Source organism: Liolophura sinensis, chromosome 3, assembly GCF_032854445.1.
Source record: "Liolophura sinensis isolate JHLJ2023 chromosome 3, CUHK_Ljap_v2, whole genome shotgun sequence".
NCBI lineage: Eukaryota > Metazoa > Mollusca > Polyplacophora > Chitonida > Chitonidae > Liolophura > Liolophura sinensis.
Window position 1 is genome coordinate 4,017,924 of NC_088297.1, and position 121,896 is coordinate 4,139,819.

At 40.3% G+C, this 121,896-nt stretch overlaps 4 protein-coding genes across 4 annotated transcripts; 1 reads left to right on the forward strand and 3 right to left on the reverse strand.

The window, feature by feature from the left end:
- Positions 1 to 2,540: 2,540 nt before the first annotated feature.
- Positions 2,541 to 6,848, forward strand: LOC135464129 (small ribosomal subunit protein uS14m-like). Its single transcript, XM_064741621.1, has 3 exons — positions 2,541 to 2,717; positions 3,863 to 4,057; positions 6,065 to 6,848. The coding sequence occupies exons 1-3, from the start codon at positions 2,658 to 2,660 to the stop codon at positions 6,245 to 6,247; spliced, it is 438 nt and encodes a 145-aa protein (XP_064597691.1). The 5' UTR covers positions 2,541 to 2,657; the 3' UTR covers positions 6,248 to 6,848.
- Positions 6,849 to 13,197: 6,349 nt separating this feature from the next.
- On the reverse strand, positions 13,198 to 21,664 carry LOC135464102 (uncharacterized). Its single transcript, XM_064741593.1, has 6 exons — positions 21,404 to 21,664; positions 18,355 to 18,504; positions 17,107 to 17,392; positions 14,872 to 14,943; positions 13,936 to 14,122; positions 13,198 to 13,460 (listed from the first exon to the last, which is right to left on the reverse strand). Exons 1-6 carry the CDS (start codon positions 21,586 to 21,588, stop codon positions 13,198 to 13,200), a joined length of 1,143 nt encoding a protein of 380 aa, XP_064597663.1. The 5' UTR covers positions 21,589 to 21,664.
- Positions 21,665 to 23,178: 1,514 nt separating this feature from the next.
- LOC135463997 (uncharacterized) lies at positions 23,179 to 35,928 on the reverse strand. The gene is made up of 11 exons (XM_064741470.1): positions 35,904 to 35,928; positions 33,956 to 35,440; positions 33,254 to 33,585; positions 32,163 to 32,375; positions 31,334 to 31,659; positions 29,391 to 29,517; positions 28,581 to 28,790; positions 27,382 to 28,075; positions 25,948 to 26,165; positions 24,629 to 24,790; positions 23,179 to 23,445 (listed from the first exon to the last, which is right to left on the reverse strand). The coding sequence occupies exons 1-11, from the start codon at positions 35,926 to 35,928 to the stop codon at positions 23,179 to 23,181; spliced, it is 4,059 nt and encodes a 1,352-aa protein (XP_064597540.1).
- Positions 35,929 to 42,464: 6,536 nt separating this feature from the next.
- LOC135463998 (uncharacterized) lies at positions 42,465 to 120,815 on the reverse strand. Its single transcript, XM_064741471.1, has 12 exons — positions 120,212 to 120,815; positions 61,791 to 61,898; positions 60,976 to 61,238; positions 60,109 to 60,234; positions 59,536 to 59,674; positions 53,862 to 53,972; positions 51,932 to 53,284; positions 50,563 to 50,664; positions 47,883 to 49,322; positions 46,917 to 47,015; positions 44,737 to 46,093; positions 42,465 to 42,579 (listed from the first exon to the last, which is right to left on the reverse strand). The coding sequence occupies exons 1-12, from the start codon at positions 120,282 to 120,284 to the stop codon at positions 42,486 to 42,488; spliced, it is 5,265 nt and encodes a 1,754-aa protein (XP_064597541.1). The 5' UTR covers positions 120,285 to 120,815; the 3' UTR covers positions 42,465 to 42,485.
- Between the last annotated feature and the right edge of the window lie 1,081 nt (positions 120,816 to 121,896).

The window sequence follows — 121,896 nt, forward strand, 5'->3', positions numbered from 1 at the left end:
GCAATCGCAGACTATATATCTGTATAAAACAGGATTGTCACATTACACTAGTATTACTGCACCAAGCGGCAGGTAGAAAATCATCAAAGGGAGACAATTTATTGCTCATCACCTGAAGCCGCGTACTAATCTCACCATATGTTACACTGTACGCAGGCGTAATCTATCTATAGTGTGTGCTGCATGCTGACAGTATATAATGACCTTATTACATAACGATAATGGCCAGAATCCACCTAACTATGACGCATATACTCTAGAGAAAGCACAGTCACTCACCCTCCCGCGCCTTCGCGAAGTTTCCAATTGACATACAGTGAACATGTGTATGCGCACACACGTAGGAAGGTCTTCAAGCAAGGCCGGATCAACTCGCGAATGGTACCGTTCTCGTGCCGGGGTCCGCGGGCCGCGGAGCGAGATGTCCTCGTCGGACTTCCATACATGAGGATGCATGTATATACTATATATGTAGCTACTCTCTGAAAATAACCGGGTACGAAAAATACACGAGATGTGTACCACAGACTCACAGTAATTGTAACCAGTTTGCACAGGAACGTTATTAATGAGTACCTCGCATACATGAACTTCATGTATACATACACTTTTAATGTGTACCAAATTGTATACCTGTATGCTTACATGGCAAGCTGCACAAACACACGTGTAGAAAAGGGCATACACGTTGCGTATTTGCTTAGTTGAGTATAGCTTAAATGAGGACACACTCCTCTTGTATACCATGTAATAGTGTTTTGCAATTATGCTGTTGGAACTAAATAGGGCTAGACAATAGTGCAGTGCATGACCGTGCTGTATATATGGTGTGTGTATGCCCCCCACCCCCTCCTCCTCATGTATGTACGCTTGGGGTGTTACGTCATACGTGACAGAGCGAAGTGCTGCTGCCACTCAAGTATATCGTGACAAAGACACCATGCATGTACACATGACACGCACCCAGTCACATTATAGCCTACTGACACCAGGCCAACTAGTCATGTTTCCTTGCTCTAGTCTCTCGGTATAATGAGTGCCAATTAAGCGAGGCAGCAACAAGTACCACTTTTAAAGTCTTTGGTGTTTGATCCGGAATCTCCCTACTTCGGATATATATATATATATATATATATATATATATATATATATATATTCACCCACTATATCCGAAGTAGAGAGATTTCGGGATCAAACATCACATGTATAAAGACATGCCGCAGTACCGCGCTCACGGGGGTTACAGGGCGGTATCTCTAAACTTTCATGGACGGATACATTGCAACCAGCATATGCTGATTTCATGAACAATTACAAATTGAACAGGCCTAAGTTGTATTTCATGACTGGAAATCGACTGTCTTCACTATGGTTCAAGAAGATGGTTCAAATCACGCTGGAATAGTAGCCTATACAGTTCTCGTGTTGCGGGTCTCTATATAGGCCTACACGAAAACGATGCGATTATTAGGCCTATCGTAGGTCGCGAGACGCGTGACGAGTCCTCCTCCGGCTTCCCTATATAATATATACTTCCCTTCATTACAGAAAACTGATGATTTCTTCTCTCTCTACGATTTACCATGCATTTTGCTTGCTATCCATATATTATTTCCTGCATATATCCCTTCGGTAGCTGGTGTTTTAGGGTGTTTTGGGGGTGGGTCTTGTAATTTATCGACTTGCAACGCCGTCCCCTTAATTATTAGTATAGGAATGTTCGACTTTACCCTTTGGATTTTATAATTTGTTTTTCTGCACGAAACTTGTCCAAGCAGCACACAAGACACACTTGAAGTGAAAAACTCTCCTTTCCTATCTGATTAGCAATTAAGAGTGGTTAATTTGCACTTCCTGGTTGGCCTAAATTTTGTATATGCGTACTGCAGAAGCGTCGACCTATTCCCGCATGTGTGTAGGGGGGAGTGGAAAGCTCATAATCTGGGTCCCCACCTCTTCAAAAATGATTTATTTATTTGATTGGTGTTTTACGCCGTAGGCCTACTCAAGAATATTTCACTTATAATACGACGGCGGCCAGCATTATGGTGGAGGGAAATCGGGCAGAGCCCGGGGGAACTTCAAAAATGAGGAAAAATTTTGTTGAGGTTCCTACCTGTTCCGCACGCCAACACTGGCATACATCGCTGTCAATTTCTCGATGCTGTAAGTTGTCCCTGGAATTAAGATAGACGTCTATTTTAACCTCACGCTAAACGAATGCCGAATACATGCACTTAACTCTTATAGGCCTACGTAGCCCTGGGTGTACCTCGGCAAGTTTCAACATTGTTACCACTTGAAGAAAAAAAGATTTATACCATGTATTATATGTACTTTTTAGCAAACCCTCCAATCAGAAGTATTTAATATCATGCAATATTCCGATTTGGCCAGGAGTTGGGGGGGGGGGTCTTTCAGGGCTAATTTTTGGGATATCTTGTATGGTCCCTAATTTTAGGGCGACTTGTCTGGGGAGTCGCAGTAGTGAAAATCACAAATTTCCGAAACTGTAACTAGGTTGTATGTATCAGTTCGTCATATTATTTGTTTTCACAACGACTGAAGCCAGGGAGAATTGTATTTCGACGTTAAATAGACAGCCACTTTCATCTCCATAAAACACGTGTCAGACCGGCTTTCAGCTCTAAAACAAAATGGCGGCGGCCTTGCTGCGCCGTGCGACGGGGATCGTCAAGTCGATTGCACAAACTTGTGTAAGTTTTTCGTGCTGACTGAAAATAACAGCCAGGAAACACAATTTGAAAGCGTTCTTAAGACTAACTGGTACAGCAATTAATGAAAATAATACGGTTTTAACATGAATAGTTTGTACATAACGAGAACTATGACCACAATAACATATAGGCCTAACGCAACACAGAAAAAAGAAAGAAATAAGACAGAAGGATTAATAGTTTTCTCTAAGTTGAACTTCTACGCTTCGTCGTTCCATTAACCAGTTAAGGATATATGGTAAAATGTAATTTTGAAATGTTGGTTTTGGAAGATCTTTGGTACTGGACTAGTGGAAAGCAAAGTTCGAATCCAGCCTATGGCGGTCTTACTGAATAAGCCCCATCAGCATGTCCGGAAAAATCATCAGAAAAATCTTCTAATTTGTGGAAAATGTGGACTGTGCCAGCAGTTGTACCTGATAAACATATATTCACATAATCTCAAAGCGTTGAAAACAGGAAATTATGAAAAAAATGTCAAGATTCGACGAAATAAAAATTTCCAGTTTTACATCTATGTATAGACTACTTTGGAATATTCTGGTGTCGTCTTGCCCGAAAAACACAAAACAAACTTGGCACTGCGTAAGCTCACAAAAGCAAATATCACCAACTGGTCATTAAAAGTGTTATTTTTACCTGCACATTTTATGCAGCTCTCACTCTGTACCTATCTCCATGGGGTCGCTGTGAGTCCAAGTCCACCTCATGCTGGCTTCCTTTCCGGCCTTATATGCCAATATCTGCCAGGAACCTGTGGATGGTCGTGGGTTTCCCGCGGGCTCTGCCCGGTTTCCTCCCGCCATAATGCTGGCCGTCATCATATTAATGAAATATTCTTGAGTACGGCATAAAACACCAATCAAATAAAAGACTAAGTGCAGCTACATCTAGCAGTATACCGGACATATTTATCCGTAGAAGTGAAGAGATATATACACAATTTACTGTACATGTACCTATCTCAACTGACGCTTACATAAATCATTGTTATTATGTGTAGGTAAAGGTTATTTTTTTCATTAACAAGAAAAAGTTTATTATCTGTGTGTATAGTTTTATATTAATTATGAAATTTAAAATTTGTTTTTTGACTAATGCATTTGTTTTGACTGCCTTTGCAGGCATTTCCCGAGTCTCTCCTTCATATGTCGCCAAACTCAGCGATGTTCGCACCAGTGGCATCTCAGCAGCGCCCCCTGATGGACTGGAGGATGATGAAGGACGATAAAAGAAGAAAAATGACCAAGGAGTATTTCCCGCTAAGAACCAGAATCAACGCTATTCGCAAAAACACAATTTTGCCTAAAGAGATTCAGGTAGTAACAGAGAGATTCATGTAGTAACAGAGATATTCAGGTAGTAACAGAGAGATTCAGGTAGAAACAGATAGATTCAGAGAGATTCAGGTAGAAACAGAAAGTTTCAGGTAGAAACGGATAGATTCAGAGAGATTCAGGTAGAAACAGAGTTTCAGGTAGAAACAGAGTTTCAGGTAGAAACAGATAGATTCAGAGAGATTCAGGTAGAAACAGAGAGATTCAGGTAGTAAAAGAGAGATTCAGGTAGTAAGAGATATTCAGGTAGTAGCACGTGGAAATTGGCAACAGCTGCCACATCCAGTAGCATAAGTTTCCATGTATTCTTGCACTCAGGCCTCCCATTAAGTGAATGCGCCTTGTTAAAGGAGCAGACCACATGTAAGTAAAGAATGCATTATCCCAAAGCCTTTCGGGGTGGTGGGGTTGGTGGGGGGGGCAGTGCCCTAATAGTCTCTCAACAATGCAGTCGCTGTGAGTTAAAGGTAGAGAAAGCATAAAAATGACATAAAGTTCAGATGAAAGAGTGCGAAAAAGTTATTCCTAAATGGGGTCTTCAGTATTTTTTTCTGATTTTTCCTTAAGGAGAAAAAGACACTTGAAAATAATCTTTGTATGGTGGGTATTAGAGACCACCGTTTGGCATTTATAGTCTTGTTTAATAATGTCATAGATGAGGATGTAACACAGGTTTGATAAATATTTTTGCACTAGAATTTGTTCTTTTCAGCTAACAAATGTATTAAACCTCAATTTGGATCATATTTATATATTTAATATGTTTATAAATATTATCATAATTTAGGTTAAATGCATATCTTTCGATATAAACAGCAAATTTACATTCAAATAAATTTATTAGACAAGCATCATATTTTCAAATACCCTTTTCTCTTGAAAAAAAATCCCCAAAAACATTAAAGATCATATTTGTAAATAAGTTTTGATGCTCTTTTGTTTGATTTTGGCATCATTTTCATGTTTTCTTCTCCTGTAAAGTCCAGCTCATGCTGGCTTCCTCTTCGGCCTAACGTGGGAAGTTTATCATCAACCTGCAGATGGTCGTGGGTTTCCCATGCTGGTTTCAAATTGTATGGTCTCTACATGATAACTTTACTTCTTTTTAAACAGTGAATAAAATGCAACCAACGTTTAAGGTTCGACTTTTTTTGATAATATTGAACTAGGTGAAGCACAGTGATGTCTTTTTCAGATGTCTGTTTAAAACCTGTGATGTCACAGTATTTCAGCCTGTTCAGTATGGCCCAGATACAACTCTGTAATAGTCTGTAAAACTCTGAAAACCTTGTTTGAAACCTGCTTGAAATGGCTTTTCAACTGGTGCATACTTTATTTGAGGTTGGTCTCTTTCTTTCAAAAGAGAGTGTGACCGACTGACTGATATGAACATCTTTGAGCCTCACCGGCCCGGATAGCACAGTTGGTAGAGCGTCCGCTTTGGGAGAGTAGATCCAGGGTCAATAATGGGTCGGGTCACACCTAAGACTTTAAAAGAGGAAGTTGTAACTTCCTCGCTTGGCGTTCAGCATGAAGGTGATAGTGCAACGACTGGTTGACCAGTATCAGTATAATGGCTCGGGCGTGGCAACTGATATGCCTTCGGTAAGGCGTCTCAGTGAAGCAGTACTAGATAAAAGAGCGGTGGAAATCGGATCCGTCCTGCAACAAGGAGGCACATTACACGTACATGCACCCTAAGGATTCCTTCGTTATCATATGACTGAAAAATTGTTAAGTACGACGTTAAACCTCAAGCACTCACTCACTCACTCATTCTTTGAGCCTCTTAGTTGGAGCTGAAAACATGATCTTCATTTACCAGATTAGAGACTCATCCTCCAATGTTGAGGACATAGGTCCAACTGTATTGTATTCTCTCCCTCTACAGTTTGCAGCAGAGGATTAAACAGTAATTTATGATGGGTTCCAAGAGTAGAAAATCAGTTTTTCTGAATTTTATGAGTAACTTTAGCTTCTCTGTTTCAGGAGTTGGCAGACCAGGAGATTGCCTCCCTTCCTCGCGACAGCTCCTATGTGAGAATTCGTAACAGGTGTGTGATCACTGCGCGACCTCGTGGGGTATTGCGACGCTGGAGACTTAGTCGAATTGTGTGGCGCCACCTAGCAGATTATAATAAACTCTCTGGAGTTACTCGCTCCTGTTGGTGATGGCACATGGGGTGTGATATCTCTCTGGAGTTATCTGATCTTGCTGGTGATCAGAAACATAATACTGTGATATCATTGGAGTTTATTGCCCTTGTTTGAGGAATTACACAGGCAGTGTTGTACCTCTATGGAGTGGAGTGCCTCTGTTCATGTGACAGTGTGATATCAGGCTGGAGGTGTCTGCACTTGAACAGCTGTGGCTGAAGTTGTCTACCCTTGCTAGTCTGACTTACACATACACACACAGTGATATCCTCTTGAGTTTGTGTGGGGTGATATATAGCAAAAGAGAATTATCTGCCCTTGTAGGTGACCGGATGCATGGATATCTGTTAGAGTTATCTGCCTTCTTAATGATTAGACGCAAGACAGTGACATCAGATGCCAGTAAAGACGGTTTTGTTGTTAGGAAATAAAATCCATCAAGGGAACAGAAATACATGTGAGACCAGAGCACTGGCCTTAGTCTCAGAGAATGTTGAATGTCTTGTGAATCGTTATAAAGTTCCGAATACAACAACAACATTGATATTTTGTGTTTATCAGGTGAGCTGACTCTAAAGAAAACAAAAATGGAATTAAAAAAATGACTGAAAATCTACCTTTTATATTTTGTCCTATCTTGAGGGTTTTTATGAATTTCCTGTGTTCCAAGGCTTTCTGATCAGGAAAATATGTCTTTCAACAGTAAATATTTTTGAGTACGGCATATAATATCAGTCAAACAATCAAATAAATAAATTCAACAGTAAAAATTTGCTGGGATTGTCGAAATGTAGGGCCATGGTGACAATAAGCTGTCTGCAATGCTTGTTTGGCCAAGGCTGTCTGAAGGTCACCAGTGCGACCTGCATATCTGCATGTCACATGGTGTGAAAGTTCTCCAGAAACTTGCCAAAGTTTGGTGGTTTACCACAAGCGCTCTAATTTCCTTCACCCTTAAAACAGACAGTCATCCATCGTGTAAATGAAAAAGTCTCGAGCACGGCATAAATAAAATAATGCAATAAATAAATTCAACAGTGTTGATAATCGAAATAGACCTACAATGTTAAACCCCAAGCACTCGCTCACCCAAAATATACCGACGTTAAAACCCCAAGCACTCGCTCAAAAGATACTTATGACGTTAAACCCTAAGCACTCGCTCACTCAAAATATACCTACAATGTTAAACCCCAAGCACTCACTCACCCAAAACATATAGACGTTAAAACCCCAAGCACTCGCTCACTCAAAATATACCTATTACATTAAACCCCAAACACTCTCTCACTCAAAATATACCTACGACATTAAACTCCAAGCACACATTCACTCAAAATATACCTATGGCGTTAACCCCAAGCACTCGCTCACTCACTCAAAGTGTACCAATGATCACACAAGAATTCCAGAGGTCTGTCTGGCTTCTTCCATCCATAAGCTGGCTGTTGTTGTTTAACTGAAATGTTATGAGTACAGCTTAAGGCACCAATCAAATAAATGAAATAATAAAAAAAAAGTAAACGTACTGTAGAGGGGACAATGGTGCAGCAGTTCTTCAAATACAGCATTGAATGTGAAATAACAAAAAAAAAAAACTAAAAAAAAAATTGACTTTTTTTTTACTGGTAAGAGTGACGAAACATTTTAAAACTCTTACATAATACGATTCTATAGGTTCTGTTTGTGTTTTATGCCACACTCAAGAATATTTCACTTTTGCGACGACAGCCGGTATTCTGGTTGGAAGAAACCTGGCAGAGTGCGTGGAATACCCATGTCTGCTGTAGATACAGTGGCAGGGCCTCAAAGTGAACGGACAGACTGGATTGAGGGATGGATAACCCTTGTGCTATAATACAACCTGCAATATGTGTGTAACAAAAACAACAAAGAAAACCAGTCAACATGTTTGAGAGATTTTTACTACAGCCATTTGATCAGTTTTATGTGTGGTTTCCATTTATCACAGAGTAGGGCTACAATCGTGAGCATCAGGGGAGGTAACTCTTCCCACCAGCAATATGAAACGTCATGAAAAACAAAATGTGAACAAATGTACATCCAAGGGAATAAATGTTTACATCTGGAGTTTAAGTTAAGTGGAGTTAAGTATATGTCAAAGTATGTAACAATCATGACATTTAGTATCAAAATTCTTTCCGCTCTAAATTCACTGCACCAATCTTCCTGTGTTTAAACTGAACGGCCAAACCAGTGCTTTCAACTTCCATAAAAATTTCTTATCCACAGGCTTCTCCTAATATTGTACAGGCTTGTGGAAGGTTTCTTTGCGATTATAGTATTTTCAATATAAATTTTGAGAATCATCCAATGTAACATTGTACCATGACTGAAAATGTCCTTTGCTTGGATGTGTTTTTTTTTTAGTTGTTGTTGCTTTTTTGTTTTTCTTTTTTTATCCAGAACATGGTGAAGTCATAATGGTCCCTGACATTCATATTCAGCCAACTGTTTATGTTTTCTGACAAGTCTGACGTCACAATGCTTGAAAATTCAACAGGAACATGCCATGGAGTTTGAGTAAATGATTTCTGACCATACAAAAGCTTACACGAATTAAAAAAAAACAAAAAAAAATAACACAATCATCACCATGTATTTACTCATGGAATTTCACTATCAGAAGAAAAACAGCTGCAGTTCACTTTAAGTGTTACACAAATTAGAGAGAGTTTGCGGATGACGAGGGCTAAATCGAAGCCATTTTAGCATGGGCTGGTATCGCAATTTTGTTCCACCATAGCCGACAAATGTACAGCATCGCATGCAAACGCTCTGAAGAAGGCAAAAGTCCATAACTACACCCCTCATCTACAGACTGCTTCACCAAATAGCAGACACGTACAATTCTACAGAAATCCATGAAATGGGAGTTTACAGGCGTACATTCCTTCACGTGCCACTGTGAAATGTTATGTACTGGACTGGTTTGTGGGCACACGCTACAGCTAGTTACAGATGTAAGAATACTTGTACATCTGAAGGCCAAACAAAAAAATAAAATGGTTTTCTGGCTGAAAATCATGTTTGTTCAAGATTTGAATCAGGTTTCAAGTCAAAAAACATACTGTATTTCACCTAGCATGTAAAAAATGTACTTTAAGAAACATATAAAGGCTTTAAAATGATCGTACGATAAAGTGTGTGTGTAATCTAGAACAAGATCAGTATGCTCGTGTTGTTTTGTTACCATGTTGAATCTACATTCATGTATGGAGAGCTAGCTACTGTATTTTATTTCATTTAACTTCTGATTGTGACTAAGTCTTTTATTTCACCTAACTTCTGTTTGTGACTAGGTCACTTATTTTTTATTTTATTTCACCTAACTTCTGTTTGCGACTAAGTCATTTATTTTTCATTTTATTTCACCTAACTTCTGTTTGTGACCAAGTCACTTATTTCACCTAACTTCTATTTGCGACTAAGTCATTTATTACACCTAACTTCTGTTTGTGACTAAGTCACTTATTTTTCATTTTATTTCACCTAACTTCTGTCTGTGACTAAGTCATTTATTTGACCTAACTTTTGTTTGTGACTAAGTCACTTATTTTTTCTTTGTCTTATTCTGAGAGGTCTATTGATTGTAGAAATCTGTCATGAGGTATGTTTGTAAGGTAGGATGATAAACAGCTGGGAAAATGTACGTCTCAGCAGCAAAAGTACATGTAAAAATTACTGATCTCTGCCTCTTAAAAATGCACCCTTGGGGGTTGTGGGGGGGGGAGGGCAAATAAAGTAGGTGCCGTCATTATTTAAATATACATATAAGCTTAACAGAGTTGAATGTTTTTTGTTGTTCCACATCATACTCAAGAATTGGAACAGTTAGATGACAGAGGGTTATCAAAAAATCTTACATGTAAACATAAAATATTGCACAGGAATGGTTCAAAATGGTTCATGTGGATATTTAATTGTTATCAACAACCAGATTCTAGGGCAATTAGCATAATACAGCAACAAAGTAAATTCACAAAAAAACTGATACAAAGGTGAAAGTTCACTCTTTTTTTGCCAGGACAAGATACTTGTAAAAATTACAAAAGTACAGTCCTGGGTAAATTTACATCTCTGATCTCAAAAGTTGTTCCCAGCAACTTTCACAATTAGTGAACTTACCTCGGTAGAAAAATTGTAAAAAACTAAATAAAACTATTTTCAAGGACAGTGTTTAATGGTATTCATTTTACATACACTTCCTTTTAGCGTCCATTCTCTTTGCCTAAAATAATTCAGACGTAAACTGAGTGGTTTGTTGCTCATTGCAGATTTGTGACGGCGTTTTGTGTGCGAACTTGTAATGTATTACTGACTCATCCATTGCAAGAGGACCACGTTCAATCCAGTTTGGAGCTGAGCTGTTAATGATAAAGCTAACCCCAAGACTCACTTGTGGCCAATGGCAGTTGGGAATCCTAAATATATACAGAATCAAATTAACCCAATGCAGCGTTGCGCTGCGCTTGATCTAGGCGTTTATCGAGTTGTTTAGGAGACATAAATCTTAACACACTATCAAGTCTTATTCTTCAGTATGTAACAAATGGCACTGAATTTCATAATACATGTGCCTAGCTTAAACAAGTTGGAGGACAGCACAAATCACCTACATATGCGTGTATGGCCACAAGCTGGCCTTTATACCACATGCTTAAAATACATATCTATGCATACAACTGAAATGTGCTTTCTGCTCCTCCACTTACTCCCTTCAGCTTGCTTCATGAAAAATGATTTCATTTCATTTTATTTATTACCATAAAAAAGATAGCACATATTTCTGTACCTGGGATAAACACTGTTTGGGCAAGAAAAAACAGGGCATGGCCTAAACTTATGGCAAATATGATAGCACCGTTATGTACAGACATCTTTATACACAAGAAATTGGGACATAGAGACCGTAATATACAGACATATGGAGACCAGATATTTCTTAAATACATGTACAAACATGTGGAGAACAGACATTTCTTAAATACATGTACAGGCTTATGGGATATAGACATCTTTATATACACAACATTACTTACACCAGTAATGCAAAACAAAGTCTGAACATGAAAAAGAGAGTCACATCATAAAGACCGAAAGAAAATGACCAAAAAAAAAATAACAAAAAAAAAAAAACAGAAAAGTTAATAAACCAACTATGGCTACACATCAGTGAGATGAGATACAAAGATGACAATAAAAAAAAAAAACAAAATAAAAATAAAAACAAGATGAAGTAGTGAGAACATGTTCAAAATTCAACAAAATTTATTTGGTTTGGAGCAACTGAGACAAAGTGAGCAACATTTATTTGTTTATTTATTTGATTGGTGTTTTACGCTGTACTCAAGAATATTTCACTTATACGATGTCGGCCAGCATTATGGTGGGTGGAAACCGGGCACAGCCCGGGGGAAACCCACGACCATCCGCAGGTTGCTGGCAGACCTTCAAAGTGAGTAACAGGTACAGGGAAGCCATGTTGTGATCGTATACTCTACAATACGGCAAATGAAAATCAACTGTTTCATGCTCGTACAGTTTCCATGGGAACAGCCTCCGCTGAGTACTTATCAAACTTTCCTTTCTTCTTTGGACTATGATTGGTCTTAGCTTTTGATTTGCAACATTTTTGATAAACAACACAAAAAATTCCGATAAAAACGAAAAGTCCAACAACGACACCGACAACGATGTAGACAATCAGCAAATTGGTTTCAGCACTCTTTTCGTCCAGGTCAGTGACGGTGACATTGGGACGCACACCAAAGGTGATGTTTTCTCCATCAGGTTGAGGTGTGAAGTCAGGGGAGACAACCTGTGGTGTTGTCATTGGAGGCGGATTTCCATCCTTGGTTACTATCACTGTCAAAGACAGCGTGCTAGATTTGGGTGGTATGCCATCATCGGTTGCCATGACAACCATCTGAAATTTTTGACCAATCAAAAATGGCTTTTGTCTCTGCAAAGATCCAGTGGTTTGGTCCAGTGAAAAATCTTTTGGTTTATTGAAGCTGTAAGTGATGCTATCCCCATCCTCATCTGTTGCCTTGACAACCAACACTTCACCTTCAGCCAATCCCTCGGCAACATAAAACACTGGCTGCAAAATGTCCGCAAATATAGGATAATGGGAGTTCATTGGTCCAAAAACCAATTCATATTGCACACTTTCTTGGAAACTAGAGTCATGGTGATCTATAAAATGAGCTAAATTTCTCTGTTCTATATAGGATGTTGACCATGAGTTTGTTACTGGTAATGCTCTTGTTAAAGTCTTGCAAGAAGCTGTTAACAAAGCATTCCCGCGTAAAACCTGAGCAACGATGTTATCGTCTACCTGAACATACCCCCAGCCAGACTTCAAAACTTTGACTTCCACACGTATGATGGAGTATCTTTTAGCACCTTTATGCTCATTGCGGTCAAAGCTCACGCTTTCAACAACCCACTGCACAACATCGTGCACAGCCTGACCATCGAATCCGTCGTACAGCCACTCTGGAATGCTGTTAAAATCGTCGTCAACGAGGAATGCTGGGATAGGTGAACCACTCTCTGACAAAACCGTTACACGATGAAACAAATGATGATGGTCAACTTGAGTGATATTTGTTAAGTATGAGTTTCCGTATAAATCGCTGTTGGCAAAAGTCAAATTGAAACCCTTTATGACAACGGAAGTGTTCGATGTTATACCCCACTCTACTGTTGAACTTGTGTTGGGTGACATGTCTCCAATGTCTACAGACAGTGTTGGCAAAACATTTCCACCAGCTAACCGAGTGAATGTAACCTGGAAAGGGATAGAATGTCCACCAGATGTCACGTTTAGGTGAAAATTGATTAAGGTGAGATTACGGCACAATCCGGCACCGTTGTTGGTTACCATGGCAGCGACTGTTGATGAACAGTTGGCTCGCGGAACCGAGGACAGATTATTACGGGAAAGATTTGAATCGTAAAATAAGCGCAGGGTGACATTTTCTACTGGCACAATGATCATGTAATTTGGGGATAATTCTTGCAGAAAATCCCCGCCGGCTACCTGATAGGTCATTTTGCAGCCAACATAAAACAAGGTTTTTTCCTAAGGCAGCTGAACAGTTAAGAGGAACGATTATCCAATCAGCAGAGGCCACCACTCCTGCTGCTAGGCGACCAGTACCATCCACTCCCATGATTCCAGATAAAGATGGCTTCCCTGCACAAAACAAAGGTATGATTTGCAGGTGAATTTGCTTTTTACTAATTAACCAAACTGGTGTTTGACAAGCACGGTAAAATCTTATTTATGGTTCACTAGTAAGTTATGGAAGTATTACATTTTTATAGTTTATCAAAAATATCCTAAAACACAGTTGTTGTTGTTAAATGACAAAGCCATTAGGCTTCAAGTTGACCCTCCTGTTTCAAACTTTAAATTCTTCAAATGCAACTGGATGAAAAAGCAATATATATCCTGTAAAATTTTAAACCAATCTGACTCAATATGCTTTCGCCCTGCTCATAAAAAGTGAACTAATTTTGTAAGTTTTCGTCAAGTGGTTCTGTAGATGTCGTCGTTTTGTCAAAGAGTTTACAGACAGACGGACAAACTTATGGTTATGCCATGATTAAGAGTAAAACTGGCATACTTAGGCAATAATTGACACTGAAACTGTTGAATCTAACTGTACCTATTGAGAAACAGTTCTGCTCCACAGTTTCATGTTTGTGCATGGCCTGAAAGTCAAGTTCCAGTTTTATATTCTGCATCACGGGGCCAGCTGTGTTGTCTAGTTTCACTTTCACTCTGACCTCCTCCCCGACTCTCACGTCAGATTTCTCCACTTCCACTGCGGCAGTGGTGCAACCTTCCTCAAGCTGTCAGCCAAAAAGACAACTCAAACATCAATAATTTTAACAAGATATAAAGAATTCTGAAAAATCAATCAATATCAGAAGTAAGAGACTTAATGCCTGTTTCTGTATGTAATTTTACACACACTGTAATGATACACAAACACAAACAGCAGATTACCCGTCCAGGTAAATGACCCCAATCTGGCCCCTGACTAAGCTGCACATTTGGCCTCATTCTGAGAATTCTCCTGGTCACTATTTATTTGATTATTTCATTTATTTGATTGGTGTTTTACGCCGTACTCAAGAATATTTCACTTATATGACGGCGGCCAGCATTATGGTGGAAGGAAACCGGGCACAGCCCGGGGGAAACCCACCACCATTCGCAGGTTGCCGCCAGACCTTCTCACACATGGCCGGAGAGCAAGCCAGCATGAGCTGGACTTGAACTCACAGCGACCGCATTGGTGAGAGATTCCTGGGTCACCACGCTGTGCTAGCGCGCTAACCAACTGAGCCACGGAGGCCACCCGAAAGCCATTTGGAAAGTAGACTAAAGGATGATGTCTTACTGGAAAAAGAAAAACATTTATTTTATTTGCCTCAAGGTAAGCCGGCATTTTTTTGAGAGAAAGCTCATTTGCTGTGATAAATGGTCCGAGATCATGGCCACCAGTACCTCGATCTGAAACCAAGCGCCAGACACAGGGGTCAGAAACGAAAATTTGTAGCCTTGTGTTAGTAGCAAAGGATATACCAATGCTTACCTTCTGTTTTGATTCCCAGAGATGAATTTTCAAGGTAGCATCAAACTGATCAAATATGGAGGTGTACCCCGACTGCAAGGAAAGACCATACAAAGAGTTACATCAATATTATTTATTTATTTATTTGATTGGTGTTTTATGCCGTACTCAAGAATATTTCACTTATACGACAGCGGCCAGCATTATGGTGGGTGAAAACCGGGCACAGCCCGGAGGAAACCCACGACCATCTGCAGGTTGCTGCCAGACCTTCCCACTTACGGCCGGAGAGGAAGCCAGCATGAGCTGGACTTGAACTCACAGCGACCACATTGGTGAGAAGCTCCTGGGTCATTACGCTGCGCTAGCACGCTAACCGACTGAGCCACGGAGGCCCCACATCAATATTAAACAAGTATTGTGGAAGTATCGCGCAGCATTTACCCAACCCATGCCCCCGAAAAGTCTGAGCAGAAGGATCAAGGCTCCTACATGTACCTGTGTCAGTGTCCAAAAAAAGAGGAGAATTTTGCCAAAAATGGTCCATGCCGCCAAAGTATCCTGCTGAAGACATCAGACATGACACCCATCCTGTCACATTATACTGACATTAGACATGACACCCATCCTGTCACATTATACTGACATTAGACATGACACCCATCCTGTCACATTATACTGACATCAGACATGACACCCATTCTGTCACATTATACTGACATCAGACATGACACCCATTCTGTCACATTATACTGACATCAGACATGACACCCATCCTGTCACATTATACTGACATCAGACATGACATACCATCCTGTCACATTATACTGACATTAGACATGACACCCATTCTGTCACATTATACTGACATCAGACATGACACCCATCCTGTCACATTATACTGACATCAGACATGACATACCATCCTGTCACATTATACTGACATTAGACATGACACCCATCCTGTCACATTATACTGACATTAGACATGACACCCATCCTGTCACATTATACTGACATCAGACATGACACCCATTCTGTCACATTATACTGACATCAGACATGACACCCATCCTGTCACATTATACTGACATCAGACATGACATACCATCCTGTCACATTATACTGACATCAGACATGACACCCATCCTGTCACATTATACTGACATCAGACAAGACACCCCATCGTGTCACATTATACTGACATCAGGCATGACATACCATCCTGTCACATTATACTGACACCAGACATGACACCCATCGTGTCATATTATACTGACACCCGACATGACACCCATCCTGTCACATTATACTGACACCCGACATGACATCCATCCTGTCACATTATACTGACACCCAACATGACACCCATCCTGTCACATTATACTGACATCAGACATGACGCCCCATCATATCACATTATACTGACATCAGACATGACATCCCATCCTGTCACATTATACTGACACCAGACATAACACCCCATCGTGTGTCATTATACTGACACCAGACATAACACCCCATCGTGTCTCATTATACTGACATCAGACATGACACCCCATCCTGTCACATTAAACTGACACCGAGCCAACCAGACCCGTTTCCTTGCCCTAACCTCTCAGTGCTCAGCGCCAAGTGAGGCAGTAACAAGTACCATTTTTAAAGTCTTTGGTATGACACGACCCAGGTTTGATACCAGGTCTCCCGATTTCGAGGCGAGTTCAATCTAAACTAAAATCCCAAGAACATGGCGTCGACAGTAACATGTACCTCAGTGTGTATTTATTTATTTATTTGATTGGTGTTTTACGCCGTACTCAAGAATATTTCACTTATACGACTGCGGTCAGCATTATAGTGGGAAGAAACCGAGCAAAGGGGAAACCCACGACCATCCACAGGTTGCTGGCAGACCTTCCCACTTGTGGCCAAGCTCAGTGTATACTCCCAACCACGAGGCGCTGTAAGCTCTATCCTAGCACTGGGCAACAAAATTTGCAGGCAACAAGTGGCTGACTGCGCTGAGATTAAGGGTGCTGTTTAAAGGTCATTGAAAGCCACATTTTTCTTCTATCATTATGGCAGAAAGTGTGTACATCACGTGAGAAATTTCCTCAGTGACCTGTCAAAGGTCGGAGATTTATGCCACCCACAAAACTCATTATCATCGTAAAATCGACAAAATTGAAGTGTGGTTATCAATCAATCAATCAATCAATCAATCCCCCACTTGTGCTCCCCAAACTCCTAACTCGCCTGCTTCACAGCCTTAGTTTCTGTGTGGTAAGTCCTCCATCCTGATTGGACGATATCGTACGCCATGACATCATCACTGGCCAGGGTTGTGAGAGTGCCACCCTCCCAGGCAGAGACAGTGTTATTCCATCTGTGTAGGAAATTGGTCAAAACCCTCTGTGTGGAGATTTTGGCAGAATTCAGGATAGTGTGATACTCCTTACTGGTCACCAACAGACCACCATCACTTGAGTCCCAGACGGATTTCTTAAATTTCTCAAACCATGCCGATTCCTTGAGGTTGAAACTGGAATGAGAAAGCAAAACATGACGAAGAAGCATTCTGAGAGTATTGCTTTTGAGAAATATTGCAATATCATTTTGAGCCTTCAGAATGACAGCTACATTAAATTTGACTGTCTGTATTCTTTCCCTATTCACCCAATACTCTATCTTGTAAATAATGTTTCATTGTTAAACTCCATTTCTTTTTATTTATTTATTCATTCAGTCAGAAACATTAGTGTCTGTACCTGTCGCCCAATCCTCTATCTTGTGAAACAATGTTTCATTGTTAAACTCCATTTCTTTTTATTTATTTATTTATTCATTCAGTCAGAAACATTATCGTCTGTATCTGACACATCACCCAATCCTCTATCTTGTGAAACAATGTTTCATTGATAAACTCCATTTCTTTTCATTTATTTATTTATTTATTTATTTCAGTCTTATATACGTAGACTATGGCGTACATTTGTTTCCATGTATTAATTACATACAGTTTGTCATTCTTATAAGTATAGGTTATGATAAATTATTATTGTGACATGTATCTAGAAGGCTTTGGGCAAGAACAATTTCTTTGTAAAACCCTTCGTAAAATAAACATATTATTATTACCATGAATATTATTATATGTTGCGTCAGAGTGAAAGTGAAACTAGACAACACAGCTGGCCCCGTGATGCAGAAGCCTTTTTGGAGTGCATGCATTGTTAACTGAGACAATATAGTAATAATTAATTTAATAGTTTCCAAAAGTTACAGTTGTCCATTCTAACTTTACATCATACTCAAAATAAATATACAAAAAAAAAAAAACATAAAACATTATTACGGATGAATGGGCCAGTTTTATATTTTTTACCATCCTCTGACGTTTCATTTGAAAATGAAATCAATTGATCTGGCCTTAAAACAACAGTATAAATTGCTGCCGCCTACACTGTTGTGTTGTATAATCAGGTCCTTGTGAACAAAACTTACATCTCATCATTGCCAAATATGTGAGAGACAAGGTGGAGAAAACGGTCAATTCTCGTGGCAGACAATAATGCTTTGGCCAGAGCTCCTGTCTCTCTGCTGTGCTGCCCCCTGGTGGTGGCATTACAAAACTCCCAAGTCTCCGACAGACATCTGGCAAACAACAACACACAGCCTGTTCAAACATTCTGCATTCGTGAATATTCATTCTGTTTTAATAATACACAACTAGTCAAGTGCCACATTCTGCATTAATTTATTTATTTATCTGATTGATGGTTTATTGCCGAACTTTTCCGATGTTTCCGATGCCGGACAAGTTTATGGATGGACGGATAACCCAGGATAAACCAGTGATCTTTGGTGAGTTACTGGCGATCCCTCCCACAAGTGACATATATGACATTGACGGAAAGAATACAGTTCCCAGATACCTTCATGCAAGACCACCCAAAAATCATGATTTTTTATTTGCTGGAAGAATTATACCAGCAGGAAAAGCTAGAAAGTTCACTTACCAATAACAATTAAGACTCAACCCAGGTCTTGTGTGACCTACTGTAACAATTTATTTGCCAGCACCTTAACCTCAACCAACCCAGGTCTTGTGTAACCTACTGTAATGATTGATGGGCCAGTACCTTAACCTTGACCAACCCAGGTCCTGTGTGACCTACTGTAACAATTTATGGGCCAGTACCTTAACCTCCACCAACCCAGGTCTTGTGTGACCTACTGTAATGATTGATGGGCCAGTACTTTAACCTCCACCAACTCAGGTCTTGTGTGACCTGCTGTAACGATCGATGGGTCAGTACCTTAACCTCTCCACCCAGACCTTGTGAGACCTACTGTAACGATTGATGGGCCAGTACCTTAACCTCCACCAACCCAGGTGTTGTGTGACCTACTGTAACGATTGATGGGCCAGTACCTTAACCTTCACCAACCCAGGTCTTGTGTAACCTACTGTAATGATCGATGGGCCAGTACCGTAACCTCCACCAACCCAGGTCTTGTGTGGCCTACTGTAACGAGTGATGGGCCAGTACCTTAACCTCCACCAACCCAGGTCTTGTGTGACCTACTGTAATGATTGATGGGCCAGTACCTTAACCTCCACCAACCCAGGTCTTGTGTAACCTACTGTAATGATTGATGGGCCAGTACCTTAACCTTGACCAACCCAGGTCTTGTGTGACCTACTGTAATGATTGATGGGCCAGTACCTTAACCTCCACCAACCCAGATCTTGTGTGACCTGCTGTAACGATCGATGGGTCAGTACCTTAACCTTCACCAACCCAGGTCTTGTGTGACCTACTGTAATGATTGATGGGCCAGTACCTTAACCTCAACCAACTCAGGTCTTGTGTGACCTACTGTAATGAATGATAGGCCAGTACCTTAACCTCAACCAACCCAGGCCTTGTGTGACCTACTGTAATGATTGATGGGTCAGTACCTTAACCTCAACCAACCCAGGTCTTGTGTGACCTACTGTAATGATCGATGGGTCAGTGCCTTAACCTCCACCAACCCAGGCCTTGTGTGACCTACTGTAATGATTGATGGGTCAGTACCTTAACCTCAACCAACCCAGGTCTTCTGTGACCTACTGTAATGACTGATGGGCCAGTACCTTAACCTCAACCAACCCAGGTCTTGTGTGACCTACTGTAAAGATTGATGGGCCAGTACCTTAACCTCAACCAACCCAGGTCTTGTGTGACCTGCTGTAACGATCGATGGGCCAGTACCTTAACCTCAACCAACCCAGGTCTTGTGTGACCTACTGTAAAGATTGATGGGCCAGTACCTTAACCTCAACCAACCCAGATCTTGTGTGACCTGCTGTAACGATCGATGGGTCAGTACCTTAACCTCAACCAACCCAGGCCTTGTGTGACCTGCTGTAACGATCGATGGGTCAGTACCTTAACCTCAACCAACCCAGGTCTTGTGTAACCTACTGTAATGATTGATGGGCCAGTACCTTAACCTTGACCAACCCAGGTCTTGTGTAACCTACTGTAATGATTGATGGGTCAGTACCTTAACCTCAACCAACCCAGATCTTGTGTGACCTGCTGTAACGATCGATGGGTCAGTACCTTAACCTCCACCAACCCAGGCCTTGTGTGACCTACTGTAAAGATTGATGGGTCAGTACCTTAACCTCAACCAACCCAGGTCTTGTGTGACCTACTGTAACGAGTGATGGGCCAGTACCTTAACCTCCACCAACCCAGGTCTTGTGTGACCTACTGTAATGATTGATGGGCCAGTACCTTAACCTCGACCAACCCAGGTCTTGTGTAACCTACTGTAATGATCGATGGGTCAGTGCCTTAACCTCCACCAACCCAGGCCTTGTGTGACCTACTGTAATGATTGATGGGCCAGTACCTTAACCTCAACCAACCCAGGTGTTGTGTGACCTACTGTAATGATTAATGGGCCAGTACCTTAACCTCAACCAACCCAGGTCTTGTGTGACCTACTGTAATGATTGATGGGCCAGTACCTTAACCTCAACCAACCCAGGTCTTGTGTGACCTACTGTAAAGATTGATGGGCCAGTACCTTAACCTCAACCAACCCAGGTCTTGTGTGACCTGCTGTAAAGATTGATGGGCCAGTACCTTAACCTCTCCACCCAGACCTTGTGTGACCTACTGTAATGATTGATGGGCCAGTACTTTAACCTCCACCAACCCAGATCTTGTGTGACCTGCTGTAACGATCGATGGGTCAGTATCTTAACCTCTCCACCCAGACCTTGTGAGACCTACTGTAACAATTGATGGGCCAGTGCCTTAACCTCAACCAACCCAGGTCTTGTGTGACCTACTGTAATGATTGATGGGCCAGTACCTTAACATCAAAGAACCCAGGTCTTGTGTGACCTACTGTAATGATGGATGGGTCAGTACCTTAACCTCCACCAACCCAGGTCTTGTGAGACCTACTGTAACGATTGATGGGCCAGTGCCTTAACCTCCACCAAGCAGGTAAATTTATTTATCCAGAGCTATAATTAGCTACATACCTGATATTAGCCTGCAACGCTTTACATTTGTCACAATGTACATTGATAACACAGGTAAATGCCGTGTCCAAAGCCCCTATGACAAAAGCTAGCGCATTGGTTGACAATCCTAGGTCTGACAGCGCTCTACCGCAGCCTTCCATTGGCTGGAAATCCAAGGAACACCTTTTGACCTTTGACCCCATGCAGTCACATGACAAGTGAGTGAGAGGTGCCAGCTGCAGTTTATTGGCTGGGAAAATTTTCAGATTTTCACTGTGCCTTGTGGTTAAATCTGAAATAGAGAAAATTATTTTAAGCTGTTGATCAATGGGAAATATAAGCAATGGATACAGTTAACTGATATTCAAGTAATCACACCTGCAAATATATTTACTTCTTTATTTGATTGGTGATTTTTACTGTTCTCAAGAATATTTCACTTATTCAATGGCAGCCAGCATTATGGCAGGAACCAGGCAGAGAAGAGCTCAGTGGAAACCCACGACCATCGGCAGGTTGCTAGAAAAAACCCTTCCACGTAGAACCGAAGAGGAAACCATCAGGAGCTAACCACAATGATGAGAGGCTCCGGAATCATTCTGCTGCAGTAGATATGCAGTAGATATAAATGACATCACATACAATCAATGGTGTGGTAAACCACAGACCCTGGGCGAGCTACTGACAAACTTTCCCAGGCGTGGAATATATATAATGGCCGAACGATCAATGTTCACTGATTGTTGCTCACGGAATAGTGAGAGCGCAGGAATCCATAAATTCCCCGTCGAAGGCTGGGATTGAACTCAAACTGACACACGTGTTAACCACCACTCAATTCCAATATGAGTAAGAAACTACCTGGCAGTGGGTCATGGCTAAGTGGTGGCGCTACTCGCATTTCAATCGTCAGGTCGCGTGTTCAATCCCAGCCTTGGACCATGCAGTTTGAACATTTTCGTGCTTCCCATCTTCTTGGGGCACTGATGGCAATACTGTAATTTTTCATGTTTTGGTGTTTATTTAAGCATATTCTGAGAACATTGTTCTGCATAGACTTTTTTTTCATATTTTTTGTGAAGTTCTGAATTTGGCCAACACAACCAATATAGTTTTGTCTCCTAAATCAAATGAGAAAGGTGTATAAACTGCACTGAAAGTTGTTCCTTTATATGTGAAAAGTTTTGAAAAGTAAGATAAGGCCGCAAGACATTCAATTATTGTTTTATGAGCGGAATAATTCTTTTTCCAATGTTGGAATAGACGGAGTATAAAAAATAAATATAAGAGTTGAAAATAATCTAATCTGTGGAAAACACAGACTTTTTCGACAATTTTATCTGTTGAAGACATCATGAAGACATCATAAAGACTACAGAACTGGACAAAATAAAAGGTGGATTTTCAATTTTTAGTGTCTTCTTAGTGTTGACTCACCCATAAAACACAAATAAGCTATTGGGTTACTTGAAGTTTCAAGCAACAAGCCTTTAAAAAATGTGATATACCAGTACTATAGTTCTTCAACGTTTCTGATAAACCACTGTGGTTGCACTGAAATATTCAGTGGATTTCATGAATACGATTATAATTGAAATAATACCAAAAATCATCTGTTTGAGTCATTAAAGATGCAAGCTTCATAAAACTGTGCCATTTATTGCTCTACATCCCACAGTTCTCTCAGAATGTTTCAAAATATTTGTCAAGTGGTGGTTTAAAAGGTCGAAGAATTAGATATGTGACAGACGACAAAACTCTCCACACACTGATGATTTACTCGTAGTAAGCCATCAAAGTAATCTGAACAAGTTCACACCATGTTTCGGCTCCAGCAACGAGCAAGGGAGGGTAGGTTGAGTAGAGCGCCCTCTGGTGAGTGTCACATCAATACGCCGAGTTTCAGTAACGCCACCCATCACATAGTCATACAGCAGAGCCAGGCCACAGAGTTGTTCCCCTTTTTCACGGCTCTCTCTTTTCTTTCGAGACTGACCTTTCACCTCCAGCCTCACTATCAGACTACTGTTTGACTGAATGTCACCCAGGTTCTTTCTCTCCTAAAACAAACAAGAAGAAAACAGAGCAATTAGGTCACAGCATTTGACATCAGAAGGGAAGATTTTTAAATTGTTTTGAGCGCTTCAATCCTCTTCAGAATATCAAACTCAGCCAGGAACTTTTCCAGCCTCACCTTCTTCACTCAAACATTCCGTCAATCACTTAACTGAATGTTCTTTCCACTTGCAACATCAAGATGTTTGTCAACAGTGGCCTGAAGCACATACAAAAATCTCCCCTATTGGGCCTCAAAGTCAAAACAATTAGCGTTTACAATATAACGTGTCTATTTACTCAAATGCGTAATCTTACAGGAACACAGAATCGACAATGATTGGCCGACAGTTATCTGACACATATGGTTTTCTGGGTTTAAAACTATAGCCTTGGACATGCTTCATTAACTCTGCCATACCGGTACCTACAATTCAGTTCAGGCTAGGCACTGCTTTTCTGGACTTGCTTAACTATCACACCAGCCAATCAGACTCAATCCAGTACCCTTTAGAAACCAACTATGTAATCAATTTAATTTTACAGTATTTTATTCACGGAAAAGTGCTCAGTTTAAGGGCCTGAAGACCCTTAAAGGAGGAGAAAACATAAAATTACATCAAAATTACATAAGCTCAGATGAAAAGGTGCCAAAAGTTAGTTGTACATTTGATCTTAAATATATTTTTTTTTCTTTAAAGAGAACAAGATACTTGAAAATAATTTTTGTATGGTGGGTATTTGGGACCACCTCTTGCTATATACTGCATTGTCTTTGTTTCCTTAATAAATATATCTGCACCAGAATTTGGTCTTTTCAGCTAACAAATGTGCTCAACCTGGATTTTGTTCAGATTTAAATTTTTTAATATATTTACAAGTATTATCGTTATTCAGATTAAAGATGTGTTTGGATGAAAATGACAAAATTTACATTCAAGTAAATCTATTAGAAACGCATCACATCCTTATTCAGAACATTATTAAACAAAGAGGATATTTATCTAACTGTGGTCCCAAATACAAAACATATTTTCAAATATCCTTTTTTGTTGAAAGGAAAAATCGAAAAAAAATATTGAAGACCATAATTGCAAAAAAAGATTCTTTCATCTGATTTTGGCTGCATTTTAGTGTTTTCTTCTCCTTAGAGATACCTAACACATTTCCAGACTTGAAAACACTTACAGATACCAACTGAAAGGAATGCTTCTCCGATGGTAAAACAAAGCGCAAGTTCTCTGCAGTTATCTGTCCCTTGTTGGTGACTAAAAAGTCAATGGATTGGTTGTTTTCAAATTGGGATCCATCAATCAGCATTGGGCTAACTTCCATGTTTGGCAAGTCTTTCTGAAAGTGTACAATGAAAAAGAGTCTGGCGTCACACAATAAACTAATCACAAAATTGTTAAAACGAGTCCAGTTTTAAAAAGAATAACCAGAAATAAAGATTCATCTTTTTTCATTTACATGTATGTTTATTTACTTATCTGTTTGCTGTTTAGCATTGTGCTCAAGGATTTTTTTTGCTCATGGGACTTTGCAGGGATTATTTTTTTATCTGGTGTTTTACTCTGTACTCAAGAATATTTCACTTATATGATGATGGTCCACTTCACAAGGTAAACTTCTGGACATGAAGCCCCAGCACAACAGTGAGATTTGAGGTGAACAGTTTACCTCACTGGCCTGAAAGTCCTTCTACCCATAATTCCTCAATACCGTTGTGTTTATTTTCAATAAGATTACTCCAATGGCCAGCCAGACTTGAGGAAGCAAGACCCAGAGAGCACAGACCCAGGGAGCCCAGACCCAGGGAGCACAGACCCAGAGAGCATAGGCCCAGGGAGAGCTGACCCAGGGAGCGCAGACCCAGCCCAGGGAGCACAGACCCAGGGAGCACAAACCCAGGAAGCAAGACCCAGGGAGCACAGACCCAGGGAGCATGGGCCCAGGGAGCCAGACCCAGGGAGCACGGGCCCAGGAAGCCCAGGCCTAGGGAGCACAGACCCAGGGAGCACAGACCCAGGAAGCCCAGACCAGGGAGCCCAGACCCAGGGAGCACTGACAGAGGGAGCACTGACCCAGGGAGCCCAGACCCAGGGAGCACTGACCCAGGGAGCACAGACCCAGGGAGCACAGACCCAGCCCAGGGAGCACTGACCCAGGAAGCACTGACCCAGGGAACACAGACCCAGGGAGCACAGACCCAGGGAGCACTGACCCAGGGAGCACAGGCCTAGGAACCATTAAATAAAACAATGGCATATTTCTCTATTTACTACACTTCTGGTCATGCAGATCACAAAAGTAACAGGAAACGATTCAACAAAAGTTTTCTCTATTAACAAACTTTTTGCATTACATAATATAGGTACCTCAGATACTGTCGATTTGACGAAACTTATCTCTACTTATGTAAGTTACTTGATTATGTTATGTAATGCGTGACATGTCAATTTCACCAAACTTCTCTCTATGTATGTACGTTTTCTATTATGTATTACCTCTGATACTGCTGTTGACAGATTCACTTGCTCTTCTTTCTCCTCGAGTCCAAATCTCTCGACTGTCCAGGTTTGTGTTAGAGGGATTCTAGGTAAGAACACTTCATGGGTGGTTGGCCCTGTGATTTTCACAACTTGCCTGATGGGGGACTTGTGAAGATTTGACATCGCAGTTAGGGTGTAATACTCGTCAAGAAGATCCTCAAACTTAGTGGCACCTGAATATCAACAATAAAAAAATTAATGCTTTCTTATTAGAATTGTTAAATAAACCACTTCTCCGAGTTTTTATCTGTAAATTTGGTACGTGTTTACACCATTCCCAGGTTTTGAATGTTAGAATCACAAAAACAGAGGAGGAGTAAACAGAAAAATTCCCGCGGACAAAGTACATCCATCAGAGTGCAATGGAAACACCCACACTCACCAGAGTACAACAGAAAAAAAAATCCTCCCCCACCCAACTAACTAAGCCCAGGAATAACTCTTATTCTCCCGAGTCTACCCAGGCCCTGCAAAAACAAGAATGCCCACCAAAAGGAAGCAAACAAAAGATGCCCAAATCTGAGTCCACAATTAACTCCCACTCCCTCAGCTGCACCCCAAGCCAAGACGAAACCTCTGAGAACACTCAGGGCCATACTCCTTACAGCGCATGCGTCACTCTCTTCCTTCCCTTTACATCACTGCCTCCACCAGACGAGCTTGACCTTTAAAGCCTGGGAGGTGCACGTAAGGTTGTTTAGGCTTAGCGTCATCACGCGTGTCCTCTCGCTGAACTATTTAATCAGCATTCATCAATAAAATTGTTTCAGGTTTTGGCTAGAATCATGTTGTACATCCTCTAGATAAAGAGAGTGGATGTGTATAAAGTATTATTAGAGACAAAAGTTGAGACGGATCATTTGTGTTGTTTTGACATCACTTCCTGCCTCATCATCCTGACCCCAGTGACCTCAGCAAATTTCTGTACAAAATTTATGACTGGTGGCAGTGAAGTAAAGTAAAAGGTAGAAAGCGGCAAAAAGTAGGAAAAGGTATACGATGTAAGGAGTACGACACAAGGCTAGCAGAAACACCTATGTCAATATGAGCTTGACTGGTTCAATTTTGCTGAGAAATCAGGTGTCACAGACAGATGGAGAGAAGGACAGATGGAGAGAAGGGCGGATGGACAGATGGAGAGATGGGCAGATGGACAGATGAAGGGAAGGACAGATGGACAGTAGGACAGATGGGCAAACGGAAGATGGACAGATGTACATAAGGACAGGTGGACAGATGGACAGATGGACAGAAGGACAGATAGAAGGATAAAAGGAGGGCATTTCCGTGTTCTTTTCCCCACCACTAAATTTTTGCCTTGGAAATTTGAACGCACTGTGACCACAAAAATAAACTGACCATTCATAATGTGTCATAAAATTCTCTTACCCTGAGAGTTTGTGGTCAGTGTACTGCTGAACCCGCTGACAGGACTGGTCAGTGTGATGCTCACTCCGCTGACCAATGGCTTGTCCTCTCTCAAAAACGTCCATTCATCCTTCACCGTTACAGATAAGTAAGGCAGGTCTGTGATCACATCTAGGCTGAGAGGAACAACAATCTCTCCAGCAGAGGACCTCACTGTCAGCTCTCCAGTCTGTGATGGAGAAGACTTCACGGGAACTGTTACGGAGACTGTCACAGAGGCGTTACTATGGCGACACACCAATCCGACAGGCTGGGACGGGTCAGTTGAGGTTGAAAACGACACTATAGAGAATGCAGTACTCGGGCTGACAACTGCAACTAAGTTTTTAATGGGAGCTTCTCCCAGATTCTCAAAAAGGATGTCGTAAAAATAAACACCACCTGGTCGGACCTTGTCCTGAATGGATGCTGGGTTTGCGTGTAAATATGAACTCCTCACTTGAACTTTGACCTCCACGGTAAGCCGGCTAACGGAACCCAGAAGAGTTTTGAAAATAACCTGGAACGTTCCTGAGAATGGTCTGAGAGATTTTATCTCCAAGTCGATTGGCTGAGATTCTCCTTCCTGAAGGCTGATGGGAAATCTTTGGTGAGTTCTTGATAGCAACGTAACCATGGTAATATTTCCCAATGAGAAGCCTTCCATGGCATGAAACTGGAAATAAAACAAGAAAACAACAAGAACAAAATTTATTCAGGACATTATACAGAGCCCACATTGTTTAAATAAAGTAGGCCTAAACTTAATTCAGCCTTGCATAAAATACATATTGTGTTCCTCATTATGGCAGGTGTCCCATCAAAAAAAACAACAAACAAATTCAATGTACATTAATCATTTTTCTCCAGTTTACTTGTATCATTTTTTTCTGATTATTGGTGCACTGTTAATCCTAATTTTTGTTTCAAGAGAAAAATTTTGTGAAATAAATCTTCATTATCAAACAGAAAACTGAGGTCTCCCGGACACCAATGTTCTTTTTTATTAATAATTCTCAGAAGTATCTAATAAAGGAGCCGATTTCCAAAAAAAAATTCTCTGATTGTTTAACAATCTTAAGAGATACTGATTGTTGTTTCTCTTTTACAAGATTTTTACGAATCATAACACCAAAAATTCCAAAACGCACGAAATCTGTTGATAAGAAAATGGTTCTCACCGTGACAAACTTGACGTAAACAGACGACGGGCTGACATTCTGCAGAAGAGTTATCCCTCTCAGGAGAACCCTGTTGTCATGGAGATACACCTCCCTGGTTACATAATCTGGTACACACCTTATTCCCATAACCCCCCAGTTACCCAGTTCATAGAGCCCAGGATGTTGTGGCACAGGAATACTTGGCTCTTTCACTGGGTGATGAGTAACCTAAAGGGAGACAAAACCAGACAGCGAAGTTAGAAATCAACCGGTTTGAAATAAGACTAAAACTTAAAAATGATTTATAAAATGCAATTGTGAAAAAATGACTCTAAAGGTACAGTGTTTAAAATAATAACAGCGATGAATTATAAAAAAATGTAACAGTTATTCGTCATATTTGGGACATATTTGACATTAGCGTGCAATGCTTCACACCTGTCACAATGTACATCGACAGCACAGAGAAACACATGGTAAATTACAGGATAAATAATAATTCACTTACTAATTCACTTACTAATTATTGCGGCCAAAACTATACACAAAGTCGTTTATTTTGGAAATACTAAACTGCAGCAATAGCTGTGTCTTCATTAACCAATCAAAATTGTTGGGCGAAACCTTTTAAGAGAAGGCGAGATTCTTACTTGTACTTACACTATCCGTGTAAGGTTATGCTAGAAACTTAATAAAGACTGCAAGAAACAGATTTTTCATAACAAGCAAGTCCAATCCGTTATTTCTAGCGAAATCATGACGGCAAATTCCTCGGTTTCTAAAAGCATACAAATTTGTTTCTTATCTCAGTAAAATAAATGTTCGCACCACACGGAAGATACCACTGTCTGCTGAGTGATGATGACAAACAACTAGGAACTGTTCCACTTCCTGTCTCCCCTCAACTCTGACCTCTGCGGGGTCACAACCTCGGAGTTCTCCGGAGTGCTCCAGTCTGAAATCATTCCAAGACATTATAAATATCCTACCTTTCTCCCAGAAAAGTGCATTTTTAGAAGCAAATAAATGTCATAAAGTAATATTTTTGGTGCTGAAACTTACATGCTTCTGGTATTCCATTTTCCAAGCAATTATCTCAAAACACCTTCCTAAAATTTTCAGAACTCCCAGGATAAAGAAACCTGGGCTAGCTAGTCATGAATGAACTTTACCGTCAATTAGGGTACATGGATGAAAAGAATCTCTACGCATCTCTCTCCAATCATCACAAACATATAGCTCAAATGATTTATTTACCTATTAAATTACTTACAAATGAACTTATTAATTTACTTACCATATACTGATTTATTTGCTTACACGTATGGAGTATTTGATTAGTATTAAACTCTGTACTCAAAAGCTTGTCAAGTTAATCAACAGAGTCAGGTTAATGCGTAGAGGAAACTACAGTAAACCACTGACCTTCGTCAGATACCTGACAAACCTCCTGACTTAAAGCTGCAGCCAAACCAGCCAGAGCTGAATTCTATCCAGCAAATCTTATTGGTCATGAACCTGCAGACTAAGGTCATGAACCTGTGGATTGTCAAGGTCATGAACCTGCAGATTGTCAAGGTCATGAATGCAGATTGTCAAGGTCATGAACCTGCAGACTGTCAAGGTCATAAACCTGCAGACTGTCAAGGTCATGAACCTGCAGACTGTCACTGGTTTCTCCCCATTATCCACAATGTTGGCCATTGTTGTATAAGTGACATATTCTTCAGTACTTCATAAAACACCAACCAGAGACCAATAAATAAATATTAGTCAGGGGTCCATACCCTTCTATGTGAACAAAACTCTGGCTGCCTGAGCCAGAAGGGGTAATGCACTAAATACCCTTCAGCCATAAGCACAGTTGTAGGAGAGAAATTATATAAAAGGTAAAGAAGATCAATGACCTCACAAAATAGGTCAAGGTCGATATTTTTTTCCCCAAATGACGTGTGAGGCACGTGTGATAACATTTTGATGCAAATTGCTGAAAGAATTCAAGATATTTCACATTTTTATGATAGTGTAACAAAATGAGTCTGACGATTCCAAAGTCTGCGCGTGGAAAGTCAGACGATTCCAAAGTCTGCGTGTGGACAGTCAGACGGTTCCAAAGTCTGCGTGTGGACAGTCAGACAATTCCAAAGTCTGTGTGTGGACAGTCAGATGATTCCTAAGTCTGCGCGTGGACAGTCAGACGATTCCAAAGTCTGTGCGTGGACAGTCAGACGTTTCCAAAGTCTGTGTGTGGACAGTCAGATGATTCCAAAGTCTGCGCGTGGACAGTCAGATGATTCCAAAGTCTGTGCGTGGACAGTCAGACGTTTCCAAAGTCTGCGCGTGGACAGTCAGACGATTCCAAAGTCTGCGTGTGGACAGTCAGACAATTCCAAAGTCTGCGCGTGGACAGTCAGACAATTCCAAAGTCTGCGCGTGGACAGTCAGACAATTCCAAAGTTTGCATGTGGTCAGTCAGACGATTCCAAAGTGTGCATGTGGACAGTCGGACAATTCCAAAGTCTGTGTGTGGACAGTCAGACAATTCCAAAGTCTGTGTGTGGACAGTCAGGCAATTCCAAAGTCTGTGTGTGGAAAGTCAGACGGTTCCAAAGTCTGTGTGTGGACAGTCGGACAATTCCAAAGTCTGTGTGTGGACAGTCAGACAATTCCAAAGTCTGCGCGTGGACAGTCAGATGATTCCCAAGTCTGCGCGTGGACAGTCAGACGATTCCTAAAAACAATCCCTCAGATTTCACTTCTCCAAAACTTACAGAATATCCACGTGGACCGCTCTAGGTTCTGGAGATCTGGTTAAAAACTTCACGTAACCTTTGACCTTGACTTGACCTGGATTCTGGAGTAGCTTTGCTGGTTGGATGCTTGTGACAGTCACGGTGTAGGAGTATGGGGCGTCGATTTCAAAGCTGACTGAATCTGAGCCAATGATATTACTGGCCTTGAGAGTCACATCAAACGTCTCCTGGGTCCAGGGGTCGGGGGTGATATCCCATGATACCACAGCGTGACTCTTATTAAGGGTTGTTATGGTCATGTTGACCGGGGCGTTGATGAGTTCCCAGGTGGTTAGCTGGCTCTTCTGTGAATAAAAAGCAAAATTAAAATAACACAAAGGTACCATACATTTAATTTTACTCTTTTCTTCACTTCAAGAGTATGTAATCTGTAATCACACAAGATTATCCTGATATCACTTTAACATCAAAGTGCATTACAGAATTCATACAATTCTTATTGATTTATTTATTTATTTGATTGTTGTTTTACGCCGTACTACGTCAGCATTATGGTAGGAGGAAACCGGGCAGAGCCCAGGGGAAACCCGCCACCATCCACAGGTTGCTGACAGACCTTCCCACTTACAAACGGAGAGGAAGCCAGCACGAGCTGGAGATCACAGCAAATGCATTGGTGAAAGGCTCCTGGGTCCATTACCCCAAGTTGGCGTGTTAACCCCCTCCGCCAAGGAGCCCCCCCGCCCTTCATGCAAATTAGCACTGATGACATCACAAAAGAGCACAATACCAGGTATTTTAAACATATAATTGGAGTGTTTTTCTCCCGCTTGAATATCAATCATACCTGTGTCAACTTGACCGTGTAGGAGAATGTCCCGCCCTCCACAGACTTGACAGACCGAGGTATTTTCACGATCTTAGGGGGAAGTAACTCTGTAGCGCAGTTAACTCCCGTCCATGGCATTCGGCACAGACACTCGCCAAACACACAGTTACCATGGTGATGATACCCACCACAAGAGCCCAGCAAGCACTTCCCGTTGTACGCATAAACAAGCTGTAGGTAAACAGGCCAAGGGAAATTGCTAAGTTTTCTTAATTTCTAAGACTATCACAATCTAAAATTCTAATTTTTTGAAAATTCTAAATTTATAACCTTCTGAATTTCTAAACTTCTAATTTTCTAAATTCTTAAAGTTCTAAATTTCTAAAAACTTAGCTTAAAGCTTCATTTTCAAAACATTACATTACAATCTATTTAGACTATTTCTTTTAGATTTTTCCTTTCAGGAGAAAAAGGAATTTGAAAATATTTGTGTACGGTGGGTGTGGGAATTTTCAAGCGTCTTTTTCACTTTAAAGAAAAATCGAAAAATAACGATGAAGACCACATTTACAACTAAATTTCCGCACTCTTTCATCTGAACTTAATGTTTTCTCCACCATTAATGTCTAATTCAAGCTGTCAAAACATATAGCTGATGGAGTTAAACAGCTGAATGAAAATGTCTCCACCTACACCATTAGCATCGGTAATCATGACATCACATTTCATTCTTGATTAACAAACAAAAGCCGTGAGTCAAAGAATTCACATTAAACTGCAAAATGACATTTTGACACTTTCACTGGGAAAAAATCTTCTCTGTTTCATGTCATTACTGTGTCACTACTGTAAGCCACCTGAACTAGTCGGTGCGAGAATCAAGCTCTAATTAATCCTTTAATCCCTTTAATAATCCATAATTTCAAAACATTTTCATTTACATCATGATTTTATTTATATATTTATTTGATTTGTGTTTTATGTATATTTACGTATGTTTAACTTATACGACGGCGGCCAGCATTATGGTGGGAGGCTTCTGGGTCATTATGCGCGCTAACCGACTGAGCCACGGTGACCCCCCTATCATGATTTTAATCAACCATTACCTCGTTAGTGGTGAAATCTTGTCTCCCGTCTGCAGACACCTCAAAGATCACGTTTGTGGCGTAATTTCTAGGAGTGTAGCATGTCAGGTGTTCTCCAGATATCCACGAACCACGTACAACTTTCTGACCGAAACGACAGAAGAACTCCCTGGTGGTGGTTTGTGGAAAATTATGCCCCCAGACGTGCACCAGGGTTCCACCGTCGTTGGTCCCACCATTTGGTATGATCGCAGTGACATGCATGTCAGGGCGACAATCCGGGCCGTAGAAACGTGGTGCGCATTCGTCACACAAATCGCCAGCCCAGTTAATGGTGTCACAGATACAGGACCCTGGAGTATAGAATAAATTTAACTGAAGAAAGTTCAATTACGGATACTGACAACAATAATTCTGCAAAAAACTTATGCCTAAAACTTTTAATTGTTTATCTAAAACAACTGAATTTCATCCAACCTACAACAGTTTTATATATTTATTTCTTTATTTTATATTATTTCATTTAGTCATTAATTGAAAACTGTAAACTGATACATTAACTGAACACTGAAGGTGGTTTGAGTAAGACTTGTCATATTAAAATTTGTTATTCCAGGAAATATATCTTTCCTTATCTTGTGAAGACGAAGGTTTCCCATAAACCTCGTCGCCAACAAATAATAACTGTGCTTTCTTCATAGATACCACATAATTGTCACCTACCATTATCCAAGTCACACCTGCCATGTAGACACATCGGGCATGGCAGACATTTTGGTCCCCAGCGGTTTTCAGAGCAGTCAGAACAGGATCTGCCAGTGAATTCTGGGTAACATGCGCAAACATCTGGGTGTTGGCAGATGCCATGACCACTGCAGCTATTCACACCAAAACATGTTGGCTCATTGCAGCGAGGACCCGCCCAGCCCTGCCTACAGTGACACTGATTAGGTCCAACGCAGCGCCCGTGGCCCGAGCAGTCGTCGATGTCCACACAGCTGAAGTCGTCACAGCGTTCCCCTCGCCAGCCCGCATTACAACGACAACGATCTGGGCTTACACATTCCCCATTTCCACTGCAATGGCTGACTTCTGAGCAATCAAATATATGCCCCGTCATCATTGGTTTGATATCGACCAATAGCAAACGACTGTCCTGCTTACGATCGTAGATTCGAGAACTCGCCTCTTTTAGTTCGGAAACACCCCACCAATTGTTTTCCGCATGCAACACATCATTGCCCTTAGCAACGACTTGCAGTTCAAAATCAGCTAATGGGTTGTCAAGGATGTTGTAGCTAAGGTTGTAACGCTTGGAACCTACCACAATGGCACTGTCCACCGGAGACTGAAGTATCTTGTTGAAGAGAAATTCTCCATTAATCAGCAAATCCTCTTCATTTTTACGTGGTCCAGAGTTCAACTTCACAACACAATGACCTTCAACGCCCTTGAAAACATTCGTGGAGACATTCACGCGTTTCGAGAAGAGCTCTCTGTTTTCACTGTCCGTGCCCACATTCAGCAGACAGTCCTCTTTGTTTTTCGCATGGCCGTTGTAAAATTTGTTATCGGTCACAGTCATGTGAACATTATTGATTGTGTGGATAAAATTCGCTCCACTTCGGTTGAACACATTTTTGGAGAGAATCACTTCCCGGTTGTTGAAGTTTGCAGACGTGTACGGGAAAAGTCCGGCCGTCACGTACACAGACCCTTCAGAGTTATTTTCAAAGCGATTGCCAATGAACTCAATCAACGAAGCTTTTTCGCTGTTTTTGGACTCAATATACACGCCTATGCTTCGAGAATGGTCAGCTATGATGGAGTGAGACATTCTAACAGTGTGGTCTTCTTTCTGGTTGCGCAACGCCACACGTAGACCATAATCAAAGCTGTTTCTGATCGTCACATGACTGAGTTCCAGATGACCACCAGACAGACGGACATTAATACCGCGCCCACCAGAATTCTGCACGGTCACATTCCTAATGGAAAATGCTGCCAGTCTTCTCACTTCCATGCCATGTGATCCACTGCTGCTTACAATTGTCCCTTTAAGGTCAAGCTCTGGGAATAAGTTGCTATTTACAACAATTCCCTCCCTTGATGAGTCACGGATTACACAGTTTGAGATGTCCACCGATGGCCCCTTCAGGGTTATGGCAACTTTGGACTCAGCGATGTCCACACTTTCCAACGATGACACTGTTGAGTGATCGATACAGTGGATAAGTCATGAATAAATATTGATCACAAACATTTGAATCTATTAATAAACACTCATCGTGAAATAAAGCAGATAAAATACTTCACACATCTTTCACTTACTGTGAAATAAAGTAGACTTACTACTTAACACACGTTTCAGTTAATATGAAATAAGTTTTGTTCTGAGACAATGAAAATATTTCTAACTATAATATAAAGATGTATGTGCGATTTTACCAAATTTTATCAAAAAAGGTCTGATATCCACATAATTATCAATTCCACATGAAAATGTTTTAAATATAAAGTCTTTAGAATGCATTTTGTTACAGAATTCATTTAAAGAGAGCAAATCACGAAAGAGTTACTCTAAAAAATGTATGTATATATACATGATACAAACCGGTACCCAATGAATTGATCGCCATCAATCAGTAGATGGGCCACTGATGATACAAACCGGTACCCAATGAATTGATCGCCATCAATCAGTAGATGGGCCACTGATGATACAAACCGGTACCCAATGAATGGATTGCCATCAATCAGTAGATGGGCCACTGATGATACAAACCGGTACCCAATGAATTGATTGCCATCAATCAGTAGATGGGCCACTGATGATACAAACCGGTACCCAATGAATGGATTGCCATCAATCAGTAGATGGGCCACTGATGATACAAACCGGTACCCAATGAATGGATCGCCATCAATCAGTAGATGGGCCACTGATGATACAAACCGGTACCCAATGAATGGATTGCCATCAATCAGTAGATGGGCCACTGATGATACAAACCGGTACCCAATGAATGGATTGCCATCAATCAGTAGATGGGCCACTGATGATACAAACCGGTACCCAATGAATGGATTGCCATCAATCAGTAGATGGGCCACTGATGATACAAACCGGTACCCAATGAATGGATTGCCATCAATCAGTAGATGGGCCACTGATGATACAAACCGGTACCCAATGAATGGATTGCCATCAATCAGTAGATGGGCCACTGATGATACAAACCGGTACCCAATGAATGGATTGCCATCAATCAGTAGATGGGCCACTGATGATACAAACCAGTACCCAATGAATGGATTGCCATCAATCAGTAGATGGGCCACTGGCCCAGCAGAGCTTGAAATAAATAAAATGAAAATAAAGAAAATGAAACAATTTGATATAACAAGTAATTATGCGAGAGGACAGACTCGTTAAATTCTTACCTCTATTGGCTCCATCTTTGACCAAATATTCTCCGTAGCAAGCCACGCCTACATCCTCGTCATGGTTACAGTTCTGGACGCCCCATCCTGGGAACGTGCAGTGTTCCAGCGAATCCTCTGTCCCCTCACAAACAACGTTGTCAAGAAGGATGGGGCCTGTACCAGATCCAAAATGGCCACCTGGAAACACTGCCACTTTCCCCTGTGGACTACATTAAAACAAAATATCTTCAGTCAAATACTCATCTTTTTTGTTTGTTGGTATTGTTTGTTTAGTGGTTGTCAATGTTGGTTTGTTGTTGTTATTGATTGTTTGGTTATGGTTGCTGTTACTGTTTGGCTGGTTATTGTTTTTTTGTTGTCAAAGTTTGTTTCATTGGTGTTGTCATTGTTTTCTTTGTTGTTGTTGTTGTTATTGATTGTTTGGTTATTGTTGTTGCTGTTTGGTTGGTTATTGTTGCTGTTGTTACTGTTTGGTTGGTTATTGTTCACAGCCTTTGTTTCTTTGATGTCACAGTTTGTTTCATTGGTTGTTGTAATTATTTGTTTGGTTGTAATTGTTTAATTTGTTGTTGTTGTTATAATTATTTTATTTGATTTAATTATTTATTTATTTTGATTGGTGTTTTACGTCATACTCAAGAATATTTCATTTATACGACGCGGCCAGCAATAATTAATTCAGGTGAATGGAGAGTAAATACAAAATTACAAGAAAACAATGTCCAAATACTACAGTTTTTCCTCTTACTCAAAACCCAACATCCGACACACAACAGAAGCTGCTTTGTCACTGAATTCATCATCACAGATCGTTCCTGAGTGTCCATCATGCTGGATCTCTACACGCCCTTCGCTGAACCTTGCTCCACCCACCAAGCGGATATTCGTGGCAGCTTTACGATATCCTGTGAAAATATAACACAGCTTACGTCAGTGGTGAGATCTGGGATTAACACAGGCTTAATCTTAATCGCAGATGAGATTTACACTTGTACTTTTTACTTATCATCATTTTGTTTAATTTGATTGTTGAACTCAAGAATTTTTCACTGATGTAATGGCATAAACCACCAACAATTGGCAAGCTTTTGGCAAACCCAAACAATAAAAAGTCAACAGACAACATATAATATCCTTTGATTTCGTTTTAACTTTTTCCAGCTTAAGTATTTGGATAAATTTTGTATGAAAAATACAGCAGGACCTTGTTTAGAACACTAGCACATTTATGCTTTTTCTTTATACCATCTACAGAGGCAGTTATCTCCCCTTGGTTTCAAAGTCTGACGCTGTAAAGGGAAACACAAAACGTCTATATATGTAGGTTGTCTATAGTTGTCCTGCTGGGATGATCATTTCTGTCTGACAAGTTTATCATGAACAAGGCATAGTAAACAGTCAGATATTTGTACTCTAATACTGCAAGGCCACCCAAGGGGAGACAACCTTGTAGACTGAAGTGTGTCTTAGATGTATAATCTAATATTAGCTGGAACACCCACTGGATAATTTTCCTTACACACATTATATAATTTACATGTTGTTTCAGGGCATACTACAGTACATGTATAGATATCCACACTGTTATATATATATATCTGTATATAGCTAGCTTATATCAGAGTTTTGTCAGTTTTTGAAAGACCTGGACCAGCCTCATAAAGTGCATTTAACACTATGTTCCTGTAAGTACCATGACGACATGATACCCACAGTAGAGGTTGCCATGGAAGAGACATGCGCCTATGTGCGCATTGTGAAACAGGCCCAGGTTAACTATCCACGCCGTAACACTTACATGTGTTCAGATGTACCAATTTATTTATTCATTTATTTTGATTTGATATTTCACTTCTATGACGGTGGCCAGCATATTAGTGAGAAGAAACTGAGCAGAGCCCAGGGAAAACCAACGACCATCTGCAGGTTGCTGGCAGACCTCCCCGCATATGGTAAATGTACCAAGGAAAACAACACAATATCCCTCTCTACTCACTCTGGTCAAAGACAAGGCCATTCCAGGGTTTTTCGCCAAGAGCAGATAACTTTGTTCGTCTTGTTTCACGACCGATCACCAGTTTTCCTAAAGGCATGACAAAACACACACGAATCAAAGGCATGACAAGTCACACATAAATTAAAGGCATGACAAAACACACATGATTCAAAGGCATCACAAGTCACACATAAATGAAAGGCATGACAAGTCATACATATATCAAAAACATGACAAGTCATACATGAATCAAAGGCATCACAAGTCATACATGAATCAAAGGCATCACAAGTCATACATAAATCAAAGGCATGACAAAACACAAATAAATTAAAGGCATCATAAAACATACATGAATCAAAGGCATGACAAAACATACATGAATCAAAGGCATGACAAAACACACATAAATCAAAGGCATGACAAGTCATACACGAATCAAAGGCATAACAAAACACACATAAAATAAAAGGCATGACAAAACATACATAAATCAAAGGCATGACAAGTCACACATAAATCAAAGGCATGACAAAACACACATAAATCAAAGGCATAAAAACACACACATAAATCAAAGGCATGACAAAACACACATAAATCAAAGGCATGACAAGACACACATAAATCAAAGGCATGACAAAACACACATAAATCAAAGGCATGACAAAACATACATGAATCAAAGGCATGACAAGTCACACATAAATCAAAGGCATCATAAAACATACATGAATCAAAGGCATGACCAGACACATAAATCAAAGGCATGACAAAACACACATAAATCAAAGGCATGACAAGACACACATAAATCAAAGGCATGACAAAACATACATGAATCAAAGGCATGACAAGTCACACATAAATCAAAGGCATGACAAAACACACATAAATCAAAGGCATGAAAAGACATACATAAATCAAAGGCATGACAAGTCAAACATGAATCAAAGGCATGACAAGTCAAACATGAATCAAAGGCATGACAAAACACATAAATCAAAAGCATGACAAGACACACATGATTCAAAGGCATGACAAAACACACATAAATCAAAGGCATGAAAAGACATACATAAATCAAAGACATGACAAGTCAAACATGAATCAAAGGCATGACAAGTCAAACATGAATCAAAGGCATGACAAAACACACATAAATCAAAGGCATGACAAGTCAAACATGAATCAAAGACATGACAAAACACACATAAATCAAAGGCATGACAAGTCACACATAAATCAAAGGCATGACAAAACACACATAAATCAAAGGCATAAAAACACACACATAAATCAAAGGCATGACAAAACACACATAAATCAAAGGCATGACAAGTCATACATAAATCAAAGGCATGACAAGTCATACACGAATCAAAGGCATGACAAGACACACATAAATCAAAGGCATGACAAAACACACATAAATCAAAGGCATGACAAAACATACATGAATCAAAGGCATGACAAGTCACACATAAATCAAAGGCATCATAAAACATACATGAATCAAAGGCATGACCAGACACATAAATCAAAGGCATGACAAAACACACATAAATCAAAGGCATGACAAGACACACATAAATCAAAGGCATGACAAAACATACATGAATCAAAGGCATGACAAGTCACACATAAATCAAAGGCATGACAAAACACACATAAATCAAAGGCATGAAAAGACATACATAAATCAAAGGCATGACAAGTCAAACATGAATCAAAGGCATGACAAGTCAAACATGAATCAAAGGCATGACAAAACACATAAATCAAAAGCATGACAAGACACACATGATTCAAAGGCATGACAAAACACACATAAATCAAAGGCATGAAAAGACATACATAAATCAAAGACATGACAAGTCAAACATGAATCAAAGGCATGACAAGTCAAACATGAATCAAAGGCATGACAAAACACACATAAATCAAAGGCATGACAAGTCAAACATGAATCAAAGACATGACAAAACACACATAAATCAAAGGCATGACAAGTCACATAAATCAAAGGCATGACAAAACACACATAAATCAAAGGCATAAAAACACACACATAAATCAAAGGCATGACAAAACACACATAAATCAAAGGCATGACAAGTCATACATAAATCAAAGGCATGACAAGTCATACACGAATCAAAGGCATGACAAGTCATACATAAATCAAAGGCATGACAAGTCATACACGAATCAAAGGCATGACAAGTCATACATGAATCAAAGGCATGACAAGTCACACATAAATCAAAGGCATCACAAGTCATATATGAATTAAAGGCATGACAAGTCACACATAAATCAAAGGCATGACAAGTCATACATAAATCAAAGGCATGACAAGTCATACACGAATCAAAGGCATGACAAGTCATACATAAATCAAAGGCATGACAAGTCATACACGAATCAAAGGCATGACAAGTCATACATGAATCAAAGGCATGACAAGTCATATATGAATCAAAGGCATGACAAGTCATATATGAATTAAAGGCATGACAAGTCACACATAAATCAAAGGCATCACAAGTCATACATGAATCAAAAGCATGACAAATCACAAATAAATCAAAGGCATGACAAGTCACACATAAATCAAAGGCATGACAAGTCAAACATAAATCAAAGGCATGACAAGTCATACATGAATCAAAGGTATCACAAGTCATATATGAATTAAAGGCATGACAAGTCACACATAAATCAAAGGCATCACAAGTCATACATAAATCAAAGGCATCACAAGTCATACATGAATCAAAAGCATGACAAGACATACATAAATCAAAGGCATGACAAGTCATACATGAATCAAAGGTATCACAAGTCATATATGAATTAAAGGCATGACAAGTCACACATAAATCAAAGGCATCACAAGTCCTACATAAATCAAAGGCATCACAAGTCATACATGAATCAAAAGCATGACAAGACATACATGAATCAAAGGCATGACAAGTCACACATCCATCAAAGGCATGACAAGTCAAACATGAATCAAAGGCATGACAAAACATACATGAATCAAAGGCATGACAAGTCACACATAAATCAAAGGCATGACAAGTCACACATAAATCAAAGGCATGACAAGTCATACATAAATCAAAGGCATCACAAGTCATACATGAATCAAAAGCATGACAAGACATACATAAATCAAAGGCATGACAAGTCATACATGAATCAAAGGGATCACAAGTCATATATGAATTAAAGGCATGACAAGTCACACATAAATCAAAGGCATGACAAGTCCTACATAAATCAAAGGCATCACAAGTCATATATAAATTAAAGGCATGACAAGTCACACATAAATCAAAGGCATGACAAGTCATACATGAATCAAAGGCATGACAAGTCACACATCCATCAAAGGCATGACAAGTCAAACATAAATCAAAGGCATGACAAAACATACATGAATCAAAGGCATGACAAGTCACACATAAATCAAAGGCATGACAAGTCACACATAAATCAAAGGCATGACAAGTCACACATAAATCAAAGGCATGACCAGACATACATGAATCAAAGACAAAACACATATGAGTCAAAGACCCAAAAACAAAGGAGAGATAAACTAGCAGAAAGTTGGGTTTATGTATTTGACTGGTGTTTTACAAAGTACTTAACAACTATTTCACTTATACGATTGCGGTCACTTCTATGGTGACAGGAAATCATGAAGAGCATTTGGGAAATCCACCACCATCCACAGGTTGCTGGCAGACTTTCCCACATGGTCATAAAGGAAGTCAGTTGATCATTGGGATATGATTAGGGGTGAGAGGTCATACCTGCAACATAAATGCCTCGGTTTTCTTCAAACCTCAGGTGTAATCCTGGAGGGACAACCAGCGTGGCTCCGTCACTGAAATGGAAAGTAATGTGTCATTAACATTTCAACTTTAAATCATGTGGTCAAATTGTCTGATTCTAGCCTGATGACTGCGAAAACGGAAAACCTTTCCACATGTTAATGTCACACTGATGGAAAGCAACTGATCTCCGCCAAACGTCATGTACATACGTGAGATCACTTACATGTTAATTGCCCATAGGAGGAGTTGTCCTAGGATGAAATGTGCATAGGGGGAAATGTCCACAGGGAAATTGTCCCAGGGGGAATTGTCCATAGGGAGAAATGTCCATAGGAGGAAATGTCCATAGGGTGAAATGTCCATACGGGGAAATGTCCACAGGGGAAATTGTCCTAGGGGCGAATTGCCCATAGAGAGAAATGTCTATTGGGGGAATTGTCCACAGGCAGGGAAACATCCATGAGGGAAATGTCCTAGGGGGAAATGTTCATAGGGGGAAATGTCCACAGTGGAAATTGTCCTGGGGTGAATTGCCCATAGGGGAAAATGTCCATAGGGTGAATTGAGTGAGTGATTGGGTGCTTGGGGTTTAACGTCCATGGGGGTAAATGTCCATTGGCGGAAATATTCATGAAGGAATTGTCTTGGGGGAATTGTCCAAAGGGGAAATATCCATATGGGGAATTGTCTAAAGGGGAAATATCTGTAGGGGGAATTGTGCAAAGGAGAAATGTCCATAGGGAGAAATGTCAATGGGGGAAAATGTCCATAGGGGGAAATGTTTAAGGGGGAAATATCCGTAGGGGGAATTGTGCAAAGGAGAAATGTCCATAGGGAGAAATGTCAATATGGAGAAATGTCCATAGGGGGAAATGTTTAAGGGGGGAATGTCCATAGGGGTTGCTGGCAGACCCTCCCTTGTACAATGTATGACCGATGAGGACATAAGAAAGTTAAGAACTGAGTTATTATGACGTACATACCCATGTATATAGCATCCCAACCCTTTCTGGCAATGAAATGTACTGAAGCATTGTGTAAATATGTAGTTACATACAAAAAATCCTGGAAGTCGCCTGAAGTTTTCTAGCATTTTCCAATTAACACATTTTGCTTGATTCTTACTGAATCATCCACCTTATTGGACCACTTGATAGATTTTCATGAACCTTGACTGAAAAACTCATCAGAAAAACTTATGTGTTGGCATCAAAAGTGTCGTTTTAAGGCCTTTCTGAGCCTCTGAAACATACGTTTATACATATCAATGTTTAGGTGAAATACAGTATATCATAGGCCTAAAAGCCAAGAGGCTTTGGGATCAAAGAGCAAAGAAGTAGGACTGGTTGGCTCGAAGACAGGAGACCTGAGATCAAAGAGCAAAGAAGTAGGACTGGTTGGCTCGAAGACAGGAGACCTGAGATCAAAGAGCAAAGACACAAGACTGGTTGGCTCGAAGACAGGAGACCTGAGATCAAAGAGCAGAGACAAAGGGCTGGTAGTCTTGAAGACAGGAGACCTGGGATCAAAGATCAAAGAAACAGGACTGGTTGGCTCAAAGACAGGAGACCTGAGATCAAAGAGCAAAGACAAAGGACTGGTTGGCTCGAAGACAGGAGACCTGAGATCAAAGAGCAAAGAAGTAGGACTGGTTGGCTTGAAGACAGGAGACCTGAGAACAAAGAGCAAAGACACAGGACTGGTTGGCTCGAAAACAGGAGACCTGAGATCAAAGAGCAAAGACACAGGACTGGTTGGCTCGAAGACAGGAGACCTGAGATCAAAGAGCAAAGACAAAGGACTGGTAGTCTTGAAGACAGGAGACCTGGGATCAAAGATCAAAGAAACAGGACTGGTTGGCTCGAAGACAGGAGACCTGAGATCAAAGAGCAAAGACAAAGGACTGGTTGGCTCGAAGACAGGAGACCTGAGATCAAAGAGCAAAGACACAGGACTGGTTGGCTAGAAAACAGGAGACCTGAGATCAAAGAGCAAAGACACAGGACTGGTTGGCTCGAAGACAGGAGACCTGGGATCAAAGATCAAAGAAACAGGACTGGTTGGTTCAGTGTCAGTATAATGACTAAATTGGACGCCAGTACAGTGGCTGCACAGACTTGCACTTCCACAAAAAGACACAGTATAAGTACCACTAAAAACATTCACGCAAGCTGTTACAAACAAGGTAGTGATACACAAATTTTTACCGTATATAGATAGATCTCTTGATGGGGTACACTTTAGCAATGTCTGTGAGCTCCGTGTCCAGTACTATCTGCCCACCATACACCGACTCTAAGGACAAGGGATCCAGCGTTACCATGGAAACATCTGTCCAGGATTCAGATCTGCGATAAGGGAGATAATCCACGATGGCTCGAGTCATGTCCATGTCAAAGCCGCAGATTCGCTCCACGATGGCCTCTAAGTTTGGATGACCCCAGTAGGTGTATCTGGCTAGGACGTTCCTCGAAATGTGAAACTCGGGGACAAATAATTCACACTTTGCACGCGGGTTGCTAACGGTGTTGTTGTTGAAGCGCAAGCCATACGCAGCCAGGTTCACGATGTTCCGTGCATTGTTGTCAAACATGATGTTCTCTGTAATTTTTCCGTCCTCAAAAACACCGTAATCTGAATACCTGTTTGTTTCATTCAACATGACAAACAAAATGTTTCTGGCAGAATTTCTGTGGAAAGTGTTATTTGCTACGGTTAACTTGGCGTTTTGGTCAGAATGATAAACTAAGCTAACTACGCTGACATTTGATCCTGCGATATTGTGTCTAAAATGGTTGCCATAGAGACGAAAATCTGAAGCCGAGGTGTCCGACTGTTTGAAGGAAAGAACGCTTGCCTCATTATCCAAGAAAGAGGAATTGCTGATTTCCACATGGTAGCTGCTGTCTGCTCCATTTTGAAACGTAATATCCACCAGATGGTCCATGTTTTTATTTTTAGTGAAGATGTTATTGGAGATTTTCCAGACGCCAGATTTTTGCGCTGTGTTCTGCAGGGACACAAGATGTCTTGATTCTGACGCGTTCTGGATCAAATCATGATCAACAAAAATATTGTCCAGCAACTGAAACATGACATGGTCTCCAGAACGCGGGTTCTGATGGCTTGCCACGGACAAAATGGCATGAACTTGATTCCTTTCGAACTCTGAACCTTGAATTAACATGGCACCTTCATAAAAGTCTGAAACATGAATGCCGCTGTGGGAATTATGGGAAATGGTGCAGCGTGATATGGTGAAGTCTCCGCCTTCTATCACTGATAAACCATGCAGGTTATTGGTCAAAGAACAAGCAGAAATTAGAAACTTGGACCTGGAAGCTCCGTTCATTTTCACGGTGATGCCCGGGCCAGCGTTATAAGACATGTTGAGATTTCTTGGAACGCTATGCTTTGGACTGTCAGCTAATTCCACGCTCATGCCGGAGTGGGTGGAGCCAGAGGAGGTCACATGGTTTATCCTGGGCAACTCTCCTTTAACAGACAGCCCGTATTCTGTAGCCTTCAAAACCAAGTGATGCAAGAGGGAGGCATTCGCTTTTTCTGTTAACAAAAGATGAAAAAAGATGTATTTCCTGGAGCAATGAATTTTAATTTGACAACATTCAATCACAATTTTATAATAATAATAATGATGATGATTAATTATTAATTTACTTTTTTATTTATTTATTTATTTATTTATTAGACTAAAGGGATAAAGAATCAATGCTGAATATCTTACAGAGATTGGGCTTCCTGGGTGCAGCCATTGTCACGCTTGAATAAATGTACCATAGCTAAAATTCTGCTTAGTCAAGACATTGCCTGGACTTGCCTATATCTCTCACACCAGCCAATCAGAATCGATTCTGAATCCTTTTAATGCCATGGTCAAGAATCTATGTGATGTCATTTATGTGCTGAACGTCAGTTCCACGAGATCAGACTGCCCAGGGTAAACCACTGACATTAGGCACTTTACTGATGAACTTTCCCACAGATGTGCCACTGTACACTGTACATGTACAGATATCCACACCACACTGGTCGAGGACGAGTGTACTCACTAAACGTTAGACCGTATAATGGAAATGTCATCACCTGCTTATTGTCATCAGGTGTGAACCAAGCCCTCTGTCCAAGGTCCATTTACACATAATAGATTACACAATCATTTAATAGGAATGATTCATAAATGAAATTTATTTTACTACAGGGTAAAGAAAAACTGGGGTTAGCTACATATAACCCAGCGAAAGGTAATTTTCTTTGTCCAGTAGCACAGGTGCAGGCACAATTCAAGGGTCAGTGGTTCAAATCCCACAGTTGACCCGTCATGATTTTGTACTGTCTTCAGTAAGATTGCTTAAGTACTGCTGCGTACCTGCAGTCTGGATGATCTCCACCCCACTCCATCTGCTGCCGGTGATGAACGGTTTGAGCACCACAGGCTGCGTCTCCTGCCCATTCACAATCAAGATTCCTGAAACACGTCAAATAGCCGTACAATCAAGACCAGTGGAAAAGATGTCATGGAAAAGTATACATCACAAAAAAATAAAAAGAAAAACATTAATAGTAATTAACCCGTCATTCATGAGGAATGGAGTCTTTCTTTCCGATTTAGTTTTTGACAAATTTTTGCCACTTTTTCATAGTCTGATGAACAAAATAAAGACAAAGCTGCAATAACTCATAACCTATACGTATTAATGGTACGCCCATAAAAAATCAAGTTTTAACAAGTCTAGAAAACCGATTCATGACAGTCTAATAAATATCTTAAAGAACTAACAGATAACAGCAAAATGCTGCCACCAGTGAAGTATCATGGATGATGGCAAAGACACCAGACAAGACACCAGACAAGACACCCCACCCAGTCACATTATACTGACACTGGGCCAACTACTCCTGTTCCTCGCTCTAAAATCTCAGAGCTGAATGCCAAGAGAGGCAGCCACAAGGATCATTTTTGGAATGACACAACCTGGGTTTGAACCCAGGCCTCCCCAACTAATCAAACTTATGCATGGTATATATTAAACCATATCTATAAACAGGTTCAAATGAATATAACACTATTATATATAGATTTGATAATTTTGACAGGAGACGTGTATTGAATGCTGCATGAATTTCAATGCAATACTGGAGAATTTTTAATTCATGTTAAACATTATTCTCCAAAATGCTGAACTCCCTGACTTTAATCTACAGCTGAAGCAGCAAGAGCTGGATTTGTACACGCGACCTCACTGTTCAAGGGCCTGATGGTTGCACCCAGCCAGCATTTCAAACCATCTTAGCCAGTGAGGGTCTTTGTAAACTGATAAAAGTGTACACATACCTTCAACTGTAATGGCCATGTTTGTGTAAAACAGCAACGTCACGCCGGCCTCCAAGATTAGGACATCATTTGGACCAATCACAACGCTCGACACAACCGTGTAAGGGCTTTGGCTGGCATCCAACGTCACATTTCCTCCCACAATCCCTCCCAACATCCTGTTCTCCGTGACGAACTTGGCTGACGCTGAATAAATCGTCTGCAGGCGCCGATCGCGCATGTAAGGGGTGAAGGATATCTTGGGGAGGCTGCTGTCTGATCGCTTGTCATGTAACTTCCTCGAGATGTCTCGTGAGGCCACGGCATCCCAGTAGTTCATGGTGGCATTGATCTCCTGGCCCCAGCAGTCAGCGCAGGCCATTTTCACGTTAAACTGCGAAGCAGGGTTGGCAAAAACGTTGTAGTGAACTGAAACGGAGGATGTTCTTAGAACCAGGATGGTGCCATTGCCGTTGTTTTCCAGTGAATTTTGAGAGAATTTAAGTTGTCCTGCAGAAGGTGTAGTGAACACGGGCTCTAAATCCACAATATCACTGCCGTAATTCTGAATCAGGGAATTGTGGGTAACTTCCACTTGGACTTCGTTTGATTTGATGAGGAGCGCTTGTTTGCACTGCGTGATGGTGTTATTGTAAACAACAACAGACTGCGCTTCACTTTCAGCGTTCAAATCAATGGCCGTTCCCGCTATTCCATGGAAGTGGTTGTTTCGAACACTAATACGTGTGAACCAATTCGACAATATATACAACGCCCCGAAAGGCTGAGATTCTGTTCTCTGAAAAAAGTTTCGTGAAACCAACAACTGACACCGGCCGTTGCCACGATAACTGTATATCTGCAATTCCTGGCTTTGAACCGAATTACTAAATTCGTTATCAGCGATTCTGATTTTGTCCTCACAGTCTTCGCTGCCTCGCATGGACACGTAGAGGCCATTTTGATTTTTGATAAACCTTGTTCTGGAAATTGACATTTTCACGACTCGAGAATCAAGGTTAACTGAGAAGCCTCGTTGTCGTTCTATGACAGAGTCAGACAGAAAGAACCGTAGCTTCACATTGGTGTACGTGTAAAAAAACATCCCTCGACCGTTGTCTCGTAGAAATAACTTCCTGAAGTTTGTGCTGACATGTTTGAAGGACATTCCCGTGTCTTCCAAGGTCAAAGCTCCTTTTTGGCATCGACTGAGCTCGGACGAGGTCATGGTGAGATCAAAGTTCAGGCTTTCTCCCAGAGAGAAATACAGTCCGTGGCCGCGAATGTTGGTGAATTTGCTGTTGTGCAGCGAGATCGTTGTCTCTCCGCTAATTTGTCCAGACATACCTGTGTTGCTATGGATACAGGTGACATTGGTCAGCAGCACTTTTACAGGAAGTGAGTCCGTAAACTGAATGCAGGCTACAGCACTGGAGATCTTTGAAAAACGAATCGAAACATCTGCAAAAAAAAAAAAGAGAAAAAAAACATTACATGCATTATTATACACATTACATCTTTTTACAAAAATAAATAAACAAATAAACGAAATATTGAATAAGGAAGCATCATGCTACATGTATGTTTTAAGCCGTACCATAAACCTTTGATCACAAAAAGTGATACACATGCTGCTTTCATCCAATGCAGTCTTTCATCATTGTAACTCTGAGCTCTAATCTGCTCTTGGAAACAATGTGCTTACCAGTGCCAGGCAGCACTTTTCATAAAGGGGCACTAGCAACATTTTTTGTTTTTTTTTTTTAGAGCCTCACACAGTTTACTGATTCGTTTGGTTATTGTTTAACACCATACTCTTGATGTTTTCAATCCAACCATAGTGGTCAGTTTTAGGGGTGGTTTAAAAAGTGCCTGACATAAACCACTGACCTTTGGCAAGTTACTAATGAATTTTCCTACAGGTGATGTGTATGTACAGATATGCAAACCATGCTGATGAAACACCAGTGGCCTTCGTCTGAATGTCACACGATGCAAATGGGTATAAATCGTCGCTGACTGCTTACTGTCACCAAGGCACCACAAAACGAGCCTGTGGGGGTATCCACAAACACTTTGTCAACAGCTGGGTTTGAACTCGCAACATTCTGTGTCCTTACCATTGAAATGCAAGACAGAAGCTCCTTAACCACCTTACTGCCTTTTTTCAAACTTTTTGCATATATGCAAGGTGCTAGTTCAAGCATATTGTCAGGGATTTAGTGTAGGGATTTTAGTGTAAGTCTAATAATGAAATAACAGAAAAATTGTGAAAACCTTGAATTGGACAACCTAACCAAAGTTTTGTCTCCAAAATAAAATTAAAAAGGTGCATAAATTACACTGAAGGCCACTCTTTCATGGGCAAAAGGGCTGAGAAATGGGGCCAACAATAATTGTGACTATGAACTCTTTCAGAATGTTGGAAGGTCGTCCATAAATCATTCAAACATCAAAGGTTTTATTTCAATTGCAACGTCATAGCTTAATTCATTACCTTATTCTCAGGGCTCCGGTGAAAATAACATCGCAGTTTGGAAATACCATTTTTTGACAATGGAGTGACATCCCCTTGTGACGTGCCTGTCATTGCTTTAAGGTTGGGTAAATCTATCAAGCTGAACATGCGGTAGTATATAGAGAACTAATTAAAAATCATGAGACTGATATTCTGGAACATGTAATTAAGGAAATATCTTACCTGCTTTGTAGAGTCTTATACCTGACCACTGAGGGTATAATGAGGGTTCTGCAGGTAACAATGAAACTGTCTGACTACTGCTGCCTAACACACGTAACACACCTGAGGAAGAGAAGTCAACCAGTGAATACCTGACCACTGAGGTCATAACCAGGGTTCTGCAGGTAACAATGACACTGTCTGACTACTGCTGCCTCACACATATGACACACCTGAGGAAGAGAAGTCAACCAGTGAATACCTGACTACTGAGGTCATAACCAGGGTTCTGCAGGTAACAATGACACTGTATGACTATTGCAGCCTAACACATCTAACACACCTGAGGAAGAGAAGTCAACCAGTGAATACCTGACCACTGAGGTCATAACCAGGGTTCTGCAGGTAACAATGACACTGTCTGACTACTGCTGCCTCACACATATGACACACCTGAGGAAGAGAAGTCAACCAGTGAATACCTGACCACTGGGGTCATATCCAGGGTTCTGCAGGTAACAATGACACTGTTTGACTACTGCTGCCTCACACACATAACACGCCTGAGGAAGAGAAGTCAACCAGTGAATACCTGACCACTGGGGTCATATCCAGGGTTCTGCAGGTAACAATGACACTGTCTGACTACTGCTGCCTAACACACATAACACACCAGAGGAAGAGAAGTCAACCAGTGAATACCTGAACACTGAGGTCATAACAACGACACTGTCTAACTACTGCTGCCTAACACATATGACACACCTGAGGAAGAGATGTCAACCAGTGAATACCTGACTACTGAGGTCATAACCAAGGTTCTGCAGGTAACAATGACACTGTTTGACTACTGCTGCCTCACACACATAACACACCAGAGGAAGAGAAGTCAACCAGTGAATACCTGAACACTGAGGTCATAACAACGACACTGTCTAACTACTGCTGCCTAACACATGTAACACACCTGAGGAAGAGAAGTCAACCAGTGAATACCTGACTACTGAGGTGATAACCATCTAACATATCTTAGGAAGAGAAGTCAACCAGTGAATACCTGCGTTAAATGGTATGCCTGGTACATTTATAGAAAAATCATTTGCTTAACATTTTCATTAGATGCTGATACAGTAGGTCAGATTGTCATTGGGACATTTGCTTGCTTTGTCAGGCATAACTTCTTTTTTTTTTACAAATCCTGATACAAGATTCCAATTTAGCATGCAATCATGATCACTGCTTAGTAAAATCATCTTACAATTTCTTTGTGCGAAATGATCTATAACTCTGTTTTACAGTAGACTGTAAAGTCTGTTTAGTACAACTGATTGTAGATACAAATCCTCTGGGAAAAGCAGGTGCTGCTTAGAGATAACACTTCCATACTAACCCTCAACGTAAATCCCAGCCAGCTTCCTGAACAGCAGTTTGGCCCCTGGTTCTATCGTCATGGTAACGCTGGGGTGTATATGAATGGTCCTCCCCACACGGAACAGTCTGCCTCGCTTCACTGTCAGGTTTCTTGTCAGCTGTCCTCCGGCAAATCCGTACGCATCCACGTAATACCTGTCACCAGTTCCTGTGGAAATCTCAGTGAGACTGCTCGAAGTGAAGAACGGGGATACAATTGCAATAATGAGGTCAGGGTTTGCGTAGAAATCCTGGACGCGAGATCGCACATGGCTGCTCTGGCGATCACCCCAGTAATTGAATGATGCGTTTATTTTACGATGGAGCTGGAATGGAACGCCCAAAGAAATATCGTACTGGGCATCAGGATTGTTGAAGGTGTTGTTGTGCATGACGTTTCGCTGGCCACGTCGAATCTTTACCACTTCCTCAGACTCGCAGTCTGTGAATGTGTTGCGCAAAATCTGCGATCCATCAGCATCCACATCTATAGCAGGCCCCGACAAGATGCGCCGAAAGGAATTGCGGGAAAGTTTTGTGACATAGTTTTCAGGTTGAGAATCTAACTTCAAAAACATTCCGTTGATGTTGTTGAAAAATTTATTTCGTTCAATATCGTACGATCCAGTGGAGCGAAAATTTCCCAAAATGACGATGCTCAATGGAATGTTAGAAGTCATGTGACCTGAGAAAATGTTGTCTCGAACAAAAAGCGCCCTAGCATCTGAGGAACTAGCATCAAGGCTCACGTTGAGGCCCGATTTGTTGTTCGTCTCAAACGAGTTCTCCAAAATATTCCATGCCTCTGCCTGCTGTCCAAATTCTCCTCTGAGGTTGACACCATCCAAATTATTGGACACAAATCTGGACTTTTTTATTACGACATACTTCTGAGGTATGAAGTTACCGCGCATATTCAGCGCCAAACCGTGTCCTCCATTATGCGAAACCACCACTTCTTCAAACCTTAATCGAGTTGTGTAAGATGAATCCATGACAACACCGTGCAAGGAATTCTGGGATATCGCACTGCTCGTTATGCTGAAATCCACATAATCACGGATCTCCAAGCCAACAAACGTACTTCTTGTGATATTCGTCTTCGTGATTTGAACACGGCTTAACATTGGGGTGCCCGACACTTGAACGCCATACCCACACTTATCTACTGATGTTTCACTGAGCGAAAACCATGTTTGTTGCTGTGCACCATTCACGATGTTTACACCTGTGCCACACAAACTGATACAGCTGGATTTCAAGGTCACTCTCCCTGCAGGTGCAGTCACCCCTGTTCTAGCCTGGAGAACATCTGCATAGGAGAGTTGTATTTCTAAAAAAATTAAGAAAAAAAAAGGAAGTTAACTATACATTTCTAAAATGGACTGATTACAATTCAACCTTTCTATTAGGCCAACGCTTTCCTTCGTCTAATTATCACAAACAGAGAAATAAACTAAAACATTTAACAAAATAATTCCCATATTTAGATTATACAATCTAATTATGGATTTGAGCTTAAAACTGCACCTTGCGACAGAGCTATAGATTCTAAACTGCAAGATTTCACCGTGTACACATTAACCGGCCTGCCCACTGACACACCCACCGAAGGAATGGAGCAAATCAAGATGGCTCCCTTGGATAATAAGAAAATGAAGACAAACTTTGAGTGCGGTGTAATTCTCCAACCTTTTCACATATTTGTAAGATGCTTATATACGCATAATTTAAGGGCAATATTCCATGTAGTCTGATAATTACGCAAAATTATACTTTTTGTGAAACCTTGAAACTGGCCCACCCAACCTATGTAATTTTGTGTGTGTCCAAAGTCAAATTAAAAAGGCACCAAAATTACGCTGTACGTTTTCTCTTTTATATGCGATGAGGTTGAGGAAATAGGGTACCTCCTGAGTCAGCTCGTACGCCCTGCCAGCCATAGTCTGAACTTTCCACCGGAATCTGTGAGGACGAAAACCTCACTCTCCTTTCAGAGGTCCCCTCAGCCTTCAACACCCCTGAAAGGAGAACAAACAGCATTTAAATTTATGCGCTGAAGATATTCTGGAAAACCAACTGATTTGAGCTTAAACATTTTCTATTACAATTGTCTGCCCCAAAAAGTGAATTTTTCCATTCAAAAATAGGTTGGCTTTTTCCCGTTTATAGGATATCATCCTATCTCCCTAACAAACCCCCAAAACAACTTTCTAAGATTGATAATATGATCAAAATCAGACAAACTGTGTAACATGGCCAAGAGTGAAATACCAGAATACAGTAACTGCCATCATCATCATCACGGATAAAACATCAAATCTGGGTATGGGTAAAGCAGTGGACTTAAGACAACACAAGTCTTTCCAGTGCTGGAAATTCAACATACCCTACTTCACTGAGAATCAGTGTAAACTTATATCACCCAAGCTCACATTGTTACAAAAGTATTTACCACACCATGTCAGAATTTTGCTTTATTGTTGGATTACTTTTACTTACTATGGGGCAGTGGCTCTAAAGAGTCACCTGAATGTATGTTACGCCTACAGAAACGTGCAGCGAGGATCATTTGAAATGCAATAATATACGACACCAAGTCAAGAACTGTTCCAAATCATAAACTGGATGACAGTACATAGACGAATCATGTTGCAATACCAATGTTTTTACCAAGGTTTAAATGCCTGAACGAACTAACCCCAAGCTACCTATTCAGCCTGTTTACCTATACCGTAACTGTCTATCAAAATAACCTTCCATCTACAACCTCCATGAACCTCATCCCTTCAAAACCTAGAACTAATGCCCTTAAAAATTCTTTCAGCTATTCTGGTGAACCAGTGTTCAGCGGTATTTGCTTAATACACAACAAACACAATGCTATATGTATGTTAAATATGTCTTCAAATCCGGTATGAACCAGTGTTCAGATGAACCTGATATAAGATGATCAAAGACTATGATATATACAGTGTAGTTTATCAGAGACAATTTCGTACTTAATCAGTAGAGGCATATTTTGATATGATAAACATTTTCATTTTCTTTTTGAAAACACTGACATTCTGTGATTTTTTAATATGTATATGTATTCGGTTCCACAATGGTTCACACCGGATTTGAAGACATATTTAACATACATTTAGCACTGTGTTTGTTGTGTATTAAGCCAATGCCGCTGAACACTGGTTCATAACGGATTTGAAGACATCTTTAACATATATATAGCACTGTGTTTGTTGTGTATTAAGCCAATGCCGCTGAACAGTGGTTCACACCGGATTTGAAGACATATTTAACATACATTTAGCACTGTGTTTGTTGTGTATTAAGCCAATGCCGCTGAACACTGGTTCATAACGGATTTGAAGACATCTTTAACATATATATAGCACTGTGTTTGTTGTGTATTAAGCCAATGCCGCTGAACAGTGGTTCACACCGGATTTGAAGACATATTTAACATACATATAGCATTGTGTTTGTTGTGTATTAAGCCAATGCCGCTGAACACTGGTTCACACCGGATTTGAAGACATATTTAACATACATTTAGCATTGTGTTTGTTGTGTATTAAGCCAATGCCGCTGAACACTGGTTCATACCAGATTTGAAGACATATTGAACATACATATAGCATTGTCTTTGTTGTGTATTATGCCAATACCGCTGAACACTGGTTCACACCGGATTTGAAGACATATTTAACATACATTTAGCATTGTGTTTGTTGTGTATTAAGCCAATGCCGCTGAACACTGGTTCATACCAGATTTGAAGACATATTGAACATACATATAGCATTGTCTTTGTTGTGTATTATGCCAATACCGCTGAACAGTGGTTCACACCGGATTTGAAGACATATTTAACATACATATAGCACTGTGTTTGTTGTGTATTAAGCCAATGCCGCTGAACACTGGTTCATAACGGATTTGAAGACATATTTAACATACATTTAGCACTGTGTTTGTTGTGTATTAAGCCAATGCCGCTGAACACTGGTTCACACCGGATTTGAAGACATATTTAACATACATATAGCACTGTGTTTGTTGTGTATTAAGCCAATGCCGCTGAACACTGGTTCACACCGGATTTGAAGACATATTTAACATACATTTAGCATTGTGTTTGTTGTGTATTAAGCCAATACCGCTGAACACTGGTTCACACCGGATTTGAAGACATATTTAACTTACATTTAGCACTGTGTTTGTTGTGTATTATGCCAATACCGCTGAACACTGGTTCATAACGGATTTGAAGACATATTTAACATACATTTAGCATTGTGTTTGTTGTGTATTAAGCCAATACCGCTGAACACTGGTTCACACCGGATTTGAAGACATATTTAACATACATATAGCACTGTGTTTGTTGTGTATTAAGCCAATGCCGCTGAACACTGGTTCACACCGGATTTGAAGACATATTTAACATACATTTAGCATTGTGTTTGTTGTGTATTAAGCCAATACCGCTGAACACTGGTTCACACCGGATTTGAAGACATATTTAACTTACATTTAGCACTGTGTTTGTTGTGTATTATGCCAATACCGCTGAACACTGGTTCATAACGGATTTGAAGACATATTTAACATACATTTAGCATTGTGTTTGTTGTGTATTAAGCCAATACCGCTGAACACTGGTTCACACCGGATTTGAAGACATATTGAACATACATATAGCATTGTCTTTGTTGTGTATTAAGCCAATGCCGCTGAACACTGGTTCACACTGGATTTGAAGACATATTTAACATACATTTAGCATTGTGTTTGTTGTGTATTAAGCCAATGCCGCTGAACACTGGTTCATAATGGATTTGAAGACATATTTAACATACATATAGCATTGTGTTTGTTGTGTATTAAGCCAATACCACTGAACACTGGTTCACACCGGATTTGAAGACATATTTAACATACATTTAGCACTGTGTTTGTTGTGTATTAAGCCAATGCCGCTGAACACTGGTTCATAATGGATTTGAAGACATATTTAACATACATATAGCATTGTGTTTGTTGTGTATTATGCCAATACCGCTGAACACTGGTTCACACCGGATTTGAAGACATATTTAACATACATATAGCATTGTGTTTGTTGTGTATTAAGCCAATGCCGCTGAACAGTGGTTCATAACGGATTTGAAGACATATTTAACATACATTTAGCATTATGTTTGTTGTGTATTAAGCCAATACCGCTGAACACTGGTTCACACCGGATTTGAAGACATATTTAACATACATTTAGCACTGTGTTTGTTGTGTATTAAGCCAATACCGCTGATCACTGGTTCATACCGGATTTGAAGACATATTTAACATACATTTAGCATTGTGTTTGTTGTGTATTAAGCCAATACCGCTGATCACTGGTTCATACCGGATTTGAAGACATATTTAACATACATATAGCATTGTGTTTGTTGTGTATTAAGCCAATGCCGCTGAACACTGGTTCATAACGGATTTGAAGACATATTTAACATACATTTAGCACTGTGTTTGTTGTGTATTAAGCCAATACCGCTGAACACTGGTTCACACCGGATTTGAAGACATATTTAACATACATTTAGCACTGTGTTTGTTGTGTATTAAGCCAATACCGCTGATCACTGGTTCATACCGGATTTGAAGACATATTTAACATACATATAGCACTGTGTTTGTTGTGTATTAAGCCAATACCGCTGAACACTGGTTCACACCGGATTTGAAGACATATTTAACATACATATAGCATTATGTTTGTTGTGTATTAAGCAAATACCGCTGAACACTGGTTCATAACGGATTTGAAGACATTTTAAACATACATATAGCCTAGTGTTTGTTGTGTATTATGCCAATACCGCTGAACACTGGTTCATACCGGATTTGAAGACATATTTAACATACATATAGCATTATGTTTGTTGTGTATTAAGCCAATGCCGCTGATCACTGGTTCATACCGGATTTGAAGACATATTTAACATACATATAGCATTGTGTTTGTTGTGTAATAAGCCAATACTGCTGAACACTGGTTCATACCGGATTTGAAGACATATTTAACATACATATAGCATTGTGTTTGTTGTGTATTAAGCCAATGCCGCTGAACACTGGTTCATACCGGATTTGAAGACATATTTAACATACATTTAGCACTGTGTTTGTTGTGTAATAAGCCAATACCGCTGAACACTGGTTCATACTGGATTTGAAGACATATTGAACATACATATAACATTGTGTTTGTTGTGTATTAAGCCAATACCGCTGAACACTGGTTCACACCGGATTTGAAGACATATTTAACTTACATTTAGCACTGTGTTTGTTGTGTATTATGCCAATACCGCTGAACACTGGTTCACACCGGATTTGAAGACATATTTAACATACATTTAGCACTGTGTTTGTTGTGTATTAAGCCAATGCCGCTGAACAGTGGTTCATACCGGATTTGAAGACATATTTAACATACATATAGCATTGTGTTTGTTGTGTATTAAGCAAATACCGCTGAACACTGGTTCATACCGGATTTGAAGACATATTGAACATACATATAACATTGTCTTTGTTGTGTATTAAGCCAATGCCGCTGAACACTGGTTCATACCGGATTTGAAGACATATTTAACATACATTTAGCACTGTGTTTGTTGTGTATTAAGCCAATACCGCTGAACACTGGTTCATACCGGATTTGAAGACATATTTAACATACATATAGCATTGTGTTTGTTGTGTATTAAGCCAATACCGCTGAACACTGGTTCATACCGGATTTGAAGACATATTTAACATACATATAGCATTGTGTTTGTTGTGTATTAAGCCAATACCGCTGAACACTGGTTCATAACGGATTTGAAGACATATTTAACATATATATAGCATTGTGTTTGTTGTGTATTAAGCCAATGCCGCTGAACACTGGTTCATACCAGATTTGAAGACATCTTTAACATACATTTAGCATTGTGTTTGTTGTGTATTAAGCCAATACCGCTGATCACTGGTTCATAATGGATTTGAAGACATATTTAACATACATATAGCATTGTGTTTGTTGTGTATTAAGCCAATGCCGCTGAACACTGGTTCATACCAGATTTGAAGACATCTTTAACATACATATAGCATAAGCCACATTCGTATTTCAAGGTGCGCGCCACTAGTACACTCACCACGACAACGTAGCCAGGGTCAAATTAGCACGCAGCCATGGACAGTGGCCTTTGAAGTTTGAGGCTGCAGCTGCTTTTCACAGCCAATAAAACGGCAACATTTCAAAGTAAGACTTTCTACTTTGCATTTTCAGCGTCTCCAATGTTTTTTACCATCAGTTACTGTGAATCGGGGCACGATTTCCAATGCAGAGTTTTAATGAAACAGATATTCAATGTAGTAAGCATGCCACTGCTAGATTAAAGCATAGGCTGTCAAGTGAATATTATCTCTTGCAAAACCTCATGACATTTCTATTAAAAAAATGGCGGCCTTCTGAAATTCGAAAGTGACTTATTTGCAGTGGGGTAGAATTCAAAACAACGTTACCATTAACAAGGAGCCCTGCTTCCTGTGATGTAAAGACAACATCAACACAAGCATGAATGACCAGAAAAGCAGATGGTTTTACGCGGATCTCTCGACCAATCACATAAGGGCTTTCCTCTGCTCTCCACACAGTGCTTCGCTGAAAATGTTTTAAACGTTTAAATCAAATAAGTCAAATAATCAAGAATAACGATATTGCATTTTTGAAAAAAATAAAGAAACAATCAAGATGACGAGAAAGACAAAGGGAAGTTTGAACGATGCTATTGATCTATTAAGGCAATTTAAATGTTTTCACATATATATATATATATATATATATATATATATTTATTTATTTATTTATTTGATTGGTGTTTTATGCCATACTCAAGAATATTTCACTTATACGACGGCGGTCAGCATTATGGTGGGTGGAAAGCGGGCAGAGCCCAGGGGAAACCCACCACTGGAGAAAGCCACTGGAGAAAAGCCAGCATGAGCTGGACTATATATATATATATATGTAGTGAGTACAGCTTATAAAATAATTAGTACTGTAGTTTTGGACGCTGTGTGGAACATTACACTTACCTGGATGTCATCAGTTATCTGTGTGGGTTTTCTGGCAACAGGGGTCATGGAGTCGCAGCCGTAAATCTCAAACCTGAGGGCTGGGCTGCCTCTCCATGTCTGGGGATTTACCGCAATGTAACGAGCCTGTGAGGAGAATGACATATTATAGAAACACGAAGCCAACCAGTCCTGTTTCCTTGCTCTATTCTGTTCTTGCTAAGTGCTAAGCGAGACAGCAACAAATACCATTTTTGAAGTCTTTGGTATGACATGCACCCCGTTTGATCAACGTCTACCAATTATTTCAAGACAACAAGCCAACCAGTCCTGTTTCCTTGCTCTATTCTGTTTGTGCTGAGGCAGCAACAAGTACCATTTTTAAAGTCTTTCATATGAATAACCCAGGTTTGATCCAGGTCTCCTGACGTTGAGGCTGACACTCTCACCATTAGGCCATCGAAGCAGTCCTGAATCACAGGCAGCGGAACCGGGGCGGCTGAAATAATGTTTTTGGGACCAAATGACACCGGCTGAGCGGTTTGAATAAAAATGCTTAATGAGCAAAGGACAACGTGCAGTTTATCCCGAATTTTTCACAATTTTTTCACCAGAAATCCCCTAATTTGAGTCTCCAGGGATAGAAATGGTGAGTTATTGGACCATCCCCTGCTGAGCTGGGGTACTACTTCTGCTGCCTCAGCCCCCTCCCCCACCAAACTTTTATAATGTTCCCTTGGTCCTGTAAATGAATGTGAAAACTGTCTCAGTCTTCATGACATCTTACACAAAGTCTCACATCAGCTTATAAATTGAAATTAAAATCTGCGTGGAATAAAGCTTACTGCTTTGTTTCTCTCAAAATGAAAGTGAATCCAAACGCCTCACCTCAAATGGGGTCAAGGTCACTTTGACAACTGGTCTCCTCCTGTTGCTTCCCCTTAGCTCTTCCGCTTCACTCCCCCTGCTGTTAACTTGGCGGTTAGAATAGCCTCTCCAAACCAGGCCGTCCAGGCTGTAGTACAGACGGAATGTCTTGGTATAGTTGTTGGAACTGCCGTGACCTTGAAGGGCAATTGCTGATATCCTTTTTGTGGAGGTCATTTCAACGGTGATGTACTGGCTCTGGTCATCCTTCCCCACCCAGCCACCTTTAAATTTCAAACAAAAAGAATTCCCAAAATAAACCACTGACTTTTGGCAAGTTACTGACCAACTTTTGCCCGCATAAATAAATACAAATCTCGTTAAATCCCTAGTTATTTTTGGGTCCTACCAAATACTCACAAAGCCGAAAATTACCACTAAAATAATCTACCTAGACAACCATATTCACGTCTATTTTATGCATTATAATAATGTGAAATGGTGCATCAACTACACCCAAAATGTAAACAAAACGTGTAATTTCAGTGTTATAATTATTCTCCAATACAAATTTCCATATAAAAAAATGGACATTTCCTTCAGCGAAGGAAAGATATTAGAAGCTTGGATTATACTTTTGAAAGACAAATGGGATTCAAGGAATGTAAAAAAACCAATGTAAAAAAAAACCTCCCAATTGCCGATGAGCCAGTTCCACAGGAATTCTGTGTCCAACACCAGGGTTGCTGTCATACTATTCTGGGTATTAACAGTTACTTGTTTTGAACATTTTAAATGGATACTGCACAAATATGATCATCCCTTAGCCTCCTCACCCCCGGTGTTTAGCCTGGCTTCCTGGGCCGGGGAGGCTGGGTTGGTGGAAGAGAGCTGTCTGTCTGTAAGGCCACCATTCTCCATCCCAAGCGCACTGCCACATGGTCCTGTAAAGATTCAAAATTCAAAAGTTTAACCGATGTATAATCTGATTACACAAATGGACAAATGTAATAAATCGAATAAACCATGGTAGTACTTGTAAATGTTATCAGCATTATCAAATTCCCTTCAAAGAGTCTTTTCACGTGAAATAATTAGCATATACCCTAAAAGTTCACCCATAAAAGTGCATGCATTTCAGAGACTATTTTAGGCTGTGCTGAAAACGTTGTCAATTGAAAAAACATCTTTCTACCTTCCAAACAAACTTCAATACACCAGTTTAAAATAAATATAACTCTCACAATGAGCCAATCGGAATTTCAGGGGTTTCAGGGGTCTCGGGGGTTCGCGCAGATTTAACCTAAACCAGGTAAGGGGTTCTTGCAAGTGAAATCTTAAAACAAACCAAGGACATGGCCACAACTGATGAATCTCAAAGTGGAAGAGGGGACGTTAATCTGCCAGATAAAAACCGATTTTAATTTATCAGTGATTAACGAAATCATTTTCTTGCTTTCAAACTACTGTAGCGCCTACGACTGTCGACAGGCACAGTGTTGTTGTTGTAATGTACTATTCTTGAACAACTATTTTAACGTATAAAAGAAGCCAGTAAATCTCTATCATAGAAGAGTCAGATATGCTATTTCATTATTTTAAAGCAATTAAATGTGTACCTGGTTTATTGAACGATAAATCGTCAACAGCTGACCGTCAATAGGCTTTTCTTGGATGCGCCATAAACACAAGAGTTCATCTGTGGCGCCATTTTAACCATTGATCATGTGACGAAGTTACTATAGGTGGCGCTTCATGACGTTTTCTCTTGGAATTTGTCATTCGCGTGCCACAGACCTTAAACACTTGACAGCCGATAAGCGATGGTATGAAATGTAATTTATGAAACAGGCCTACCGGTATGTGTAATTAGAACAAGCCGATTCTTTGGCTAATGGTGGTAATATTAGCGGACTGGAAAGGAATTCAAAATAACATACGAACCCGGGAAAAGCATTTCAGACGAAACTAAGCAAAAAGAGAGAATTTCATTTAATAAAATTCATTGAACTTTCTGGAATATGTAGCTATCAGTGTTCGGCTGCTTCCATGCCACTTGAAAAAGAAATATAATCTCCAAAATGATAATTTAATTATACCGTTTCATGCCACTTTTAACGCACTTTACTGATAAATTCTTCTCATAGGCCTACCCTATCTATGTCATGGGGAAAGCCCCCTTGGTGTTTGGTAATTTCTCGGTTCAAGCTACATAAGGTCTATGTAGGAGAAATATTAAACCAATAAGACCTAGATGAGATAGGCCCTATATGTCTACAGTAACTAATCAGAATTTAAAATAATCCTAAATTTAAAAATCGGAAATTATGTCAATTCATATCTTGATAAAATATCTCATCCGGTAGAAAATTTTAAAGCGTAGGCCTACTCTCCAAAATATAGGCCCTGTTAGATTTAACAGAAAGCATGATGTCTGAGTGATACTACAGTGTATTCTCTTATTGCAGCAGATTATTCTGTTAAATATAACAGACACAGGCATATTCTGTTAAATATAACAGACACAGGCCTATTCTGTTAATTGAACATGAAAATTGTATTAGACCAGAGCTGAATATGTTATGTTATAATAACAGAATACATTCTACATAGCATCGCTCAAACAACAGTGTTTCTGGTAAAATTAACAGATTCATGTGTTAGAGTACCGACAGACCTATATATTAAAGGCATAATATGTACATAACTGTACGCCAGCCGTACTGACGCTGGTGGTTCAAAATTTAAACTTTATAGGATAGAAGCCTATTTAGCTCACTTACATATAGGCCTAACCAACATGTATGGTTAGAGAACTGAATACATAATGCCACCCACGTCAGCTTGTAGGCCCGTACCATGAACCAGTAGGCCCAGAAGGTCAGTACCCACAAGAATTAGGCATGCTTTACATGTTGGCCTGGGCTCATATATATATATATATATATATATATATATATATATATATATATATATATATATATATATATATATATATATATATATATATATATATATATACCTGTTAAAAGCTATAGCTATACATTGATTTACATGTATATCAAGTATCAATTTGCTGAAACATATGCGTTTCTTCATGTACAGATCTATATAAATTCGCCGTGTATGTTATAACTTATCAAGAGTTGGTAGTGACTGGTTTACCACGGGCACTCCAGTTTACCACGGGAGCTCCAGTGTACCTCGGGCGCTCTAGTTTACCACGGGCACTCCAGTTTACCACGGGCACTCTAGCTTACCACGGGCACTCTAGTTTACCACGGGCACTCTAGTTTACCACGGGCACTCCAATTCCTTCCACAGTTGGAGCTTATCACCGCTGTACGTATGGGCCTAAGTTTTTTGGAAGTGGAAAGTATGGCAGGAAATAGCAGTAAAATGAACCTGGATTGTTATTGCTAAATTAAGCTAATATGTATTTATTCGATAGGAGTTCCACTGAAAAAAAATTTTTATAAGAGCTAAATTACAGTGATATACATATCATATATAAAGATAGAGTCTCAAGTCAGCGTATATATATAATGTCATCTCGATTAGGCTTCATACAAAGATAAATGCATATTTTATCGATTTTAAGCAATTACATTTCTGTTATATTGTAGTCTCTCTGCTCACTGAAAAACGTAAGTATCCACGGCATGTTTGGAAGCATCCGATGTGGTTGGGCTATAGGCCTCCCGAACAATGGAAGTGGATTTGGCTTCGACCCCTGGAGAAAAAATATCCTCCAAACTCGCCCTCAATTTCAAATTATTGATTAGGGTCCAGGGAATTTACCCGTCAGAAGAAAGCAGGGTAATTTCAACTGGATTCCACCGAGCCGCCGGGAATATACACCGGAGAGAAAATTATTGGGAAGGAGACTAATCCAATAGGATTTTCCAAATATATTTGCTGCTGATTGTCAAAGTGCGTGGTCACTATGGGAACAACGTCACTGACCAGCCAGTGAACTATATGCTTATGTACAGATTTCGTTTTATAGCTTTTCACATGACCCCAATGGTTTAAAACGAGGTTAACAACTTGTCATTTAGGTATAGGGAATGGCGACAGAAATGAGCCTGTCAATGAAGACAGTTTAATGAAGCGGGTGTATATGAAGCGGGTGTATGTGACATTTGCGGACGTACTGAGGATACAGGTGGGTTATTCACATCTGCTGACGGCGTCAATATGGTCACTGTTGTATCCAGAAATTCACCGTGATAATCATCCTTCCTTTTTCTAGAGTTCCAGAGTTCAGTTGCCCATTCCCTATACGTCTAGTGAACTTTAAAACGTAATAACAGGGAACGATTATCATTTCTCTTTAAGGCATATTCCGATCAGTCCGTTGTCAGTGGGGTCGCAGGTTCGAATCCAGCTCTCACTGGTTCCGTTGTGGCCTTTTGCCATGTAGATGCATGGTAAAAGATGATGCTTAGGCGTAATCCGCGCGCCATGGTTTCTCCAAACAATAACATGAAAGTGGTTGCAAAAGAGAAGAAGAAGAAGAATAATAAGATAGGCATTAATTAAAAAGAATATCAAAAAAGGACATAATTACAGCCATCTTTTGTTCAATTAAATTAGTTACTTTTCTCGCTGTTTTGCCTTTATTTCCTTTCCTTCTTGGGCATGGAAGAAATTGCGTGACAACTTGTAGACCTCAAAGCCGCCATCATGTGATGGGATGAGCGAGTCGACCTGTCGAATGACACTAATGAACATGCATTATTCATGAGATTTTAGCATTCGACACCGTCTGAACGCAAATTATAAAATAGACATATGTTATTTTCATTCAACTTTCCTTCGAGTTTCACTGAACAGGACTTTCATGACACTTTCGATATCAGCGAAACCGTATCATACTCGACAGAGGCACATGTAATATATGTAGGCCTATCGCTACAAGTTAATGTAAACGTATACCCCCCCCCCTCCCCCGTCTTTCACTTGTCTTCCTGAAGCAAACTATTACACATGTCAGCGCAACCCCGAAAAAAGTTGCTGCTATGGCGAGATAAATAATGCAACTGTTACAAATCCGCGCGTGCTCCGTTGTTAGGTAGATGCTCGGCGCATGCTTCGTTGTTCGGTAGATGCATGGTTAAGGTGCAAGAACATATTTCCTGGCACACACTCATTTTAACATAAGAAGCCTATACGCACTTAAAATCAAGTTGCCATGCAACGCAAGACCGGTATCTTTAACCTGACGAAATCAGGTCGGCCAAAAGAAACGATATATCAGCAAGAAAGCGGGAAATTCCCGGAATGTAGTCTATCCGTCTTCGTGTACCTACAGTCTGGTGCATTCCAGGCTGGAATAACATATGTCGTGTCGAGTTGTTCTTGGTTCATGCCAATTGATGGCCGCATCAAGCAGATTCCGGGCAAGCCGATCAGTCAAGCATGAGAGACGACGGCCAGGATTGGTCAATAAATACCCACTTGACCATCCCTCCAATCAAAACCCGACATACACCCGCCAAGGTGACGCCATACAGTTTGGCAGGTGAATCACTGTCGTCTGCGCCAATATATAAACGACACTGCAGGAGTATTCGGGAAAAACAACCACTGGTATGCTTCGGGTACAGATGGATTTGGAGGTGGGTGACTTTATGGCTGACCGAAAACGGCGCACGTGTGAACGGCTTTATGGGAGATAGGAAAAAAACGGCACATGCCTATAAGGCCTATGCTTCAAGCACGTATGGATTTAGAGACGGGGTGGTTTTATGGCCAGCAGAGATCTGAGTTGCACACTATTTCACATCACAGGACACGGCTGTCCTATAAACTCGGCACCTAAACGACCATATGTAAACGAATAAAACAGTTTAGGTACTAAACCGGATTGATGAATGGATGGGGGTGGAAGGATGGAAGACAGAGAGAAGCGTTGTTCACTCAATACTTCATATGGCAGGATTTGGCTGTAGTGCGCATGTGCATTAATTGAAACCACGGTTTAGGAACAATTAACTCAAAACAACGTGATAAACAAAGGTACTAATTAGAATTTTGTGGAGAACACAGTTACGAAAGAATAAAACACTTACACAAAACTCAGAGCACCAACGACAGCGTGACGGTTGACAAATGCTCACACAGGTGACCGGTGAAATATGACCTCTTCACCTCAGTTAAGGTTTCATTCTAACTGTCCATGTAAATGCTTAAACACTAGCAAACAAGACACAAAGCACTCTTCTGTGGTACAAAACTTTGCCAAATATTGTCTTTTAGCTGTGCGAAGAAGAGCACATTTGTTAGCTAGTTAACTATATAGACTTGTTCTCTTCTCTAGCAAAAAGCCTGCACAAAATTCGTATATATTGTAACTTTATTATTTTATTTATTTATTTGATTGGTGTTTTACGCTGTACTCAAGAATATTTAAAACGTATTACCAAACTTTATATGACGTCATTAGGAAATTAATTTGTGAAAATTTAGGTTTGATGAGATAAGTAGCCATCAATGACCGGTACACCGTACCAAAGTCTCATTGGGAATATATGTTGATACCAAATGCTGTCTCATTCGTGCAAAATTCGAGTAAAGCTTTAAATAAAGATAAAATAAACACGAAAAATTCACCATTGAGATCTTACAAGCAGCGATGCACGCGCTTTTCAAAAATGCACTCAACGATGAAGAACAAAGAAGGTATGTAAGACACCTAAACGCCATATCAGTATTCAGGGTGGAGCAGAAGTCTGGGCCCATAGTCAGTTTTATATAGAATTTGTTTTCATTCATTTTTAACATAATTTTGATCATTTGAGTATCGTGTATAATTTTATTATTATCTTTCAGATTGTTACCCATAGCAGAGAAGCTAACAATTCCAGAAAGAGTAGAACTTGTGCTTTTGTATGCGAAGGTTTTGTGCCTTGATATGGAAATTTTGTCTTGGACAGATGAATTAAATAACTCTATACTTCGAAATGTGCAAAGATCATGTGTTTCCTGAGTAAAAAAGTGTTTGGAGAAAGGTGGAAGTCAGTTCGAACACTTTTTGTTAACTGCAAATTGTTATATAGTAAATTGCCTATAGGTCCAGACTTTTGCTCCACCCTGTATATACATGTGTAAGGCTACTCGACGCTTCGACAAAAAAAAACACAAAATATAGCACAAAATATATCGTTATCTCACAGCAAGGCTACACCGGAAATACTATGCACATTCGGGCAAAATACTGAAAATTGATTCCAGATGCGAATTGAATTTAATTACTGCATTAAATCCGACTGTGAATAGTTAAACCTTCTGATGTTCGGTAAGCTACATGGATATTTGGTGTGACGGAATGTACGTACCACCTCGCCTGATACCCATTACATTCTTTACTACTGGTTTACTCCCAAAAATATATTTATTTATTTATTTGATTGGTGTTTTACGCCGTACTCAACAATATTTCACTTATACAACGGCGGCCAGCATTATGGTGGGAGGAAACCGGGCAGAGACCGAGGGAAGCCCACAACCTACACTCAAAGAAATACTCTGTTACATTTAAGAGAAATTCTGTTGTCTGAGTGATCCTAAGATATATTCTGTTATTGCAGTGGATTATTGTTTTAAACATAACAGACATGTTCTATTGATTCAACATAAAGATTGAATTAGACTAACGCAATATTGAATTCAATATGACACATTATGTTGTAATTACAGAATACATTCTTACTAGCATCGCTCACGAAGATAAGAGACTTTCTGCTAATATTAACAGATCATTTTTGTACACCAAAAATTAACTTCATGCTTGCCTAACTGCGGTTAATGGATAAGTGATCGTATTTAACGGGTTACGGGTGACCAATTGCCGTTTATCACGCTGTCGTCGCTGCTCTGGGTTTACTCTCCATGCTGTAGCCGTATTTCACCGGTTACGCGTGACCATTTGCCATCTCTCACACTGTCGTCGCTGATCGGGTTTTACTCGCCATACTGTAGACGTATTTCAACGGTTACGCGTGACCATTTGCCACCTGTCACACTGTCGTCGCCGATCAGGTTTTACTTCCTTATGCTGGAAGGCTTTTATTATACGGATAAGAACCCAGTTGGAAGTGCAGCGTCACGTTTCGAAAAACGACGCATTCAAATGAGGCTACGATGACGTTATAAATTTAGCAGACACTGGGTTTTACATGCCAGATTTGTACACAAAAAGTTTTTTTTCAGATTTCCGGAGAAATGCATTTCGTAAGTGTAAAGGAGACAATCTCTCTGCTAGCCTAATTGCGCGTGCAACTAAGGCAATGGTGACGTCACAAATTTTCTTAACGGATACTGCATTATGGAATGTTTTAGAAAGCAAACAGGCTTCGTTCAGAAGAGTGCAACTGTCCTCACTGGTGCTATATCCATTCCATGCTGATGCACCTGTTGCTAAGTGACCTGGGTGTTGTTTCTCGTCAAACAGCAAAAGAAAAAAAAGTTTTTGACGATAATTACTGTAGTAAGTATACACAGATATTCACTGAGAGTTATCAGAGGTGTGGATGTCTCCTGACGAAGGAGCTCCCCGCAGTTTTCCCGCGCTAATTACGCTCACGTACAGAAGAATTAGCCACCGCCCCCTCCCACCCCGATCCCCAATGTGCCTTACTTCGCATGCACGCATGCACAGCTAAGGTAAGTTTACGATCTTTGAGAGCATAGCCAGGGATTAGGTCATCAACACAATCCCTTTTATGCAGGAATACGATATAAAATGCTACAGCATAGAGAGGAAATACGGCATCGACGGCGGTGCATGGTATTTAGCATATGGTCACACATTAAGGTGAAATATGGCATCTTGTAAGACATTCGTTTACCATTCGCAGACTATAAGTTTTAAGTCGATAATTCATCGTCCAATGGGGTTCCACGGGAGGGTAGCTAGACCTTAACCACAATATGGCGGTGCATGGTATTTGGCATATGGTCACACATTAAGGTGAAATATGGCATCTTGTACGACATTAGTTTACCATTCGCAGACTATAAGTTTTAAGTCGATAATTCATCGTCCAATGGGGTTTCATGGGAGGGTAACTAGACCTTAACCACAATATGGGGTGTTTTTCTGCGTATAATGGCGATTCGGGTCCATACTGATTTGACTAATATTCTCTTGAAATGGCAATGTATGCGTAATATTGGCTTACGTTTATGGTCAATTTGACCACAGAACTTCAACGCACAAGCAAAAAGAATCACAAACTAAAAAGAGCTTAGGACTGAATTACTCAAGGCGGGAAATGCCTCTCATGCATCAGATCGCATGTTCGAATCCAGCTATATAGCTCACGCTGGCTCACCAATCCATGCGGCCTTACATTAGGATGTTTGCTAAGTACCTGGAGATGTGCGGTTGGTTCCACTGGATCTAAAGCCAAGTTGAACAAGAAATATTCTTGTGTATCATGTAAAACAACAATAAAATAAATAAACAAATAATATACAAAGAAATAAATAAACCAAGTACATTTAGATTGAAAGTGAATGTGGCAAGGAGAGCTATCAAACCCAGAATAACCAACACTGCTACCCAAGCTCTCTACATTCCATCCTTCATCTATCAAGCTAATCACCTACTCCTATCGACATATACGTCACCGATTTACAGATTCGGAAATTGTCGATAAGACACATACAGCTGTTTGGGCATTTACAGCGTGCCGAATTCCACTCCGTGACATAAATCGTCCATTCTCGGCATGCCACGCGCAACATAGCACGTTCGGTTTCGCTCAAGCAAATACACGCCCGGAACGTCATGCACTCGGGTATTTACGGTTGTTCCGATCTTGTTCTGAGGAAATCGTAAATGAACGATTAGTTCCGAATGACTCCTCGCTGTTCCCGTTGATGCCACATGTGGAGTCGGCAGAAAGCTGAGAAATTTCCCCCAGAAGATTTTGCCGAGTGATCGCCGGGGTAGAATGCCGTACTGACTCATCATGTTCCCACTTGTCAGTAAGACCCCTTTGATCTCCTGCTTCTCGCTTCATCTCAGCGGAGAGATTGAAGTACCGGCTAGCGCTGTTCCGGAGACGCCATCTTAACGATCTGGAACATAACTCGACGGTGTTCAACAACAACAAAACTCGGCCACACACGCGAGGCAGGCGGAGAATGGACTTCTTTGAAGTTTAGAATTTAATTACAGCTTTTAGTCGTTAATGGGCTGAGCCAATGCACCTTTGCTTTCGTGAAGTATAAAATGTGCTTTTTTAATTTCGCTGTCTTGAGATAAGCTGATCTCGCGCATCCCCTGGCTATACCGATCACAAATGTTGCAACGGGATTATACGTGAGTCACTAAGGAAGGATACGGTTGGCCATTCGAGATCACGCGCCTTTCTACGTTATCCTACGGTACAGAAACAAGGCTCGTGTATAGATGGGCGCCATCAGCACAGTGATTTCCCCCAACATTTGTTATCATTGTTGATAGAGGAGTAGGCCTATCAGATATTTAATAAGTGTATTCAGATTCCTTGAGTCTAAATCTGTACCAATTGTGTAAAAATCAAACAGCCACCTGTATCCGAATTAATCAAAAACATCCAAAATAAAAATGAACCATTTACTCAGGTATTAGTTATTGAAATGACGTTATTTAACATGACGGCGACCACGAAAGACAGCATGAAAGGAGAGTTCGAAGAGGTAATCGCGTATGCCAAGAGCAGAGGTGGCTTTCGTGCGACATATGAGAAAAAAGATGTCACTGCAGTCTAATCGACTGGGTATGGTAAAAGTCTTGTATATCAGTTTATGCCTTGGGTCCTCCAGCGAAGAGAACACAGTGAGGAACCCAGGATAACTATTGTTGTATCCCCTCTAAATTCTGTTATGCAATACCAAGTGGTAAGTGTGTAAATATATTTAGATTGCTATGATTCAGCTTCAGCGCGGACGGAGATGATAATGATACCCACGAACGCCTGTAAATAGCGCACTGCTCAATAGTTCTGTTCGCCATCAAGTGCAGTTGTTTACGTAAAGTAGTCACCTCAGATCAGGTCACATAATGCATGAGCCTCACTTTCGACGTCGCTATTGTAAAAAGCATGGCGCCCAAGTATATTAGAGATGTAACCTCCACGGAGGCAGTAGGTACATTTCTATTTTAGAATGTCAGTTGGCGTCATTAGTGAAGTTCCCGCTTTTTTGCCGCTTCTAAGGCGGTAAATCCAGGATCAATCCTGGGTCGAGTAACACCTAAGACCTTAAAAGAGGAAGTCGTAGCTTCCTCGCTTGGATTTCAGCATGAAGGGGATATTGCAACGACTGGCTGACCCATATTAGTATAATGGTTCGGGTGGGGCAGCTTACTTGCCTTCGGTAAGTTGTCTAAGTGAAGCAGTACTAGATAAAAGAGCGGTGGAAATCCGTCTTTTCATATGACTGAAAAATTGTTGCATACGACGTAAGCACTCACTCACTCTGCATAAATTCAGCATTTTTCTGGACCAATAACCAAACTTTTTTTATGCTATTCAAGTCTCAACAAGTAGAGTATTAAGTATTCAAGTGGAAAGACTTTAGGTGTGTGCAGTTAACCTTTCGAATCTCGATCAAAACATGAGAGAGACTCAATGATATGGAATCGTTTGGTTGTTTGCGCGACAGTCAATGTGTTGTTCATGTAGAGATAGGTCAAAAGGTCAATTTAAAACGCGTTTATGTCAGCCCTGTACACTGATCGCTGTCCAATGTTACGGCACCTACACTCAAAACGGCGTGAGTGAGTGAGTGAGTTTTTGGGGTTTAACGTCATACTTAACAATTTTTCAGTCATAAGACGATATAGGAGTCCTTAGAGTACATGTAATGTGCCTCCTTGTTGCAGGCCGGATTCCCACCCCTCTTTTTATCTGGTGCTGCTTCACTGAGACGACTTATCGATGGCAGTTTTAACAGAAAGTATGTTGTCTGAGTGATGCTAGAATGTATTCTCTTATTATAAAACAATATTCTGTCATATTCAATATAATATCCTGTTAGTCTAATTAAAAAATTTATGCTCATGCTTGGGTATTTTTATGCACGCTTGCTTCACTTTTTAGGACGCATTTAACAATTTTTCAATCATATCACAACGAGGTGTCATTAGGTGTGTGTACATATATTGTGTCTTCTTGTGGCAGACGAGTCGTCAAAGCGCTGCCGCCACTGAAGTATCACGCCGAACACACCAGATATGACACCCTAAACATTCATATTATCTGACATCGGGTCGACCAGTCCTGTTTCCTTGCTCTAACCTCCCTGTGGTAAGCGCCAAGCGAGGCAACAACAAGTATTATTTCCAAAGTTTTTGGTATGACCCGACTCGGGTTTGATCCCAAGTCCCCCGACTTCTTTTGGCGTATGTCTTAATATTAATATGTGAACGAGTTATATCCAACGTCCTACGTTCGGAACACATGGAACACGCTAATGGTATAACTATATCCCTCGACACAAAAGTTGTTCCTCATTCAGTCCTGTCACCGCATATCGCCGCGGTGAATACTTACTGTATGTAGTAATATGAAATGTACAACACATGTTAGCATATCACGCATACAGATGTATACGCCCCAAACGATGCATAACAATTCTCTAATGGGATTGTTCTAATTCATAGTCTGCCAACTATTATATAATATGTATATTTCATATTTATATTATTTATCCCTGCCATAACGGCATGAATGACCCTCGGGATACTGTAAATGTATAATAATTCATACCACATGTTTATATAGCCCAGCTGGTATGTCCATTTTTTTTCCTTCGCGCCCTAGGCACGTACTGATTCGAACATCGTTGTATCCATCAACACAACGCGATAAAGCACAGGGTCTGGCGGGAAAACACGACTGGCACGTGATATGCCTACTCTTTTTAGAAGCTTGATGAGAGCGCACAAGTTATTGCCATATAGCACGAATAATTACAGATCCGATGAATGTTTACGGGCTTATGTGGACGAATTGTATTTTGCAAGGCGCAGAAGCGTGAACAATGTTGTGAGCTTTTCAAGCTTCTGCCAGACAAACACAGAACGAGGCCAAATCATCAAGTTTTTATTCAATAACATCTTTATTATGCACCAAACATCAATCAGTTCAACTAAAGAGCAAACTTTGGTCGCCGAAAATAAAAATTTGACCCAAAAATTTAAGATAGTAAAACATGTATTAATTTTTTATGAATGGCGCAGAGATATGTACAGAGAGAAAAGCAGCGGTGTCATCGAATGACCCCGCGCTAACGTCACGTGGCTAATGGCGATGAAATGTGAACGTTGCTAATGGCGACGTGCATTATAAAACACGTGCAGCAGAATCAAACTACAAACCATGTGAGACTTTCAGATAAGCAAATAAAGTGAAATCTGTATAGAATATTTTCGGCAAAGGGGTATTTTTCTATGTCCGTATCAGAAGACCTCCCCAACCAGTCTGTACAACCGGGGTAGTATTAATACCTTGATAATGACCGAATATCAGTATGCACACTCACGACCAAACCAACGCGATATAAATGTCATAATTATGTAAATGTTAATGAAGGTGAAGTCGTTAATCAGATCTGACAGTGTCCATCACACTAAATTCGACGGTGAGTTACGAGGTTGAGTATTCGAAGCAGCCAAAGTATTTTTGGTCAGACCTGTAAAGAATGGTTGCATGAGCAATAAGCCAGGTCCCAGTTTCCGATTGTACTGGTCGTTCCACTAAAAACACGTGACAACCGTACAGGAGGGCTTATTAACACGGCTCAGGGCGGGAGGCAGTATGAAACTGAATTGCCATGGGTTCCAGCGTTACAAACAGTACAAGTAAACCTGCCACATCTACGTTGTCCATCAGACGGAAATGGCTACTACAGCCTGCGCGGTACGATTCAAGACAGGTAATTCTGTAAAACACGCCGTCTTCCACCGGAAACAGTATGGAATGGTTCACATAACAGAACATGTCTAAATAGGCCTATATTCTATTTAGTAAACTGGTACGAATATGAAATACTGGTCTATGTAGGTTACAGCAAATATCTGTGGACTGAATGTTAACAGCTAGGTAAGAAATATAGGTTAAAATATATTTCTATGACTACTATAGCCGTGTCAAAATGACCTCGCGAATTAGTCATATCTGACTGACTAATGCTATGTTAGTCAAAATGACGATGAAATGTTTTTCTTTGTGGGAAACAACCAACCAAGTATTAAACAGACAGACCGACCGACAGACAGACAAACATCAAGCTACTTATAAAACAACTTGTCACACCTCACAAAACATCAGTGACGCAAAACAATATTTTTTCTGCATCCTAAAGACTCTAAGTTGTTGTTATTAAGGTGTAAGATTTGACTTAAGTAAGATTAAGATTGAAATATTCTGAAGTTAAAAGTGACTCGGCGCTCTGAGATTGTTAATGTGTTTCGCCATAAAGCCTTGTTAAATAATGCACGCAGCTTGAAATAGTATTCCATTTTTGTTTTTAAAGTTAAATTGAAATTCTTATTAAATATTAAACACAGATGACTGTCAAATTTCTAATAACAAAGTGTTACGTTGCTGATAGATGAAAGGTCATTTGATGGTCATTGTCAAGGACGCATTTTATTTAGCGTTTGTAAAATGATCACTACTGTATATTCCGGAAGTGGGTAAGAATTAATCCCTACAGCATATTCCTCTTAGTATTTTGAATTACATGCCATGTTTGATTAGTCATTTGTTATTGTCTTAAGTTAGCTTAGCACATTTACACCGTGACATTAAATTTAAATTGGTACTTTTCCAAGATCAAATCAAATTCAAATTCACACAAACGACAGGTAGGCATGTTTATTGGATTGTTCTGTCACTTCACCTACAGCGCCCGGAAAGAATTAATGTAATTAAGTCTTTCGTATGACCCAACCTGGGTTTCTTCAGATTTATAGCAAGTCATAAGTCGGTATAGGGCACGACTTTAATAAGATTGCATACGTTTTAAAGCGGATTCTTGTATTAGTATGTATACTGATAGACGTATTATAGCTAGGCCTACGTGTATAAAATAACATATAATGCACTCTGAAATCGCAGAAAATGTAATACATTAATTCAGATCCTGGCCAGAACGTAATCCGCTCCCATCAGACAAGGTATGCCTTTAATGATGATGACAGTAATTACACAGACGCTGAAATTATCAGCCGGTCACCGGAGTTAATTGAACAAGCCTTGTCGTCCCGGAAGTGAGCAGTCTGCGCATGTCACCTGAGCGGCCGTGATGCCTGATAAGGTCTAAGGGCCGCGTCGCCAGTAATTCCCTGATGCAATCTAACCAAGCTGACTGTCGTCTGAGCACAGCTTTGCCATAAAGCTTACGGCCGTCTACAGAGAAAGGGTTGTCACACGTAATAAATATCGGGTTTTCTCTCTTCAGCGCTGCGCGGTAAAACGGCATTGTTAAAGCTGCAATTCTAGATACCCCTTGAGCCATAAGTACTAGACACGCTAACGCAATTCTACCGTCTGTTATAGGCTGACACGGCGGCCAAGACAGCTGACGCTGTAATACTCTCAAAGAAAATGAGACAGCTACATATGTGGCGGACACTTTCTGTCCAAGTGAGCAAATGTATTGTCATATTTTATGTCATAAACAGTTGTTACTAACAGTTTAAAGCATGTTCTTTGCAATTACAACATGGTATAAGACAGGAGACTTTCAGTTTTTGCCTTAAGTATGTGAGTCACATGCGTCGGAAAGTTCGTCAGCAATTTGCCATAGGTCGGCGCACGGATTTGCCCCACCCATACAACTGACGACCTTAGTATATGAAACATTCTTCAGTATGCTGGTCGCCGTTGTATAAGTGAAATATTCCTCAGTCCGGCGTAAGATATCAATGAAATCAAAACCAATCAGCCAATCACTCAATCAAGTCTGTCGTCAATATTTATAATAATAATAATAAAAATCCATATGTTGCACTGAAGCATAAAAATCAACAAATAATGACTACGACTTACAGGCTGGTAACAACTTATGGCATAACTTGACCAATGTGTTGTCGAATTTGCCTTTTAACATGCAAGCCAAAGAATATCAACGAAAGTCTTTGTCTATTTAATAAAACAAGGGGAATGTAGAACATTTGCTAAAGTTTTTTTACTAAGTGAGATTTTTTTTTCTATACAGACAAGGTGCCTACAGTGGTAATTCAGTCCTATAATAGTCACGGTTATAAATAAAATATTTTCGACTGATTGACTGGTAAATGATTGATTTGCACGCATTTCAATGCATTAAAATGATACCATGAAAACACATCCGAATCTAACGGGACGCGTTCTAGATTAATGACATGAGTGTGACTCATTTATTAGTGAGACGAATTGACTTTGATAACCCTCTCAGACAGACCGCAAACAACGCGCCTGTCACCACAATCTAAATCTTACGCCATTGGAAACGACCCAAAGCAATCTGGTAGTCTCTTCACAGAGGCCATTATAAATCCAGCACGGTGGACAAAAACGTCTGGAACGGAGCCAAAGTTGAATCATCATCACAAATATTGTACCGTAACCTGTCACATGTAAGGCTGATACCTTACAGATGTATGGGACAATAATATAAGAAACCACGAATGAACGACGGTAAGAATTGGTAACATCACGAAGACACCAGACATGATACCCCAACCAGCCACTGACGCCGTGCCAACCAGACCTGTTTCCTTCCTCTAACCTCTGAGTGCTGAGCGCCAAGCCAGCTTTTGGCATGACCCCACACGGGTTTCATCTCAGGTCTCTCGTCTTGGGGGTGGACGCTCTAACCTCTAGGTCAGATTCAAATTACTTTTTTAAAGCGACAAACCCCAATGAAGTCTAATGCATTTTCGTGATTGGTGTTCTTACCTAAACGTTTGACGTCCTCAACCATTTAGGGGCCGAACAGGATTGGTGGCATGGCAACGAAGCGGTTACTAGATCTAAGAGTTATTACAGATTTTTCTTTTAGTGTAGTTTAGTTTAGTTTAACGCCAGATCCAAGAATTTTCCATTTTTACAACAGCGTATTTATGCAGTGGGGTGGAGGTAACCGATGAGTCAGGAGAAAAGCACCGACCTTTTGCATCATATATCTCACTTATATCCGCGTGTATCACATAATACACTCAAAAAATATATCTATTAAACATAAAGTCTGTTGCCTGAGTAATGCTAGAATATATTCTGTTATTATAACATAATACTATGTCATATTCAACATACTATCTTGTTTGTCTCAAAGAACCTTCATGTTGCATTAACAGAATATGTGTGTTACGTTTAACAGAATAATCTGTTGCAACAACAGAATACAGCCTAGCGTTACTAAGACAACAGACCATATTGGTGGAAAGCAGTTGCAGGTGGTCTCCAGCGAACTTCGTTTGAAACTACACGATTAAACTTCATCAACCACTTATTGCCACAGATCCGAGAACAATGCAAGCAAGTTAATCTTGAAGATTCACTCTGTGACCGTAAATGCGTAGAAAAAATTCTCACTTATGTTGAAATTCAACACAGACATGTTTTACCCAGACACAAGCATGTGTTAAATAAATATGAAGTACACGTGTTTGTGTTACAAACCAATAAAGTACAGTTTTATGTGGAACCAAAATTGAGGTAATTGATGCAATACAACAAAACCTTGTGTGTTTTACAACAATCATTGTGTATAACATCCAACACAAGACCTTGTGTTAATTCAATACAAGATGGAGTTGTTCATATGTGACACAAAACTTTTGCTGCGTACAACACAAGTGTTTTTGGAAACCATGTGTGGTATTGAAACCGTGTTTGAGTAATTCGGCCTAATTAGGGTAATTCCACAACTCTTTTGCACAGGTATGGACTTACAAAGAATTAAATATATGCAAAAATTGTCGATGGCGTATAAATCCAAAGCCATCAGTTATAAAGAGGATTGGTCAGATATAAATGGTTCCTTTGACTAGAACCATTGTAGATGTACATTGGGGGGGGGGCGGATTTTTCAGTCCTAGATCTCTGCTAAACACTTTGACATTTACCAAAAAACACATCAATTATCACAAATTTTTTAACTTCGTTTTGTTTATTTCCCCATTACAAAACAGCAATGATTAACTAAAGAAGTGCGGTTTGAGCATGCGTAATAATTACGGATACATGCAAATTAAAAAATGCGATTCGTTAAAATGTATGATTTGATTACTTAACGACGGTTGCTTGTACGTACCTTGATAAAAACCAAACAGGAACAAAATTTTTCTTCAGTGTCAAGAATCAATAAAAATGGAATATAGAAAAAAGATTCCTAAAAAGTGAGGATTTCATGATTTATACGACAATCGTTTCTGTGAATGGGCTGATCAAAAACCAAACAATTCATGATTTATACGACAATCGTTTCTGTGAATGGGCTGATCAAAAACCAAACAATTCATGATTTATACGACAATCGTTTCTGTGAATGGGCTGATCAAAAACCAAACAATTCATGATCTATACGACAATCGTTTCTGTGAATGGCCTGATCAAAAACCAAACAGAAGAAACATTCTTTGTTTTAAAATAGCACACGAATCGAGCTCCATTTATGTTAATATGAAAGGCTTTTGTGCAGTGCTTTAGCGCTGTAAGCGTTTTATTAGCAGGTCGAAATGAGATCGGGTGCCATGGAAACGCCGCTGTTGACACGTGGCCGTTTTTTAAAAAAAACATCTGTCTCTACTGGGTCTGTCATAATTACCTTCCTGCTTCACCCTGTTTCCCCGTCGGCAAACACTGAAGTCTTATTACAAGACAGATCGCCTATACCGCCAATGAAGCTGTCCATAGCCAAATCTCGCGTGAAACTTCGAAAACACTTTGTAGACAGGCCTCTTATCTCGACAACAACCGACAGACAAGGGCTTTTATTCCGGTCCCAGTGATGAAATATGCTCGGTCGGGCGAAAATATTTCACAAAAAATCAGAGCAAAAACACACGCAAAAAGCCGAGCGTACAGAGAAATCTGACAGCTCCTAGTTTAGAGCTACGTGAGTTTTTTTGTCTTCATTTTTTTCTCATTCAGATTTCCAGTGCTTCACACTTAACACTCTCAATCCCAAAATCTTACTTCGGAATAAACCGATCTCTGTTCGGTAAATACTGCATGTCATGTATTCTCATTTGCATTCTGATAAACAGAAATTAGCTAATTGATTGATCTGTTCTTTCTGCTGAATATCATTTTGTCTTTCCATACCTTTTTTCTGTTTCTTTTTTTGCTCCTACAGTTTTCCTGCCGTTAACATTTAACACACAAAACTTGCTTCTGTGTCCGAATCCATTTTCGTTTAGACGCGATTCAGATTTTAATCAGTGACCATCGTATAATTTATTTATTTGATTGGTTTTTCACGCCGTACTCAAGAATATTTCACTTACACGACGGTGGCCAGCATTATGGTGGGAGGAAACTAGGCGGAGCCCGGGGGGGGGGGGGGGGGAGGAACCCACGACCATCCGCATGTTGCTGAAAACCTTCCCTGAGAGGAAGCCAGCATAAGCTAGACTTGAACTCACAGAGACACCCCATATATAATTAGACAGAGTACATGTATATACCTTCAGGCTTAATTCTTGGCTGAATGGCTCAGTATTTTTTCTCACTTCTGATGCCCTACTCTTACATTATCCTTGCTTCTGTTAACACTTTAGCACTAAGGACAAAGCAAGAGGCCGTCCTAATGGGGGCTTCCATTATGGATGGCGTTGTTAATTGATTGAAGCTTACTGCTGCAGTTGGAGATAATTCTACGTTTTGCCACCTTAACTGACATCCGGAATCTTTGCTATCTGTCCCTGTGTTGCCATGGCAACTACACAATCTAGAGATGGTGTACAAGATATGGACTTACCGACCAGAAAACATTATGGTTTTAGGAGCTTCGCAAACATGTTTTATGCAACATAATTACATATTATAACTTAATATTAATTGGTGCAGAAAAAATAAAAGCGTTTCCTTGACAACTGCATATGCCTATAGAAAATAACGACAGAAAATACCGGTAGCTCCTCTCTTTAGTTGTCTCAGGTATGCTGTAGAATTTCGAATAATACTTTTTACGTCATGCTTATTTGAGAACGCATTACCGTTCAAAGAACACAGCAGATGGTGTCTTCCAAATCTCCCACAACATTACTATAACTGAATTTGAACTCTCGGCCGATAATTCCTCAAAGTTACAAATGTATGCCAATTTTTCTAATTTGCTCATTTTTATATATTCGAACCTATATATGCTTTGATTTTCTGATTTATACCTTTTCCTTTAAGAGACAGCTGCCGTTTCATCGATCAACATCAATAATGAATGCGTCTACCGTCCATGCGGAGGTTTTTCTCACAAGACAATGCCAGTGTACAGACAAATACTTCGTCCATTAGGAAGATTATCACAGATTTTACGTCTCAATTTGCGACACGAACTAGAGTTAATGTCCTCGCTTTCCAATGCTTTTAAAAAAGATAAAATTCTTTGACCTCAGTAAAATCAGTCTGTAAGGAATTTGTGAGAGTGTTCCATGGAAAGGACCAAGGGAATCTCATTTGCAGTTCATTGTTTCACACAGGAAATGTCCTCATCTTGTATATAACATATCTTGTACATTGCGTATAGTGGGATGCAACGATAGGTCACGTGAACTGGAGGTTCAAGAACGAGTTGGATCATCATGGATACCTAACTGTAATTAAGAAGTTTTTGTTCTGGAAAACGAAATTTTGACAATGCTTGTGTGAAGATATCACATTTTTTAACTGGTCAAAATTCTTGGGCCCAAATCGAATCTCTAGAATATCTCATTTCAACTTCTGACGAATGGACACTATAGGTGCCTTGGTGTCAGTATAATGTGACTGATGGGTGAGGCGTCAGGTGGACACTACAGGTGCCTTGGTGTCAGTATAATGTGACTGATGGGTGAGGCGTCAGGTGTGGTGTCTTCACTTCTACATTTGATTTTCGAAGCAAATATATTTCATGCTGTTACCAATCGTGAAAACGAAAGCAAAACGATGTGCATAAACACGTGGAGCTATTAACAAGGTATATTTTTTTTATTTCACTGGCGAGTTATGTACATGTTCCAGACACGTGGCCCGATGTCGAAGTCCTATACAGCCGAATCAAGAACAAAATATATGATATCATAGCCTCGGAAAAGTGACAGAGTTTATGCACAGTTAAAAGATATATCTTAAGACATAAACGAAAGATGTGCCATACAAGGAGGAATGGACATCTCGACAACTCACGATCGATTTCAAGCAGACAAAATGGCGTACAAAGTGGAACTAAAACTTCAGCATTCATCATGAATCAAGTTCAGAAAGTGTCTTATATTTCCCACAAATCGACCTTTCATGAATCTGAATGACATGGGTGAGTAAAATACCATTGATTCTATCGTCAAGCTTGTATTTCTACTCTCTCCTAAACTCATTTAAACTAATTCAATTGACACTGTATGTCCTCGTCATCTCCAAACTTATTCCGTTCGCTAGATGAGGTCGAGCTGTCAGTGTTCTCATTGGCTGTGTTTTGAAGCGTGATGATGCGAATGACCAATCACCATATAGATCAGACTGGCAGCGTTCCAATCTTGACAACTGCGGTATAGACAGCACCATTGTACATGTCTGCCACAAATACATACTTCCTGACTACAGAAATTATTGATATCATAGGAGGGCTTCATGACACGCATATAGCCGTGCATACACCTTTCCACCATGTTAGAACCCTTGCGTCGCATATCAACGGGATCATATTGATTTGTTTATCAATAAAAGACAACTAAATGCGTAAGTGCGGCAAGTGTATAGCTTGTGGGTGGCCTATCCGACGGATGACGTCCGTCTGCCATGAATTATTTGAAGGTCAGTTTTTATTCCTAGCAAATATCAACGAGGCGAACATTGATTCTTATACGACGCCTGTGTCCCACCACCCGACAGGTTGTCGGCGTGTAGTCATATTTAGCACAAAAAAGACATCAAATTTGCTGAAGTCTACAAACACCGCGTATAGGCCTACAGCTTGCGGGTACGAATCTGTAATAAACTGCTCATAGATCCCCGTATGTTCTGTGTGTGATAGGCCATAGTGTCACGTGACTGTTAAGTGGGTATATATTACTGTGATTGAAGTTGAGCTGACACACGCACATAGCAGAAAGGAAAATACATGGGTTCGTGCATGCCACTTGAATGCTCGTCTGGAGAATGTTGCAAATTCAGAATGGCGAAATGAGGTAGCCTATTCCTTTTGCTTGGTTAGAGTATACTGCATATATGTCACTTACACTCTGGGATATGAATAGTTTCTCCTGATCTACATGATCTTTATACCCAACCTTCCGAATCGGAGCTTCCGTTATGCTAGGTTCACCAATCGGGTGTCCAGTCCTGCTGACAGGAAACCCCCTCCTACCATCCTTTCCCCCAAATTCCCGGACGACACGAAATCACCCACTGGTTTATCGCTAAGAGCTACCGGGTTTCCGACCGGCGTCTGGGCCATCCTCTGATGTAACTTACGCGCTGACTGGTCGATAGTCCCGATCGATATATCCAATCAGACCGCTGTCCTCATTTGTCACTCTCTACACAGCAGAGGGCGATGTGCCGCGTCCCTATTTAACCGGCGCCTGTGGCCTTAGCGTCTGAGCTTTCAGATAGAACCGTTATACTGTTCTGTATGGGCTTGTTCGGACTGCAGTGGATTATGCAGGATGTTCTGATTGATTAATGTATGTATGTGTGTGTGTGTGTGTGTGTGTGTGTGTGTATATATATATATATATATATATATATATATATATATATATATATATATATATATATATATATATATATATATATGCAACGCAGAATGCCTGTTCGAACAATTTTCTTCAAAATGATAAGACTGACAAACTGACAAGTGAACACGAGTTCAACAAATTCAGTTCCAAATATTGATGTCACGAATTTCACACCAGATGGTTTCAGACAGCAGGTTTGTCACTGGACAGATTTTGTTTGAATAACGCATATTTCACTCAAATTATGCAACTAAACTCAAGGAGCCTTGTGTCTGTTATTATATCTTACGAAACGCCATTCCTCAATTTCCTGAAGACAGACAGAAGTAACTTTGGCAAAACTGAAAAACAGACAGGCAGACAGACAGACAGGCAGACAGACAGACAAACAGGCAGGCAGGCGGGCAGGCAGAATGAATCGGACGGACAAATGGACAGATAGACAAATGGACTGGCGGACAGATGGATGAACGGACGGACAAATGGACAGATAGAGAAATGGTCTGGCGGACAGATGGATGAACGGACGGACAAATGGACAGATAGAGAAAAGGTCTGGCAGTCAAGTGGGCTGGCAGACAAATGGGCGAACAGACAAATGGACTGGCACATCAATGTAACAAAAATACTCGTGTGAACAATATAGTATTGTTGAGTACGGCGTAAAACACGAATCAAAAAAGTAAATATATGAACAATATACCAATATTAGCTGCTCTGCTCTTCCTGCGAAAAATGGTTTGTGTTGTTGATTTCACCGAAATATAACTACGCAGCTACAGATCCTTAGAATTCGGGACATACGGAAATTTATATGGAAAATATAAATTGGTCTCAATGTACATAATTGTTCAAAATTGGCAGGCATTTGAACCAGGAGGATAAGTTTTCCTTTATGAAGTGCCGGGAATTCTGATCATTATAAAAACAAATTATACTTAAAAACGAAACCGAAACAAGTGCGTTTTTACCTCGTATGCACGCATCATCTCGGGCAATAACATACAGCTATAGACGACCAAAGCGCCTTTTTGACAGGACAGTTTTTCAATATCATTGAAAACAGTTGACTGCTTCTCTTATAACATGATTCCGTCCTATTTTCGTACTCTATATCCTTGCTTAGCTTTTTGATGGTTTGTATTATAAGTCGTTTTGGGGAATTGGCCTTGCCATTATTGACGTGGAACGTCCTTATTTGGTTGACTAACTGCTGGTATACGAATGTCTGTTTCGACGCATAGGTTTAATTTTTGCCACTCAGAGTGCCTTTGCCATATTAGAATGAATGATTATGGCTTAACGCCACATCGGCAATATTTCAGCCATACCGTGGCGAGGCCATATTAGGTGGTACAGTAACCCGGTAGTTATCCTGGGTGTGTTTAGTGGCTGTTGGGAATGTAACAAAATCCACGCCTGGTAACAAAATAAAGACAACTAACACAGCAACCATGGCCCATGAGGGATATCTGGTGGCCATCGAATATTTGATTTCTTCTATTATACGGCAGCCTGGGAAGCATCAGAAGGGATTCCCCATGAATGGGTGATGCAAAACGACAACAGTCCGTGCCGGGAAGTCGCTTTACTTTAGAGACAAGTTATTTCTACGGATCATTCGTGAAAACCGCCGCCCTTGGTGTCACTAGGTGCAGCAATGGCGGGTTCGCAGACGACAGATTACCGACCAATCACCATTCATCATGTCACGTGATATGGGGAATTAATGAGCGCATTAACCCGGGCACGGACTTCTTATTGGCCAATTACCGTCGCAGATGTATTATAGGAGGGTATTAAAACAGATAGCACGGGCGGATCGACAGCATTGACATTGTAATTGCTATACGATTTATGATGCATCGTGCGTGAACTGTCAGATCAGAGTATTATGTCCGATTAGAAATTCATAAACATTGAATCTAAACATCAGCTTCATCCTCTTCAGACGGCAAACTGAATAATGGCAAATGAGATAACCGCCATCTTATAAAAACCCATATAGATTCCTTTCATTTGCTCCCTGTTTGAAAATAGTGACAGACTGAATCAATTATTTGTTTGTTTATGTTGAATATAATCCAAACGTTAATTCAGATGTGAATATTTTAACCATTTATCGATAAACAATACAATATTACGCTTGTTTTTGTGAAAATTTACTTCAAACCTTCTATATCTTCATGGGAGAAATATATATATATATATATATATATATATATATATATATATATATATATATATATATATATATATATATATATATCAAAGCTCTGTATGAATGAAGTATCAAAATGAAATCAATCAATATTAGACCAGTTTTTTGCTGGGTTTTTATTATTGTATGGTTTGGAAAATGGCTTCAGCCTTCAAAGATAAAAAACCTGGAGAGAAGCAGCTAAGATTCTCTCCGCCCAAGATCCCCCTCGTTGGCTTATGTATTAAAGCGGTGAATGACAAATCCATTATCTGCATAACGTGCTTAAGGTAATGACACCATAAATCACAATTGGATGTTTACGTAATTACGAGGTGTGTTTGTCCATCTCTGCCACAGATAGGAGACGATGTCATACAGCACTATGATAAATACAAACAGCCGCGGTGATCGATCTGAATTACATCGATTATTCATCGATTGGATCAATCATATTAAGAATATTTCAGATATTCCATGTTAATGAGTTTTATTGATGGAGTAGACAGGAGTTCCCGTTGAAAATCACCAAACTTTGGCGAATTATAGGCGAATTTTCTCACGTCTAATGTACATATATGTGGACTATTATTGGCAGTAGAGAAACAAACGGCAATACGAGCGTCACTGACCGCTCATTGTCAACAAGGCTCTAATATGAATAGCGAGAGAGAGTCTAAAATTACTTTTCCACAGGCGGGTTTGAACCCACACCCAATGTATCTAGCGATTAACAGGCAAACGCCGTAACCACTCGACCACGGCCAGCTCAATTAAGATGAATATAATTAATATTAATCAGCTATATACTGCGGTCAAATATAAAGTCTATGGTTAAAGTTCGAAGAGTTCAGCGTTAAAGGAGAAGAAAATATAAAAATGATGCCAAAATCAGATGAAAGAGCGTCAAAATTTATTTGCATATATGATCTTTAATATTTTTGCGATCTTTTTTCAAGACAAAAGGGTATTTGAAAATATGTTTGTATGGTGGGTATTTGGAACCAACTTTTGGTATTTATCATTGTTGCATAATAATGTTCTAAAAAAGAATGTGATGCTTGTGTAATAAATTTATTTGAATGTAAATTTGTTGTTTATATTGAAACATATGTATTTAACCTAAATTATGATAATATTTATGAACACATTAAAAATATAAATATGATCCAAATTGAAGTTTAATACATTTGTTAGCTGAAAAGAACAAATTCTAGTGCAAAAATATTTATTAAACCTGTGCTACATCCTCATTTATAACATTATTAAACAAAGACTATAAATACCAAAAGGTGGTCCCAAATACCCACCATACAAAAATTATTTTCAAATGTCTTTTTCTCCTTAAGGAAAAATCGGAAAAATATTGAAGACCACATTTAGGAATACCTTTTCACACTCTTTCATCTGAACTTTGTCATTTTTATGTTTTCTTCACGTTTAAATGGCATGTTACAAATGTCCCCCGCCTCGAACAGTTGCATCAACACAAACAGCACGAGTCTCATTAAGAGTAGTGGTGTGTTTGCATTCAGTATAAATGGCATTGACTCAATGTTGTCTGTGTTAAATAATGGCTGTCTTGTAACTTGTAAAGAAAAAAAAAACAGGGGTTGCTTTGTACTTTGACAACTAAGTCGTGTTCAGGTACGGACACGAGCTGCATTGCATTTCTTGAATATCTTTGTTGTCAGTATAAACACAGGTATACGATTTCAAGAGAGGCAATACAGTGTTGAATAAGTACGCGTGTTTTATATATATATATATATATATATATTTTTTTTTAGAACAGACTTTAACCGAGTGTGAAACCCTGCCTGACACCATTGCACCTTTCACTGCCATCACTGTATGATATAACGTTTTCCTGTGAAGGTTGTCGGTATTGACTTCTTTCATATGCCGTTCTTGTAGCTTGCATGAGTCTACATACACGATTTATTTACACACACTGAAAACGTGCCTGTTATATACCTTCAGAGTTCGATTTCAGAGCGAATTGGGTGAGGAGGAATATCCCCTTTTAACTCAGGTATTTAGTGAGCCTACATTTGATAAGACTTTGACCTATTTTATTAATGCCGTCCTGGAAATATACAATAGCTGAGTTATACAATAACAATATACAAACACCACATGTACCAGTTTACAGGTATGGTTGATAAATTGCTTAAAAACTACAAAGGCAATCTAAATATCTTCTCGCTAGCTTATCTGAGTAAAAGAAATCTTGCAATATAAATATGGCACTTCAGTTTTTACCTATTTATTTATTTGATTGGTATTTTACGGGTACTCAAGAATATTTCACCTTTACTAGCCAGCTTTACGGCGGGAGGAAACCGGACAGGGCCCGGGGGAAACTCACGACCATCCGCAGGTTGCTGGCAGAATTTCCCACATACGGCCGGAGAGGAAGCCAGCACGAGCTGGACTTGAACTCACCGCGACCGCCATGTTGAGAAGCTTCTGGGTCATTACGCTGCGCTACCGCGCTAACCAACTGAGCCACGGAGGCCCCTAATATTCTTGGTAAATGATATGGGTATATCAGTATCCACTGTCAAAGTTGTCAGACCCAGAAACGTCGACATGAGGATTATGCACGAATTAATCCTCATCCATGAATAAAAACTCTTTATCTTTAGTGTATGACTCATTTTGCTGGAAAAATGCTACAACAGGCAGATGTCCATTCCATGTAACTCAGTGTGTAACTCTCAGCTAATGTCTAATTAACTAATTAGCGGAATGTCGAAAACGGATGCAAGATATTAACAGAACACAAACCTCCTCATATAAAGCATTAGCGGGAAAAACGACAGCTGGATTCGAACATACGACTTCATACGTCAAGACATAGTCGCAGCCATCCAGCGCTCCAACCATATAAGGTCTTTGACTTAAATTAGTTCTTTCAAAACCGTCAGCTGTGCTAAGATTGTGAATTACAGTATGGTTCTTGTTTCAAACCTTAGAAAGTGTCTTAGACTGACGTTCCAAAAGCCAGCGTTTATGTTCCCGTCTAAGTTTAAGAATAAAACCACAAGAGCACTCTGCGATATCAGCACTGGTTTCCAATGACGGCAGGCAGACACAATTAAGAATAACATGCTTCTAATTTTAGAATTTCTGCAATTACCTGTACACTCCAGGCGTTAAAACAGTAATATCGGAGGTCAGCCATAAAAATGGTTTAGCACGTATATGTGAATGTAGGTAATTAAAACGCTTCGCCGATAGATGTATTTATCTGGTAAAGCTCTTTAGCGTCAACCGCCTCTCTTGTTACAGTAAATCACGACTTAGTTATCAGGTAGTGGAGGTGTTAGACCCCGGGCGAAGGGGATAGTCTGCGGTAGGGGAGGGATGAGGAGGCTGGAGGGTAAGGTACCCTTAACTCGTTCATCACCTGTGCCCATAACGTGACACGCCGTTAAAGCCAGGGTACTTCGTTAAAGAGGCGTGAAACAAGATTCTCTTCTCGGCCGGTACCGTTATGTTAATGGACACCAGCTGCCCAAAGACTCGCCGCCAAGGACACTGCTTAGGCCACTCCTATGTGATTCTTGTTGTTAGTCCGTGAAAGAAAATGTTTAACTTTCTAAATGTAAGCCTCAAGTCCGAATTTCGTATACCTCTCTAAAACAATGAGGGGGCGTTTCAAGACAATAATCGTAAGACCCATTTCCAAAACATCCTAAACACCAGTGTCCATACAAAGATGTAAGAACTAAAATTCAGACTTTGAATGAATTCAGGGTTGGTACAAACATAGGTATCTCAGGGATGCTTTTATTGCAACTGGTCATAAAATCACCACGTCGACAATACATATGAATGCTTATTCGCTCATTGTCGTTTCTATGACATTACCTGCAGAACCAATTCTAATTTAAAAAAAAATCATGGACATACATATCGATATAATATAATATATCTAACAATATAATCTTGTACCGCAATGGCAGCCTCCGGATGGTCGTGGGTTTCCCCCGCGCTTTGCCTGGTTTCCTCCCAACATAATGCTGTCTGCCGCCGTATAAGTGAAATATTCTTTAGTACGACGTAAAACACCAATCACATAAAATAAATAAATGTACCGCAGTGGATTTGATAATAGAGAAATCGTCCTATATCAACTTATAATATGCTAAAAAGCAAATTACGGAAAACAGACAATGTTCTTAAGAGTGGCCTTAAAGTCATCAGTATGAAAGATAACAGTCTCTTCTGTGAAAATAACTCTGTACAACAACTGACCAAGGGAACTAGGCGAGATAAAGGGAGAACCAAAAAGTCTTGCTGCTAAAAAAACAAATGACCACACCTGACGAGCAGAGAGTAAAAAATACCAAACCGCTGAAGTCTGAAATATATAGCTATTTCCGGAGCCAGTCATACCCAGTTTAGTTTTCTCTTTAAGACCAATTAGACGAGGCGTGACGCGTGACGAGTGACGCACTACACGGCAGTTGAATATCGCGATGAATTGGATCTATTCATTGCTACATATAGTGGCTGGGCACCAAAACGGATGGCACCTGCATATCGCGACGGACGGGAGCTGTAAATCGCGAAGGATTGCACATGTACTTAGAGACGGATGGCTGCTGCCCAACGGAACGGATGGCAACCACACATTGCGACAGATGGCAACCACACATTGCGACAGATGGCAGCCACACATTGCGACAGATGGCAGGTGCCTGCTCACCGCCACAGAAGGCAGCGGAGTATCGCGAAAAGTTGCACACCACGACGGATGATCAGTTTTATGCCCTCAGTTGTATTTTATTTTGCTTAGTTTAATGGATGGAAGAAACCGGAGTGCCTCGGTAAACCTCCTACCTTTGGCAGGTTACTGACGTACTTTTCCACGCCTCATATCGGTGTCAGACAAGTGGTCTTCAACAAATGTTAAGAATGCTCAACTGATCACACAAGTGTCGTCGACCGCTTATTGTCGTCAGGCCCCACAAACGGTCGGGTTTGAACCCGCACTCAATGTGCTATGAAAACAAGAGTTTTAACCAACGGGCCAGGAGACGCTTTCCCTATGAAATCTATAAGCTTATGATCATGTCAGCGTGGGTGTCGATGTAGTCATCGATATGTGAGGTCCAGACGTAGTCATTTAGGGTCCCAGTATCTCACGAAGAGATCTCCAGGCTCGTTTTACCTTTAATAACTTGGTCAGTAGAATAGCAGTATAACCGGATGTGCCCTTTGTTGGCACCCAGAGGGTAACAGGGGTGCCCCCGTTGTAAATACCCTCATCAAGCACGACAGAAAGGAAGACGTCGAACCAATTTTCCGTCCACCGTCACAACTCACAAATCAGACGGAGTGATAAATGATGACTGGAATTGATCGGATTTGATTGAACCTTGACCCATTGGTTTTTGACATTATGTCCATCTCCTAACATTGCACAAAAGATCACGGCCTAAGACAACAGCAAAAGCGCCAATGTAAGCAGATCGCATGGTAAAGGCCCATGTAGCCGGGAAGAAACACTGGTCTGGAAATGAATGCATCAACGTACTAATAAAAGACCAAAGTGTATTAGAATCGATTTTTAGGAACCGCCAGTTCTGCACAAGGATGTATATAAGATATGACTAAAGCGAACCGAGAAGACGTCTTAGCACAACGCCAAATGATCACCAAGCATACAGGAGACGACCCAGGCCAAATGATGGTAGACTAGGCGTCCGTGAAATTGATCAGTAAAGATGTACCGTTATGTACCCTTAGGAAAGAAGAAAAGTTGATTAAACGTAAAGAATTGCTCCCAAAGGAAGGGACATTGTTCAGTGTATAGTTCATGCCAAACCATCAGTCGCATTGTGCAGTGTATAGCTCATGCCAAACCATCAGTCGCATTGTTCAGTGTATAGCTCATGCCAAACCATCAGTCGCATTGTGCAGTGTATAGCTCATGCCAAACCATCAGTCGCATTGTTCAGTGTATAGCTCATGCCAAATCATCAGTCGCATTGTTCAGTGTATAGCTCATGCCAAACCATCAGTCGCATTGTTCAGTGTATAGCTCATGCCAAACCATCAGTCGCATTGTTCAGTGTATAGCTCATGCCAAACCATCAGTGACACTGTTCAGTGTATAGCTCATGCCAAACCATCAGTGGCATTGTGCAGTGTATAGCTCATGCCAAACCATCAGTGGCATTGTGCAGTGTGTAGCTCATGCCAAACCATCAGTGGCATTGTGCAGTGTATAGCTCAGGCCAAACCATCAGTCGCATTGTGCAGTGTATAGCTCATGCCAAACCATCAGTCGCATTGTTCAGTGTACAGCTCATGCCAAACCATCAGTCGCATTGTGCAGTGAATAGCACTTGCCAAACCATCAGTCGCTGCGTGTGTCTTCTTAGTAAATGTGCACAACGCTCGGCTGATCCAAATTAAATTGCGAGAGGCTATATCAAAGGGATTTGAATCACACGCTACGCACCGGTTTCCGGATTTCCTGGCTAAAATCTCTGCTAAAAATAGAGCACAGCTCAACTGTAAAACCAGCTCAAGAATACCATAATCTTACCGTGATTTGACTTAAGATATCCAAGTATATGGCGAAAAGGACAGAACGGTTTAGAAAGCTGTAATCGACAGCGTGATACAAGTGACTCTAACGAATGCATGGCGCTAGATTTTTTATCAGGACAAGTAAATGTTTAGCAAAACCATCCGGTGTCGAATTAGGCTGGAGATATTTCCATACATTGTACTTGGCGGAATTTGGAGTAACCCTACATAGATCCTGATGGGCCGTATGGTTGATAGTTGCATGGCCCTAGGCTGACCTTCCACACTCAAACCTGTCCATGAAGATGCTCCTTTCGGTCAACCGTAAACACCAATGATACAAGCCTGATGTTCCTCATGTTAGAATGGCAAATGCCATGAAGTCGAGCTATACAACAAAGAGACATTTTGATCAATAAATCATCATTTAAATCTTCAAGAAGTTCAAATCGTGATACATTTATCTGAATTTAAAACGTTTAAGTTGATCTAGAATTTAACTACTATTTTATAAAAATAAATGTTAAATTATATTTATAAAAAAAACTTGCTTTGATGAATCGGTGCCATGCAGCAAGGCAGTAAAGCAAAATCCGACATTTTAATACTGCAATGAACTGTTTCTCGTTCAGTACGGTTTTATTCATCTTTTAGTATTAATGTTATTTACTTTTGCATGGACATGAAAATCTGAACAGACATTTCAGACCAAACTGATCTTAATGAACTTCATGAATTTCGCAAAATGCGTTTCAGTTTGTCACCATCAGAGCTATTTATTCATTTAATAAATTAGGGGGTTGTGCCGAACTGTATCAAGAGAGAGAAACGAAATTATTCATAGAAAAGGCTTTCTTTGCAACTCCAAATGAGCTGTATGTGATGACCTAATTTGTGACACGCATGTGCATAGATACTGACAACATATTTGATTGGGTAAAAAAAAAAGATCAAACGTCTGCACACGTGGTATTTGCACAAACGATGTCGCATCCCCATTGTGCAGTTAAGATATTTGCAAAGAATATTTCCGGTTGTAATTTACTGAACAAATCTACTTTAACTCGTTAGGGTCAGATGGTTTTATATCCACCGCATAATTAGATGAATAACACATTTTTTGTTCAAATATATTCTTTATATTTTTTGCGGATGAGAACATACTTATTACCTGACACGGATTTAAGCTCTTCCTAAAAATAAACAAGTAAAAACACAGGTGCAAGCTTCATTACTAGAACCCCTTCATTTATGACATGGACTAGACCAGACAGTTAATGGAATATCTTACGTGAACGAATCCACTTCGTGCTGAGGTGTGTGATGGCTATTGAAGGAAGAGCACTTTCCATCAATAAGACTCGACAAATTGCCTACACAGGCGTGTTACACTTTTTCTCTGACAGAAGAAAAACTAAAACAAACAGATTAGCCCAAAGGCGTCGAAAGAAGAAATAGGCGACTTGGAAAGAAATGGATATGATGATACATTTTTGTAAGTAAACCGGAACACACGCCTATCTAATCAACTCACCAGGGTAGTTAAAGTGGTCATTTCCTTTTATTTTTTTTTCTTCTATTATTGGCGTCGTTTCAATCCCAGCTTTGGGCAACGAATTAGTTCATTTTTCCCGCTTTTGCTGCTGATGGCACCTTGGCGATCGACGCCTTGTGAAGTTTTGCCCATCTAACGTTCGTTGAAGGTCATCTGTGTGCCACCAATATGTTGCGCATACCCGTACGTTACGCGTGGGAGAGTTCCCCAGTAACTTGCCAAATGTCAGTGGTTTACCCCGAGCATGCACTCCCATTTCCTACACCAATAAAACTGACACCCCTACTCATCGCGTAATATTCAGCTTAATGTGACGTTAATAACCGATAGTATGATGTTAAACAAGAATGAAATAAATAAATAAATGAATAAATAAATGAATAAATAAATATTTGGTTTCAAGGCCATTACTTTCTTTCTCCAAACACCACGCCTTTATACAATAAACGCATCACGTTTTAATACTTCTATTATACATGTATATATACATGTCACGCTCAGCCAAGCAGTGACTTCGCGAGAAGAGCAGCAAATTGAGATTAACGTCTTACTAAACACTTACTAAAAATACCCAAAAGAATCTAAATGGATTACTTTAATCAAACTTCGTCCACAAAATGAGACGAACATCTTCTAAATGACAACTGAAATACTGTTTTGAAGCAAAGCAATGAAGCATAAGCTGTATTTTGGATAATATCCTGAGAAATCACGTCGTCAAATTGGCCCGACGCAGATTCGACCTCACAGATGATAAAACATGAATGAATGAATGAATGAATGAATGAATGAACATACTGTGTCTTCATGTGACAGGGCGTGTCCATGCCGACAAAGTGCTGTCGCCACTGAAGCACCATGCCGAAGACACCAAACTTGACACCCCACTTAGTCACGTTCTACTGAGACCGGGCCCACCATGCCTGTTTCCTTGCTCTAACCTATCAGTGCTGAGCCCCAAGCGAGGCAGCAAAAAGTACCATTTTTAAAGTCTTTGGGTTTGATGTTTGGGTCTCCCGACTTCGAGGCGGACGCTCTAACCATTAGGCCACCGAAGCGGTTAGATAATGTTTTGAAGCAAAAGCAGTGAAGTATAAGCCCTATCCTGGATAGTAACCTCACAAATCACGTCGTCAAATTCGCCCGAAGCAGATTCGATCTCAAAGACTATATAATATGAGCACTGACGTTGGTTTTATTCGCTGAAGGACAATTAAAAACGTTCAATACTCGATACAAACAGCAAGTCCGATTGTTTCGCACCATAACACTGGCCGCCGTCGTATATATGAAATATTCTTGAGTACAGCGTATAACACCAATCAGATAAATAAATAAATAAACAGCAAGTGAAAGATGCATAAATTCACCTCCTATTTACCGTCTATATCATAAAAAAGAGACCTCTCAGTTCGTCAGTTCTACAGATGTTACGGGCCTTAAGGTCGGACCCGATATTAAGTATGGCAGCTCCTTGACAGACTTCTTCTGATTTACGTGGTTATTTCCTCTCGTTGTTGTTTGTCTTATCTGCTCACAGAGGTTATCTGCTAACATCACAAGCCCAGGTGAAGCGGTCTTAGATAAGAAATTACCCATCTCATCACTTAACCATTCACGGCTAAAGGAAAGAACCTAGAGTAAGCGAAGAGATCTGGAGACAGAAGGGCCCCTTGTCGTACACCAGACCTCTTTTATTGCCATTACTGACATAACCCTAGCAGCGAAGAATTCGTAGAAGCTACAAGGAACTTGCCCGTGCTAATCATCCAGAAATACACGCACCATGTGTTTTTCGCTCGTATTTCACTGCAACGCAGGCATGCATCAGCGCTGCAGGTAGCAGATATACGCCAGCAGCTGCACTACGCGCAACACAGACCACCATATTAGAACAAATGTACCTGTCTGGGTTCTCTGAGGAGACAGCGAGAGAAAGAAAAAGAAATCAACGATTGTGCATACACGCTACCCGCTGTCACTTATTTAAACTACCCAAGGCAGGAAACCTACTACGAAGCTTTATTAACGTGGACATTGTACAGAATTTGTTCACAAAAGAACCAGATATACTGTCGACCTCAAATTTAAAACACGCATATATATGAACTCATAAAATGCTTTTAGATTAATAATCTCCCCTTATTTGATGAGCAATTATTGGTTCTTAAAGGAGAAGAAAACATAAAAATGATGCCAAAATCAGATGAAAGAGCGTCAAAACTTACTTGCAAATATGATCTTTAATATTTTTGGGGATTTTTTTTTTTCAGGAGAAAAGGGTATTTGAAAATATTTTTGTATGGTGGGTATTTGGGACCAACTTTTGGTATTTATCGTTGTTACATAATAATGTTCTGAATAAGGATGTGATGCCTGTCTAATAAATTTATTTGAATGTAAATTTGTTGTTTATATTGAAACATATGCATTTAACCTAAATTATGATAATGTTAATGAACATATTAGAAATATAAATATGATCCCAATTGAGGTCTAAGACATCTGTTAGCTAAAAAGAACAAATTCTAGTGCAAAAATATTTATTAAACGTGTGTTACATCGTCATTTATGACATTATGTCATTTTTATGTTTTCTCCACTTTTAAATCACTCTCTAATCAAGCAACCTTGCACATGAACGAAGTTAAGCTCAACATCTACATGTTTTTCAGACGAATCGTCAAAAAAGGCAACTTTTTCCTGACTATATAATACATATTACTGGAATATTTATGTTCAAAACCAAATTGACAAAAGCCTGCTTTTTATCCTTCAATAATTCACCAAACAAACGTACTCGTGTCCTATGTAGGAATATTGATTTATTTGTTTGATTGGTGTTTTACGCCGTGCTCAAGAATATTTTACTTAGGCCACGGCAAGCCAGCATTATATATGGTGGGAAGGAGAAAAGTAGAGCCCGGGGGAAACCCGTGACCATCCGCAGGTTGTTGAGAGACTTTCCCACGTATACGGCCGAGGGGAAATCCGGCATGAGCTGGACTAGAACTCAGAACGACTGCCTTTGTAAGAGACTTCTGAATTATTGCCCCGCCCATAATAATGTTATGGATAAAATACTGCCTGTTACAATATAAGCATTTTATTAAAATGACGGTAGAGTTTGTAGCAATTCATAGTTTCGAGCAACCCGGGTTACTCGCAAGGAGCAGGAGCTGATAAATAACATGGAGCTAATTGGGCGAAATCCTGATTTTTGCCGATTCCGAAAGTTTAAAGTTCTACAGGACATCGAGACTGTCATATTTGAAGACTAAGCACATTCTGATTACTTTTCCAGACGGAATTTCCTACCCAAAAGGCTATATTTCTGATTTTGTATGTAAAAATCGTCTTCAATGCCTATCTCACTTGGGTTAAATTCGCTAGGTTTTCGCGCCCAGACACTCTAGTCACGTGACCAAAAGTATGCTGATGACTGGCTCGTACAGCAGTTACGACGTCACTGCAAAACTACATTCTGCCATCACTCAGAAAACAGTAATGGTACTCTGTCAACTTAACAGGTTAGTTTTTAATGTGGAACGATTCCACGCATGGTTGGTCTCGCCTGCACTGTTTCACACGCTTCTGTGTTTGAATCAATCAGCTGATGCCAAGTTACTTTATGCGTCGGGGCTCAGACGTCTTAATTGAGTGTCTTCCCCAAATCACTTGATGGCAGATTCATTGTTGCTTGTGTAAAAGCCTCTGTAACAATGGCCGATCATCCATCACTGGTTAGATCTGTACTGAACGCATGTCAATGTTTTCTCAAAGATCTATTATGTCAAAAACCGCACCGCAGGCGTCAAACAGCCGGAAGGTGTTACCAAACCGAGGCTCTCAACATGACGGCCATTGTGACTCAGCATGTTCAACAGGTTAATTTGGCTTTTTACGGCTTTGCGGGTAATTTAAGCTCATTTGTAAAGGTAACTGGATCCCATCTCCTCATGTGGAAGTAATAAGATGCCGTTTCGTCTTTATTTTCACCCCCATCATTAGCTGACCAGCCCAGATGCTATCGGACAAATGTGGCGCAACACTAGGATTGTCTTGATTGCCGCGTTTAAACCATTTAACCATCCTTTATCTATTGTGCTCCTCACTGAGTTTGTCCCTTCAGAAGCATACATGACTGACACCAAGTACCCCGGGTTTCGAATTACTTTTGTATTTCGTTCTAACAAATGCTTTAAGCCTTGGCATTACAGAAAACTCTATACCACCCCTAATTCTACAACAACGCCTCTACATTTGGCTCTTGTAACACTTTGATTTGTCTGAGAAAATCCAGAAGCTATGCAATAGGCACAATTACAATCTTCGAAGGAAAGCAAAGAGATCGTGCAACATTCAAATTGATACGAAAAAAAAACTTTCCAACCCGAATTTTCAAGCTCAATCTGACACCAACTCACGCTATGCGGAATACAGTGTATGACACAATATTCGTACACCAGTGCATGCATATAGGCTGATCAGAGATAATCCCTGGTCAATCCTCGCTGTATGCCTCCCAAACAGCAGTTCACAGAAAGTCCTGTTAAGACAAACCAAGCACTAAAAGGAAGTATATATCTGATGAAAGATCATTAAACAGCGTGCAAGAAAATAGTCCGATTCGTATTTGTTTTTCAGAATTTTCCAACGGAGAAAAATGGTTTTAAAACACCAGGCTCTACAGTGGTCCGAGTGATCCAAAGAATATCAGTGACATCCACAATTTGCAATAGATCTATACAGTATGTATATGTAATATAAATGATGAGATTCAGCAGTGTGTGTGTTAATGGGGTACTGGCAGAAGTCCGAAGTGGGACATATTCATTTTCCGGGACGCCTGACATTCGACTGCAGCGTCAACAGCACGACGTCACAGTGAGTAGACCAAATACGTCACAGATCAAACTGCAGCGCGCAACATGTTTTGCGTCGCGCAACAAAAGACTTGTGACGTACAAGTCCTATGTCACACTAGCGCCGCCTGTTGTGAGAGGAAAAGCTGCCCATTGGCACAAAACCTGGTGTGACGTCACTGACCCCGGTAATGACAGAAAAGGCCCCCGCTGAATTTAGTTTCAAATACATTTCACCAGTTTAAGGCAAATTCTGAAAAACTCAATCGAACTACTAGTATTTTCAAAGACAGAGTTTAATTGTCTTTCCACTGGCATATACTTTACTGTGTCACGTCACGCGCCCCGATATGGTCAGAAAAAGTCACCACAGAATTTAAAGTTTTAAATACATTTTTTTCTAGTTAATGGAAAATTCTACAAAAACAAAACAAACTATTTCAATGATTAGCCTTATGCATCTGAAGTAGGTTCACGTGCATGTCATTCAAAATGCTTTTACGCCATTAATGGGTTTTGGTGATCAGCATGACGTATCTGAACCAGATTCACGTACATGTCATGCAAAATGCCTTTACGCCATCAATGGGTTTTGGTGATTAGCATGACGTATCTGAACCAGATTCACGTACATGTCATGCAAAATGCTTTTACGCCATTAATTAGTGCTGGTGATTAGAACGACGCATCGTGAACAGGCTTAGTGCATTCTTTATTCATTCACGTTTATATGATTGTATTTTCAAGAACTGCCGGTATTCATTCGCATTTACACTATGGTATTTTCGGGAAATATCTGCATAAACTGGAATATTTCTTTTTATTAAACCCCAAACATTGACCGTAAACAAAAGCATGTAATAAGTTCAGCCTTTGCTCTCTCACAGCTGTATGCAAATGAACAATATAATTAGTCCTGTGGATCGTTATTACTGTTGAAAAAAAGACTGAATATTGTTAACTCATATACAAAAACATTTTTGATGAGGTTATCTTGTGTAGCCCACGTGTTTAACGTCCCGTGAGTATTCATAATGGACGTCTGTGATGTCGAAACTAGACGTATTATCTTTGTTCCCTCGCTAAGCCCCACCCTGTTTATATGATATACAATGGGTAGACTTTGATCAAGTAATATATCGGTGCGCAGGCTTAAGGGAGAAGGTCAAGCCTATAGCTATCCCTGACAGTCTGGTTGATTATTACATTTGCTCGGAGGGAATCATCGTCATACACGTGGTAACGTTTTACGTCGACCTTTCGCACACGCCCTTTGCTCATCTCGGCAACTGGATCGAAAGTGTCTATATGGAAGCCTGTTATGACCATATATATATCACAGGTGCTGCATGTTAGTTTGGCCGTTGAACTGATTCATAGCGATATGGCGAAAATAGCCATTTCTGTGTACATGAACTAAAAGGAACATTTCTACTTTTATCTGTTTGTTGAAAGTTTGAACCAGAATGAATGGTCTGTCCAGGCCTTCGTACATTTAAAGTCATGCACGCTAGTGCCCTTTTTTTAAGGACTGTTTGATCTAATGAAGGTTATACCAAAGTAAACCCTAGTGTCTACATGTCTACTGAACCTTTGAAGTGAAAAAAAAAATATTAATTTTACAATTAATTACATGCTTTACATAAGTATTCGAAACCAGTCGATGTTTTACTGCTGTTAAATATATTTTTCACAAAGCACTCTGCGCACGCACACACACTCATGTGCCGCACACTACGCACCTGGTAACACACGTGCCGTCGTCAAGCTTCAGCCAATCGTTGACCAAGACAGACATACGGTGTTCACGCGTAGCAGATTCACTAATTTCCCGATAGCTGATGATAAAATACTATCTGATATTAGATCATCCCCTCCCCCCTCCCCCATCATCCTTAGAACCGCGTCCGCACGGCATGGAATGCAAAGGGTCAGTGTTACAAAGAGAACCCGAAATATCAAGGTAATGCCACGAAACTCTGATGACTGCGTGTGACATTCTGAAATCAACCCTGAGCGTGTGTGGTTTAGGGTATGTGCTGGGTCGTTGCTTTGATTATCGCTCCTAATTAGTGTCATTCAGAATCTTCATTAGAGTTGCAGTTAATTACTCCCACAGGTCATAAGGAAGCACTTTTACACCGATACATGAGTTGCAGTGCTAACAGATTAACTGAGCACACATGACATGCCAAAGAGTTATACCTAGCATAATTTTAAGGGGCTATTTTAATAGCTAACAGTTTGGCCATACGCTCTTCTATCCTTTAAAATGGTGGAAAGCAAGATCGCAATGGACCGCTTGAACTGCTCAATTAAAATGAATTTCCGATTTTTCTTACCTTTGATTCTAGTAATAAGTAAACTTACTTTTGTCCTTTACCTGCCTTGCAACGAGGTCATTCGAAGCTAAACTCAAATTATATTAACACGCCAAATATATACCGCGGTACCCAAGACCTCCATTCACACTGCGGTAAGTTGCGAAGTAACGCGGTAGCGATATTTGATCCATGGGTCATAACTATATGGAGGACCCCAAAAAATGGCAGATAAAAATTCGAACCGAAGCGAAAACAGTGTTCAGCTGCGAATTACGGCATACCACGGCCGTTCGACAACGAGAAGACAATCTTTCCTTTTTTTACCATAAATAAATGTGGGAAAAATCGGGGACTCATTTCAAATGAGTGGTGCATGTGGTCCAATGTAGACTTACTGTTTGTTAAACTGAAAGAAACGAGAAGAGGGGGCCTCTGTGGCTCAGTTGGTTAGCGCACTAGTGCACCGTTATGACCCAGGAGCCTCTCACCAATGCGGTCGCCGTGAGTTCAAGTCCAGCTCATGCTGGCTTCCTCTCCGGTCTACCAGAAACCTGCGGGTGGTCGTGGGTTTCCACCGGGCTCTGCCTGGTTTCCTCCCACCATAATGCTGGTCGCCGTCGTATAAGTGAAATATTCTTGAGTACTGCGTAAAACACCAATCAAATAAATAAAAAAATAAATGAAAGAGAAGAGGTAGAATAGACAAACCCGAAAGTACTGACCATAGAATTATGCTAAGCTTGCTCGTATGACGAAGTTTATTAAATACAAATTTATTTACTTCACTCAAAAACATAATCCATTAAATTTAACAGAAATTCAGAGTGATGGTAAATAAATAAATAAATAAATAAATACAATGTACCCTGCTATTGCAGCAGATTATTCTGGTAAATATATCACATATATTCTATTAATTTAGCATAAAGATTCTACTAGACTAACAGGATGTTGTGTTGAATGTGACAGAATATTGTGTTATAATAACAGAATACATTCTAGCATCACTCAGACAACAGGTATTCTGTTAAAATTAACAGATCAGCTTTTTGAGTGTTGCTTACCTTTACTTCTACAGTAATGAGTGTGGGTGTTTTGTTGTGTTGCTTTGTTTTCAAACTTAACAATCCTTAGACGTTTTATTGAGAACATAAATACAATACCCAGAGTAACTAAACGTCAGTCTTTCGCTAAGGCGTCTAACCCTAATCAAATAAATAAATACACAAAAAACTGAATAAATAACCATTAAGTGTGAGAGCTGCCGTCAAGTGTTATCTGTATGTCAGAAATTCTTTGGCCATGATTCCACACGCAAAACCTGTTAACTACTCTGATAACGTAAGCATACAGAACAGCCATTGAACAGTGAACACATCTGATCCCACTCAGCCGGATTAAGGCATGGTACATGGTTGATACTTCGTACAAGGTCCCTCCCCAAAACAGGATCTTCCCTATACTCTTTTCTTACAGATGGTGAACCTAACATTTTTCAGTTTATCACCTCCACCATGTTTAACCGTATAAGGAATTATTACTGTGAAGAGTCACGTGATATATGGACAATGGTTTGACAGCTGAATCGCTTGAACTAGCTTTTGATTGGTCAGACCCAGATGTGAGAGCAGCTCATCCAATGAAATGGACGTACAACGTATTTCCTTAGTATCGTGGTAATTTCTTTCTTTCTATACAGCAAAACACACGCTAAAAACAAACAAAAATCTACCTTTATGGTGGGAGGAGGAGGTGGGAGGAAACCGGGAAAAACCTGGCGGCCACGACCATCTGCAAACCAGGCAAACCTTTCCGCGCACAACCTGGGTTACTGCGCTGCGCCGGCTTTGTAACTACCTCGGCCACGGATGTCCCTACACAGGTCACACATACCGCAGCCTTCCGTCTACTACCTCTGCCACATAAGCCCACAAATCTGAGAAAGATTGCTAATTAACATAATCCAGAATGACCGACGGAAATGACCTTACCATAGTTAGCGTAACAGGTTGTTGTTGTTAATTTACTTTGACTGAACGAAGCGGGTGGGTGGATGTTTTGAGTTTTACGTCATACCTAACAATTCTTCGGTCATACGACTGTGTAGAGTCATTAGGTGCAGACTTTAGATGCGGAAGACACCAGACATGACACCCGTCACAGTCAAATTATACTGAGACCAGAGCAACCACTCCTGCTCCATTGCTCTAGCCCCAAAGTGCTGAACGCCAAGCGAGAAAGCAGCAAGTACCATTTTCATATTCTTTCATATGACCCATGTCTGTCGTGGTGAGATTACCAGTCCCACCTGTCCGCCTAGCACAGACCAAACCTTCATAGCAATGCATTCCGATGCAATCCCATAAGAATCGTGAATAGCTAGTTACCACAGCCTACACCGCATGACTTGTCGCTTACTGAAGATCAAATCAGGGTAAGGTTCAAGTCGGTCCGATAACCTTTCTTGAAATAGAGACCAAACTACTAGATGTACTTCCCTTAGAATGGCCCTTCAGTTTTTCAAAACGCGCGTTCAGTGAAGGGGACTGCCGACATTAATTCCTAAAAAAAAATGGACGTAAGCATTCGATTTGACAATCACCCGAGAAGACTGGGCATAAAGTTTACCTCTGCTGTATATGTAGTATAGGTTGGCATACGGCGCCAACTGGTTAAGGATCCGACTTCATCGAGGCTGTGCGGAGTGCAGGCATCGAGCCTATTATCCTATAGCGCCCTATGGCGAACTGCAACATTTAAACTCTGATTCCACACAGCCGGTTTCTTCGCTAAGTAAATGGTTCAGCTTAACAGAAAAACGCTACCGGCTGTCAAAAATTTAATTTGACCGACAGCAAGTTCGGCAGCGTTTCGTGTAAAGCAACTGAAATAAATAATAAAAAAAAAAAAAACCGGCACCATACAAGCTATTACAATCAAACACTAAATATAAGCATTCTAATAAATATTTCAAATATTCAAAATGGCTCACATAATCAGTTCTCGTACATTTTTACTCCGCACCTTATGGTAATTTCCATCAAATTTCGCTTTGGAGTAAGATTTCAAGAAAGAAAGTAGTTGAGCATGCGCGTTGAGAATAGCCTACACATAATTTATAACTTTGCCATGCATGCTTTATTTATTCGGTAAAACTGACAACATAATTTGAATTAATCTATGCAGGACATTGTTTTTATTTGCTGACCTAGTGATTTACTAGGCCATAAACGTCACCATACACTCACGGGCGATTTGAGGACAACGCGCATTTACCTGGCGGCATGAAACAAATGCAATTTAAAACTGTTCTCCTGTGAGCGATGCATTGCTCGTGAATTTTAGCTACCTTGTGCATATATAGAACATGATTTCTTTATCAACAGCGACAGCTTAATGGCGTGTTCAACAGTCCTGACAATATCTGCGACATCCCCTTCATACTGGGCTCTCTGTCGTGTTTCATTCATGTAAGCCAACTTGAAAGTTGGGGAATAGAAGGCAAACAACGTGGAGAGTGACACCAGATAGTGAGATGATAGCGTGATAGTTGGTCAATAGTCACACATATCGCTGGTGAAATCCGGCTTTTTGTCAATTTACTTTATTCGTGATTTTGTTGCAACTTTTCATGTAAATGGTAGGCCAGGTTGAAAACATTGGGCGTACTTCATTTAACTCCCATACTCTGTTTCATGGGACAAACTGACATTTACATGTTTCCTAGCGTTCATCTTAACTCTTTTCCACCCTCATATACAGTGTTCTTTTGATGTTAATGTTTTACGAAACGCCGGATTGTCCACCTTAATGTAGGCGTATAAATGTTTCGCCCAAAATGATCTAAAATGTGAAAGCAACAATGGATTTTTTTTTTTTTTGATATACGTAATTAAACATGGTGGAGTTAATTTACCTCGCATTTTAGGCTGTCAAATGCCGCCATGCATGCTATTCAGCTGTTTTATTCAGCTGTTCATATCCATTTATTATACCGCTTCCGGGGATTAACAAAAGCAGGCGTCATGCACCCAGGGGGAGGAGCAGAAGAACTAAGGCTCGCAGAGTTAACGCACTGCAGCACGATTTAGGATGGGACTTAGCTGATCGCCCTGTCGAACACCACTACCACACGGTCTAGCGAACAAGCATAACCCTGGGGCTATAAGGTCTCTCGCTTTTCATTCAGGCGCTGAGAACAAAATCCGTTTCGCTCTAAATCAAAATCCCAGCCCTTCCTTTATTTCACCTGTTCTAAAGGCGAGCTGGCTTGATCAGTTATCTCTACATGACCCCAACTTTTATCCTCGTCAAGAGAAAGGGGTATACACAGGAGCTATTCTCACAGCTGGTTTGTATTGAAAGGCGGGAAGAAATGAAGTCCTACCACACCAGAATGACACCACAATCAACCCACCCCCCACCCCCACACGCACACATCCTAACATTTTACTATAACGCTAGGTCTCTAACTGTTCAACAATACCTTATCTGCAGTACAACAAAAGCAAAAACATGTCCAAAGTTAGTAGGCCGATTATAAGAGGCGCGGAGAGTCGTTAAAGGTAACAGCTTTAGCCTTAAGTGTCCTGCGGTGTTGTATACACTGGCTAAATTTACAATGGCATAATCTACGAGTTGATCACTAAACTATAAATACCTGAAGAATTGTCACGTACAGCGCAAGAAATACTGGTAGGTGCGATGATACAACACATGGAGGGAAGGTCTGTCGCAAACCTGCGGATGGTCGTGGGTGCGCCCCTGGTTCTGCCCGGTTTCCATCCAACAATAATGTTGGCCGCCGTCATATAAGTGAAATATTCTTGAGTACGGCGTAAAACACCAATCAAATAAATAAATAAATAAAGAACACCTGCAGTCAACGCATGCTTAAGGTCATTATGTTCGTGATTACGTATACAAAAGTGGGGTGAATTTATACTATTCTAGATAAAAAGTAGGGGATATTGAACTGGGTGTTGAAATTTCTCGAAAATACAACTTTATTTATTTATTCATGTATCTGATTGGCGTTCTACGCCATACCCAAGAATATTTCACTTATATGATGGCGCATATATGAAGCATTGTGGTGGGAGGAAACCGGGGGTACTCAGGATCTCTCGCAGTTTGCTGCAGACCTTTCCATATATGACTTGTGAGGAAGGCAGTGTGAGCTGAACCTGAACTCACAGCGATTGCATTTGTGACAGGCTGCTGTATCACTTTGTTGTGCTAGTGCGTTGCCCACTCGGCCACGGAAGCCCCCGGTTGTATAAATGTGAAAGAATAACTAATACTGTCAGGCAGTGGGCGACGCATCGTACTGATCTTCAAAACGCACCACCTTTTGCACGACATCCATGTGAATATGGTTACTTAGGGTAACACTGCCACACAATGTTGTACGAACTTATTGCTATATAGACATTTACGGCTTAACAAGATGCCATTTAGGTATCCCGAAGTACAGTTTATATATACCTTGAATTGAACATACTTTTATTGCGTTATACATAGAGGAATTGGGAGCAAGTTCCAGAAACCGCACTTGTCCCTTTCTCTAAATAAATATAGTCTAACCGTTTTACAATAGATGTGAGAAAAGAATGGCAGTAGTTTATGGTACAAATGATACAGAAAAAAAAAGAAAAAGAAAGAATCAAAATTGTTAATTACAAGTAATGCTAGACATAATGTAAACAAAAAACGTAGAACGAGATTGAAGGTAAGACTGGGATCCGTTACAGCGTTGCACCATAGGCATAGCAATTTCACATGTATATAGCATAAGGAAAACCTCTTACTGGTTTCTATACATTGCATTACTGATTTCATTATATGACAATTATCTTTAATGGAGTCAGATTCATCACCCTGTAACAGCTTTTGAGGTCGGTTATCCAAAAGGTTAGGTTATATACCTTGGTATTTGCATTGGGGGGGGGGGGGGGTGTTATTGTGGCAATAAGCAAAGTAAACAAAGGAAAAACGGAAACCATCGGGAAGGCTTTTCGATCTAATATAGCAGAGACCGAGCTCATGTATTATGAGCATTGCCTGCATTCCTCTCCGAACCACAAATTGGCCGATATGTGTTTCACAGTTGCGTATGAGAAAATACCTGTACACCCAATATAACGTGACTCAGGCAATACCGAAAGAAAGTGTTGATAGACGATATGCGAAAAAGAAGACGGCAAAAATGTTGGGAGCGCCACAAACTAATGCCACCATTAGACTGCACAAACAAATTAACGAAGATGATCGGGAGTACCAACGGGCGGCTTTTGTGTAAAAGTGCAAACGAAATGTTCCTCTATAAGAAGCTATATGTATGTAAGTGGAAAAAGATCTACATTTACTGGATCAAAAGACTTCCATTTCCTTTTTCTGGAAATATTTCACAAAACGGACCTGTAGTCTGCTGCTGTTTAAGTATTTACATGAACGGTTAGAACAAAACCCTGACTGAGGTAAATTGACAAGATGCTGTATTTCACCGGTTACGAGTGACCATTTGCCAATTATCACTCTGTCCTCGCGGCTCTTGTTTTACTCTATAAGCTGTACGTTTTTATAATATTATAGTTGAAAATAATAACTGGGCAGGCGGAATAAGCCAAATAATTTGTACACATAGATTTTCAATGAAATATCTGTAAACATTGATTAAATAAACAAAAAACTAAGACGCCTACATTCACACACAGCAGGTAAGTGTTGGCATTTGCTGAAGACGATGCAACGGTCTTTTTAGCAACCAGCTGTAGGTTATTCGTCAAAGTGTCGGTCTTAATTTAAACTTCAGAACATGTATAAATGTCGAATTCAACGTTTACATGCCCACAAAGTTTATTCCCCTAGAGTACATTTGAAAAGCTCTCATATACAACAGTTATCAGAGCCATGCCAAGACTGAGCCAATAGTGTTCGCACTTTTCCCCGGCTCGTTAGTGCTGACACTGAGCCAAGCTTAGTGAAAAGTGAGAAAGCAAAAGCCATTAACGTACGTGGTTCGAGTGTGTCACCTCCTTCCAAATTCTTGTCCTAACTGGAATAGCGGACACTCCGAACCTCGCTCGGTTGTTTCCGACTTATTCCGGGAACTGCTCGCACTGGAGTCGACAAATACCGGACTATAGCGAAAACACACACATGCTGGTGGAAGAGTATTTTGAGATTCTGTAAGACGGATGGGAAGCTAGAGAACACGTGATCTCCTTAGTAACAAACGGCGTGGGTGAAGAAAATGGTTCTCCCAATGTTATTACATAGGAAAATGACTATTTCTGAATCGCTGTCAGCGATCTTATATCCGTTGAATTTGTATAATTGTCACCTTTCCAGATAGTCTGGGTATTTCTGCAGAGCTTTCGTGACGTTATTTTGCACAACTAGGTCGTATTGGTCGCTAGCGAAGTGGCAAAGTGACCTTTTCCTCAATTCTTTAACACTGGACGGCCATTTTGTTTTAGACACTAAGGGGTGGTCACGTGACCTCCAAATTCCGACCCGTCTTACGGAAGAGACAGTACCTGTACTCATTAGAAGCGACGACACATGATTATACATGTCACCATGTTGTCGTGATATAAACTGCTGTATAAATCGTGCTTCTTGTGCCACGGTGCACGGGAAGCTATTTGGTTTTGGAACGAACACTAACATTGGTTAACAAAATGAAACAACTGATTCCATTGGATAGACGGTACATAAGTGCACGTACGGAATATTCAAATGTGACTCTTGATAAGGAAAATACCGCAAGAATTAAACAAAATTCAAAAGATCAAATTACAAAATTGCCAGTTAAAAGAAACTGTATTATTACTGGAAACAATCGTATATAAACACAATTAAAAGAGCGAGAATGTACGAGATGTGCCAAAGCGCAACTGGATGAGCACAACTTACTCTATGAATGCCCTCACAGGCAAAACGTGACACACAGTGAAGCACCTTCAAAAATACTATTTGCAGGAATCCTACAGCTCATAAAATCCAATCACTGCCCTCTTCACTAAAGAACCAACAACTTAGCTCTTTTTTAATGTTTCTCTATTTAAATGAATAATGAAATAACGGTGAACGTTACATCTTAGGATCCAAATTCTTCTAAATTTCTGTCTTGGCTCCTACAATCTTTGAGGACTCTCACTTATCCCGCGGAACCAAATTGAGTATCAAAAATGTTTTAGATCCCTGATTAAATGCTATACTGATTAAACCAGCCGTGAGTTGATATCATTGAATAAACTAAACTGAACCACTGAGAATAAATTTTAAATTTCAGCCTAAATGGGTTTCCTTTTTTTGTTACTTTTTGGGACACACGGAGATGTGCATAGCTTAATTTAAGCAGCACCCATGTAGAGTCTTAGCACAAAAACGTTTTCTTAATTAAGTGTAGCTGTAAGTAGAATTACTACACTAAAAGGAGGCTGAACTGACGGCCTATATGCAAGTACTGTGTGTCACTCCGCGAAGCACTTGACAGTCACAACATAAGGCATCATTTACAGTTTTTTGTTTTGGGTAGTCCTGACCTAGCCATTGAATAAAAAAACATTCTATACCCAAAAGTTCACAAACTGAGCTTGTGGCCCTAAACAAACATCGCCGTCATATATGGCAGGTATAAGCTGGTGTTGTCAACTCCATTCATTCATTGATTCATTCATTCACTCACTGATTCATTGATTCATTCATCCATCCATTCACTCATTCATTCATTCATTCATTCGTTCATCCATTGGTTCATTCACCGACTCATTCACTGATTCATTCATTCATTCACTGAATCATTCATTCATTGATTAATTTATCCATTCACTCATTCATTCATTCACTCATTCATTCATTCATTCATTCATTCATTCATTCATTCATTCATTCATTCATTCATTCATTCATTCAGTCATTCATTCATTCATTCATTCATTCGTTCCCAACATACAGCTTCTTAATTTTACCTTAAGAACAAACACATGCAGATATCCACATCCTTCCGAACAAGGACACGTCGGCTGCACTGTACATTCCACTGCTCTTTTTTACTTTGTTAACAAAGACCAAGACATAAGTATTTCATTATAACGGGCCTATACCCTTAGTAACTGTAATGCCACAAGCTAACTACAAGACCTTTTTTGCTTATACGCCACAAACAGCTAGGGTGAATACGAACGGATGTGCTTCAGCCTGTGTGTTTTCATGATGTAGTTATAAAGTTATGTAAACGTGTGCGGTTTTTCTCCTTCGAAATACAAACATTGCCTTTTTTGCCTTAGCCAACTGCAAGGATGACCGACTCACAGACTCTCCTCTTTATCACTGGATCTGTCAATATAACTTAACTAGTGGCCTTAAACTGGTTCTGCAAGCATCGACTAGAAACAGATTGCACGGGTTTGACGTTTAAGATTATAGTACCATTAATCAAATTAATTATTTCATATCGAGTCGGATGACATTATCAACGCATTATAATTTTGGCTGATACTGATGAGTTTTATTAGGAAAATTCTACAAAAGCAATTCTTATATAATAATGTTTTTCTACGACATGTGAAACTTGACAGGCAATGTACTGGTCCTGAGTCACTCGATGTACCAGTCACAATTAAATCGGGCAACCAATCACAAATGCAGTTACTTGTTGCAGCAACAGAAGTCGTCAGTTATTGGATAATCGGAAGTAGCCTTGACCCACTTTTATGGAATCCTGAAAAAGCAGTCCAAGTACATACGCCGTTCACTTGGACAATGCAAAGCATGTATATACACCCAGACCACGTGTCTCAGTTGAACACGATATTTATATTGAGAGGAAGAAGAGAATCACTTTGTAACAGGTGCCGCTGTGAGTTCAAGTCCAGCTCATGCTGGCTTCCTCTCCGGCCGTATGTGGGAAGGTCTTCCAGCAACCTGTGGATGGTCGTGGGTTTCCACAGGGCTTTGCCCGGTTTCCTCCCACCATAATGCTGGACGCTGTCGTATAAGTGAAATATTCTTGAGTACGGCGTAAAACACCAATCAATTAAATAAATAAATGTAACAAGTGCTGAGTGCATACCTGACAAATGTAAGGATGCCCTGCAAAACACCTTTCATCGTCTAAAAAAAATATTCCCGAAAGAATAAAAGCAGGTTTTCAGGTTCATGTGCCTAGAAAGTGAAAAAAGCCCGAAAAGAAAAAAACAAAAAAAAAAAACACCGCCTTCGGAAGGTATCTTAAAAAACGCCCAGTTGATGGGTTTGAATATGCAACATCAGTGGTGAAGGGCAGGTAAAGCGACGCCGACATTTAGCACAACAAAGCCAGCGACCGCTCACAGAATAGATTGTTTTATCAACTAGTGTTCATGCGCGAACGCTTAAAGGATACCTGAAACGTACGGTTTTTATTTCTTGATATGGAATTTGCGATGTGGCCAAGCATATATATGTACAAATAAGCTTTCCCGCTTTCTTCTTGGGGCGCAAAATGGCTTAGAACTACAGTTTTTCAGTCAGCAGTCAGTCTGGAAATTAAGTAGCCTGCTGTTATGACGTCAACTTTGATAAAGCTGTCAAAATAATTTTGTTGGTGAGAGCCGAACTGGGTGAAAATAGGCTGTTCCTGCGTTTCCGGAATGTCCATTGATGACGTCACTTCCGAATATTCCCGATCACTGACGGTAAATATGCGTAAAATAGAGAGGTTAATAAGATATATAAAATATGCCTAAAACAAATTGCTCGTTTTTTATTGACACTGTCTTCATTTTCATTAAACCTTTTTCTGCTTTTTATAGAAACGTTTCCTGCATCCCTTAATACTTCCGGTCTAAACATGCTGGCTTCAATCTGTGTTAAAACACACCATGCATTCTATGTTGTTATACTGCATGACTGGGAAGTATCTCTTTGCTCTCCAGCCGTACGTGAGAAGGTCTGGCACAATCTGCGGATGGTCGTAGGCTTCTGCCGAGCTCTGGTCGGTTTCCGCCCACCACAATGCTCACATTTCACTTATACGACGGCGGCTAGCATTAGGGTGAGAGGAAACCAGGCAGAGCATGAGGCGAACCCACGACCATCCGCAGATTGCTGCCAGACCTTCCCACGCCCGCGATTAGACATTATTTGGTATCTCAAAAGCAGTTTCCTTTACTACGTGTAGATGTTGCTGCATTCAACACTGAGCAGGGCCTAAACACGTTGCTACAGAATCTCACGGTGAACCCTGGGTATTAGAGATAACGTCAGAAGAAGGTTAATCCTGGATCGCTGCTTGATAAATCAATATTACATGAGAATACATCATTCTTGGAGATAAGAGAGAACAGCTCTAAGAGGTTCTTCTACAGTAAGCAGTATTATTACCCCGTGCCATATACGTTAAGGTTTGAATAGCCTTTTTCTTCACAGACAACGATAGTGGACAATTACCAGCCTTTGCGGACGCCGTTTCAGATGTCTTCGTCCATATTTCTTTAAGACCATTGTCATGTTTGTGTTCGGAACTATACTAGAAAAATGTCTTTCAAAAGCTTTTAGCTTGCTTTGTTTGTTAAATGCTTCCAATTTAAATACGTGGGTTTCCCCCCGGGGATCTGCTTTGTTTCATCCCACCATAATATTGGCCGCCGTCGCATAAGTGAAATATTCTTGAGTACGGTATAAAACACCAATCAAATAAATAAATAAATGTATACGATTGAGTATGGCTTTCTGATGTATTTGATGACTGATTAATTAATTGACTGACTGACTTACTGATTTGAAGTAATAAAGAAGTTTGCAAGGGGACACCGTATAACGCTTCACGCGCCCAAAACGTCAGCTGCCCTCCATTGAATAACAGACAAGTTGCTACCGAGCATGCGCACTACTACTACATGCGGGCCAACATGCGCTGCAAAAGAGTATGCATGCAGTCAATCAGGCTGTCATAAAGAACTGAAAAAGTCTTTATATTAAAAATTATTCAAACCCAAAGAGCGTATCGAAATATAGACATACCAGCAAAGTGTGTGCACAATAAATACATATAAATTATATGTATCTTATACGCTTCATTTGATCGCAAATAATCGATGGTACTTCTGCAGTCTTAGGGAATACCCCAAACACAATAACGCCCGGTCAATAAGCCGAAACCGCATTGCAGGAGTCTCGCGAGGTCACTCAGGTTTGGACGAGACAAGGTGTGCCCTCTCGCAAACTAACGCTGATAAAAAGCGTGACTTTTTATGGTAGCTATCAGGTTGAATAAACCAGCCGGCTCAACCAATGGCAGTTACCGTAAAATCACGTCTGCAAGCCGCGTTGGTTTGCGAGAGCTCTAAACCTTTGAACCTGCGGCCTCCTTGGTTATTTCACAGAGTAATCTGAATTGAGACGATTTAGAATGCGAGCGCCTTCCATAATAAACTTATTAACTTATCTTGCGCGCACGCGCGGTGCCGCCAAGAACATTACTTTTCTCAACAGTACATACTCGATACAGTCGTCCACTGAGGTACAATCCGCAAATTGTGAATCGCTGACTAGGAAATCTGGCGTCAGTCCCTCTTAAAAACTCTCAGTCAGCAGGCTAATCGATTCTGATTGAAATCCCTGCGGATGGCAAACTGACAGAAAGTAAGTAACCCGATTTATGTGTGGACCTGAACTCTTGACAGAAAAGGTAAATTGTGTTGACAGGAATTCTTCACATGCGTCACGCAGTCCTTTGCACGTGATCCAAGTCCGTCACCATTTGTCTGGTAAATGTTTCTTTATAGCTTATACTGCGTTTGTAGTCCGAGAAAATACACGATGGATACGCAACATGCATGAAGGGTAATGGGGGGAGGGTCGGTGGGGCTGGGGTGGGGCGGTTGGTGGGATAGGGTTGTTGGGGAGGGAGTGTAAGCATATGTCCTTCGTAATTTCCAGTACCAAGGTAGCGAGTTGACACCGCTACAATACCAAGACTTTCTTTGCCATTATATGTAAGTGCGTACTGCTACGTAACGCCCGGAATTGTATATCTCCATGTAATTAGATGCATAATACAAGTCGTTATTGACTTTGGCAACAACCGCAATGTTGGAATAATGTAACCTTCACAGTAATTTGTCTCAGCGTCTTTTTGAAGCAGACCGGGGGTGTCCAGGTCGAGACACAGAGAATACTACAACGGTAAACCCGGAGACGCAAGGACTGAGTGATACATGTAGTTAGCAAATTACCTCACGTAAGCAGTGAAACCTGGTTTCTTGTCAGTTTACCTGAGGTATAATTAAGGTTTTATGCTAACTGTTCAGCGTAATAAATGCTAAGATAGTGGCCACTTACATACTCACAATACCTAATGTACGACCCGAAAATGTTAAATCATTCGAAAATATAGACACCACCTGAAAATGTAAAATCATTGCTATGCCAGGTTTGAAAAACCACAGAATTTTTTAAAAAACTTACCTAAAAATGTAAACGGGCTAATCTAACCGAATTGGGGTGAAAATACAGTGGTGTTGAACGCAATTTATTAGAATTTAGGATTTAGAATTAAATCAGAATACTGCATGTATATATTGGCGTTACATTTAATAGACATGAAAACACATTTATAGTGCTAGTATTAGTCCTTTAGTGACAAGCCAGGGAGCATGGTACCTACCAAAGCTGTCATTTTTTTTTAAATCTACAAAATGACCAGAGTTAGGATTGAACCCACACTTCTCCTGACCCGACACGCGTTGGCTCCACTGTTCCACGTACGAGTACAAAGGTCGGTAGCCTGCATGATACCCAGCACGGAATTAGACATCTATATAAGCTACAGCCACATGCAGCAGTTTTAACGAGCCCAAAGCACGGCCCTAGTTTGGTTTCCATAGCAACAAGTAACTGTATTATCGGAAAAATCAAAAGGTAATCATTCCTTGTTTCATGCCCCGGTGTACGTTTATCAGACGTTCAATGGCGAGCCACGTCAGAGCTACTTGTTGATTTCTGACCAAGAGCATACATGCGCACACCTGGGGCACTGGTTGCGCTGATTTCAAATTTCCTGCAAAGTTACTATCCTATACCATCTACATAATTACATTTATCTCAAAAGATGCAGAATACGTTACAGTTATCGCCTGAGGTTTCGGTGTCCAAGCTGGATGATCACCCAGTCGAGGCCTTCTTTTGTCACAGAGCTCCCTGAGCGATCGAGGTGACAAAAGTCAGCCAACACTGGGTGATCATCTCGCTTGGACTCCGAAACCAAAGGTGGTAACTGACTTACACGGTGGTTTCATTGTTTGACGAGTCATTCGTTTTATGAAATTTCCATTTTAGTGACTTAAGTCGGACGATTTTTTTTAAATATTATAATTCACCTTAATCAATATAAACTATGTATTTCACTAATATATTAGCGATATTGATTTTGTGTTATATGAAGCTCTTAAGACTTTATCCATTACACATGATGCCTTGACATACTACATCGGTTTACCACATACGATTACTTTGTATTATCGTTTATATTCGCATAAATAAATTTAGTCAGTTTTTCGAATAGAGTTTACAGGTACACAATAAGTTAAATTACGTTAGCCTGAAAGAATGCTGCAATTTTCTATGCTCTTGTAGCCTTCAAACACTTTTACTAACAGAGCTTGATCTATTGAGGGACTCAAGGAAAATGATATTTCTCGACACGGCAATTCCTCTGAACCAATGCCACAGGCAATACAAATCCCCAGAAATGTACTATGTACCACTTTAAATAAATAATTTTGTGCAGACACATGATACAACTCATTTAGAAGCTTTAATAGATATCTAGAATCTTGCGAAATTAGTCGCTTGAACACCCGGTACGCATCACTTGAACACCCAGTACATGTCACTTGAACACCCAGTACACGTCACTTGAACACCCAGTACACGTCACTTGTACACGTCACTTGAACACCCAGTACACGTCACTTGAACACCCAGTACACGTCATTTGAACACCTGTGATCCACGAGCGAACCGGTGAATGAATGAACCAGTAGGATGAATGACCCGCGGCAAACAGTGGAGCCAGTGTGTGACAGTGGAGCCAGTGTGTGACAATGGAGTCAGTGTGTGACAGTGGAGTCTGTGTGTGACAGTGGGACCAGTGTGTGACAGTGGAGCCAGTGTGTGACAGTGGAGTCAGTGTGTGACAGTGGAGCCAGTGTGTGACAGTGGAGTCTGTGTGACAGTGGAGTCAGTGTGTGACAGTGGAGCCAGTGTGTGACAGTGGAACCAGTGTGTGACAGTGGAGCCAGTGTGTGACAGTGGAGCCAGTATGTGACGGTGGAGCCAGTGTGTGACAGTGGAGTCAGTGTGTGACAATGGAGCCAGTGTGTGACAGTGGAGTCAGTGTGTGACAGTGGAGTCAGTGTGTGACAGTGGAGCCAGTGTGTGACAGTGGAGTCAGTGTGTGACAGTGGAGCCAGTGCGTGACAGTGGAGCCAGTGTGTGAAAGAGGAGCCAGTGTGTGACAGTGGAGCCAGTGTGTGACAATGGAGCCAGTGTGTGACAGTGGAGTCAGTGTGTGACAGTGCAGCCAGTGTGTGACAGTGCAGCCAGTGTGTGACAGTGCAGCCAGTGTGTGACAGTGGAGCCAGTGTGTGACAGTGGAGCCAGTGTGTAACAGTGCAGCCAGTGTGTAACAGTGCAGCCAGTGTGTGACAGTGGAGCCAGTGTGTGACATGAGTGACGGATATATACATCGAACTGCTTTCAGTAAGTAAGAGTCAACTTGTAGATGTACAAGTATAATATGCCAAAAAAAGACCAATGTTAATAAAAATGTTGAGTCATACTTCATGTCCTCGGCACGATATATGGCTGAAATGTCGCATAAGTAACCTTTAGCCATAATCAGTCATTCAATCATTCGTATTCATGTTCGATATGTAACTAACCAACTCACGCTGGAAACAATATTAAAGGAAATGACGTAAACTGCTTGTTGGGTATCGGACACTCTTCAACTTGTGAACGGTTGACGGACTGATTGACTGACTAATAGATCGCTTCACAAACAATGACACTGATTGATTTCATGTATTTAGACGTTTAAGTGTTGGTTAGTTGATTCCTTAATTTGCATATGTGTCGTTTGTTCAACTGGATACTTGAGATGTTTTACTTTTGTAAATGAGATTCAATGATTTATTTATTTTTGATGGGTGTTTAACGCCGTACTCAAGAATATTTCACTTACACGATGGCGACCAGCATTATGGTGCGGGAAAGCCACTACCATCAGTAAGTAGGGACAGACCTCCCCACATAGGAGATTCAATGTTTGAATGACTGTCTAGATACACGTATGTGTTTGTACGCTTGAGGTTTTATGTCTTGGCTGACTCTCTGATTCCACGCGAATGATTTATTTACCAACTACGTAAGGTTCATCCACAGACCAAAGAAAAGACTGAATATACTCAAAAAATGAATCTGCTAAATTTAGCATTGCTAAAGTCCATTATCTGAGTGATGATAGAACGTATTCAGCTGCGGATGGTCGTGGGTTTCCCCCGGGCTCTGTCCGGTTTCCCCCGGGCTCTGTCCGGTTTCCTCCCACCATAATGCTGGCCGCCATCGTATAAGTGAAATATTCTTAAGTACGGCGTAAAACACCAATCAAATAAATAAATAAATAAATAAATACAATGTATTCTGTTTTTTCAGCAGATTATTCTATTAAACACAACACACATATTCTATTAATTCAACACAACGAATCTATTATACTAACAGGGCATTATGTTGAATATGACACAGTATTATGTTATAATAACAGAATATATTCTAGCATCACTCAGATAACGTATTTTTAGTTAAATTTAACTGATTACTGTTTTAAGTGTATTCATCCATTGATTGATTGATTGATTGATTGATTGATCGGTTCGTCGATTACAATAGATTAATCAAATATAGGCCAAACAAAATGCAAGACAATATATTATAATAGTAATATTATATTAGTTACCCAAAGACACGGTATATCATACTTATATTTTAAATATAAGTTTTCCTGCGAAAAACTACACTGGGTCCCACGACCCTATCCTTCACAGGTGCACAGTTGTAGAATCCCCTCCAAACGTCATGTACAGTATACCTGTTGACATACATTTAACTAGACAAATACATTTCAGCACGTGCCCGACGACCAGGTGTTGCAAATCAATTTCATAGGCAGTGAACATTGACGGGACTGGATTATCACGAAGGTAGGGCAGAGTCTGTAGGTCCGCCGTGCCTTTTCTATTACGCAGCTTGAGCTATACGACGCTACAGACTCCATGCCCCGAACCGATATATACACTAAGCCGATAAGAAATAGAAAATACACGTTGAACACACTTGCACGCAAAAGACAAGCCAATATATGTGTCCGTCAGAACAGATGTAGTTGTTCTCTGAACGCAATATGACAAAATGTTAGGTGTATATATAATGGTGTTTTCTATGACCATTGTCCCCATATATAGACAAGTAGCCGGCTTTTGCACACACAGTTCCATCAGAACAACCCATTCATTATTGGAAATTGCCACAGTACGTCAACAATATTCTGCCGCTGTGTATTTCATTCCTTCATCCAACCATTCAGTACATTGTATTTGTTTAAAACGATGAGGATGTTATTGTCAGGAGCCAGTAAACATTTGCCTTGAGTGGTCACATATCTATGGCCTGTATAGCCTTGTTATAGGCCTATAAATATGTATGTTTATACCAACAGACAAGCAAATAAACATTTAACTTGAGTGGTCACATATATAGGGATTATAACCCTAGTATAGGACTAGACATAAGTGGTCACATATATAGGGATTATAACCCTAGTATAGGACTAGACATGAGTGGTCACATATATAGAGATTATAACCCTTGTATAGGACTAGACATAAGTGGTCACATATATAGGGATTATAACCCTAGTATAGGACTAGACATAAGTGGTCACATATATAGGGATTATAACCCTAGTATAGGACTAGACATAAGTGGTCACATATATAGGGATTATAACCCTAGTATAGGACTAGATATAAGTGGTCACATATATAGGGATTATAACCCTTGTATAGGACTAGACATAAGTGGTCACATATATAGGGCCTATAACCCTAGTATAGGACTAGACATAAGTGGTCACATATATAGGCCTATAACCCTAGTATAGGACTAGACATGAGTGGTCACATATATAGGGCTTATAACCCTAGTATAGGACTAGATATAAGTGGTCACATATATAGGCCTATAACCCTAGTATATGGCTATACGTAAGTGGCCACATACGCGCCGTGTTTGCACGTGTAAATGACGAATGGGTTAATGTTAGATATGGCGAGGGAAAATAAAACCTACACCTGAACTCTATATAGTCCTCAACAGCTGATGTCAATCTAATAAAACACCTGTAATTTCACTTAACGCGAGAATGTGCTGATAACAGGTCACCTGGTATGCCTATAGAAATCTCTTCTTTTTTAATCATAGCAGAACGATTAAAGCGGTATGTATTTAACTATATCTGTATAATATGAGCATACCCGTATATTAAAGGTGTCTATGACCCAAGGCTTGATGCATAAATATTTACACATATCCACGTGAGATATAATAAAAAACATTATATAGGTGAGACGGCCCACGTGGTTATCTCAGCTATTATACATGTCATACACGACCGGTAGAAATCTTAGTTGTACGGCAGTATATACCCATATTAAGTTTCAACCCAAACATTTAACCCCTGCAAAAGAGATGTTTTCAAAGTTTCAAAAGGACTAAACGACCTACCTTCTGGGGAAGCCGCGGAAAGGCCTTGCGTGGTAAAAAATCCCAGCACGACACAGATTTTAATCATAAACATATTGCCACCGTCGATTTCAGGAGTTCACCGGTTGTGTATATACCATGTAGGCATGTATAGGCAAGGCTGGGAGGCTGCCAGCGTCCTGCAGAACTTCGACAGAAGCACGGAACATGCTTACGACATTCCCGGCCAGCCGAGGCACTTACAAGGCGGCGAGCCGGGAGCTATACACACCCGTGGTACCCCCGTAACACATCTGTGCTGCTATACGAACGGCCGAAAATCTTGGTAAAAAAACCATCCAAAACCGCCTGAAATGTCGCCGTTCCGTTCCCGAGTGCACAGACTGTTTGTGCTCAAATGTGAGACCTGATTTAAACAACACAGAAAGTCGTGCACGCGCTTTGTGCGCACCTCGTCAACTCCACAGAGCGTGACATAAAAAAAGGCCCGCCTATAGGATAATCGATGGTTAGTTTCACTATCGGTCGAGTCGCTACCGCTGGGGGACTCAAGGCGCGGACGGCCCTGGAAGCCGAGCCTAACAGTCCGATGACACACCGATCGTCTGTCGCTCTTCGTGTTACGTCAGTGTTAACCAACTCAGCCTATATACAGAGCTGGAACTATAGCTGTCTCCAACTGACTGATGATCAATTTAGCGGTCGATCACTGTATATACAGGGCGGCCAGACATTATGTCCTTGTGTACAGCGTCTATATACGCCCTGATCTGGTCAACTAGCAGTAACGCCGGTGCTGTTTATTTGTGCGGTTAAAGGAATCAGCGCCAGCATACACTAACACGTGCTGTGAACCGCTTGGGAGGTTCAGCCCACCCGCCCCAAGACGCTGGTCTTCACCACGGTCCGCGCTCGCGAAGGCTAGTAACTAATTACTTTTAGCGACATGCATACATAATCTTTTTTTTTTCTCTGGTTTTCTTACATGCATTTTTGTTTACTTCCTACATAGATAAAATTCTCACCTTTTTTTTTGTTCATTTTTTGTTCCAGTTTTAAAGAAAAAAGAACATTAATATATATGGATGTTTTACATGATACGGTTTTCATTTTGTAACATGCACTTAAATCTTTGTTTTGGGGTTCAACTTCGCTTTCAGCATCATTTTCGTCACACTATGACGATGTCTATATACTTGCATCAGACCGGTCCTCCATGCCGATATATACGTGCTGCCTCACTTCAACACCACGCCGAAGAGGCTATTTGGACAGGAGGCCCTACCCAGTCACATTATGCTGTACATCCACTATCTGACCTACCCAGGAGTGCTGAGAGCTGAGAGTATTTTGGTCTGTACTATCAGTGTAATTATTTGTATCTGATAAAAAATATAAAAAAAATGCCCTGCCTTGGGATCGAACCTCTGGTCACCGGCCTATGAATTATATGAATGTGGGTTAATTATCTCCAATAATTGACTTGTATGATGATGTAAACAGGGTTAAGTCCTTATATGAACGTATCGGTAATTGAAAAGAATAGCAGTTTATTCCTTAGTTAAACGATAATACGGTCTTAATAATGTCGGTATACGAACAATGAACATAAGTATAAAACAGTTGTCTGAAGTTGATTGTTTCGCCATGTAACGCTGCCAAGAATTCCTTTTATCTAGTGACTTGACAAAAACCAAAAAATGGCG

Coding starts and splice junctions, on each gene's coding strand:
- LOC135464129 (XM_064741621.1), top strand. CDS start 2,658: ATGGCGGCGGCCTTGCTGCGCCGTGCGACGGGGATCGTCAAGTCGATT. Junction 2,718..3,862: donor AGTCGATTGCACAAACTTGT/GTAAGTTTTTCG, acceptor CTGCCTTTGCAG/GCATTTCCCGAGTCTCTCCT. Junction 4,058..6,064: donor TTTTGCCTAAAGAGATTCAG/GTAGTAACAGAG, acceptor TCTCTGTTTCAG/GAGTTGGCAGACCAGGAGAT.
- LOC135464102 (XM_064741593.1), bottom strand. CDS start 21,588: ATGGGGTCAAAGGTCAAAAGGTGTTCCTTGGATTTCCAGCCAATGGAA. Junction 17,393..18,354: donor ATATTTGGCAATGATGAGAT/GTAAGTTTTGTT, acceptor TTCTCATTCCAG/TTTCAACCTCAAGGAATCGG. Junction 14,123..14,871: donor TCTGGGAATCAAAACAGAAG/GTAAGCATTGGT, acceptor TTTGGCTGACAG/CTTGAGGAAGGTTGCACCAC.
- LOC135463997 (XM_064741470.1), bottom strand. CDS start 35,928: ATGGCGATCAATTCATTGGGTACCG. Junction 33,586..33,955: donor CAGGTGTGACTTGGATAATG/GTAGGTGACAAT, acceptor TCTATACTCCAG/GGTCCTGTATCTGTGACACC. Junction 32,376..33,253: donor AAGATTTCACCACTAACGAG/GTAATGGTTGAT, acceptor GTTTACCTACAG/CTTGTTTATGCGTACAACGG.
- LOC135463998 (XM_064741471.1), bottom strand. CDS start 120,284: ATGTTTATGATTAAAATCTGTGTCGTGCTGGGATTTTTTACCACGCAA. Junction 61,239..61,790: donor AGCCAGGCTAAACACCGGGG/GTGAGGAGGCTA, acceptor TGAAATTTAAAG/GTGGCTGGGTGGGGAAGGAT. Junction 50,665..51,931: donor GGCTGGGATTTACGTTGAGG/GTTAGTATGGAA, acceptor TCTCTTCCTCAG/GTGTGTTACGTGTGTTAGGC.